Source organism: Lates calcarifer, linkage group LG16_LG22 (assembly GCF_001640805.2).
Source record: "Lates calcarifer isolate ASB-BC8 linkage group LG16_LG22, TLL_Latcal_v3, whole genome shotgun sequence".
Lineage (NCBI taxonomy): Eukaryota > Metazoa > Chordata > Actinopteri > Centropomidae > Lates > Lates calcarifer.
Genome location: NC_066848.1, coordinates 17,154,584 through 17,298,762, shown reverse-complemented (window position 1 = coordinate 17,298,762; position 144,179 = coordinate 17,154,584). Strand labels below are relative to the sequence as shown.

The 144,179-nt window shown below is 39.8% G+C and overlaps 1 protein-coding gene across 1 annotated transcript; it reads left to right on the top strand.

Annotated features, from left to right (window-relative positions):
* Positions 1–60,076: 60,076 nt before the first annotated feature.
* cdh11 (cadherin 11, type 2, OB-cadherin (osteoblast)) lies at positions 60,077–143,323 on the top strand. The gene is given in 17 exon segments (XM_018693795.2): positions 60,077–60,622; positions 97,720–97,785; positions 116,083–116,495; positions 117,463–117,602; positions 118,304–118,598; positions 120,969–121,088; positions 122,423–122,590; positions 127,728–127,915; positions 133,226–133,339; positions 133,542–133,681; positions 134,204–134,340; positions 136,753–136,874; positions 137,025–137,142; positions 139,059–139,099; positions 139,101–139,311; positions 140,146–140,297; positions 140,687–143,323. Coding segments are annotated over 14 exon segments (2,301 nt in total). The 5' UTR covers positions 60,077–60,622; positions 97,720–97,785; positions 116,083–116,495; positions 117,463–117,473; the 3' UTR covers positions 141,053–143,323.
* The last annotated feature ends 856 nt before the right edge of the window (positions 143,324–144,179 follow it).

Below are 144,179 nucleotides of genomic sequence, written 5' to 3'. Positions count from 1 at the left end.
CCTCTACTCTCGCTCTTCAAATCTTCTCCCCTGCCATCACATCTCCTCCTCCCTCCCCTCTTTCTCTCCTCCCTTCTTCTCTACTTTCTATTAATTTTTAATATGAAGAATAGAGGGCCCATTCAGGATGTGTAATCTCCATGTTTTAATAATGGGGAGGTTCACAACATACATTTAATCGCAGTACACACACACACACACACACACACACAGCTGAACCCACATAGTCACCATGAATTAAACTATTTTACTCAAAGTGCTGCTACATTGTAGACCCTGTGAGATAAGAGAGCCACTAAAATTTCAGATCAAAATAAGATACAGTGGGGGGGGAAAGCCTTTTGCAAATATCTGTATTCTGTACAGTATTCTGGATATTAGTTTATTATAATAATTATCTGGGATAGAGCAAACTGAATATTGCAGTAAAATAATGTTATTATAGTATACAACAGCCTGAATATAAGCATAACTTGTTTTATCCTCTGAAATATTTCTCTTATTTAATATATTTTGCTCAGGCTGGTACTTAACAAGCTTTGATGTTCATATGAGTCAAGTTATCAAGTAAATACTGTATTAAAGCATCTCAATGGAACCATTAGACCATAACAAAAGTAACTGCGTCACCGTCACTGCTTATTAAAAGAAAATAGTTCCATTTTATTAGTCATATGTAGGTTAACACAGGGTCAGTGGCACAATGAAATGTGTTTGACGAGAAAACAGGTCAGCTCAATAATAAGAGCACTAGTCGTATGAAATACAGAGTAGAAGGTAAAAAATTAAGTAAAGATGGGATGACATAAAAATAAAATCTCTCTCTATAAACATAGATGAAAACAAGGATTTATGTATAAAAGTAAAAGTGATGAGTGTATACAACAATATTAGGTATGTAGCAGTCCTGGGTCCTGCTCACTCAGCTTCTGACAGTTTGTATTGTACTTCATTTTTGTGGGATTTGTCAGAGATTTAGAGAGAATTATCAATACGAGACAAAATGAAATGTTCTCACAGTTTATTGTTGGTGAAATTTGATGTTTCCCTCCATTGCAGCACTGGTTTGTGATTAAGGCTGACCACACAGGTGTGATTTTACATACAAAGCTTGCCTGGTGCAGCTTCAGTTATCTGCATGACTCTCCCTAACAAAAGGCAGCACCCACTGCAACAGCAGAATCAATAAAAAAAAATAAAAATAATGCTGATAGCAATTATTATCACAGCTGTCATTCTCTTAATCCCTCGATCTGTCTCTGTTGGCCTTTATCTTCACATCCATATCCCACTCTGTCTTTACTTCAGCCCTACCCTCCATCTCTTCCGTTCTCTCTGTTTGTTTCTCCTGCATGTGTCTCTCTGCAAGACCCCCTGGTAAAGCAGATAGGTTCTCTATCTCTTTGCTCTCAGCTGGACAGAGACACATCAACGCTCCACTGAGCTTCAAGAAAACTCTCTCCTCCCCAGCTCCTGCATTTCTCAGGTTCTCCTCCTCCACCTCCCCCGATCTCTCTTATAGGTTGTCTCGGTAAGAGATGGCAGACAAGTGCCCCTGCTGTGGTTACAATCCTTCCACCCCCGTGTCTCTTTTTCTCCTCTCTCTCCCTCTCTCTGTGTGGCTCGCGTATTCCTGCAAAGAGGGTGCGATGTGCAAATGCTGACCCAAAGGGGTACAACTCTTTTACAAGACCATAAAATAACTAGATAAAAAAATCTAATTTAAACAATTATATCTATTCAGTTCCTCTATTTGCACAGGTATTGCGATATCCATCTCACAGATTCCTTGTGCCACTACAATACAATGAAGGTGAATGCAATTTTGTTTGTGGTGCTTACAGCAGTAACAAATTATATATAAAAATTCAACATCTATTTCCAGAATCAGATGATCTAAAGAGTATACTGTCAACAGTTATCATAGAGACAATTTCCCCAATTTAAAGTAACAAAAATAACTGTCCACACCAGGATCTGTGGATTTTCCATAGCCACATGGACCTGTTACGTTTGTTTGTTTCACAAGGACACAACACAAGGAGTAAATCTTAATTTAATTACATTCAGGTTTTTATTATCAAAATTTGAACATTACCTATTTTTGAGTTATCACTATTTTCAATTTGTCAAAGTCCCTGTGTTCTTCTTTGTCTACCATCTGCCAACCCTCCTCCCATGTCTACAAGAGCTGTATTAGTCAGTCTGAGAGTGTAAGGACAGGGGCATCAAAGGCAGAGGAGCAGCTAGAGCTCAGAGGGGAGGGCGAAGGGCTGAGTGACACTGAAGAAACCCGAGCGAGAAGATGAAAAAGTAGAAGTGGACATCCCATTGTGACAGCTAATATATGTCCCAATATTCATTACATGTCCTGCACCACCACCACCACCACCTCTCCTCTCCCCCTTGACCGCTCAACCTGGGTGGGATTTAAATTAAATGGTGTGTGCAGTTATGTGTGAGCGAGAGAGACAGCATGAGGGAGAGATAGAGAATCAAATCTCTGCCTTGTAAAGTCCTTATTAAAGTTTCTGCTTCATTACACAGGACCGTTTCCACACACCTATGCATGAGTAACTTTGAGACACTAGACTTATGTGTATGCATGCTGGCAATGGGGTTTTGTATATCTGCATTTCTGCATGAACAAATGCAGTGTACAAGTTCGTCAGCATGCGGCTGAGTATGTATGGTCGACTTTTGATCTTTGAGAGCACAGAGAAACAGCAGAGACTTGCTACATAACATTTAATACTAAACTCAAGTTAAGACGTTCACACATCTAAACACACCTGTCAGTAAAGGTAGATTTATGCTTCTGTGTCATAATAAAGCAGACACTGCATGCAAAAGCTCAACATCTGATTCCTCCGAAATACAAATACATGGTAAATATAGCTATGATTGGTAAGCTTGTGCTGCTTGTGTTTTCTCCTACATGATTTTTATGCCAGTAGAGTGTTAAGAGTTGAGTAATTTATATTTTCGTGAGCTAACAAATCAATTTCCTCTAAGAACATCCCATCTATTAAAGTAACTTGCAAGTTAATAAAATAATGCATGAAATAATCTCATACTTTGTTGCACCTTGACAATCAGCGGATTAAATCCAACTCAATAAATCACCTTTGCTTGATGTATCTTCAGTAGGACAAGCACAAGATATCTGCAGTCTAAATCCGGATTAAGTTTAATTTAGTGGAGATGTGCTACACAACCTGAGCCTAAGTCCCAAATAAAGTAATGTGTCTCGGGTAAGCTTCAGCCTATTTTGTGTTAATTATTTTCCATTTCATTCTCATGTATGTTGAGCACTACACATGGAGAGAATGACACTAAATTCTGCTTTCAAATGTTGTTTATTAGAGAACTGCACTCTACTGCACAAATTCAGCTTGCTTGCTGGCTAGGCTTGTATCAACCGGTCACTGATATCAAACATGCCCGAGAACAGCTGCGAGACTGCATTATGTAAGAACACTCAAGAGGATGTGCGGTGTTCCTGGTCGACAAAAAGGAGGCCATGGGATCAGGTTGGCAACACACCAACACCTGCTAAATGCCCATAACTGAATCCTGCTTAATCTGCTATGCTGCCAACTAAACACTCACAAAAAAAAGTCATGCAACATGAAACCAGTCGGTGGGGCATTTTCAGAATGTGGTCATCCGGCCTCCTCACACATACAGATACAGGCAATTTTAAGTATCGAACACCTCATGAAATGGAGGCAGGTGACAATGACACAAATGACATCCAGTAAGGTATTTTAAGTCTCACACACTGACCTGGTTTTAAAACGAAAACGGCTCACATGTGGACATCACAATCTCACACCTCTGATAAAATGAACCAGTCAGATATGACTCTGTTTAAACAAAGATGAGTTGAGGCTTCATGTAGCTGATAAAGCACCATGGCTGTGATCCCAGTAACTAACAAATGTCATTTGGTGAATGCTTTCATACAAAGTGCCTTGCACTCTCATAAATATATCCACACACCAGCATGGGTGGCCCCAGAGGGACCCATCCTCCAAAACCCCAGCAGTGTTAGTGTCTTCTTTTATCCAGAGAGCTAAATAGGGCTTAGTGAAACTGCTGTATCTTAGGAAGCCTTGAAAATAAATCTTTCAGGTTGGATTTTTACCCTAAATGTCAAAACAAAAGCTGTACTTTTTCGGTAAGCTATGATAAATAAACATTTTGAATAAAGTTCTTTTTGTGACTGTAGGTATCTGAGGAAAAAAAACAATAAAATCACTTTGTGGGCTTAAAAGACAAAACCATATATATATATATATATATATATATATATATATATAAATTACATGATCAGTGATCATAATTGTAATTAATGCTGTCCCTTTATTCGGCACACTGCCTTTTCACAGCTAATTACACACAGCAAAGTTAGTTTAAGTTAATTGGTTGTTATGTTTTTAAAGATGAGCACAGAACAGTGAACCTGATATACTGATTTGATTAGAACAGTCTCCTAAATTTAGAAGCAGAGCCTATTAACAGAAGTGGAAAAACATGCATTCACAACAGGCACATTTGAAGAGGCTTATTCAAACTCTGAAGCATCTATCCTTTTCATTCAGTTTTTGCAGGTGTGAATTAGCTGTTTCTTCATGTTGCCTTAACAGGTATGATCACTGATTTTTGTGTACTAGTGCATATTAATAATATTTATTCATCAACAATTTGGCCTGTAAATGTACATAAGGGAAGGTGGCTTTTTTTTAAATATTTTCCTTGGATGCCGATTTAAGGTTTAAAATTTTCACATTAAGCACCATCTGTATAAAGTGCTCAGGGTATAAGGTCTGAAGGCCAAAATGTCTCCTAAGAAACAGACTTAGGAAAAACAAAGATAGAAATGTCAACTGTAAGTGTTTTGACAAAGGACACTGTGGAAAGTATCTTCTCGATTTCTTCAGTATAGGCAGGCCGACGTAAGATTGCTTATAAAACTAAAACTTATTCACATCTATGGGACATTGGGAGATTCACAATTTGCAAAGAAGGTCGTATTCTTAGCAATTTACCTTGACTTAACTTGAGTAAATTCATTTATAGATAAAACCGATTTTGTTCCACTCGCCAGCATGCAGCCAAATGTTCTATTTTGTCTCATAGTTTCTCAGTGTGTCACAATGAACAATCCACAATAATCCACGATTCTCAGCAATCTTTTTCAACAGCTGCAGTTGAAGTGAAAATACATCTTTCATCCATAACCGTCATAAATAAAGGTCAGGTAGCAGAAATAGTGTTAATGGTATGTAGTATTTACAGAAGGGCTTGTTGGCATGTCTGGTTTGTCTTTGCTAACTAACTCCTGACATGATCATGGAAAATATTTTATGCATTCAGAACCAAAATAAGGTATTAAAGAAAAGCTTCATATTGTGCCAACACGATGAAATAGACTTATAGTCTGACTCAAGTGATATTCCACAGACGTTAAGTGATCCCTACTTCCACTCTAAAGGCCTCAAGTGATTGATTACTTCCACCCCTTCAATAAACCCACAACCTGCTCAATTTCATGTTTCCCACATGCTACATTTACATTTAAGGCTTTTAAGCCTTTCACTTATCCAGTGCGATTTACAGTGAGTGAGTCAGAAACTGTTAACAGTGAAATGACCCTTAGCTCAGTTACATTAGCTTAGGTACTTTTAAAAATCGGTCTGGATTTAAATTAAACAAGTAAGCAGGAAAAGAAAAACATGCTATGGATGATGCTGTCTGCCTTCATTCTGTCCTAAGAAAAGCTTCAACAAGACCTTTAAGTTTTGCACTGAGAATAACCAGTAGGCAAAGGTCTGACTATTTGAGACTAGATTCAGACCCTGAAAAGCTGACCTTTTGGAAATACAGGGTTTTGGCAGAACACTAACAATAAGAAAAATTGTGCTGTGTGGATAGTGGACCTCATGCAGTTTAGAGAGGAAACAACCACTTACATAGAGGTTACTGCAGATTCTACCCTCTTCTTTGTCAAACCTTTGATAATCCCTATCAAGAAATCTCCATCAATAGATAAGCTTTATCAACTGAAAACGTCTGGGAACATAATTAAGATAACAGTATAGTTTGATACATGCCAAATCAAAGTTTAGCTTGATAAGATCCCTGCCCATGGTGATATATGATTCCACCAATGCTGGATAGAGACAGAGGTTTGTGTGTATATGTGCGTGTTTGAGGCAAGCAGTATCATTCCCACCCAAAGCCAGTTGGAGAGAGAAATAGAGAAAAGATATGGAGACAGATGGGGACATAGAAAGTGATCAGCAAGAGAGTGAGGGAAAGCGAGAAAGGGTGAGAAAGAGAGAGAGAGAGAGAGACAAACAGATGAGAGCTTTCCATTCTCTGTGTAGTACCTTTAAATCTCTCTTCGCTCTCCTCCTCCATGCTGGTAAATTATTCAAAGCTGCTGATTTATCACCTCCAACAACAACACAGATATAATAGTTGTGTGTCTTAATGGGAGCTCCACTGTAGAGGAGTTTCTCCAGCAGTGGAGACTCTTAAAGCAATAGGTTCTTAATGCAGCTTAGCAGATGAGGAACCACAGAAAGTGTTGACCCCAGACTGTACTAAAATAGACAGGCAAAGCACTTTGCAAATGCCTGTAACTGCTAACTTGTCAGCATTTCCGTCTGTTTATATCTGCAAACATTAGATCAAAATTTAGGTGAAATAAAAAAAAATAATTCAAATCATTGTTGGTTTTGAGACTGCATTGCATGTAATACCTTTAATATAAAATGGATCAGGGTTGTTTGCACATGGATGGACCATTTCACTGGCTGAAAAATGTGCCTTTCATATTTTTTACAGTAGGAGAATTTCAACAGTCTACCCATGAGTGTCAAGTTACTCAGCATAGGCCCTGATGCCTGACTGTGAAACTAACAGGGGCGGCCACTTAAGACTGCAATGGCCAACCTTGGTTACTGGCTTCTGAATACTAGCATTAGTGGTTTGCCCCGGATGCTTCTAAAAGAGTCCTGCTATTAAAATCACAGCAGGCTTAATAGAGCTATTTTGCCTGCTGATCGTTCAATATAAGGACCTAATGGCCCCCAAGAAAAGCTACAGTTTCAGCCTGTAACACAACACTGATGGGTAATACTGTGTATCAGTGGACTCTGCCCCCAGGAAGTAACAACTGAATAACTTCAGCCTTAAAAATTTAAAAAGGGCTCAGGGATGTTTTTCCAATTATTAAATAATCACACTGCTCAGCTTCTTCTGGAGAAAGCCTATGCTCTATATGATCAAGGTTCACTATTCAGGAGTACATGGCTGCAGTTTAGAATTGTTTGACTCTGTCATAGAAAACAGAGAGGGTTAAGTGACCAAATTCAGGACTACAGTAAATTGTAGATGACTCTGTGCCAGTCTAGTCTGTAAGATGAACTTTTCAGAAAGCCTATTCAGGGTATCATGAGGCAAGGTCAAGTGGGAGTATAAAGTAAAAGCTGAGGGCCATTTGGTCCCTGTAAGGGCAGAGCTAGGCTCACATGTCTGGGTCAAGGGCTTGGTCTTTCAAGAAGAGATTTAAATGCACAGGTGAGGTTTTCTCTTCAAAAGGTCAGAGGTAACATTCTTGTTGTTTGCAGATGATATTGCCCTTGTGCTGCACCACTTTGATTCTGTGTGCCTCATTATCCTCTTCCTCTTATCTGATTTCTCTTCTTAGTCTAGGTATTCTTATATGTACTATCGCTGCATACTAGCCATTTTGTCACCTGACTGAGCTACCTGCCTGCTGAGCTGCTTCCCATTAACAATTAGTCTCAGAGGAAATTGACAACTGCTTTCTCTCACTGCCAGAGTGAGTCTTGCTCTGGTTATGCCACTCACTATCTGCTTTATTGTCCCACTGTTTGTTGCCATTAGACCAAGTGATTTTTTATTATTATTAGTTTTGTTCAGTTACAAAAAGTCCTCTAAATTAAATGCCAAAATACATTGCTTGTCTACACCCATCTAATCTAAATCTGTTTTGCAACGTGACAATGCTATGGTTAAGGTTTGGTTAGGTTTAAGCACAAAAGTAACTGGTTAGATTTAGGAAAATATTGTGGTTTGGGATAAAATTACTACTTCCTAGGGTTAGCACACATGGAGCTCCAGCTAAAGAGCCAAGATTTTACTGACCCTTATCATATAAGGGGCAAACCCTTATTATATAAGGGTCAGTGGGGACCAACAGGACTGCCTGACAGTGAGGTGCAGTGGCTGCAATAAAGTACTGTATGTTTATGGGGCGATGAGCTAACCAACTCCTATCTACCAGCACAAGCTTCAGAGGTGACCAAAACATGGGACTGTCATGTCAGTAAAAGTGGTTTCTAATGTCCTACATATGTCAAAACATTATCATTCAAGTGTGGAAGTAATTTATCTGTCCACTTTTTAACAGCATCTCCTGGCAGACCTTGGGGCCCCTTGGTAATATTCAAAGAGTATAGAAGAAGTTGGCTGGGAAGCATAGGTCTTGGTTTCTGGCTTCCCTGGAAAACATACATAGACTTAGAGACTTACACTTGACTTTATTGATCCCTTTGGGATGACTCCCTCAGGGAAATTAAATACATTTAATTTAAAAACAGACATTTAATAAAACTATTCTGGTCCCATCACAGTCCCTTTTTTTATTATCTGTAGGATTTTGGTTTGGTCAGGTGGGTGGACAGTAACACCACTGCAGGGGTGGCCATTTTGACAAGAGGATTATCCATGAACTGGAGCCAACTTTTAAGCCTCTTTCCTTTTGCTATCTGTGTTGTGTCCTAAAAAGATAATCACTTAATTAAATATTGATGATATTTCAAACCGGAAGCTGGCAATCGCATTTCTGGAAGGGCAGAGTGATTAGGCCAGTGTTTACTGAGTCATAGCTGGTGCTTCAAAAGGAGATAGAGAGGTGTGCAGGGGATGCAAACAGAGGGACAGTGGATGAGAAAGGGGCAAACAACAAAAGGAGGGTGAGATAAAAGGAAAGATGGAATTACAAAAAGAAACAGTGAGAGACAGAGCAAAAGAAAAACTGAGAGAAGGATGAAGAGTAAAAGAGAGATGCCTACTCTGTTAAAAACACTGAACCAGCAAGTTAAAGAAAAAGAAAACATTGATAAAAAGATTTTAAAGCCACTGGCAGACTTATTGAGTGCTTTTAAAACCGAATGATTAATTCACAACTGTGTAGATATGAGTTCTTCTTTGTATCATATCCTATCATACATTTTTCATACAGCAGCAATACCACGATGGGACGATTGGCTTTCTCCCCGTGGACACATGGGAGCCCTTTGGTCCATTAAAGTGTATGTGCGTGTGTGTGTGTGTGTGTGTGCATGAATGTACGTGTGTGTGTGTATTGGAAAGGGATATTTGCTTTTAGGAAGGAAATCCAAGGAGAAAGGGAGGTGCATAGTGCAGAATAAGTTTTAAAAAAACGCACACACATACTTGTACTTCTATCTTTGTGAGGACACACATTTTTGCATTTCCTAGCCCCCCTAACTTCAACCATCACAACATAATAGCTAACCCCAACCCTCACCCTGACCTAAACCTCATTCTAACCTGGACCCTAAAACCAAGTCTTAACCCTTAAGCAGCTCTTTGAAGTTGTGAGGATCAGCCAAAATTATAGTCCTCACAAAGATAGAAGTACATGTACAAACCCACACACACACACATACACACACAAAGAAGAGAGAGAGGAGAGAGAGAGAGAGCAAAAGATGACTTACAGTCCACATAAACACCACAAACATACACAAACAGACGTACACACAGAATAAGTCCATTTCCATCTGGTTATGTTTACTTTAGACAGTGAGAGCGTCTGCTCCTGCAAGAGTGTAGGCAGGAGGAGGGAGGAACAGACGACAGAGGGATAGTGATAACAGAGGGATGAAGCAACAGCCTGATGGAAAAGTGAATATTCCTCTGGTAGAAATCTTCAGATTACACGCCTGGTTAGATTTCATCACCCCCACAGGTATTTTTGCACTGTGAGTCTGTCTGTGTGTCTCCCTATCTCTGTGTGCATGTACTCAAGTGATTTCACTACAAGACAGCCACTACTTGGGGGATATAAAGACACTTTGTAAATAATATATGTTGTGTTTATTGCATGTTGGCGATGCACATGACATTTGGATCACCTGGTGGTAATATCAAACTACCACATTATCTCTTGTCTGCACACTGGGAGAAAAAAAAAATCACAGATGTATATTACAGGAAACTCACAGACTGGCTTATCAACATAGCAGATATTCACAAACTATCTCAGCCATTTAGATGGGAGAAATGAGAAACTACCATACAGGATTAAGCTGATCTGCTGTGAATTTGTATACTAAACGGCAGATACAATACATAATATCACTACACACAAAACACCACCACCACAAATCCACTGAAAAAAGTTTCTTTTTTTTCCAATTTGTGAGACATTTGATTGCTGAATTGTTACTGCTGAAATTGAACGCAATGTATCCTGTCTCCTGTCTGAATTATTTTTATCTGAGCATGTATCGCTCATCTTCAGCAACACGCTGTTTCACACTTATCCATATTCATACTGTATTTGGCAGCTACAGTGTCTTACTGTTCATAAATGAGCAGTTGAAGGTTAACTGCCTTGTTCAGGGGGCACTTCAGAATTAGGTGCAGTTAAAGTGTTTCTCATTCACTATACATGCCACATTTTTCTAGGTTGTTCTGATATTTAACCACTGACTCTGAGTTTGGATCATTACCCCAATGATGTTTTTGCCTCACACTTCTCCAGTTTATTTTACTTTTTGACATGTGGCAACATTAACAAACATTTTATATGCTTTGGCCACAGTGTAAAAACTAGAAATCCATATTCTAGGTATTTGTACACTATGTGCTGCTTGGTCAAGTCCAAATAAACAGAGCACTGATAAGGGTGAATCATTTATTATTTTTTTACAGAAGTACACAGACACTATCTCAACCAAGGTTTTGACACAGTGAGGGGTCAATAGGCAGGTTTTATCAACCTGCTGAATCGCCGGTGCACTGGCCAAATGACTATTCAGGAACGAAGGTTTCAGTTGGAAAGGCTGCACCATTCATTCAACTTTTTCTGTGCCTGAGGTGAGTTTTCACCCTCTGTAGTCCACTGTGTTATCCACATTGACAGTGATGCATTTCTCAAGGTGCCAGGTAATGATCTCACATTCCTACATTTACATCTCGGGTTTTCAGCTGACACTGCTGAGTTACAATAAGTGCAGACATTTGTATAAGTCAGCTTTGTCACTGTATGCTCACATAGTAAGAAAGTAGCACTAACAATGCAAGGGCCTGTGGTGTAGTTGCTTCCTGTTATCAAACTATATGCATTCTGTAAGGCACACTGGATATTTAAGCACCAGCGAAATGGCCTGTACGTCTAGCTGTCATTTCCAGTAACCCTGTAATAAAGATGTTCAAGGGACTACAATACACAGCTAAAACACTGAAAAGAATAGCATTTAGAATAGGAGCAGGCGCTACAATAAGTCAGCATTTTTATCTTCCGGTCATAACAAATAGCTTTGAAAGAAAATAGAGCAATTCGCAACAAGAGGGATGTGATAAGAACAAGGAATGAGATTACAGAGGCCAACAAGGCAATTTTATGAACAAGAAACTGGATAAAAGGTTGTTCCCTCAAAGATAGGAAAAGCTAATTGTAAAATCACAAAACAGGCAGTGGCATTTAACCAATGCACAATGCAGAATCACGCTGCGCTATACAAGGGGCTGGACACTAATGATAAAACCTGGTTTAGATGTGAGAGGAATACCCACCCTGATACACACACACACACACACACATACTCCACCCTACCTAAGACAGTGCTATGAGCAAAACACTGGATAAAAGCTTGCTTTTATGAAGATAAGAGAACTAGCTGAGAGCAAAGCAAGATAAAAGGCTGCAGAAGATAACAGCTGTGTAATATGTGTGACTGTTTCTTAATGGATGTGATGACTCATCAGGGTTGGGGAGTGAGGGATTACATGTAACAGGATTATAGGGATCTGATTATGAAAAAAATGAAGCAGTAATCTGTTACAGTTACTGAAATAAGCACAGCGATCAGATTAGAATTATTTGTTGTGACCTTTGTTTGATACTATTTAGTTGAAATAAATGACTTATCAGGATTGGGAGAGCAACAGATTTAACATGACAGGATTTTAAGTAATCTATGACAAAACAGCTTCAAAGAAACAGGATATCTGATGTGGTTTGATGAGTAACAAACCTCCTGTTACAATTTTGTTGCAAGCTGACTGCAGATGTGCTTAATTACATTAGCTAATGTATATTAAATAGCTTAACTGCTAATCACTGAGATAATGTTGTCAGTTTCCCCAGCGGGTTAATTAATCTTTAATAGTTTTGCTGTTATTGTATTTAAAGTTAACTGTACTTTAAAAAATGATTATTATTAAAGAGTCCAGACCAACATTTTATCTATAGAAGTAGGTCAGTGTATCACATATGAAGAAAGCGTCAAACTAAAAATATGAAACCATTGTTAAAAAAAATAAATAATTGAAAGTTATCGTTATTCCTGTGTCAGCACATCCTTTGTTTTACTTTCTTTCTGTGTATCATCACACCAGGCTTTATTCAACATGTCGGCTAAAACTGCGTCTGTGTCCTAGGGGACCAGAGCTGCAAACAGCATAAGTGACATTATATAGATTCTGCATACACTTTCACACAACAGAGAAGCCACAAAAATAATCCTGAAAAAGCTGTTGACAGCCTCTGTGATAGTGCTAGTTATCATGCAAGCGGTCCATGAAAGTAGCAATCCAACTGACTGCATTTATCTGGCAGCAAACAAATCGAAAGACAAAACAATAACATAACAGCGACAAGAAAAATTCCAAATATGCCTCAAAAAGGAGAGCGGGATCGAGGGTGAAAAAACGAGAATGATAATATTGGTATTGCAGTATTGGACTTCACTTAATCCCCATCATGAGTTAATGTCACTGTGATGGTATTGTGCACTGCAATTACCTCCCACTCATACGTTGTACAGACAGACAGGGACAAGAGCAGATGCTGCTACTATGAAGACAGATCACTGTGGACTCAACATGTCCTCCCTGAGCTGTGATGCTGGGGTGGGTGTGTGTTTGTGTGTGAGATGGAGATCCACAATGTGTATCTTCAGTTCATGTCTTCTTGTGTTTGCATTATTATGCTACAATGTTTGTGAATGTGTGTGTGTGTGCTTTTGTACATGCATCTTGCACCCACTTGCAAGTGTGTTTGTGGTTTCGCTTGCCTGCGGAGTGATGTGTCCTTGTATTAATCATTTGTATCTGAATGTATATCCACTGTGTGTGTGTGTCTGTGTGTGTCCTATTGATCAGCAAGACTGCACCCGAGGCTCCGGATGGATGACCCTCTATTAGGCTGTCTGTCTCCCAGGAAAGAATACCTCAGCCTGGGGGGAATATGATGCTCTGGCCCTGAGGTGTTGAAGGCCTGGAGGTCTGGATTTTACTCCACTGCTTTACCCTCCCCCTCCTATCCAGAAAGAAGATTTGGGAAAATCCCTTAGCTGACATATTGATTGAATTACACTAAATGCCTGGGGGAAAATGCCTGCAGATTCAACTGAAGCAAGGGTCATTCATAAAATAAATAGATGAATAAAAAAACAGGAAGCCAACATCATTTGTTGATATGGGACATTTTCAGCATCCAAGATGAATGTGTTACATGCCCATCCACCACCCTGACCTTCACATCAGCAGCAATGTCTCATTGTATGAGGACTGTCTTCTGGTGCCTGTAGCACATATTGAATGTGCTGCATATACAGAGGAAGACGCACAGTAACCAGGATGCGCTAATCTAAGGAGCACAGGATATAATTGCTGTTAATCTTGTAATGGCAGATGTAGCACTAGAGACATGATTTGTTGTTATGTCTTGAAGAATTAATTACCACCCAGCCCTGACAGGCCAAAACATATACTGAGTGTAGTCAGTGGCAGTACGCAGGCCTCAACTGAACCCTGTTGAGTTCAACTTTGAGCTGGGTGGTGGGGCAAGGGCCAAGGGCTGGTGTCCTTTGGCATCGCTGGTCGTACACTCACATCTTGGAGTTGGTTTCAGGTCATTTAGGTTAACATGTAAACAAGACATGCCTCTTTGACGTTCAGCACATAATCAATAGCTTATTTAAAATTCCAACCAACCCAACGTCTAATGTGTGTACTGTATTATCCATTTTGTCTATGCAAATTACAGTTTCCAAACAAGCTTATGATGCATGAGGCTTCATTTCCATCTAGCTTATACATGAGTCCAGCTGGATGTCTCAGCAAACCTCCTCGCATATGTAACTGCTGTCGCCTCTGGCGGTTTTTCCACTCTCCCTATTTCACACCCTTTTGCTCTGTTCCAGAACCCAGCCACGTCTTTTTAATTTGTTTAAACACACAAGTCCTCGTCTCTTCTCCTCCAATCTGTTGCCTCCATCTTTCCTCCGTCTTTTCCCTCATCCCTCACTTGCTGCCATCGCCCCCTCCCCCTTCCTTAACCCTCCCACCTCAGTCTGTCACCCCATTCTCATCTCTTCCAGCAGCTACACCATTATGTAACTCTCCACCTTTGCTTACCATAATTACCAAATTTGTCTTTTATGTAAGCATTTCCACACCTTTAGGTTTTTTTATTTTTCTTTTTTTTTGTTTGTTTTTTTCCCTATCAAATCCTTAAGTTTTTTTTGTTAATTTGTTTGTTTGTTTTCACCGTCTTTGTACCAATGAGGAAGGTGCGGCCTCACTACTTTAATTTTTCTTTTTCTTTTTCTCAGCCATCACCCTCCTCTGATTTTAGCACCCCTGTCTTGTGTTTTCCTGAAAGGTACAACTCATGTGTCAGCTGAGAAAAATACACAGGCTGTGATATACAGAGAACACGTTTTTCCCCCCACACTTCAGCCAGAACTGAATATATGACTGTTTTTTTCTACTAAATAAATGAGTAATAATTAAGAGAGACTAAATAAATTGACATACACAGCCTAGATATACCTGTCAATGAGGGTGTTTTACATAGTTGACCTTTCTCATTAAAGTAGTTTCTCATTTAGCTGTTTCATGGCTAGTAAAGGCACTGTGCAGGAAATGTTTCACACATTTTAAGCTATAAAAGAAGGTTAAATTCCCAAGAGCAATGGAGTATTTGGTGTTTGATACGGAACATTATTTCAGGCAGTAGAGCTGGGGGAATATTGGCAGCAGTTATGAAGCTCAGTCTCTTTTGATAGTGTGTTACAGCTGCAAAAAAGACAACACTTGGAAGCAAGGTAATTCTGCATTTGCTGAAAAAAGCTACATAAACCAAAGAAGGTGTCGAATTAGTGGAGAATCACATACTGTAACACACAGTCAAAGGTGCTCAGTAGGAGTGCATTTAGCATAGCAACCAAATTTAGGTAATTATCTGGGCTGAGGAGTATGACACCTCAGAGATGAAGCATAAAGTCAAATATAAAGAAAAACAGCAAGGTGAGCTTTTCTAAACCTGCCTTTTATAACACAAAGCATGCAATCACAGTAACTGCTACAAAGACGTCTCTGTCCTGCTGAGAAACATATAGAGCATATTCGTTTTAAGACCTCAATAGTACACGACTTCCTCTGCCCTCTCAAAGGTAATATTGCTTCTTCTGTCAAGATATTATTCTCATGCACCACTTTAGTATCTGACAGTATTATGTGGACCCACTCTAAGTCATGAACAAAGAATACAACTATTGAGGCATAGAAAATGAAATAAAGAACGATAGAAATGGATATGACAACAAGACCGTGATAGTATCACGATGAACTGAACCTACACAAATTTCTGCTGGCACTGAATTGCATAAAACATATCTCCACTGTGCTGAAATGACTCAAATTATATCAAATTGTACAGAACTGAACTGATTTGAATTGTAACCACATGCAGAGAAAAATACTGTGCCAGCTCTATTTCCCACACTAATAAAAGTCAACATTGTCCATTAGCTGCATGCAGCCACTTCCCGTTTTCTTGCGCCCTTACACCATTATTAATGTCTCTCTATCAATGTGGAGAGTGAAAGAGGAGGATGCCATTTTCCACCCATGTGGTTCCCAGGACAGACAAGACTCATGAATCTTACATACTGCACATTAAGGGTCAAATGTATGTCAAAGTATACTGCAAATGTGTATGTGTGTGTAAGTGTGGAGGTCAGGGAGTGGGGCAGAGGAGCAGAAAGGAAAACCGACACATGGAGGTAATGACAGAAGCATTGGCCTTGACAGAAGTGAAGAAAGATGTTGAGATTAGGGGTGAGAGGAAGAGGTAGGAAGGACAGAATGAGAATATTATAATATGCACATAAGGGAGCTGAGGTGGAAAGGGAAAATGTGTGACATGTAAAGAGCAAAATTAAAACCACAGTTCACTTGACCCCTGTGGTATCTGGACCTCACTGACGAAGGGACTATTTCTTTGGTAGAAAGCACTGTTCCCAGTGAAAACTGGATTATCTTGAGTAAACAGGATATTTTCCAATGTGGTTTTCCAGTTTCTTACCAAAACTAAAAATTAAATTAAAATTAAAATTAAAATTTCTTATTCAAGAATTTTCTCAAAGTAACAGGGCGCTGTAAAGCTGCAGTCAGAATGACTTGAGCCCTGTGTAAAAAAAAAACACATCCCTGTCATTCATTTAAATGGAGCCACTACAACAGGTCAGCAGGGGTGCCATCACAGGGAGCTCCTGCAAAGAAAAAGGCAGGGTAGCCTAGTGAAAAAGGTTTTCAAACTTTTGCCACAACACCATACATGCAATTCTGATTCTGGTCCACTTGGGAGTAGTTTTGTGATAGTCAATGAATATCCTCTGTCTCAACACTTTCTTACACATAAATGTTTTAACAACCACCTGATAAAGTCCCCTCTAGTCATCATGGTCACAAAAAAAGAATCAATTCCTGGGAATGCAACAGCAATGTACAATTTTTTTCTAAAACCTTTTTTTTTACACTATTGATCACTTCTACCGTAACCCGAAGAGATAGCTTGACACAGAAGAGGAGCAAAGGCATTGGAAGGAGAGCGGAGATTCATCTCTGGAATAAAGTTTCGGCTCTCATAAAACAGGGCTGCTTGGTGCACTAAACCTGCCCAAGTCTGGCTGAGGTGGTTGAAAAATGCAATTTGTCTGTGCGATGCCCTGCTTTGACGTGACCCGCGTCTGAGTAAATTTTACCTCCCACCAACCAATTTTGTGCCATGTCTGCCTGCATGTCTATCTATCTGTCTGCCTGTCACAATGCATCTCATTCTCATCTCTTGAAGCGCCACGACCCTCCGAGCCGAGGTATCCTTCCTCATTCTGTGCGTTTTTGATGTTTGATAAATAGTCCCCGCTGAGGGGCACAAAGCTTGTCGCAGACAGATACCCGACATCATTTTCTTTTGGGGGACATCAAACACAAACTAACTTTGTCTCTCTCTGCTTCTCCTCTTCCTTGTCTCTGTCACATGTTCAATGTTCAACAGTATTCATGTCCAATCTGGCCTTTTCTTTTTTGTCACAGTGGCAGATGCAGTGGCAGTTATTATATTATATTTTACTGAAAAAGAAACATTTCTCCAGTCTTTTATTTATTCCATCCTTTCTCTTATACATCTTACTCCTTTTTGCCTGTTGGTTAATCCATTATTGACAGTAAAGCTTTTTTTGAGTGTTCACAGCCTGTCAGAGATACTCAGGTGAAATAGGACAGGATATGGACCTAATGGCATTGGTACAAGAAGGTAAGAAAAAACCCAGAACCATCTAAACCCCTCTACATTAAAAAAAAAGAAAAAAAAAAGAAGAAGAAGAAGAAGAAGGCCATGCTGCAAGACAATGTGGAAAGAAAGACAGAAGAACAATGAAGAAATACGGAAAGAAAAGAAGGGAAAGAAGAAAGGAAAAGGCAGGGGCAATGAAACCAAAAAATGACATCAAAAGAAGAAAGACAAAGACAGAAGCACAAAGACAAAAGTGAGGGAGGAGTGCAGAAGAGGACAGGAGAGTGGAGGCATTCCCGGCGGTGCTAACATGTTGAGGCTTAGTTGGGCGCACACACACTCACACACTCACACACACACACACACACACACACACACAAACACACACAAAGCTGTTCTTCCTAACGAGTGAAAACCCTCTGAGCAGAAAAACTGTGATGTCTCTGGTGGCAGGTTGCAAAAAGCTTTCTCTTCGCTTCTGTCTCACCCCCCCCCTCACTGCCTTCCTAACTCCTTAACCCCCTTTCCTCTGCTGCAGCACACACCATGCGCTCCCATCCCTCCGTTCATCCATTCATAATCATATGCACATCTCCATCTTCCCCTCTAATCACTTTTCCCATCCATTTAGCCTTCCCCTATGCTTCCATCCACATATCCATTAGTGTTGTCAAAGTAACTGGAATGCCAATGCTACTTCACTGCTGTTGGGGGAGATTGAATTCAATACTGGACTTTATAAGCAGTCAAGACTTCCTCCAAGTGTGTTCTGCAAGCTAAAATTTCATTTTAGCATCACTCTTGGGGGGCTGAATGAGAAGAATGGAGAAGAGAGAATAAGAAGAGGACAGAGCAGAATGCTGTGGAGAAGGGTGAGAAAAAGAGGGAGAGGACATAAGAGGAGAAAGGAAGATCTGAAGCAGACAGAGCTGGCAGAGGATAATGCTGTGTCCCAACTCCATACATACTAATCCAAAGCAGGTTTTGCAGTAAGTGTGGCGTGTGCTCACATTGGAAAAGTGAATAAATTAAGTTTACCCAAGGAAACTGTGTACACACATTAAATCCACCCTGGAGTGAAAGGATACTGTATTGACCCTAATATAAGACTCTTTTTCCCCCTGAAACTTAGGTTTTAAAAAATTGAATTAGTCTAGTATAACAACAAGTGTAACTACTGCAGAGTGTTGCAATATGGTTTGTTTGTAGCCTTACTATATTGCTAGGCTAGTGTTTTCAAGTCTGCTGCCACAGAGGAATTAAATTCATGATGAGTGAAAATGAAGTCTTAGTGCCTCACAACATCTTTACTGCAGCAATAAACCAGGAAGAGAATCTGTCAAACAGCAAAGGATTATGGCTGTCACACATGATGAGCTCAAAAAGACTGAAGTCTGAAAAAAATGTCAACTGTCAGAGAAAAATAATTATGCAAGAGGACTGAAAGTGAGAAAGGAATCGACTTGCTTCAATAACTCAGTCAGCTGACTAGTGGCCACAGGGAGAGTGAGCTGTCTACGGAGGTCCAAACCGAACAAACATTTTAGTAAGCAGCCAAATGCTATTATATTGTCAGATGGCCATGGGAGGATGAGAATATTGCAGTTTAAATCCATTCATTAAAAGTCCTGTTTTACCAATGTCAAAAATGTGCGCAGGATTACTTCAGGACATGGTGCTTACTTCAACAGTGAGCATATTTGTTTCTCTTTTCTTCTTGGCACCAGTCTGAGTGTCCTGTGAAAAACAATAATTGTAAACAACCTGTGTTTACAATTATGAATATTGTATTGATGTATATTAATGCACAATGCCTAAAAGCCCTGACCCTACCCCCACCCAAGGGCACCACAACACCTAAGCCCTCCAAAGACCAGGAAAGACCCTGAAATATGAATGATTTTTAGAGAAGAGACACCCAACTGCCATGCACATCCCTTTGGAAAATTGACTGGTCCATGTCAAATATGGTGACAGTGGGGGTGTAGGCGTTTTTTTTTTTTTTTAGATATGAACATAGTGCTGGTAATGTATTTTGGTCTAAATTTTGCTATTATGCCAGCAGTATCGATTCAAGCAATTCCTTAAGCCATCTATCTTTGTCTCCACCAAAAGAAAGAAATATATAACTATCTGCCATTACTGCAGATTTTGTCTCTTCATCTCATTTTTACACATCACTCTAAGAATGACGACCAACAGACATGGTACCCACTCTGTTCATCCATCAACCCACCCATCCATCCTTCCCTCCTCCTATCCAGTCTCTTTGCCTCCCTTCCTCATTGTCACCTCCCCATGTCCTCAGTGACACCTGGAAAAAACTGAGACAACTGACAAATCTCCTGACAGAGAGATAGTGAGCCACAGAAAAAAGACAATAGTGAGTGTTTGGCATGAAGTGTAACTCTCAGCAGGCTAACCTACTCAGAATGCCATTAAAATCCCCACTTTCCCTGTATTTATATATAACGCCTCTCTAATAATATATTATGATGCTCCCATCACTTCCTGTGGAAGTGCGTCTTGCAGGGTTATGTGGTGATGCGCTCCTGGAACTCCTGCAGAAAATAACCAAAAATAACCAAACTCACCCTGACTTTGAATTGAAAGTCACACACGTGCCTCCTCTTTCAATTTTTAAGGTGCAATGAATTTATTTTTAGGGAGCACATGCTTCTAAAATGTAGAGTCCGGTTTCATAAGAAGACTTCTCACATAAGTGCATTTCAGAGTTTTTGTGGCTGCACGGACCTCAAGCTGCCCGCTGGGAGGTTAAAAGCGTCTGGGCCTGATGAGTAACTCGCAGTTCAGCTGGTGTTTGGCTTTGTCCATCCCACTGCTGTTCATTATCTAGAGGCTACGGCAAAGGAGGGATCTGAGGACCACAATGGATCATTTAAACTTCTGAAACTTTTTGAAGAGAACCACTGCATCAAACTGTGTGGCTTCAAAAGACAGGTATTAATGGGTCAGTCACATATGCAGCAGGTTTAGTTTCTGCCTTTTGTTTTCATCATAAAAGGTGCATTAATTGATGCACAGTTCTACTATTAATATAAGTGAGACAGGCACATATGAAGCTTATAATATGCATTCTACATATTGAAAGGTAGCATGTTCAGAAGGTTTTAAATACACCAAGGAACAAACAAATGTCTCAGCCCTGAAGCTTCCATTGATGAAATGTCAACCCTTGTGCTGAAATCTTGACACTAAAACAATATTTGTAGTATTTGTTATTTGTGTTTACAAAACAAGCACAGAGAGAGGTGACACATTAGTTGTGAAGTGTAGCTGTAAGGTACAGTGTCCCATAGCTGATTAGATATTCAGGAATACAAACCTAAATCACTTCATATAGACAGTCTTCTATTTCACAGCAGCAATCTTTTTTGAGGACAAGGTGTCAGGTTTTTTAAATAATGGGTTTTGCATTTTGAGAAAAAAGCTTTGATATTGAGTTTTGAGATTTGCACTTCTGCTACAGGCTGTCAATAATCAGAGCTCTGCTGACACAACATTGGTGCAACATAGCCTAGTAGGTCCATTAAGAGCACATTTCAGCCTTTCACAATTTTAGGCCTGACACAGAGCCTTGTGAAAGTTTAATCAGGGACACTACTTTGTTCAGTCCTCCTTATAAGCCACACACCATGGCTATGATCCAGTTCTGTATTTCCTGCATGCTTTCTCCTCTTATCATATCATTTATAGCATACTTTCTGGTCAGTTGGCTGTTAATTAGCTGGTTATTGGTGATGTTATTTGGCATCCTGTGTACTGTATACCCATTATATCACAGCTATACTGTATCTGTTAAACTGATCATTTTCAACAGAAATGAAGTGTATATACAACTAATTTGCAACAGGAAATATGTTTTGAAGGAAACATAATACCAACAAGACATTACATTTACTATTAATATAAGGAGGATATGTTGTAAATTTACAACAAGAACATCAGTGAAATGCTGACTTGATAAAGATGTTCTCTGTTCTCAGAACTACAGGAAGTGTTGAGAGTTGCTAAGCAGTTGATTCTCACCATTTTTGCATCATTTTTCTTGTTTCCCTCATGTCATTGTCAGTTCATGATGTATCATCAGTTAATTAGCTTTTTCTCATGGTGATTAAACAAGTTCCGGCGCTTTTTAGTATTCACCATGCTGACTGTTCATGCATCATGCCTGAGTAACTCTCACAAAAACTGACAAGTTCGGCAACATGTTTAACATGAATTCCTTGTGGACGCTATGTCTGATCTCTGGAAACAGTCTGATCTCTGGAAGACAATGTGTGCCGGCTCAGTAAACCAGTGTATTCTGACACATTCAATGTGCATCCAGTGGTGTTAAAATTTGACCTGTGACCTGTAGTATATTTCATTTATCCATTTTCTTCACAGACTACCCTTTGTACTGTACTACTGTAGTCTGCAAGAGGAGTAATGCATACTGTAATAATTAAATATCAAAACACGTATCTGCACAAAAAAGGCTTCATGGTGTCCTTTGGCCCTATCTACTGAATGCTAACATAATGGACCTGAGTGATAAACCACTTCCATTTTCTCTCTAAGCCTGTTTACTGACATCTGGGACAAAAGAAAGGATGGAGCGACTGAGAGAGGAAAAAAAAAAGGGAGATTGTGATTGAGTGAGAGAACAAGGGAGAGAAAGGGCAGAGAATAGGGGAGCAAGAGAGGTGAGACACTGAGGAAAAGCATGTTTATGTTGCTGAGAGGAGAAGGGATATTAGATACAAATTATTCATGTGCTTACGCCAATCCACATCTCATGAGAAGGGTCCATTTGTACCTTGAAGACAACATGGACTTAGATACAGAGAAAAAGAGAACAGAGTGACAAGCTTGTGGAGCAGAAACAGGTGACAGAAAATCCATAGCAAAAGCACAGTCACCATACATTATGTAACTAAACATGACACCTTAGGTATGATATTGTTGCTGAAATAAACTGCAATTAAAAAAGATAAAAATCTACTCATAGTACAAGTGAATGTGATCATATCATGGCTGTCTGAGCTGTGACCAGTGCACGAACAGTATTTTTGAAGAACCAAAACAGGACCTAAAGTCTTCCAAAGAGATTTAAAAATCACATTTTCAGCTCCTGGCTAAAGGAAACCTACACTGTGTCTTTGCTAAGTGTTTGAGTGTCTGTATATGAGCAAATAATAAAAGCCTGCCTATAGCACTGTACTGTCCATCAACACACTTCAATATTTCCCATCTGAACTGCTTTTGATTGAAACAAGCAGCGTACTGGAAGGATCCTAAAATCACTCATAAGAAACATTACAGAAAACACATGCCTTTAGCTACTACTGTATTGTATGTGTATAACGATGTTTTGTGTCTTTGTGTTGCCTTGTTGCTTTGTATCTGAGGCTCTCTTCTGTTGATAAAATGTTCCAGAGAAACTGATTATCTCTATAGACAGAAACACACATTCCCAGACTCCTCTCTCTTATCTTCAGTGTTACTTTTAAATGAGGTCCTATCAGATTTTTCCAAAAAGATTCTTTTTTTAAAACCTCACCTCAACACTGATCAAACTACTTCAGTGATCTACTCATAATCTCAATACAGTCCAGAAACCCTTATATCCACAATGTTGTCCGACCACAGTTGAGGGTTGGGAATGTAGATTTTATCAAATGATACATTGACAGTGTGGCCTTCAGGCTCAGCTCACTCTTCATAATGACCCTGTATAATGCCCCCATCACCGCTGACGGTGCAAAGGATCTGCCTGTCAATCTCCTACACCACCTCACCCTCACTCATGAACAAGATGCCAAGATCTTAGTATTTCATTTGGGGCAGCAACTCACTCCCAATCCAAAGGAAGCGATCCAGCCATGGCCTTGGACTGAGATCACATCTACGTCTCTGCTTTTCTCAGCCCTCCACCTAGACCAAAACAGTGTTTTTTCTTGCCCAAAACAGAGCTTTTCCAGCAGCCTTGAAACTTTGATATGCCAGCTTGGTATTTCAGGTTAACAGAGCTTTCCAAAAGTTATGATATTAGCTGCGCAGTGATGGTCAGGGGCTAAGTGCTAATAAATATAAGAAGATGGCCTTTACTCACTTGTAACTATCTCTGTGATCCTTTATTTTAAATACCAATATAGCTGATCAGGGTTGTTGTTCTTAACTTGGATTTATGCTGATTTTATTGGACAATGTCACAATCGTAATATAAGGATCTTATCACTGCACTACAGCAGCTTCGGAATGACTGATGTTAACATGTAGACTTAACCGGCCACGGTTAAATAAGTAGTTGCTTCTCAGTCAGTTGTCTGACAACAATAACTGAAAAAAATATGTAAATATGTAGAACAACTATAAAGTCAATATAGCTGAATCAAAGCACAAACAGGTGACCTCAGAGAGCAGGAGGAGACTGAACGGAGGGGTAACAGGCTGCGTGTATCCAAACAGTGCTGGTTTGTGCCCATCCAGCACAAAATAGCACCAGTCCTGTAGTCGCTGTACTGGACACTCTCTCTTCCTGACTGTATGTAAGGCGACGCCAATGAAGTAATTGTTTTATACTCAGGTTTTTGGTGGAAGCTAATCTTTACATATGATGAAGTCATGGAAAAGGAAATGCTCAACTTTGGCTTTTGTTAGTATTATATTCTTCAGTTGTTGCTTCTGAGCAGAAAAATAGCCAAAATCAGTAAAAGTACAGTACTGTACAGAGCAGGTGAATTTTGACTCTGAAAGGGATGCTGGGAGAGAAAGAGAAACACGAGTGAGTTTGGTTGACAGATGGGAAACTGAAACCGTGTTAACGTCCACAAAATAGAGAGGTGGAGAGATGGAGAGACAGAGACGGATGGGGAACTTAAGTTAACTTGGCGTTGAAGGGCAAATGCAGCAGGCAGCTGATCAATGGGAGATGACTAACAAAGACTCTGATCGCATGCAGCACATCAGTGTGTGTTTGTGTGCTTCTGTCGGTTTGTGTTACTGAGCACGATGCTGTCCAGTCTGCCAGTGAGCACACAACAATCTGCTCACAACGCAGCAGCATCCCATTGTGTACATGTGAGATGTATTGTGCACTGAAGTGTGTGTGTGTGTGTGTGTGTGTGTGTAGTATGTTTTGGTGTGTAATGTAACCTGACGCATCCATGCAGCTTTCATTAATGAAGAGTTAGTAGCTGCCACAAACTCCATGAGGGAAGAACACATGCACACACACATATATACAGGATTCCCTCCTCACACACACATAGCATACAAATGTACATTATGCACATGATAGTAGCTCACACGCACATGCACGCACCCACACGGAGAAGGAAAGAAATGCTCAAGTGGTCCTTCCAACATTACAGCCAGCTGAATAATTCAGCACAATTAATGCTGGCTAAGGCCCTATCTCTCTCTTTCATTTTTGTGTATATTCATCTTCCCTCTCTTGAATTCAGTCACTCTCTTCTCCAGTTCCTCCTTTATGCCTCCTTCTTTAACACTCTTTGTTAGAGACAGGGATTACAACCCCGGTTACATATTAATGTCAAACACACAAATAACTATTTTTGCTGTTCTAAACACTCTAATAACTGGTAGGAGTCCTCCCATTAAAATCTGGTGTACAATATTTTACATTTCTAGAAGCAGGCACAGCATTTTAACTGGATTACATTTCACAGGGTGTATGCTGCCCCTGTCAAATGCTTTGAGATGAAACTAGTTGTTACTCCTAACTGTGCTTACTGCCAGGCTCAGACAATGTACCAGGTACAACAATGCATATGTTGTGGGAATGGTCACTGATGAGTGATTTTTGGACTCATGTTGACGCTGTCATTGTTATTAGGATCTACAATACTGCCCAACTCCTGCTTTTGCCTTCCCAGTGATGATTCATTTTTATCTCTCAGTTCAAACCAGCACAGACGAATGTTGACAGGCCTTACAGCAGCAAAAAACACCATACTGTCACTGTGGTTTGATCCCAGTCTCCCTTTGACTCGATGCTGGACGGCATCCTACCAGTGTATAGATTCTCTTGAGTGTACAATGGCAAGACTCAGTAGAGCCAAACCTGTCACTGTGCAGGCATGGTCATACATAGCTGTATCCATAAGGGACTACCTTGATAAAAGGTCTCTCCCACCTACAAAGCTCCTCCAGACACAGTATTATAGGACCTGGAGTGGGCCAGTTTAGCAAGAAGTAGAAATGGATGGTTGTGCATAGTACATGGTTTGTTTTGCTGTCTGTTTTCATTTTCTTCCCATCCCACTGCCATTTGCTCTTTGCTTGGGAATATGTATTTCTTATCCTTATTTGTGACAGTTAATAAGAAAAAAAATGGATTACATTTTAAAATGTATATTTAGTTAAACAGAGAAATATCAGTAAGACTCAAAATATTCTATATGTATATAAAAATATATATATATATATATATATCACAAGACTGGATGTGGCAGCACAGTGTGCAGTGATTAGCACTGTCACACTGTTGCAAGAGGTTTCCAGGTTCGAGCCCCAGTTCGGACAGAGTGCAGTTTCCATGTTCTCCCTGTGCCTGCATGGGTTCTCTCCAGGTACTCCGGCTTCCTCCCACAGTCCAAAGACATGCAGGTTACTCTAAATTGTCTGTAGGTGTGAATGGTTGTTTGTCTATATATGTTGGCTGCGATGGACTGGCGATCAGTACAGGGTATACCCACCAATTACCACTGGGATAGGCAGCTGGGATAGGCTCCAGCAACCTGTGACCCTTAATGAATAAGCGGTATGGATAATGGATGGATGGAAGACTGGATGTATTTCACATGATTGTCAAGATTGCTGGGAAATACCAAAATCAGTTCAAAAGATGTTACCAAGATAGAAGAAAAGGATTTTGTGGATTACATTAAATTGTCTGCTGTGCTAATGGGGCAGTAGCAAAAATTACCAATGCAGATTTATGCATCTCTAATGGTGGTCATTCTACTGGTGTCATTAGGCTTTGGCAAGAAAACCCTTGAGCTTCATCACTGTCAGCGTTCAGCTGAAACCTCAGACCTATAAACCGCATCTTTTTCATCTCAGAGTGGTGTGATTGATGCCAAGGTCTATTTTTTGAAATGTTCTTCGATGGCTTGACTTGGTTCAGGGGTCATGAATTGCATTTTGTACAGGTGAGCGTAAAGGCCAGCTGTCAGACTAAAATCCTAAATTGGAGATACAAGTGAACTGTGGATATCACTGGCATCGGATCTGTGTTTATTCGTTTTGACTCACCTTCATCTTCTATCTTTCCTCCCTTTCTCTTTCTCTCCCTGTCTCTATATCTATGGTGGCCCTGAAAGGTCGAACTTTGCCAGACTGTAGCGGCTGGCTGACTGGCTGAAGCGTAATCAAGCGTGCCAGACTATTTCCCCAAACTGAGACACACGCACACACATATACACACACAGGTCCAGCTAAGCTATTTCCTGGTGTTGACACTTTGTCATTTGTTACACAGACATCTCTTTTCCTTCACCGGCCTGGCTGGACCATGGCCAGAGTTTGTTTTGTTGTGTCTGCTAGCTAAATAGGAAAAGAGACAGTGAAAGAGAAAATAGCAAGAAAGGAGAGTGGGGAAAGATTTGTGGAAAAGAGGTGAAGGGAGATAGAGAACCAGAGAATGATAAAAAATGTATGTTTAGCGGTCGCCCCAGGATCTCATAAAGGCTTTTGTGATTATTACAGCCCAAGATGGCTGAATTTACAGCAAAACAGCTTCAACACTTGCAACAATGTTTTATTTTGTTTTGTTTTGTTACATTGAAATAAACTGTGACCAAATATAACTATTCTGAGTGAGCTCTAAGAAAATTCAATTATTCAAAAAAATTTCTGTCTACCTTTCTACTTTCTATCCTTTTATGTAATAAGTTCGAATGAGACCAAAAGAGGAGGTACAAACAACCTCCATACACTAAATGCTGCAGTGGTTTAGTTAAGGTGACTTTGGTCAACTGGATAAGCTTGGTTAGAGTGATAAGTGATGAGTGATGCAGTACCTTGCCTGGGGGAGAGTAGCTGCTTGAGAAGACAAGTTCTAGGAAACTAGAGTGGTGTTCATCACTTTAAAAAAAAATGTAGCGTTCCAATTTCACCTTTTTTGTGTGTTAATAATACAATAATTTCAAAACACTGGACTACCTTGTGAATATTGCTAATTCCTGAAGCATCTGGTTAAGCAAGTCACTTCAATGTTCTCTGGAATTTGTAGTCTTTTTACAAATTAAATGGATTAGTGATTGGATAGATGTAAAGATGGATGGATAGATGGAAAGAAGGAAGATAATTTGGGCAGGGAAGTTATTGGAGAGCTGGAGAGTCCTGTATGGTTGATTACATGGATAGATGGGTGGATGAGTATTGTCTCTATTGGCACCATAAACAGCTCTTGCTATTTTCAACCAAAAGATAAAGAGATGGTGAGGGAGAAAACAAAGGTAATATGGGAGGAAAGGAGATAAAGTGGGATTAAGGAGGGAAAAGAAGGAAAGAGGGAGAGATGAGTGGGCAAGTGATGCATGGAGAGAGGGCTGAAAAAGGCAAGGGTGAGGGATAGAGAAAGAGGGATGGATGAAGCAGATGAGGTAAATGAGGGAGGGATAGAATAGAGGACTGTATGGCAGAAAGACACAGTCCATCATGCACCCTGTCTCGCTGTGAAAAGAGGAAGGACAAAGTTTAACCAGGATTTATCACCTGTGTCTAGTCACTGGAATAAGGGTTGGGATATAGATCATTATGGAGGACACAAATAGACTCGTATGCACCTGAGCTGGGGTCAGTCCACTTTCTTCTTTACTCAGTTCAGAACATCTGACCATCTGACCAATGGATCCCAACCTGCTAAGACTGTATGAACAACTGGGAGGTATGTTGGTAGATAAAATATCAACCAGCGTCAATCATATGTCAGGTATTATTGTACAGGAATTATTTGAAAGAATCATTATCCTTCTATTATTCAGCAAGGTGACTGTTTATTTAAGTCTTTAGGTCTGACTTTATCCCAAAAAGTCCACTATATTGTACTTTAAGTAGCTTCATTCAGACTTGTTAGTTGCCTTCATCAGAGATCTTGTTTTTGTAAAGTCTGACCCCAGATACCTTATTTCTACCATCTGTAGACTACTTAACTGCTTATGTTTTACTCACATCACTACTTTTTATACTCAAAATGTCTCTTTTTTATTTTTTTTTTATTTTATTTTAAAGACTGACTTTGAAAGAAGGAGAAAACATCAGTAAGAATTACACAACACTAAAAAACATATATCAGAGAAAAGGTTTAGACTTATTGAAGTATTTTGTGTTTACTCTGCTGATAGCAAAACTGGCCGAAGAAGGCACAGATTGCACAACAGGCTGCGAGAATGACAAGTCTTTGACATGATGCTTTCTGGCAGGAATTTGGATGAAGACCTCACCAGACCTCCCACAGTCGACTAAGTCATCAGATTTGTAGAGGCAGCTAAAAGAACCATCCATGTTTATACCATCACTAACATTAGTGTGGGCAATTTCTAATAATGCTTCAATTTAATATTCATTATAGTAATTTGGGCATGGTAAAATATTAACACAAACATCAGCTGGGTTAACGCAATAAATGAATAATCATTGCAAATTTTAAAAATAACTAAACATAAAGTATTTGCTGCAATTTTGGCTTTTGCTTAGAATTAATCAGAATTTTTTAAATCTGAATTTCTAATATAATACTGCAGGTAATAATGCAGGAATTCACAAATATATTGTTGTCAGTTTGACAGTGTATTCAAAGTTAAACCAAACTGTTGCAAATGTCTCAGATAACCAGTTCAGGGAAACATTTTGGATTTCTAAAAGTGACTGTGACTGAAGTGACTGAGAAAAAAAAAAAAAAAAAAAAAAAAAAAAAACACGTCTTGCTGGGTTCCTCACTCTTATACAACTTTGAAGCTGGAGTTTTTAACCTTTACCAACCCACTCTGTAATTTAAAACTATTTCTGTCCACATCTAAATAAACCAAGCTATATTTCTGCCCAGGATTTCAGGATTGTTGACATGAGGTTTAAACAAGTGCATGCAGTCATAATTTGTCCTAATATTCAAGCAGAACTAAAAAGTACTGTCATTACAGTCTCAAAGCTATTTAAAGACATTTTTAGTATATGTGGCAGAATAGAAGATGTATCTTTGTACAACTAAGTGGCTTTCTTGTATCTAAGTAAGTGAAAAATCTAATCATCACACAACCTAGATGAGCACTGGAAGGCCTTATTCCCAGAGTGGACATTTTAAACTTCATCACATGGTACAGAGAACTCTACCTTAAAGGACGTGTGCAAGCAATGGACACTGAAAAACTGGAATGCAGCCAAACTAGCTCCTTAATATGTGAACAGAAAGCTACTTTTCTATAAAGTTTAGGGAGTCACAGACATAATTTGGAATGACAGCACTGCAACGGAATACCCCACTGCAGGAACACGAGTCACTTCTTAATTAGGGTTTTGCATATTCTTGCATAAACACATCACTTTATGCATTTTTAGCATACAAAATAGGTGGCAAATATTTTTTTCATTTTTAATTATTTTGCCCCCACCACCTTTTTCTGGTGAGACCTCATATACTGTTCATGCTGGGATTAATGTTGCTGAAGTTGTGCCTTAACTGTTGAAAAAAATGTATGTGTTAATATACCATTTGTTATAGGTGCCTGTAATTCTCTTTATGAACTTACCAGCCTGCTAACTCAGTAGCTATGAATGTGTTTTTATTATCTGATACAATCATGAAGGATAACAATTTAAAATAAAGTTTTACATCACTATCCAGTTAAAACTGATAATATACAGGATGTTCTAGAGGGAAATCATAAATGTATATTCCAAGCAGTGTGTCATACTGTGTGATACTATACTTGTGTTTTTTCTGCTGTCAAAACTGTGTGGGAACTAGTTTTAAAACCCAACAATAACTGCTACATAATTAGTTTGTTGCACCTAGATTGTGTAGCACATTTGCATAAAACTGAAAACATTATCAGCTTTCACTTGCAGTCCCTTGAGTTGCTTTTATGTCTGTTGTAAATATACTGAAAAGCTAAAAGTTAAACACAGTAAGCAACTCTGTAGTTTTGCAGTGAATTTCCTTTCTTGGAGACAGAGAAAATGAGACCTGGTCGAGCGGCACCACAGCAAAGAGTGAATGGCAATTTCAGTTGGATGAGGACCAGGGAATTAAAGAGTGAAAGCCACTGACAGTGAGTTCAGTATGTTAAGGAGTGTACATCAGACTCCATTATCGTTATGGTGATTCACAACAGATGGCTCTGGAGAAAGGGAAAAGAGAAAGAGAGGGAGGAGTGAGCGATGCATAGCGAAGAAGGAAGAGGAAATATGGAAGTTAAACAGACAGAGAGAGAGGAAGAGAGACAGAGGTAAATGGAGGTGACTAGAGAGAGTGCGTTTGAGAGAAAGAGGATGCTGAGACTGTAGAGAGTGTATGTTGCTCTGTGGGAGGGTTTCTGATTGTAATGACTGCAGTAAGGTTACAGGTCTAATTTGCGGAAGGGCTCCACAATCAGGCTCCATTGCTGTACAAATACCTTGAATAAAGTTAGCAAGGTTAAAAAGTTCCCCGTGTCTGACATTAACTGCATTTAAGTCTGGTTTTCATTATGTCTCATTATTTTACTCTATTTGCAGCTACGACTGCATGTATAGAGCAAGGCAGCAAATTGCCACATCGTATTCTGAGTGAGGTCTTATTCCCAATAACATGTTTACATGAACTTTGATACCCTGCATTTGAATATCCTTGCTGGGAACTAATTAACAGCTCTCGCTTTGAGCAATTGCTTTCTTCTAATGTGTGTGAAAATGATGATGATGATGAAAATTATGATCCCAACAGTAATCTGCATTTTCATGAAACAGCATCATTTCTGTTTAAAGTAAAAACGTGTCTTAGTGTAAACCTAAACCTCTTATCTTTTACATTTCCCATAAAGGGACATTTCACTGATTTTCACTCATTAAGTTGAGTTTATTTGTGAAATTTGGATTTGGGTTTCATTTTGAACTGTAGGATCCAGTGATTTGGAGCTTGACCTACATATGATATATTGCCTAAAAGTGCGTCTGTTTTGCTCATTTGAAGAACCTTTGTCCCAGTATGCCTAATGGCCAGTCCAACTAGGGTAGCTGCATTAGAAAAATCTCACCATGATTTAATCTGCACCTGCAAGTTATTTGTAAAACCATCCGCAGCGATTTCTTTTGTGAGCTGTGATAATCTGTTGTGTGGTTGATTTTCCCTTTAAGCAAAAGAAAAGAAGAAAACCAACCATGCCAACCAGATTTTTCTTTAATCAGAGTGCAACCTTATCTAGGATGTTATTAGTCCAAGCTTGCACCAATTTAAACAATTATCCATTTTTTGTAAATTAAGATTTGCTTTGCATCCTTCGTCTGCTGTTAATTTAACACAAGAAATAGGAAATATCCAGCTAACAAACTGCTTAATAATCTATATGACGTACACTGTAAAAATGCAGCAATCAGTGCTAAAAGTGCTTAAGATGCCTAGGATCACAATGCTAGAACAATTCTCACAGATTTTAAGTTTATGAACAGAAATCCCCAGAAAATAAAAACCCAGCCTCTGAGCCTGTGTCTCATGCTTGTATTTCTCTCCCACTGTCTTTTTTTCTCTTCTGACTCTGGCCTGGTAACCTCTCCAATCAATCTGAGATTTTTTCAGACAGCCTTTTCTACGAAATCACAGACTTCCAGGGCAGACTGAGAGGAGCAAGTAATTCCTGCCAAATGAGACAGCCACAGCTGCACATCGCTGGCCTGATTTCCCTTCTGCACAGGTGAACTAAATTTTGACCGAGGTTATGACCGGTGACGGTAATCATACATCACTTGGTGGATATGGACGGTTTTCAGGGAGGCTTGAACGGGGTCATCAGGTCATTGGAGAGAGGTTTAATGAATGCCAAATTATTCCTTTCTGCCACTGCTGCCCTCAGAGAGGCAAAATGTGCCCTGTGTTAACAAAAAGACATACACAACACACACTACAGGAATGATAACTGTGTCTGTTCCTCATTGTCCTCATTGATCTTTGCCCTGTGGGTGCAAACCTGGTGAATACTGCTGTGTTCCTGTTGTGTTTCCAGTTAGGAAGGCTTTGTTTGCATCTGCTCATGGTTCTGGTTAGGAAAAAAGTCCTGCATGAGTTAGACAGGGCAGGTACAATGGCTGCGTTGCATTATGAAGAAATAAATTCTTAAAGATCGATCAGAGTAGAGAGATAGAATGATACAAAATCATCTGACGTAATTTTAAGCGGCTGCAGCATAACAATATGTATGGCTCATAATGGAAAAAAATAACTCGACAGTGTTTTAATTTCTCATGCAAACCCAGGGACACCGTCTGTATTATACTAGTTAGTTTGTTGATAACAGAAGCAGCATTGCATTTGAGAATCAGCTGCAGGTCCATTATCTCCATCCTCTCATGTTACTGATAATGTCTGACAAGGTGAGCTCATAAGAGGACACAAAAAGTCATTTCAAGCTGTTTGCAGTAAAAGGAGATTTGAAACAATGACATCAAGTACTTTTTGTTATGGCACATGATGAGTATACAATATTATTTCAGTTATTACAACTTCAAAATTCTTGTAATACATGTCTGTGTGTGTGTGTGTGTGTGTGTGTGTGTGTGTGTGTGTGTCTGTGTGCGTATGTTGCAGTAGTCTAAAATAGGACCTTAATTATGCAGTGAGGTCCAGTGAGGTCTTATTTAATCTTTTATTATTATGAAATACAGTAATGCTTTCTCCATGTAGGGGGCAGAATAGATGGCTTTTCACCTTTGTCCAGGTTACAATGAAGGCCTGATGGAAATAATGTTGTATAATGTTGTAAATCATCACAGTGAGAGCTTCACAAAAAAGAGGAGAGAAAAGAGGCTGAAATATGCTGAGATTTTAGATTGTTCAGACTTTCTTAAACTGACACTGATATCCCTAATAAACACTACAGATACATATGTTGGCTCTTGTATATTTAGTTCCATGTAGAGGCGAGACGACTGATGAAAGGAAAAGGGGGCCGACTGAGGCTGCATGTGTGTGGGGCCTAGATTTTTGTGCTACACCACTGGCAGCTGCTTCATGATATATTTAGAAACTACAATTCACTGGTACACTCAGTTAGATTTACTGCCACTGTAAACCGTCACACTCAATCTGATGAGAATTAATTGAGAATTAATGTTTTTTGTTTTTTTTACAAATGCACCAGATTTCCTGTTTATATTCTAAATTGATTATGAATGAAAGTGAGTGATTCCAGGGCTGGTTGGAGCTGGCGTGACTTGATCCAATACAAGGATTTGCTGATGATGTAATATGATGTCTGTGGGACGGAAGGAATGAAACATTGCCCGCGCTAGCTCAGCATATTTCATTATTCACTTCTTATTTCATCATTTTATGTTTTAGCAGATTTCAGCAGTAGCAGCAGAATAATCATTTCTCTCTTAAAATAGACCCATAAAATGCTTCCCTTTGTTTCCAGTCTCAGTCAGTGGTAGTCCTGTGGGCACAGCATACATTTGCATTTATTCTTGAGTGGTTTTTTTTTTCCCAAGTCATTTGTACTGTTTAAAGCACCGACCTAGTACTTATTTGGTCATATAAACGTTTCAGTATATTTATAGGTTTATTTTCAAATATGTTCTTGGGGGAGGTTGGTTTGTTGATGTAATATAAGCAACATTTATAATCCACCATAACTCACCAGGGATGTATGTTTCATTTAAGCATTACAAATGCAAACAAATCAACCTCAAAAAGAGAGATAGAGAAGTTTCCCATCATCTGAGGCTGACATAGATCTTTATAACCTAAACTCAGACACTCTATGGTAAGCAGTGTCAGACAACTGTTACACAGATGCTTTTGGGAGGGAGCATAAATGAGGTAATTTATATTTATCCCTAATGGTGGCTCTGATCACATGTTGAAGGTCTGCATTTGTTCAAGTCTTAAAACAAGTGAAAAACTTGATTAGTCATTGTATGAAAATGTCCCTTGCCCTTTGAGAAAGAAAATTAAATCCATAATCCCATAAGTGTTATGTTAAAAAGCCAGAAATGGAACAACAGGGTATGTGATGCCTTTTCAGCTGAAGAGATGTTGCAGCAGTGCCATGTTAATGTAGATGGATAATATGGTTAATTATTAAAGCTAGCCATCTTTTTCCTTGGTACATTTTAAGAGCCAAAGTTTTCATCATCTGCCATGTGCTCTGTATTGATTTATCAGCTTCCACTCGTGCTGAGAGCAACGATGTCCATAATAGAAACCTAGCCCTGGAAACCACAATCCACCCACCCTGACAATGGATTAGCTCCCCACTGCATCTAGGACAGGAAAACAAACATTAAAAGACTATGGATGGTAGCACTTCTGACCTTTTTAAAAATCTATTTAATTTACTGCCTGCTGCTCTGCTTTACAGTTTTATATTTCATCTTGTCAGTGGGGCTTTGTCAGACATTTCCATTGAGAAGTCTTGATATTTGGTGTCAGTAGTTAATCGCACACACGGTTAGCAAAGCGCTCACAGTGAGACAGGTAATTAGATGAGCAGCCAACTTCGCGAGAACAGTGTGAACAGGTGTTGTTGTGTCCCGGGCACAGATGTAAGCAGTTAATGACATTCAGGTATCAAATGTGCTCTGTGAGATGTGCAGTGTTCATGCTGAGTGTAATCCACAGCTTCAACTGTGGAAACACCTAGTACGTCTGTAGACTTAACCTAAGACTAATTTACAATGCTGAGACAATGACCGGTTGCCACATAGAAAGATGATAGTTACAGCATTCATACATACAGGAGTCTGACTGAAAACATAACAAATGCATTTCTCCTTTAGAGCAGGGCATGGTGTCGGCTACAGTATTTTTTCACAAGTTAATAACAATACCTCTGTAGATATTTTTAAAGAAAAGGGTCAAACCTTTGTCAGGAAATGCCACAAAAGAAAAAAAAAAGAAAGAAAGAAAAACTGAAGTTAAAGTCAACTGGACTGTCTGTATAGCATGATGAGTCAAAAATTGTATTATCCACTTATTGGTTAATATAATTTGTGTACAAAAATGTGTCTTGTGAAATGCATTGTGTTTGAATCTAAAAATATGTAAAAACACATATTTTATTCAATCTTGTGTCAAATCAGCAATGTTAAAAATAGAATGGTGGCTGGAAAACCAAATTGTCCTTATTAAGTCACTTACCTCAACATGACTGTGCTTCCAGTGAACTAGCTCTTACTGTAAAACCTCATGACTCAACTAGTGGCTTTAGACTGGAGCCAAAATAGTTGACTCCTCACATCACTTTCACTTGTAATGACAGTGATGGATAAATATTGTGTTTTAACAAGATGCTTAAGAGTTAAGGAACTTTAATGTATTCAGCCTGCAACACTGTCTGCTTTTAAATTTCAAAGTTCATGTTTGTTGATACCTTTAGGCAATGTCACTTTTTACTGAGCTGATTGGATACCACCTGTCACCGTCAACTCAAGTTTTACCTTGAGTGAAATAATCACTCAGATCCAGCCTTATCAGGCTTCTCTATAGCTATTAAGCTGACTGAAATATTGGCTGATTAGTGATGAACAGCATTGCAAGAAAGCTATAAAACATCTCATAGCTCCAGACGAGGTGGCCAGCCTAATATCCCTTCCTGTACAGAATATAATTTTGGTACTTCAGTTGGATGCTGGATTTACATCATTGGAAAACAGCTGAAGGCTACAGTTTAAATCTTCCAATCTCACCCTGCCTGACAAATCACTGATATCAGCTGGACTTGGTAAGGGGGGGTGGGGGGACAGACACATCAATGCATGTCAAAAATGTAATGCATCAGAGTTGAACTCAGTTCTTGCACAGACATCCAACAATCCACCATCAGGCTGCCAAAAGGGACGACTTTTCCTGTACTATCATTGTAATCATCATCTGTAGGCCTCACACAGCAGCGTTTCAATGACGCTGTCACAGAGGACGCTGCTGTTTCTTAACTGAAAACAAGACTGAAAACTTTTTGTAGGTTTCCAAAGTAGCTATTTTATTCTACATGGTCCACATGTCATATAGGCTGCCATATTCAGACCAGCTTAATCTCCGATTAAAGAAGAGAAGCATTGTAATCATTCACATGTATGGAAACATGAAAGATAATAATATCATATCATATCATCAGTCGTCAAATAATTAAAGTCACTGATAGACTTCTACAAACTTGCATAAGTGGACAGCAGCTACAATGCTAGCATCATCGTTCACATGCTTGTTTGCATACTTTGTGTTCATCTGGAGGATTAGCAAGCATAAAGTACAAATCTGTCTTCTTTCTCCTCTAGCTTCTTTTTGAACTTCCACTTCTGCACCACATTAATAGAAACCATGGCAACACTCAAGGAGGTTACGGTGTTAATTTGAGATCACAACAGAGAAAATGGCAGTAGTGACACTTGTAGTTGCTATGTCACATGGACAAGCTCTATCATAAGCAAGGACATCAGTGGCTTAAAGAAAAGCCAACAAAACCAATGAAAAACGTTAGACAGCAGTGATAGAAAAAAATGAGTTTGGGAGTGAAGTTTGTGAAAATGAATAAAATACTTTAGAGTGACACTGAATATTTAAGTTATTAGTTACCAAATCATTTATTTTGTTAACTGTGAGGACAATGAGTGCAGTACAGTCAAACATACTGGTTGTTTTTAAGGAAAAAGGACCATAAGGCATAGGTGTGAAGAAAAAAAAACACTCACTGCTCTAAAATTGATTTACTGCTAATACATGGCTCTCTATTCTTCTTGTTTATGCTTTGATTGACTGGAGTTTAGCTTGTATACAGGTGAAAATTGATTGCCCAAGCTTTGAGTAGATAGGCTGACAGAATGCAACAATCACACAAATGTGTTAACTGCACATTTAGGGCTGCTGAACATCTACTTAGACTGATTATAACTGTAAACACTCCAGCAAAGTGGGCATTATGAAAGAGAGACAAAAGAAAAGTCACACAAATCTGCATGCTGATGTTTGTACATGTGATTCTAACAGAGCTAGTTAGCCAGCTGACTGATCAGCAGAGACCACCTCTGTCTGACAATACACACACACACACACACACACACACACACACACACACACACATACATACGCATAGAAAGGAGGGCTGTCTGTTTCAGTCTGTCCTCCTCCTCCTCCTCCTCCTCCTCCTCCTCCACAGCCACCATGTCTCTTTGTGTCATATTTCTGTGTTTCCGATGTGAACAGACAGCCTGGTAGCAAACAGTGGCTTGGCCTAAACATACCTGCTCTTGCTACGGGCTATTTAACATGACAGCGGGCCACAAGGAACGAAAGGTCTGTGTATGCATGTGTTTGTTTGTGTGTGTGTGTGTGTGTGTGTGTGTGTGTGTGTGTGTGTGCCTGAAATGCTACAAGTTTCTGCCTCCAAGAGGAAGTGTGTGAGATGAGAGCACAAAAAAAACAAGTGTGTAAAGAGTATATGTTTCTGAGAGGATGGTGAGGTGTGTGTGGACGGGTTGTCAGATGGTTGTAACCATCTTGAGGCAATTTACATTCAACCAACTCTTTGTATTGCACATATCATTAAAGTCTCTGTGTGTGTCTGAGGTCTTCAAAGGAGCTTGATTTTCCAGTTAATGACTGTTCACTTCAAAGCCACACACTCACACACAGACACACACACTGACTAACATGTCCCCATCTGTGTTACATCTCTTGTGCCTCTAAAAACCACCACTCGCAAATCCGCTGAACTCTCCAGCTGTATGTGTTTGTGTTTATATGTGTCTTTATGCATGTGTGGGCGAAAGGACTTTGTGCATGTTTGTGTCTGTGTGTGTGTGTCTGTGACAAAGACAGAGCGCGAGTCAGAGCAAGACAGCTGCAGATGTTGCAGGACTGCTGAATCCACAATCCAAGCACACAAATACAAACAAACACACACACACACATACACACACACTATACAAGGAGAATGATTAGTCATTTGAAGGGATAAAACAGACATATGGGTGTGTGCGGCTGGTGTGTGTGTGTCTGAGTCTGTGTTTGTTTGCGAGATTACTCTGAGCTTCTTTCCAAAGTTTAAACTGTAAATAGACTGATAAAAAAAATACTGACTGCTAAATATGGGCATTAATTTATGTGGGCACAAAATTCTGTCCTAATGTGGAAAAAAGAGAAGAGAGGAGAGGAGGAAGGGAAAGGAAAAAGGAGAGATGAGACACGTCTTTGCCGCTTCATTTTCTTTTTCCTTTTTCAACTTTCTGGTTTCTACCTCATGGCCCCAGGGTGCTCGCTCTCTCTCTCTCTCTCTCTCTCTCTCTCTCTCTCTCTGTAACACACACACAAACACACTCACTCTTTAAAATGCACACATACTGACACTGGCGCTTTCTCTCTTCGCTGTTGCGGTATGAATTATTAACTAATTGTCCTGGTTATATGAGTGGCATGTGATGCAGCATGTGTCCAGCTTATTGTCAGGCTAATGTTACTGCTTCAAAGCAGTCTTGAAATTCAATAATGAGCTCATGCTCCCCTTGTAGCCTTCCAGTTTGGTAATATCAATCCTCCAACTATTAAAACAGATGCTTTCATGTACACAAACACGGTTTTCTGTTCATAAATGATGGTTGTATACATTAATGTGTGTGTGTGTTCATATTACTGGAAGTGATTCATGCAGTGGTTCCTGCTAGGGCTGCAACTAGCAACTAGTGCTCGATTAAATAATGTAAAATTACCCACAAACCAAGGTGACAGCCAAACTAGTAACAGGAAACAGAGTGGAAACTGGAAACTGGAATTTTAAAATCATGGCACGATAACACTCTAGGTAAGACAAAATACCTGTGGAAACAGCATCAGTGAAGGCTATAAATTTATTAATGTTTATTCATAAAATAAAAATGATCAGACCTGTATTTAATCTGAATCATGAATGAATCATAAAAACAACACTGCCTGCTTTTCTTCAATAGCCAAAAGGCTTTTCTTTTCCAAATGCATCTTGGCTCATTCGGGAAAATGTCTATCCAAATATTTTTCTTGCCCAGCTGCTCAGTCCCAGTTTTTAATATTCCTATAATATACAGTCAGTATAGAGGTACTTCTTGCACCTGGAGTCTTACACAAAAATTATTTTGTATATTCATATCCTCCTATCCTTCATCATCCTCCATCTTCCCCATTATGAGGAGCTAAGGCACAAGGAGGAGACATGAGTGTGGCAAGTGGGAGTATCCTCTGCCTCTCCAGCCTTGCTGATCATCCTCGGTTGGCATCTCAGTGTATCTGAGCCTCTGCTTTTCAAAAGCCTCATCAGCTGCATCTTCCAGTGGAAGAGTGAAGTTAAGTATATACAGCAGACTGCCAAATTTCAGACCAAATGCCAGGTCAGGTCTTAGGCCAGTGCTGACAAGCCCTGGCAAGACTCAAACACTTTTGGCTGAGGTTGGCATGTATTTTTTTCATTGGCCAGCCTCACATAGCTGACCCAACTCATGTTTAGTCTATAATAATCATTTCTGGCTCCCTGTTTATCTGTAAAGTCAATCTGAGGCAATTTGTTTTAGACTGAAACAAAGTATCAGGAGGAGAGTAAACTCTCTAAGACTGAGGTAGTTTTTGAGGTGACTCTGCTAAAGCTCATCACACAATTTCTTTATTGGCTCACAGTTTTTCAGACATTTTTTTTTTTTTCTAAGTTCCCAGATTCCAGTTGTATAAATTAAATTAAAATAATCTTAACGAGAATGACAGGCAATGACTGGATCAGAAGATTAGAATCATTAAACACTGCACACCGTATGATTTTTATCTCTCGACCGTCCTCCCATTAAGTGATGACATGTCTAAATGTTCAAGAGAAATCAAGCCTCCATTGAGACTCTAATTGAGGTTTAGGCTGATAGCAGCGTGTCATTGTTGAGCCATTAAATAATTTAATCTGGCTTTAAAATTACTTTTCCTGCTCTGTACTTTCCAAATGTATCCTCCTGCAATGCTGGGGACAAAAACAAAAATGCTTTAACATGAATGCTTGCTCTCATTTTTCTAAACAGAGTTTTCTGTGGGTGCTTCTTTGTTTCCAGAGCCTTACACCTGCACTTTTTCCTATAGTTTCTCCCCATTTAGGAGCTCATACATCCCACTTTGTGTTGAATCATCTTATCTTGTCTTCACAAACATTTTCAGCAGAGGACTTTGGCAGAAGTTATGGAAAAACCAGGTTTCTATCCTTGAATACAATGTCCCTTGCAGCCCAATTGATTATTCCTATCAGTCGATTATAAGTTCGCATAAAAAAAAAAAAAAACACACACACACACACACACACACACACACACACACACACACACACACACACACACACACACACACACAGCTACTGGTCTCTGCTTTCCTCCTCTCTAACCCTCTGTTCTTTCCACATTCCCTTCTCCTCAGTCTGCCAGACTTTTCATGCATAACAATGAGAGACCACGTTTCTGTTCCCACCACTAACCCCTTTCTAAAATTTATTCAGACTTTTTTTTTTTTTCCTTTTTTGCTTCTCATTCACCAAATCCCCACACTGTATGGGTATTAAAATATGTGTGGCGAGAGGAGAGGAGAGAGCAAGGGAGAGAGGGGTGAGTGAAAAAAGGAAGGGGAATAACACGAGAATGTGTGCATGCTGAGTGAGTGTGAGTGTGTATGTGTGTGAGTGTGCACGAGAGACAAGGAGGATGTTAGAGAGTGAAAAGAAGGAGGCAAAGAGAGACAGTGTGTGCTTAAGACGGCGTGTTGGAGAGAGGGGATGTTCGAGTCGAGGAGGCAAAGGGAGGAGAGGTAGAGAGCAGAGTCGAACTGAGCTCAGTCCTCCCTCGCTAGCTTGTTAATCTCCCCGGACTTGACATTTGAAAACCTCCACCCCTCTCTCCTCCTCCTCACCCCTTATCCCCTCACCAACTCCCCACCCCCACCCCAACTCCCAGCGCACTGATGTGTGTAAATCCAGCAGCTACCACTGAGTAGACTAAACTTCTCCTTGGCTCTAAATCCCTTCTGAAACCTGGTAGGACAACTATTTCTCAGTGGTAAAACTCACCTTGAACAAATGACACTGGCTCTACATAGAGGCTATAATACTGTAACAGGGCAAATTATTGGCTATGACATGCAGGTAATTTTTGGACATGAACAGTGTTGCCTTCCAGCCCCATGTCCCTAGGAATTACATTCATATTGCAGATTCTGCAGGTACTTGTATGTCATTTATGAAGCCAGGGAAAGAGTCAGGGTGTTGAGGTCAGAGTTGGGGACGGCAATGCTTTGCATCTAACTTTCTTGCTGAAGATCAGAGGTTTCATTCACCACAAACCAATAATTAACTAAAATTTCTTACACCTAAACTTTACACCAAAATTTTCACTTACACCATCTTGACCTGTGCTGACTCTTCCACTTAGCTGAACTGTACTGTTGTTGTCATTTTGTTTGTTTGTTTTGTTCACACACTCATATACCACACTTGAGACAACATACATGTTGCAGGTTATCACAGCTGTCATTCATCAGAGAGGTGGCTGTAAACAGGGATGACTGTTGTCTACATTTAGTAACAGAAAAATTCAGGTACTGAATAGTAAATTTAAGTTTGGAAAAGATTATTCAGATGTCCTCATGCTTCTTGTACTAGCAGAAGCATCGAAAGACATCTAAAGTGACACCGCCTGCGTCATACAAAACATACAAAGTTTATGAGATATCATAGTATTTTATTTTGTTAATTTATCTACATACTTATTTCCTGCTGTCAGTTCAGTAAAACTATTAATTCACACTTAGTCTCAACATCTGATTAATAACTAAAACACATATGCGACAACCCTGTCTCCTAGAAATTACGTTTATAAATGCACCATTGAAATTCACTGTAATGTGCCACTTGAATGAGGTTTTAAACAGCCAAAATCCTATCCTACCCATTCATTTTTCCCTTTTAACTATTTGTCTGTGTCAGATGCATAATCTGAACTTTGCAACTGCAAACAAATTATATTTTACAGAATTTTACTTTTACACCAAGCTTTCACTTCATGGGTGTTGGTGACAGTTTTCTGAAATGTTGACTGTGTAATTTGGGATTAAAGGTTGTCATTTGTTGTCAATGTTGTCAATTTTTATCATTGCTGCCTAAAGTTCCTTAATACTCAAGGAATTGTGGTTGAGTATTGATATGTGATCTTCATAATTTGCTAGTTATACTGACACCAATCAGGTTACTGGTGTCATCCAAAACAGGCTTATGGTGACAGAAAGTGCAATTGACACAGCATTGTCTTCAGTTCACAATTTATCATGTCAGTCTTAAAACATCATTCAGGTGCCTATATGAACACCAAAGCAGGTTTTCTGTGCTGTGAGTTTTCCTCCTATGCATAATGTCCATTACAAGTTTCATTCTAAATGTGATTTGAGTGAAAGTGGTAGAGGACAACATCTATAGTCTATGTTCAAAACCATGTTCTAAACTTCATCTGAAGTTAATGTGAAGCTTCAGCAGTCTGTGTTATCCAGATGAAGTGGCTAACTTCCAAATTTACAGCAAGCAAAATGTGTTTCAGTCTTTACATGGACACATGACTTAAAAATTGTGAAACTATCCTTTAAGATTTTATTATACAATTTTTGTTCGTTTGGCTTGGTCTCAAGATAATAAAACATTTTGATGCCTATGTGGAAGACAATATTGGTTTTCTGTGCCAATACAAATACAATACTGGTATACAAAATTGAGAATGTGAACTTTGTGCAGAACTCTGCCAACATGTAATGCATTTTCAAGCTACACCATAAGTCATCTACGCAGGAAAATGTATGAAGGGTTTGTATGTGAATAGAATTTAAAGAATCGCTGATCAGAATTCTGCTGTGGATTCAATCAGCTCAAAGCTGTAATGTGTTATAAGAAGTGACAGTGGGACTCAATTTATTCCATGAGATGTATCTGTAGCAAGTCTGTGTGTGTGTGTGCCTATGTGTGTGTGAGGTGTGTGTGTTCGCGTGTGTGTATTTCACTATTTGACCTTCAACTTGCAATGACCTGGTTACATAAGCGCCACAATGATGACCACGGACTTAGGAGGCACAGATTGAATGTACGGTACACAGTGATTGCAGTCACATGACCGTGCACACACAAACACACACACATACAGCATACAGAGCTGTCAGAAACAAGGCCAGATACACCAGGTGAAGGACCCGGGATTTAACTCTGTTACTGAGGAGCCAATCATATCATTTGGGATTTCATGACAGAAATAAGACTGAAATAAAATGACAGTAATACTATACTACACACTGCTGATACTGGGCCTTCTGGAATATGATCATACAGAATAAGTGCTTAATAATGAGCCAATATGCATGCTAATAAGAAACTAGTTAATGGTGAATAAGTGTAGCCTAATATAAAATATTACCAACACTATTTACTATATAAAATTCAGCACCAAAAATCTAAAACAAATAATGCTGATTTGCACTTAGTATGTGTGTGTGTCTCTCTGTCTCAGTCTGTGTATGGTTTATATCTAAGCCAGCTGGATGTCAGCTGTCAGTCACTCAGATAACTAGCCTAACAATGAACACACACACACATACAGGACCACCCAGGGGCAAATCTGTCAGAGAGAGTGTGTGTGTGTGTGAGAGAGAGAGAGAGAGAGAGAGAGAGAGAAAGAGAGAGAGGCCAGTTGTTTTCTGTCCAGCTCAAGTCACTGGCCCTCACCCCTAGCCATCCATCACTACATAGAGAAAGACAGCAATAAAGCCAAACAGAAAAAAATGAGAGACAGAGAGAGAGAGAAGGGAGAGAGAAGGTAGGAGGGAGACACACAGCCAAACGGTGAGGATGAAGTTATTCAGTGAAAGGAAACAAAAAACAGGGACTGAGGCAGACAGAAAACTATTTGTTTACATCATCCCTCCTCATTTTTAGGACATGTATTACTTTCTTGGATCATAGTTAGAAGCTGTGCACCAGAAATGTTTGTTTCCTAATAAAGAGGTCAAATATCAAGATTCCTTCCAAGGTCAGGGTGTAAAGCTTGTCTTATTTGTGTACTGTGTTCCAGCTGGTGTCAACAAGAACAAAATGCGATGTTATAAATGAGCAAACACTAACTGTCCACAACAGAAGTGACAGTGTATTATATTTTCTTTTCTTCAAAGTTGTTAAAATTATAAACCAATTTCTATGGATGACAACAGCTTAGCTGCAGTTTTCTATTGTGCCAGTTCTCCTGTGTGTAGAGGCTGTAGCACAGCACTAACTGTGCAATTTGAATTCAGAGCAAGACAGAGACAGACAGCTGGATGACCCTTATCTGACTATGTAGATGGTCTTAGATTGGCGTACGCCTAGCTGGCAAATAATCTGATCCCAGCTCAGCTCAACACAGATCAGATCTCAGCACAGTACAAATCAGCACAGCCCAAGGTGGCCCATGTTCTCAAAGTGGACTCACGCAGCTTTTAGGTTAAGGAAGACTTCATGAAAGACAATATTTTTCCATGCTTTCTATTTTGTTGTTGTACCTCTGCTTTGTTGTTTGTACACCCTACCATATAATTAACATTTGGTCAGGACGATTCTGTAAAATCAGGACAATTAACTCCTAGTTGCTACCAGTGGTTAGCTAACAAGACAAGATATCAACACACCCAACTTTATTTAATGCTTAGAGGAAAAAATAGTTCCATATGATTACTTCTTTGTGAGATTCAAAGTTGACATGCTGCTGCCCATTTTCACTGACATAATCTGTTAAACTTTGCATTTGCATTCATTTGAAATATGGTAGCTGCTGTTGTTTTGTCTCAGCCATGTTTTCACCTTGCTATGATTTTTAGTGCTGCAAAGACACAGTTCTCTGGTGATTAGAGGTCAGTGAAACGCAGCTCTATGGGCAGCATCATATGACAAAAAATTTGTTTCATTATATATTTGTAATTAACAAAATATACCTAAAAGGTCAACTGAATTTTTATATTTGAATGACTGGCCCTTTGGCAAAGTATAACTTCACTGTGGCATTTCCTTCAACCATCTGTTATTAGTGATACTGTGAACCAGAGAAGCGTGGTTTGAGTAACACATGTAAAAGTGCTTACTGAAGAGAAGCACAAAGCTTATCACACAAACGCTGACTTCAGGTAAAACTGAGATATAAACATAATGTTTTCACTACCTCTCTCACCTCAAGAGGCTTGAAAACAATATCAACTTCTGATTCAATTTTCCAATTGACACCCATGCAATTCTGGCATTTTACCTTTGGCAGTGGCTGTCTGACATTTTCTCACAGTCACTGGGATGAATGCTAATCATTTCTACACAGCGCTGGAATATTCTGGGTCTTACAGAAATTATCAACATGAAGATGAATTTTAATGGAGAGTGAATAAAACCGCTAATTCATTCCTGCAACTTGTGTTTTTGTCTTTTCATATGTAACAAAACATTCTTGAGTTTCAAGCCTTTTGTACAGACGAGGACTGTAATGATTTTACATTGGCCTGTCATCTGATCAGTGGCCTGTAGCAGGCTCATGTACCCAACTCCGCCATTTTTATTTATGTACTCATTTGTGTGTATGTGTGTCAGAGAGAGAGAGAGAGAGAGAGAGAGAGAGAGAGAGAGAGAGAGAGAGTTGGCTTATGAGGATCTGCATGGCAGCTTCATAACTCAACCAATTCCACAGTGGGTGGTTGTGTTATGCTATTGTGTTGCAAACATGACAAATCGCTAACTCACTGCTCGCTAATTGTCCCCTGAGCCTGGAATACAAGTGCTTGTTGTGAGCTAATTGTCACCCAAAGGGAATGCACAAATCCTCTGAAGTGAACTGAAACAATATACACATGCTTGAAACGCTGCTATTAAAAGCAAATCCATAATAGATTACTGATCACCTGAAAACAAATTTTAACCAGTAATCCACAAGGGATCTAAGGATTCTTTAAAGCTGTTAACATAATGCTATGTGTTTGGATGTACTGACTCTCAGAAATTCATTGAAGTTGAGGTCAGCTGAACAGTTTCATCTAATTTGTACTTTCATTTGAGTCATCTAAAGTGGCAATTAACTGCTGTCCACTGGGAGCTGCCTTATTGGAACTGGGAACTGTTGACTTAAATACTTGTGCAAACAGAAGCATCTTGTCCTTAACATAACCCTCAATATGATGGGCACATGCATAAATCTGCATATCATCCATTTTTTGTTCACATCACAAGCACAAAATGAATTTAAATTGTATGCAAACTGACGGAACTCAAACGCTTTCTGACATATAAATGCCTTACATCCCTTTTCTTTCAGATTCTTTGAGCAAAATCACCTGTTTCACAATTTTCAACATATTTACATTAAGTTAATGAGAAAAGATTAGTTCCTTTTCTCTCCTGCAGGACATTTAACAGTATGGGTTTTGATCCATGAGCAATCTATCTTTTAAATAAGATCTTTCCCATGTTTTCTTTGTCTCTTCGCTGACTTGTTTTCCTCCTTTCTTCAAAGACACAAAGACAGACATAATTTACTATTCACATATAAAATTTTAATCTCCCAATTTTCCCCTGGATGCAACTGATTGGTTATGGATCTCAGGGATAACCGACCTCCACTAAATTATACATCTATTGAAATTGCAACACACATCACATACAAGCACATACACAACCGCAAACACAGGCATATGTGCAAATGCAAACACAGTGTAACAGTCATGACATTCCGATCCTTTAAACAAAAGAACATAGTTTATTTTATCTCCTCTCATTTTTCATCTTACTCGCACTTTACCTCTCCTGCCCATCTTGTCTCTCCTCTGAGTGTTGATTTTGACCCTGAGATGTCTTGCTGTTTGTTTTTCTTAATAAGAGTGTGTGTTACGTGTCGGTATGTGTGTGAGTACAATTTGGTGGTGTCTTGCTGCTATTCGCTCTAGATGTGAACCTCAGAGCATCCATCTGATTCATCACCTCATTAATTATTCGCTTCCATGGCATCCTACACAGAAGCGCTTCTTGATAAAGGCACAATCCTCTAATTAAAGAATAAATAAATCCATGGGGATGGATCGAGGGGATTTTTTTGTATGTACATAGACAAAGTTTGCCACAGAAGTTTTCAGTGGATACCATTTAATTCTCATAAAAAAATTTTTAAAAAATCCTCACCACCACTACCACTGCGCAATTACTTCCTGCTGGTGATGAACTACCATGTTGAGAACACTTCTATTTTTTACTTCCTGTAAGTGGTTGGTATAACCAGGCTGAGCCACGCTGTGATCAAATATCATAACTGGAGCTCATGAGGCAATAAAAATAAAATGAACAGAAGAAACAAACTTGTAGAAACAGTACTTTGTCCCTCATTCCCTGCATGACTACACTTGATTTGAACAAAACACAACACATTACATGGATTTGTTGAGGGAGAAATCTGGAACAGACAGCAGTTATCTTCTGCTGCAAGACTTAGAGGTGATATAAAAGACGTGAGTTTGGGGTTAGAATATTCTGTGATATCCTGAGAGACAGGGTTTAACATATCATTCGCTTGTGGCAAAGGCTGGGAAAATGTAGGTGGGAACAGTTATCATTTAAGTTCCTTTGACCAAGGCAACACTCCACTGCAGTTGCTTAGTGGCCAACAGGAGTAAACTGTGGTTGTACTGGACAGCCCGAAGGGAAAGGAAACTGCAATTTTACCCCAGTGCCCTAGAAAACAAACAGCCTTGTGAAGAAGAAAGGACGCAAATGTACAATAAATTACGTGTTGATGAAGCAAGAACAGCTGACAAACAAAGAAGAGGGAAGAAGCAGAAGGTGTAAAGAAGTGTAGCAGCTCTGATGGACATTAATGGGGAAAGAGATCAGAGTGTCTGTGTTGTCTCACTCATTTTCTTTATCACTCTAGCACACACACATATGCAGGCATGCTGCACTCAGTCATCAGTGAGGGATAAGATAATGACAGGAGATCGACGAAGAGAGGAGTCCTGCTGAGAGAGGAGATGTAAGAAAAACACAGGATTGTGTGTGTGTGTGTGGGTGTGTTTGCTTGTGTGTATTCTATTTGGCCAGCGCTCAGTGGGGGGTTGCGGCTAAAGAAAAAGTGGTGGTTTTCACACATTAGCCAGCAACATACACACAGAAAACACAGGAGGCTCTCACACGTTAACCAGCCTTGTGGAAAATCTAACCCTGATATAAAGAGACGATATGCCATGTAAAAAAAGGAGAGAGAGGTGCACATATCTCAATAATTTGTAGGAAAAAGGCTGTCACCCTAATTTATCTTTGCAACTATAATAGCCTCAATTTGAATGCAATAATTATGATTAAATCCCTCCAAATAACAATGGCATGGTTGGACACTGGTGTGTTCAAAAGTGGCAAAGTGATTAAATCTTTAATTACCTTTGCTGTTTTTAAAAGGGAGCTAAAGTCTCAACAAAAACAAAATGGTGTACCCCCCACTGAAAACAAAAACACACCTTTCACCCTTGAATTGATTGACTGAAAGCTTGACACGAGACCTGTGGGTGTGTGGCAGATGAGAGGCAGGGCTGCCGGATTTCAAAACTGGGCTCACCAGCATTGGCAATTGCTGTAAAGTTTGAATTTAGCAGCTTGTTATTTATTGATGAAGGCAAAATGTCTTCCTTGAAGGGAAGAGTGTCTAGGTCTTAGCTTGAACCACTTTGTCTCCAGGCTACTTGTGGTGCTGGGGTTCATAAATACTGACTTGCACTTATTTGGAGTGATCGACATTGTCAGCCAAATGCCTGAAAAGCAGATCCGCCAACCATCGGCTGGACCAGAGCAAATTCTTAGTAAGCATAGCATTGGTTTAGTTTGGACAGTATATTGCACTGTGAGAAATTCAGAAATTGTGTATTCATTGAATTATTATACATATTTTGAGTGAATCTTTGAAATTTCTGAATAAAATGTGAATCAGTGCTTCCAGCACCTACTTTACATAATTAATGGAGAACCAGTAACTCTGATACAGCATGGCATTTCATTGTTGCTTCCCACCTAAGATGACATTTGCCACATGTACCCTGTGGTGTTTTTATCACCCACTACAGAGAGGGGGTGTGATTGAGAGAGGCTGTGATAGAGAGAGGTTATGATAGGGAGGGGGTGTGTCATGCAGTCTCTGTTTGGAACCAAATCAGACTTTCTGTTAGTGTAGTAGTGGAGGCCTGTAATGATTAGGGACAGCATGGTATGAATGCTTTGTCTGCACTAGAAGAAAAAGGAGGAAAAAATCTATTGAAAATCATCTTTTTTTGTCACAGCAAAGCAGGAGCTAGAGCATCTTACAAACAATGTTGTATGAAATGAAAAAATAGAGATTATTCACATTCATGTTGACTTCTAGCTACTGGCAAAAGTTTGCTTCCAAGGACATGAAAAGTATCAGCAGGAATTAGCACCTCAGCAGGAATTATGGGTTGGCAACTGTGACTCGATCAATTTGGAAAACATTTACATCTAGTTTAGAAAAATGTTTTTGGATCCCCATTGACTTGCACTAGTGAAATGCCAGTCCCCTGCAGGAAGCTGGTATCCTCAAAAAAGTTAACCTTTGTTAAGGTAATGGAACAGTTGAGGAGAAACTAAAGAACGTAAACTAATCAGCTTGCATGTTGTTTAAAGAGTGAAATACCCCGTTGACTGTGACTACCAAATGCAAATAGGCCACGGCTGCAAATTTCTCAAGCACAACAGTATGAAAACATTCTAGATGTCTTGAAGTGTGGTTTGTGTAAAGTGTGGTTTAAGTTTTTTAAAAAAAGTCATCATGGTTAGGGATCTTTTGCAGGGACTTCTAAAAATGCCCCCAACCAATTCCTTAACTGCAGTGTGTAGCAGCAAGCCCCTGTCAATAGTTTCTAATTTGAATGAATTGAGGTAGAAAGTAGTAAAGGGCATGCTGCGTCTGTGTATGTGAGATGGAGAGAAGGGAGGAAAACAACAAAGACAGTTAGACAGAGAGGACAGAATACAAGAAGGAGAGAAAGAGAGATTAAGACAGAGAGAGAGAGAGAGAGAGAGAGAGAGAGAATGATGCTATGCACAGAATGATACTTATTCTGTGAAATCCAATAGTCAATATTTTGTCAGAAGTCTAATCTCCCATGTCTGGTGAGTGTGTGAGAATTCCATTTTGTATGATGTGGTGTGCTTTGCTTGCTGTGTGTGTATGTGTGTGTGGGGATGGTGGTTTATTATGTGCATGCCTCCTCTCTCCCTCTTAGATGTCAGCTTTACGTTGTAAGACAGCCAACGCTAGTCAGGAAATCTTATGAAACATTTTTACATTCCTGCAAGAAATCTCATTCTTACATGGGTAACACTGTGTCATTTTGAATAATTAGGCCCCCAAAGTGCTAAATGTGGTAAATGTTGGAAGTCTTGCCATTGTAAAATACTTTCATCTGTGCATATGTGTATGTGTTTGGATACATATGTAAATTATAGCTATGCTTCTCGCTGTTTGAATCAGAAAGCACTGGCCTAGTTCCACACAGCCATTACATACTATCACAGATAAGAGGCAGAAAGAGACGAGTACATATTATGTTAGACATGTCCCAAGTAGATCCAGAGTACAGGTTTTTGTGCACAGCCAACCCTCTATATACTTTATAGCTACAGAATTTAGTTCTTTACAAATTGTTAATTAGACTTAATGGGACCTGACAACGTGGGGGACACATGCTGTTTCTTTAGTTAGACAATCCAAATTTCCAAAGTGAGTGCAGCTTCATTAATTTTGGGACATTTTGGAGGTGCTCCACAGTAGGGGGGTCTCACCAGGCCATGCCGCGAATGGCACGCTGAGAGAGTGTTTCCACTACACAGCACAGCAAGGTACAGTTGTTTACCTTGAAGACATGCTGGAAGTGCGCTAGTCACAAGTCACAGTAAGAGCCTGTAGTTTCTCTTTGCACAGTTCATCCCTGCTGTATCTAAAACTGACTTGTTGACCAGTCATCACAGAATATGTCCATATCTGGCTGATTCAACCAGTTTTTATTGAAGAATAGAGAAGCTAATAAAGTTCTGCTGACAAACACATTACATTTCCTGTAAGTTCATCACAATAAAAGCATCCCACTGGTTAGGTGGAATGCTTTTAATGTGAAGCAGCAACAGCAGGAAAGGTTCAGTTTGCATCAGCAGTAACTCCAGCTCTAATATGAGTGAAAGTGATCGGTAAACAGTAAAGCTAGACAGGAACACAGAAGTAAGACTTAACTCTACACAGAGATTGAGGTAAAAGCAACACAAGTAGTAGGAGCTTCCTCTCTAGTCTGCAGCACAGACACAGGAGTTCAGCCACTGGGGACAGGGGAAGAGACCATAGCTGGTTAGTCATGGTCAGTCATGCCACCAAGCAGAACCACAGCAGTGTAGTGCAGCCATCGGGCTGTAGGGCAGCTGCAGTGGAAATACAAGTCATCATGGTCTTGTATGAGGAGGACAAACCCAAGCTTATGGAAAAATCCCATTTGTTACTACAAGAATGTTGCATTGCAGCCATCCTGACAACTAGGTTTTACTTGGAGTTAGCAAGGACCAGGCTGACATTAGAAAGGAAAATGTTTAACATACTGGTGAAGTAAACAATGGTAGTTTTGCACTTTGAAAATTCCAATTAATTTTAGTTATCAAGTGTTAATGAAATGGTCATTCAGTATGAATAATAGGCTACACATTACTGATGTCAGCTTGAAAACATCTTTGGATGAGAGTCATAGTTTCTATGCTTTTTGTGCAGTCTTAAGTCTTAACTTTTATCATAACTCTGTTTTTCCCTACCTAACTTCTGTAGTGTCATTTTTTATATTTTTATTTTTATATAGTTATTCACTTTTTAGCATTTTTATGTTTTCTTATTATGCTGCATTGATTTTGCTTTATAAATAAAATTCACTTACTTCATGGGCTAACCGGGCATTAAATATTATTTGTGTGCACTGGGTCTGACCACTGCTGTGACACCCTACCACTTTATTATTTTTTTTTGCTCATTTGGCTTCAAAGTTCAAACCCCTCCCCAGCCCTCTTGTTTACTGCATCTCCACTGCCCCAAAACACGCCGCCTGCCCTTTCTCTTAACTCCCACCTCCCTCTTCTTCTACTGGTGCACATGTTTTAATAAAGGAGGGTAAGAGTCAGAAGTCTCTTTTCTCTCTTTCTCTCTTTAGCTGTGTCCCTGGCATTCTTTCTCAAATGCATAAATTGAAAGCCTACTTTCCCCCTCCACTGCTGCACACACTGATATATAAAGAGACGACTAATGCACAGAGTTAGGGTTCTGATTAAATGAGTCTAGAGTGTAGGAGGCGAGCTAATGTTTAGCGTTGTCTGGCTGATTAAAGCATAGCAAACAAGTGATTGCTATGCAGCTCTGCTCCTCACTGCTAACTCATACACAAGGCTAGTCTCTGTTCTCTCTCCACGTCTCTTCATCTCTAGATCTCTCTTTAATTCTCTATCTTTGCCCCTTTGCCTCACTAATTCTCTCAATCTCTCTTTCTCTCTGTGTCACTCTGATTTGCTTTCCCCCTCATATCCATCCCTCCAACCTTTCTTTTTTTTTTTTTTGCTCAGACCATTTCTTTTTTTCAGGACAGGGTCCAGCCACAGCCTAGAAAGTACTAAATAGCTAAAGAATATGGATGGGGGGATCTCTTTTCTCCTCTTCTCTTTCCTTTCTGCTTCCAGGCTTCATGTCTCAAATTTTATGGTATTTTCTGTTTGTCTGCTTGCCTGTGTTTCGCTGTCTATCTCCAAATGAAACCCAATCCCCCCTGCTATTCTTTGTCCCTCTCAGACCATCCCAGCTCCCCTCAATTTCCCCCCGCTCAGTTACCATGCCCAGTCTGCTGACAGCCAAAATTCAATTACTGGAGACTGTGTGATAATCCCAGGCCACTGATTGGTCACTGCAGTCCTCAATTAAGTGTACACAGTGGGAAGGACAGGAGAGGAGAGAGGGTTAATACTTAGAGATAGTAAGGTAAATTGTGAAATATAACAAAGAGGGAAGGAAAGAAAGAAAGAAGGAGGGAAGCGGAAGCTTAAGACATAGGTTAAAGGACTAAAATGAAACATGTGCCCCACTCTTTTTATCCCCCTTAAAGCCCCTGGTATCCTTCAGGCTCAAGCTAAAACAAACAACCTTGCCCTTAAAAGCCTAGTCCATAATCCCTGTGTAATCACTCAGGCAGCCTCACCGCACATAACCAAAACACAAAAATGAAGACAGAGACATATGTGTGTGTGTGTTTTTTTTTCCTTTAAAATTAATTGGCTGGATTCCACATCAAATGCCGAAAGCTTGAACCAGTATATTATCCTGAGCATCAGTTGAAAATGTAATTTGAAAGCTGAAAGAAGTTTGTTTCTGTTCGCAGTGTTTACAGAAATCAAAGGAGAACTGATCTGGAACAGATTGTTTAAACTATGATGAGTTAGCAGAAATCTATAAAAGCTTATTTTCTGTCCTGTAGAAAAACTAAAGAATGGTGTAGGAGATTATTTGAGGTCATTCTATAAACTGAGACTGTGTTAGTATCCCCTCAGGGTTTGATCACTTTTTACGTGAGAAAACACTGACCTATCAGGTTATTGTCAACAGCGCCAACTGTGAAAATGACACCTGTTATGGTATCTGGAGAATAGCCAGTTTTCTCACCCTATGTCCTGTGGGCTGTATGTGGAGCACATGTAGGCGAGTGAACTGTGAGTATGATGGCAATATAATGTAAAGATGTTTCTGAGAACTATATATGCACTACTCAAGAGCAACACTTTTTAAAATCCTTTTCTAGAATAGAAGTTGCAAGGTTGAATCCCTTTTTAACATTGAATGAAATAAAATAACATTTTGAATAAAATAGTACTCTTCACAGCAAAGCCTCTGTGCTTTCAAGGTTCTTCAAATACCTTTTGTAACCAATAACGGCCTTTTGTATTATTGTTATGCCAACAAACATTTTGTGTGTGTAAGAATTTATCAGTTGTATGACATTATCATTTTCCAATGAAACTGAAGTTGCACAAAAGGGACATTTTACACTCAGCATCATGTTACCTTGCTCACAGAGCTTTTTCTTTGTGACTGGGGGCTTTCATGTAAAAAACTAAACCACACTAAATTCTTAAAATGTAATTACCCATCGACGAAAAAAAGAAAAGTGAGTGACTAGTGCGTCTTTTTAGTTTTTACTCTAAGGCATTGTTCTGAACATGAAGCAAATAGAGCCTGTGCACAACCAGTATTAACTGACAAATCCAAATAGAAATCCACAGTATGGTGACAGTATTGAACATGTAGCCAATCTATCAACTGAACTCACATCGGAGTTCAACATGCTCCCTGTTCGAAAGGTTACAAAAATCAGCAGGTTAACAACAATGAATCTGTTCAGTCACATAAGGATGATTGCCAGTTTAATTTACAAAACAAACAAAAACAAGAACATTATACCATTACCAGTCTTTGCAGCAAAAAGTAAACTGTCTAAGCTATGGAAAACCATATACATGCATGTTTCAGTACATGCATATATTTCGTACACAGAAACATAATGCCTATAATTCTGTTTATACATTAATGGACCCCTACTAAATCAAAATCAAGAAGAAAAAGAAATTACACACACGTAATTTTCCACCTCTGACATATACCGTTTTGTGAAGTCTGTCTTATCTTATCTATGTATATTGGCAGTCACACATACACACACAGTTGTCTAAAATAGTGCAGTGTGCAGTGTTGCCTGTGCACCTGCAGTAGATGTGTTAATACTTTATAACAGAGCAGTGACATCAACATGGTGAGGAGGAGAAAAGAGCTCTCTCAGTCCTTCACTTTCTCTTCTTACAATCTTTCTTTATGTTTACATTGATTTTTTGCTTCTGCTGTTTTCAACGAGTGCCTCCGTTTGTGTCTGCAAACGTCTTTGTGTGAGCATATTGCGTGTGTTTGTGCATGCTGTGGGTGGCCCATCTCACGGTTGTATATATCCTCACTGTTTGGAGTTTGTGGGTCAGCGTGTACAACAACAGAATTGTCTCTCGACTCCAGACCTCTCAGAAGTGCTGGCTCAGTTAAATGTTTACAACATGAGACTACAGGCTCTCACTGTGGCCACCACACATGCTATTACTGAACTTCTCCCCAATGTGCAATGTTTCAGTTTCAAAAGCTCTTCGTGACATATATTAATGTAAATGCCATGTCTGCTGAGCGCCAGTGCTCACTTACAGGATTAAGGGGCAAGCTTGTGGTCAATAAGTTGTGGTTTGAATTTCCGAGTGGGTAAATCATAACAGAAATATTAGCTTCTCATTTAAATCATTACTCTGTTTTGTGTTATTGAAGGATTGAAAATGTGCTGACTAAAATCGTATCTTTGCCAACTATAGAGTACTCGTCAGAGTCTGTGGCTCCATTATAGATTCCTATGTAGGACAAATGGACCCTCAAGAAAATCAACCCCAAAAGCAGCAAACATAATAAAGCTCTGACAAGTGATGCCTAAACTTAATTTTCACATTACCCATGACCTGTTAGCCCAGAGTCACTATGAAGGCAGCATTAAAACTGTGCAAGAAAAGCCACGACTTCACATCTTTTTACATACCTGTCATGACATGGTGAAGATATGTGTTTAACAACTGGAGCTAATGAGATGATTTTGATGATGATTATCTTTACAGATAGGGGAACAGCAAATAAAATGATGGTAATAAGGTAAAGGTAAAGTTATTTGGAATGATGCTGTTGTCTTTTTGCTCACTCCATCATACTATACACTATACCTATACCAAAAGATGAAAATAAATTATCTGTCTCCTTAATGTATTACAATATAATAGATACATGTAGTCGAGACAGCAAATGTTTCACACTGGCTTAAATTTCTGTCTTGATCAGAGCAACTAATCACGTGACTTCTCACACTCCAAACTATCAAGCTCACCTTATCAAACAAATTTAGAAGCAGAAAGGTCCAGTCAAACTGATATCGCCCTCAGTTAGAGTTTACACTTCTTTTCCTTTACAAATGAGTTAAATTCTAAACTGGTCCTGTGCAGCTGCTCACTCGACATTAGAAATAAGTAACACCATACAAATGGGTATGTTTGGCACTCTTGTGATATATTGTAAGTTTGCCTATTATTACTTTCATTTTAGTGTTTAATAGAAGCTTCACAGTTGTTTTGATATATATTTTCTTATCTAAACAAAAAAGCTCCCACAAACCATGCCTTAAAGAAAAGAAAAAAGATCAGGGTTTGAAAAATGACAACCTTATGCTTTCTGGCCCAGATGTTTTCTAAGGTGAAAATTGGTGGAACAGTTTTATCCTCACTCAGCACTGAGAAAGGTGAATGTGCATACAGTATAAGCTTTAAAAAAAAAACATGAAACTCTTATGTCTTTGAAGAGGAAAGAAAAAAATCAATTCTTCTTTTACTTCTTAGTATTGCCTCACTGTCCCTTGCACTTGCAGGCTTCTGGCATTGAATTTAAATATATGCAGAGACTGCATTATGGACTATAAGACAGTGTCCATTAAGAATACATGCATTTAAATGCATGCAAAGATTGACTAATTTATTGAAACTAATTTTAAACTGTCTGCACACCAGACACCCTGAAATAAAAAGACTGCGTGCAAAAGGGGCTGCGGTTGTTCACATGTTCATTCATTATGGCCAAAAATACCATCTAATTACGTTTGACAACCTGCCCTTTATCTTAATCTAATTATGTCATTTTGCATCCAAAGTAATAAAGGCGTGCTGAATGCCATAATGAAAATGTGTATTATCTGTTGCCCACTGAATGAAAGCCCCTGCTGTCCCTCTTGCAAATGAGCAGTATATCAGAGCTTTTCAAACCTCTGCCATAATCGCCAAAAATAGATACTAAAATTTACAAAAGATTACTATGAGCTTTGAGCCATTCAAAAGTTTGCTGCTTTTTAACCTAGGTTTCCTGAAATTTCTCAATTTGGCACATAAGTGAGCTGCAGTTTGTGCTTCAGTTTGTGTCACAGCAAGAATTCTATAAAAGGTAAAAACAATATTCACATGTTTTAGTCACAAGCAAATCAAAATGTCAGCCAGGTTTTGATCACTTCTCAAACGTCACTTTTACACAGCATCTTCAAGGCAGGAATATTGCGCCAGATTGACGTCTGTCTAAAAGTGCTGATGCGAGTAGCAGCCATTTTGAATTCTTATGTTGGGGTTGGTGAGGTTACTCCGACTTCCAAGTTGGAAATCCGACTTCAGGGCGGAAATTCCGACAACTGGAACGACACGCCAGAGTGACATGTCGTTCAGTGTAAACAAATGCAGTATATTTGTGGGTCTTCTTAACACTATTATTGCACAAATATAAAAGGGCTGCTAGAAGAGCAGCTATGAGCATCAAGTGTTTGTCTGAAATGAAAATCAGTGTAATGTCAAAAATAATTTTGCCTGAAGAGCCCATGTAACATTCTTAGTTTGCAAGATGGGGTAAAAATTATTGTACAATGTTTGAAATGACAGAAGGCATGAGGTTTAGAGGCCCTAATGTCCTACCCTGACTTCTAGAAATCACATCTGTGTACAAATGATTCCCAACGATAAATTTCCAGTTTTGAAACTTAAATGTGAGCAGATTGCATTTTCTGTTAACATGAGTAAATGTTAATTTAGGTTAATTTACCTATTTGGCAAGTTATAAATATGTTTTTACTGAGTGTGTCACTTAAATGTTCACAGATGACGTATTTGTTTCAACTTAAAATGAGTGAAATTGCAGTAAAATATGTCCTACATGACTGCATATGGTTATGGCTCTCACAGCACTTGCTTAGAGATGGGGATTGTGATCTGGTTTAATACAAAAAAAAAAAAATTCACAGTGACCTCAGGCACATATTTATTTACATTAAAGTACAACCATAACCCTTTCCTAAACTTAAAGGGCAGCGATTATTTTACCACCATATTAAGGAAATTGGGAGTTTACTACAGTTTAGTAGTGTATTAACAACGTTTCTACAGGACAGAGTTGTAATGGGATATAACTGAAAACCAATAATCCACATCTGCCACAGTTCTTTAAAGATAAGATTTTCTGACTCAAAATGGTCCATGGAGCCAAGATGCAGAGTCTGTTTCAGTCTGTTCACCTGACTAAAATACTGAAATTGAAGTTTTTTTCCCCTTCTGTTTTTTCACTGGCTTGGAGATATATTTAATGTTTTTTTTTTTATTATTATTCGGACCAATTGCCTCTCAGAAAGAAGGATCTCACATAGCATCCCCTCCCTCACACTCTCCTCCTCTCCTCTCATTGGCTGCCAGCAAGTTTCTAAATCTTCTCTTGGAGCAGTTGGATGCTGCTCTCAGCCAATGAGGAAAGAGCAACTGTTGCATTCATTTACCCCCCTCTGCAGGGCTGCCTCTGCTGCAGCCTCTCAGTCTGGATTTTGATCTCAAACATCACGCTTTTTACGAACACTCTCACAGTCATCCACATAAATTTAAATATATACATTGTTCAACATAGATATATGATATTCTATCAGATCTGGGCAAGTCATAAAGGGACTGTTCTGACACCTTATTAAACGTGGTTGTATTTGTCTTCTGAGATGCCACAACTTATTCCCAGTCATATGACGGGCTGTAAATAGTATCCTCATAGAATGCTAATAACAAAAATACTATGTGATTACGACAGTAAGCCCATATGAAGTGAGAGGAGAAAGTGAGAGGAGAGAGGGGGTTACTCTAGTTTCCAACGCCCTCCATCGGCAGCGTCATCTCTCTCTCTCTCTCTCTCTCTCTCTCCTCTCTCTCTCTCTCTCTCTCTCTCTCTCTCTCTCTCTCTCTCTGGCTGCTGCTGCGCGCCCGTTCAGTTTCCCTCACACCGTTTCCGAGGCTCTTGGAGGGAGGACGGATAAACGGCGCTGACGGTACCGGATTTGATAACCGAAGGAGGGAGGGATGCTACGGTGATTTCCCTCTTCTCTCTCCCGACACACACCTCCTCCTCACCACCACCAATCCTCTTCGTCACTTCAGTCTCGGAACCTCATCAAGACGCATGACTGCTCTCTCTCTCTCTGTCATTTTTTCTCTCTTTTTTAATTAATCTTTCAACCCCGCTTGGTTGGTTTGATATATATATTTTTTTTTTGCTTCTGCGCTCCAGCGGATAAAAAAAATAGGAGAAAGAACATTTTGGGTCCGAGAGGAACCGACTTGGCTCTGCTTTTACCCTCTTTTCTCCAAGCGCACACAAACAGAAAAAAACTGGGTTTTCTATCAGTGGATGTGTTGGACATCTGATATAAGAAGCAATACTAGTTGAAAGAAGTGAGCATTTTCTGCTGGCTTGTATGTACTGGGAAAATTTCCTTGGAGAGACGGGCTGCGCACGGAGTCTCTCACTTCCAAGGTAAGGACCGCTCGAGTTTGAGGACTGGGATTTTGCCGTTGTCACCTCAACACAGCCCCATTCATCTCTTTCTCCCCCGGTGTGTTTCTCTCTCCTCGCTGTCTGTGCGTCTATTTTGCAGAGGTTTTAACTAAGCGTAAAACAGGCGAGAGAGAGAGAGCGAAGTGAAATGCTTCTCGGTTCCCGGGATGCCGGGGAGATTCTGGTTCGACTCTGGATGAATCCAAACACAGGGTAGTCACACGATCGCTGCATATATGCCTTAAAAGGTCACTTTGGAGAGGATGTCGGACTTTGAGTTATGTTTGAGCAAATAAGGGGTGCGTTACGAGAACCCCTCAGAGCCGTTGCGCATTAGCGATGGTGACAAAATCTGAAGACTTTGGTGTATTGGTTGTGTTGCTGGCTGTAACAGTGCAGACTTTCTTCGGTCCTGGGGGCCACTGGATGACGGTTGGATTTGTGCGGTTTTCGCACAACAGAGACAGTATTTTTTAGGTTTCCAGCGCAGTGTGTGTGTGTGTGTGTGTGTGTGCGCGTCTGCACATTGGCGATCGTTTGCCGTGTGTGCGCGCGCGTCTGCAAGCGTGCGTTCGTGTGCGCGTCTGATTGTGTGCATGTGTGTGTTTGGCCACGTATAGTGGCTAATCTCGGTGCAGGCTCTGTTTCGCTGTCTCGGTGTCCAACGGCGGCTCCGCGCAACGGCGACGCACAACTTTTCTTTGGCTGACCGTCAACGCAGGTTTCATGTGTGTCTGTGTTAACGGTCATATCACACCACACATGATAAGAAATTATTGACGCAACCATTTCAATAAATCCAGAGAGATAAACAGTCTATATATTTGGAGTGATGGTCATATTTTCTTTTATTCTGGCATTTAGGCCTATTTCTTCCAATAAAGGGATTTTACCCCACTTTCCGTCTCCCGCTCAGTCAATAAAGTCTAGGTCTGTTGTACAATTTAAATGATCACCCACAGCCGGTTTCTCTTTCTTTCTGAGTCTTACGTCGCTCTCTAATTTTTCACGTGGACTGCTCCCTGCAGCGTTCATTATCGCTTTGTGGAATTAAGATCTTCAAACGTGAATCCCTATAGACTCCATACGGTTTAGTATTCAGTCCATCTGAATACTTCATCTAGAGCTGCGTCCTTGCCCTTTCCGAGTGCGCCAGTGCCGGTGAAACTGCATAAAAATTGCATACAGCTCACTTGCCCGTAGGCTCATTCAGACTCATTCTGCACTCAATTAGATCCGTGCGTTTGGTTTATCGTCCCTGTAGGGCCACATGGGATCTTCTTCTTTTTTAGAATTGTTGCACAGACATCTACTGAATGTGTGGCTGAAAATGTGTGTGTGTCCTTGCTGGATGAGTCTCTGTGTGTGCTGGTCTGATATCAATAATAGTTGGAGTACTGAGCCGCTTCTGAGTCGTTTTCAGCGGAGAGTAAGTGAGATATTGGTGTATAATTTGGGCAGCTGCAATTCCGCTGCGTTTTCAGTGGAGGAGCAGAGAGAGAGAGAGAGAGAGAGAGAGAGAGAGAGAGAGAGAGAGAGAGAGGCGTTGACTGGGCTGTACAGTCTTTGGTATTCATGGCACAGCTCAAGATTGCTGCTCTCAAGCAGGCAATAATCTCTCTCCTTCTGACTCTCCACCTCTCTCTCCCTCTGTCTCCCACACTGTTGCGCTATGAAATGTCTCCCCTCTCTCCCCCCTTTTGCATTGCATCTTCCCCTTCTTTCTCTCTCCGCTCTCCTCTTCCTCTCCCTCTCCCAGGGTCTCTTCATCTCTCCTCACCCCACTCTCCCTGACTCTCTCTCTGTACTCTTCAGTCTTGTGGGAGCCATTGAGAAAATCATTTGCTGTTGTTGTGTTTTATTCGACAGGAGTTCTTACCAGCCAGGCTTGGCTGGTTTGCACTGCTGTTTCTTGTGGGGCTTCTTTTTTTAAAGTCTGCAGTCATCAGAAAGATGCACAGAAAGATCCTTTAGAAGTACTAGCTCCACTGCTGATTAAAGGAAAACAGGGTTTGTGACTTCCTGTGTTACATTCTCACAGGCAAAAGCTTTTTTGACATGCTGCAAGTTCCCTGTGTAACGACAATGTTGTTGTGGTTTGCCTCCACATTTCCTTAGTATGTGGTTACTTTTTAGACAGCACTTCACTGTTTATTTTTGCTCCCTGCATTTTGCTAATTAGCCTACAGACTAGTCAACATTGCAGAGAAGAAAAGTAGAATTCCCCCTCTTTTCTCTTTCGGCTCTGAGTTTATATTGTGGTTCGGTGGCCACTTAAAAGACACAGCACAAGAAAAGAATGTCACTAATTTTTCTAGTGTTGAATTGCAGCCTCTCGTATTCGCTCTATGACTGGATTTAACATCAGAGCCTTCTCACCACAGCTCCACAAAAGGGGGTTTGTAAATAGCACCGGAGTATCACCCGATTTTTTGCTTTTGGATGGTTTGCTTAATTCTCTAATTAATTCTTCCAGCTACAGAGCATATCAGTCACACAGTTATTCACTGTAGGGAAAGGAGAGGAGAGGCAAAAGAGAAAATTAGGGGCAGGAGGATATGTTCTGCAGAGGAGATGAGGTGAAGAGGGGAGGCGAGAGGAGAAACAACAGGGCAGGCGATCGGAGGAGCAGGGCTGAGAAGAAAAGAGCACGACTCCTATCAGGATATGAGGAGGAGGCGGGGGAGGAGAAGAGGGCAGCATGACTTCTATCAGCAGTGCATTTCGTCTCACTCTTTCATGAGAGCTGGTGTTTGACTGAGTTGAAACGAGACCTGCAGCCAGAAAATGCCTGTCTTCACTTTGCTATCTCAGGAACGAACATAGCTCCCCTTTCAGTTCCCACAAAAGTGTGGTTTCATGTCTGGGAAAGTGATTGTATACTTTAAAAGCAGGACAGAAACACAGAAATTCCCTTGTACCAGTACATCTTTGTGCTATTTAGGGTGAGCCGTATACAGAAAACCTGGCTTGGATGACAGATGAAAGCAGGGTGGGTGAGGTATCAGATTTTTCACTGATGTTCAGCCAAGGAACCGCACAGAAACTGACAGAAATGTCGTCAGATTTGTTGGATTTGTCAAAGCGGTTTTCAGGACCTGGCAATAGAAATATCTGTCTTCATGGCTGTGCTCCTTACAGTGTGTAAAGATATAATTAAAGCTGTGAACATGCACGTAAGAGCAGAAAGAAAAGTGCATCCTTCAGCAATGTTTGAAAAGACACAACTAGGCCAGTGAAAAGTGCTGTATTTAAGTTGAGCTGCACACTTAAGATTACAGATTGCGTTACGCTTGTGGGAACATATAGAGAGTCAGCTGATCTGTTTATAAAAGAGCAGGTGACTCTGAGCTTAGTCCAGGTTAATAGCTATAACCCCTGATTGATTTCTCTTGCTCTTTCTTTTAAGAAATCTCTAAATTGATTGACAATGTAGACAAAACACAGACTGGCTTTTACCCATAAAGCTGACTCTGACCGGCCAGAATCCACACCTCTGAAGTTGTGTTAATTTTTTTCACACTCTTGAAATGTGCAGTATTGAATTTGGAGGAAAAAAACAAACTACTGGAATAAGTTTAAAGGCAACTGACTGCAAACACTGCTGACATGGCTCGCCAGGGAGGCAGAGAGATAGAGGGATTAATTTATTACACTGTAATCGTTATATTTATATTTAATTAGGCACCAGCTGCTCATTCTCATAAGTCGCCGCATTGTAAACTAGTTTCTTGAAACTGTGAATGAGGGGGAAAAAACATTGGAAAGAGAGAAAAAGAGGGAGATGTTGCAGATGTGAAGACAGGCTTCAAAAAAGAAGACAGAAGAAAAATGAAGAGGGGAACAGATGAGAGAAGTGCTAGACCTTCTCTAGGTGACGACAGAGGGAGCTGTTGGGCTTTGCTGCAACGACTGCTCTGCTCGGCTCTTTTTTTTTCTTCTTTCTACTCTTTCTCTCTAATTCTTTCCAAACCTCTGTTTTTCCTTCTTGCTCTCCCTCTCACTCACTCTCTCGCTCTCTGTCTCTCTTGGGGAGCCAGTCAGAGAGATGGAGAGGTAGTTAGGCTCCCCAGGGATGCAGGATTCAATCTGCACGGCACAAACACACACACACACACACACACACACACACACACACACACACACACACACACACATACACACAAGTCTAGTCTGGATAAGCATGTCCACCCTGACTGGCTTCTGTTACCTTCAGATTCGCATTACCTCCCAGGAGAGAGAGGGGGAGGGGGCAAGAGGGAAAAAAAGAAGGGTGGACATTAAGGGGGGAATTGACTTGGCTTCTCTCTTTTGCTTCTGCAGTTTTGTTTAGCTGTCCTCTAGTCACTGGGTCCACAGGTGCCATAGAAAGTAGAGTCATTATTTCAGACAACTGGTTAAACTTGAGCCATCTTTCTCTCTCTTTTTACATGTCTCAACCCTACAGTTATCCCTCTGCTCTCAATCTTCTTTTCCTTTCTCCCTGTCTATTCAAGACTGAATAGGAGGAGCAAGGTAGATGTTACACTGATTTATCATTTCCTGTGGCAGTGTGATGGGATTATAACTCTAATCTCCGGTCTCAACCAGATTAAATGACAGAGTCTGTAATTAGTGTTTTTGACCCCTAATCCTTTTACTTGCCCTCCAGAGAAAATAAAGACAGTGGCTGATTTGTCTGCATTTAACAAGGGGTAAAGTGGGTGGGGAAATGATTTCCTGGGTATTTAGTGCATGTGAGGAGGACTGACACAGCACAGGTGGTCACTGTTGTGACACAGTCTCTTCAATGTAATGCCCCAGGTTTGGTTTCCTTTGCCTTTAAGCATCAAGTTTGTGTGTTGTTTTTTTTTCTCCTTGTGCTCATGTGGTTTCAATTAGTCCTCAAGTGTTCAACATTCCAGTGGCATAATAGTTATAGTACACGGACCAGAGAAGTTGATTTACCCGGAAGTTTAACACATGACAAATGCAGCTTTTATAGATGTGGTATGTAGTCAGCTCAACATTGTCATTACTAAAAATTGTCTTTTAGTTCAAATTTTGCCACAGACTTACATTTTAAAGTCATTCTTTCATCTGCTAACTTTGTGAAAACATTCAAAATCCATTCAACAGCTGAAAACAATGTCAGTGTCACTTTTCAGTCCAAACTAGAATTAAAAGTCTGTTCCACAACTTGTGTCAAATACAAGCCATTTTATCAAAGTCTCTCCAACATCTATCTGTCTGCTTGTGACCTGTCGGGGGTGTTTCCCTACTTAATTGCATGCTGAGATTGAATTAAATCCCTGTAACCCTGAAAAGGACAAAGAAAATGAATACATTAAATATCAAGCTAAAGTCAGTAAGCTGGAAAATGCATTTCATTTTTGGGCACAGAAACAAACCAGTAGCAGCGTGATTCATGAATATGTCCCGTGCTCTCATTATTTGATGAGCAAAGTCACATTGAAGTCATTTAAGTAGTGCAGGCGTAAGCTGGAATGGATGCACATAATGATGTGAAGACAGGAAAAACTGCCACAAACAAGAGCAAAAAACAACAAGGACACCACTCAGAGCAATTAAACAAAAAAATTAAAATAAAAAAACAAAACACGTGTGGCGGCACAGGAACACCCCAGCGTCAGTTAAATGTCAACTTTTAAAAATGATTTGCTTTTTATCGCCTTTCATCCTGGGAACATAATGTCAGACGCTACAGCTGAAATGTGTTGGTTTTTAATATGAAAGCTTTGTCATTTGTTCACCAGGAGTAGCTGAATATTGCTCTTCAGTTAGTGTGACCTTTTCTCACATACATGAGAGAGCGGACCAAGTGCAGAACGGGCTGTGTGGATTTATTGCCAGATGATGAGACTGTGGTGTGTGTGATCACAGTGGAGTCTGGATCGATGTTAATTCAGGATTAACGAGCGATTTCATTGATTTCAATATTGATGATCAGAATACAGTGTTGACAGGGTTATTGATCAGATTAGAATGAGAATTGATTACTCCAGATAGAGAGTGATATTGATCAGAGCACCTTGTGTGTGTGTGCATGTGTGTGTGTGCATGCCTAAGCTTTCTGTTCCAAATGCATGCTTGTATGTGAAGGCAAACATAGTCCCAACATGATTTTGCAGGTATGTAAGTGTATATGTCATCTATATTTTTCTATGTGTGTATGTGCGTGTGAGAGAGAGCATATCTGTAATCCAGAGTAATTTGTTTTCTGTGACAGTAGTTAGGTGCAGTCAGGTGGTTTGCGGTCTCATGACACCAGTCACACGAGAGAAAGAAAAGCAAGGTTGTTTTTTTTAAACAGCCAATTTTAACTGCATTTCTGCTTTGGTATATTCAGCAGGGAGAGACACTGAAAAACAGCAAAGAAGAAGAGGAGAGAGAGAGAGAGAGAGAGAGAGAGAGAGAGGGGATATGGGATGAAGGTCATGAAGGAAGTTCATCTCACATATGAATTTCAGGAGGTTTTCTTTGTAGTCTTCCATGATTCAGAAACAAAAAACGCTCCATATTGGGGTCAGTGAGGATTTTTGGGTTTGCTTTAATGTCAATTAATAATTCACAGCTGAAAAGGCTGCTGGTTTGACAGATTTTGTATGAAGTACAGAAGAGTCAGTGAGAAAGAAAGGAAGAGGGAGAGAGAGGCTAGTTTTCTGCGTGTGGGTCAAGGAGAGATTTAATGAGTCGTTTGCTTCTCATTATTCAGGATAATAATTAACAGTGTGTGTGTATGCGTGTGTGTTCATTTTCCTTTTGGAGGCACCAGTGAAGCGGTCAATCATAGCTGTCTCACCTCACTTACTCTCTGTCTTTCTACTGTCTTTCTCCTGCCACCCTTTCTCCACTTTTTTCTCTGATTACTGATAAACCTCTTATTATCATTGAATGCATGAATATAACAAATTCATCTATTTCTCTTTTTTTCTCTGTCACCTTCAATCTTCCATCGCTCACTCTATCGTTTCTCTCTTGTAAAGCTTGCCAGTTATGTGCTTCACATACACTCATGAGCACGTACGCGTATGCATGTGCGCGCGCGTGCACGCACACACACACACACACACACACACACACACACACGCACACACACACATACACAAACCTGTTTGAGTGTGTATTTGCAGACGCTGTTGTTGATTACCATAATTAACATGGTTATGTTAATTGTAGCAAGTTAATTTTGCTGATGGAACACATTTGTAAAGGTGAACTCTATGGACAGACGGCTATGGCCTCAAGGTACAATGCGTGTATGTGTGTGTGTCTGTTTGAATAGAGTGTGTACGTACATGCATACTGTGTGAGAATGTGTGCATGTGTGTGCGTGTGTGTGTGTTTTGTGCATGTTAGCAGGCTGACAGACCTGTTCCAAACAGGTGTGTATCGCCTGTAAACAGAATTTATTTTGCAGCACACGTGCTGACGCAGACACACACACTGATATTGAAACCAGAAGCTGAACTCTGTCTCAAGCTCAGCACACGCACGCACACATACACACACACGTACACACACACGTATAGCCTTAGTGGTCAGCCAAAACAGCAAATGCTGCATAGAGCTTATCTGATTATGAGCAGGGTTAGATAGAGGACTTTATAGGGGTGGATAAACAGATATGCAGATAAATAGACTGATAGATAGTTTAACTAAAAAAAGTGGCGTCCTGGTAGCTCACCAGTCTAAAAACCATGTAACTGTGACCTCCGTCTGCCCAAGAACATTCGTCATATGTCCCTCCCTGCACATTTTTCCTCTGTTTTGCCACAGTTCAGACTAACAAGAAAGTGAGAAATTAAATTGGATGACACAGTGGACAGAAATAGCTGCATAGGGAACATCCCTAACATGTAGCTTGAGATCGGAATGCACGACAAATTGTTGTGATGTGTGGTGTCCAATGTCATGGTGAGAAGAGGAGCCTATTTGTACAAAGTTTATTTCTGGAAATAAGTGGGCTAATCTCCATGTTTCTACTTCTTTCCTCACTCCATTATTTCTGACTTTATCTATAGCATCTTAAGATTTACATTGTGTAAGAAGCATTCTCTTCTGTTTCCTTGTGTTTCCTAGTTCCTGAAAGAGACTGTTTTGTCGCCTTCAGTGTTTTCTTTAGAGCTCTCCATGGAGACGGAGGAGTTATGACCGTAACATTTGGACTGATTTACCAGTAAACTCATTTTGTACATTGAATTATTTTGAGAAATGTCACAAAAATAGAGTCATGGCGACCGATTTTTCAAGCAAGACAACAGTTGTTTGTCCCTGTCCAGTGGCGTGTGGAGCAGGTTATCACAGCCTGACTGAGAGAAGTAGAAACTCATTCTTTTGCTTGCATTGTGGTATGGTAGGGTTGGTTGTTAGGGAATAGCATTTTCACCTATGATTTACCTGTGTTTTAAACTAATGAAAGCTATTAGACACAGAGTTCATGTTTTTGTCCATGTCTGGACAGCAGTGATACGATTAGAACCATAAGGAGTTAAGAATGTTTGTAGTTTTATAAATGCAGTCAATCTTACTGTGTATATCAGAGGCTTTTTAGCCACACATATTCTAATGTTTCAAAGTGTGTACGTGGGTCTCTAGCATTAACCAGTCTGCGTGCTGGCAAGGCCTGCTCTAGATGTCAAAGTATTGCTTTGATCACACTGGGACTTATCTAGTAGTTTTCATCCTCTCCTGTCTCTTCCTCTTTCGTCCTCCCCTTCTTTCCTTGTCCCTCATTCCTACCTCTCTCCCTCCCCTTTCATCTCTTCTTATCTCTCCTCTTTTCTCCTCCTGTCCTCTTCAATATGCTTCTCCCCTCTCTCCTCGCCTATGCTTCCTCTCCAAAAATAAACCTGATGATGGCACAAAGATTAAACTGAGTTTTATTGATAAATATACAACATGACATAATCACTAATAGCTGCTCTCTGTATCGTCACTTAATGTAATGTTTGCTAAATTAAACACTGGACAGGAACGCATGTTTGATCTTAGCATCTATTTCCTCATCGCATAATAAGCAAGTTTACTAATGAGCTATTCTCCCAAAAACTCTGGACTTGTATGTGTGAACAGAGTCCTTATTGATTCAACTCTGTGGGTATGAAGGTGTGTGCTGAAAGATAATAGTGTTTGTCTTCTGTGTACCCTCACACAGAAGAAGCCTTGAGATTATATAACCACCGTCTTAGTCCTAGACTTAACACAGAAACAAAAGCACACACTTTATAAGCTGTGATGTGATGGTATAATGGCAGATGATGGCTCACTCACACACACACACACACACACACACAGAGAGAGGGGGAAAGACAGCTAACAGCGGCTCTGACATACACATAATTCACACACAAAAGCACTGTTTTCTTTTCTACAAGACAGAGCATTACTGCAAGCTTGACCTCTTTACCATAATAACCTCACTCCATTTGCCTCCCTCTGTCTCTTTCTGTTTGTTTCTCAGTGTGTAAGTGTGTTTCTTTACTTTTTCTTTGTCCTTTCTCTCCATGTTATCAATCTCACCACCTCCCACACTCCCTTTTTGCATCTATCCTCCTGTTTTTCTGTCCCTCTGATTATTTCTCTATCTCCCTCCCCTTTCTCATGCTTTCTTTCCCTCGTCCTCTCCCTCTGTCTGTCTCTATCCATGCTTCATTGACCGTGACACTTATAATGGTGTAATATGATTGAATATGACTGCTGCTTCTTCATTGGACAGCATTAATTTCACATTTTTTTCCATGCAAAAGGCTTGACTCCAGTATATTTCTTTGCCCACTCCATGCCTTAATCCCTGACCATGACTCAGAGACTTATAGAGCAACACTTATATAAAACAAACTCTCTCGTCCCCCCCGTCATCTGTCCTCTAAGGTTTTGTTGATATATCTGCTTGTTTCTCTCCTCTCTATCTTTCATCTGTGTCTCTTCTTCTCAATAGTCTCCATTTCTCATGCTCTCTCTGTCTTTATCTCCCTATTCCACTGTCTCTTTAGGTTTCAGTTGCAGCTGTGACTGCACTGACCTTTTCGGTGAAAGGAGAAGCAATGAACGACAGATATAGCTTCCTCTAGGACTGCCTAATTGTTATTTCACAATAGAAGGCTGCGGCTATATATTGAAAGAGGTGGAAGGACGGATAAAAAGGCAGATCCACCGCCGTCTTCACATTGCCATTAAACCATTTGTGAAATGTAATTAACACCTGAAATTCAAAAGAAAAGAAAACCGATTTTATTCTGCCCGTTAAACTGTGACGAGTATGTGAGTGAGCATTAAGTCATAACTTAAAGATGTGATATTTCACTCAGGAAAATAGCACTTTGCTAAGCTGATCTGACAGGCTGCAGTTGATTTTTAGTTGTTTAACTAAAATTAACAAAGTCATGCCTGTTTTACAGTGCTTACATTCACATCGTTATATATAGGGTGCACTCTATATTTTACATAGATTCAGCTCTAACCTGACTGTATATCTTTAATGCACTATAAGATTTCAGTGGTTGTTACTGCAATTCTTTTGAAATAAATGCAGATAAGTTGCAGTTATTTTTAAATCCAGTGCAGCAGCAGTTGCTTTGAGCCATTTTCATACATTGTATCTGTTTTCAGTGTTTATGTGGAGTGACATCAAATTTGTCACAGCCATGTTTATTTTTATTGTGATGTTATGAAAGCAAGTGCCATCAACATTGTTTATATTCTTGTGGCAAGGTTGAACAAACAAGGTCATTGTGTGTGTGGTGTGTGTGTGTGTGTGGTGCACATGTCACTCCAATGTGCCCATGTATGTGGGTGTTTTCACATACTAGTACTAAAGCTGACCATACAAGGTCAGTGTTATGTGTGTTTGTGTGCACACACACCCATGCACCTGAGCATGAGCATCACCAAAATGACAAATAAAAGTCGTTTCAGGCAGTCTGTCTGTATGTGTCCATGTCACCTAAAGGTGGGATATGCAAGGTCAACCTAGGCTGTGTGTGCGTGAGCCTGAATGTGTGTGTATGTAACTTTAAGCACGCATCCTGCCTTGTGCTCTTATCTTTATGAGAACCAGATGTCTCAATGAGCACAGAAAGGCCTGAAAAATCCTTGATGTGCGGTAAAGGTTCAACTTTTAAATAAAATTCCTTTGAGCTTTTTTAAAGTTAGACGTAATAGTAGTAATGAGTTTAGATTTGGTGGTGAAAGATACAGTATGGATTAGGAGTTTGTGAAGTTTATCTAGTCTGTGTAAAGTCCTTACAAGTATACTGTAACAGCAGTGAAAAAGTGTAGGTATGTGTGGGTGCTGTTATGTGTGTGTGTATGGGGGCAGGCATAAAAGGGGTAAATAGATCACTGCTTGTCTAGACAGCTGTTTTGACCTTTTTATATGAGAAAATAGCCCCAATGTTTTATTCACAGAGCATGCTAATATTTTATTCAACAAGGCAATGCACCACTCATGAAGAGCAGTTTACAGCAATAAGAGCTGCATGTCACCAGGTTTCACTCTTGAGATGAAAAGAATATATCAAAGAAAATATCTTGCTGTGACATTTGGAGGTGAGGAAAAAATTCTTCTCATTTATGAGGATTTACATTTTCCATTTATCCTTTAGATGCCGTATTTAGCAACTTATATTGAGTGGGGAAGAAACAGGTTCAGTTGCTTAAGGACACATCACTGCACAGTGCTGCCGGTCATGATGGTGTTGTGTACTGGGCTTAGGAATATTAACTCAGCTACAAGCTGTAAGCTTGATGTAAGTTTTTTCTTTGAAAAGTTTGCACTGCAAGTTTTCACAGGGAGGCTTTGTGATCCTCAAGGATACAGTGGAGCTCCCAATATCACGAAGAATGAATTATTTTCTATTTTACTGCAATTTTTTTAAAAGACTGGGGGTCAGTTTTTCTAGATGGTTGTCCTCAGACAAACATGCATCAGACTGGGGACATGTAAAAGCTACTTTTGTAGCCTTGTTGAGATATGTGATTCATAAGGGGGTCTTGGGCCAGAGGGAAGTTTGAGAACCAACGATGCAGGCTTACTGAAGTAAGTAATTGCAGCTCGGCGTAACAAAGGGCTCTCTGTGTCAACCTGAAGAGAGAAGGGAGGGAACTTGGTTTCAACAACCATGTGGGTTTGGAAGGGGGGGGGGTTATTATCAAGTATCCTGCGCGTCCATGCATTGGTTTGGAAAACAGAAAATGGGGAGGGAGATGAGAACGGAGGGAGAAAGCAGAGGGGATCGTTTTGCAGGGGAGGATGTTTTGGCACAATGACCCTTGTGTCCTCCAGTCTGTCACTGAGTCGAGTGTTTGTTGGGTAGTTTGTGGGTGAGGGGTGGGAGATGGCAATTCAGAGGGGTAATTAGGGTCATTACACATGCATGGTAGGTGTAATGGTCCGCAACATTGCTGATCAGTTCCTCCCTCTTACCACAATGCCCAACCCGTTCCCGTCAATTCACCATCACTCATTCATCTTCACTGTGCTCGTTCCAAAATAAGCTATGAGACATTTGAAAAAATCGCCCCCTAATTTCAAGCCAAACCACACAAGCATAACCATAACATACAGATCAATAGCATGTTAGAATGAAACCCTTCAAGCATTTATCTCATGAAGTGTTGTATTTGGTTTATTAGTGACAGGATCAAAGGTCAAATCAATCAAGAATCCAAACATATAGCAAATACATATTCTAGCCTCCTGTTTTAAAGTACAACCACAGAAACAGAATATTAGCCTCTTTCCTTTTTTACTTTTATTTCCTAGTTTTTCTACTGAGTAATTTTATCTTCATTTTCTATGTCCAACACTGAACAACTGTCATGAGAAAAGAACTCTGTATTAAATATTAATGTTAGTTAAGTTATTCGCTACACACAGACAGTTATTAGCTGTCCTGAGGCCTTTACTTACAAAGGAGTAAAACGTTTGATGATGCACAGACTGCATTGGAATAAAACCCATCATTGCACTTTATCATTATGAATAAAAACTGCTTCAAAGCTATAAAATGATTAATGACTTCTAGGTGAACAGATCATGACCTGCCTTTAAGCACTAATGTTCGGCCAGTAAGGTCTCCATGGGCTAATGTGTATGTAAACCATGTGTGTCAGTTACTGGATAAATGGGATGGGGGGGGGGTGCACATCCCAGACTGAAGGGTGGTCTTTAAAGGCTTAGTGGCATCCTCTAAGACCCTGTGTTCTGCCCCTTGCCTCCTCAATAGAGCAAAGCTAATCTGGGTCTGCTTAGGGGTGCTTCTTTCGTCTCTTGGGCGACTGTCTCCCTCCCTCTTTCTTTCTTTTCCTCTCTTTTCCATCACAACCTAAGCGACTCGCTGTCTCGCTCGAGGACTGTATGAGTGGGCGCATGGATGTTAATGCACATATATTTCAGTGAAAAAAGTGCTGACCTTTGAGCCAGATATTTGTCAGTCCACTTGAAGAGAACCTGCTGCCAGTATACCAGCAGTATCCATCCAACTCTATCTGACTGTAATATGTCTGCCTCTCTGTGCATTCTGACCCACACTATTATTTAATAGTTGGCAATCTTGCTGAACTTATATCTCTCTGCTTACATGTGTCTATCAGAATAGTGCATGTATATGTTATTCCAATGAAAATGAAATGTGTATCTTGTAAATGTATGCATCTTTGTCTCACCACCTCACTATCTCTTCTTTCTTCAACCCCTCACTGGCTCCCATGGGTCATGGTGTCAGCTGCTGGACAATAGGACAGCTGTATCCAGATCAGCCAAAGAGCTACAACCCCCCCGGGGGTGGGATTAAGCCAATTAGTAGCTGTCAATCACTGTGACATATCATGGACAGCTCGATCAATACTTGGAGGGATGGGTGGGAGAGAAGGTGGGACAAATAAATGGAGACTGGCAATGAGGAAGGACCGGGAGCGTAGACAGATTGAGGCACACGGGTGGCAGGATGGAGGGATGAAAGGATGGAGAAAGGAAAGAAAGGGAGTCTGGAGGATGCAAAATGGACAGTGGCGATTGGAGGCATGATTGGACTGAAAAAAAGAATGGAAGACAAGTGGGCTAAGATCAAATACAGATAAATATATGGAGAGATGAAAGGAAATTCAACTTCACCAAACCAGTGCAGATTTATTTTCTCAGCTTGAGCTAATGCATTACAGTAAAAAACTATATGAGAGATGTTGAGAGACAGTGTAAGATATTGCTTCTTATGAAGTCACAGCAATGAAATACTGTAAATTTTTTAAAATAGTGCAGGGAATTGGAGATATGAAAGAAAAAAGATGTGTGCAGGGAGAGAAAATGCAAAAAGGCTGGCCAGAGAGGAGTGAGAGAAGTAAAGAGACATTTGGGGGGAAAACTAGAGAGAGAAAGAGATAAAGACTAGTGCCATAATAAAACGTAGCCTCAGCTTTCAACCACAAGAGACGTAAAAAATGAATAGGTGTGCAAATCAGTCCCCTCCTTTCTTCCCCATCTCGCTTTCTTGATCATCTCTCTCCATCTCCCATCTGTTTTACATTTACGCATTTGTGGGGGTGTGTGTTCTGTATTCCAAAGAGTTTTGTGGGAGAAAAAAAAGACTTTCTTTATCATGGTTGGGGACATCAGAAGATCTCATCTCCTTCTGACAGCTGAGCGAGGGGGGGCAGTAGAGAATCAATAGGTCTCAGAGAGAGAATGACATGGAGGAAGGAGGAGGATGATGTGGGGGATTTTGGAGGGAAGGAAAGAAAGAAATGATGCAAAAATGGGAAGGAAATGAGAAAAACAGGGGAAACAGGGGTGCAGATGGTAAATAAAGAAACATGCTATCAAATTCAAGCAAGAAAGAAAGAAAGACAGAGAAATTGGGAAAGACATGGATACTGTATCAATACAGTCTAAAGTCAGTCATTTAAAACAAGAAAAGCCCAAAGACTGAAAATGAATGAATGGTGAGGAGGAGGAGACAATGGAGTTGAGTGGAAAAGGAAGGATGAAGATCTTAAAAAGACATAAGTGAGAGTGATTATGCCTTCAGCAGCAGAAAGCTACTGTTCCTTTTAATGTTTTGAGCTGCTTGAGCTGAAAGTGAATGTATATGGAACCACACTCATACTCAAGGGACGGGGGGAGAGGGAAAAAGAGGAGAGGAACTGAGGAGAAGAAGGAGAGGGAAGGAAAAGTGAAAAGAAAGAAAAGGAGGAGATGGGGTAAGAACATCCAAACAAATTAAGGATGGAGGAGAAAAGAGGAGGATGCAACTGACACAAAGAGTATAAAAAAAACAGAAATGGAACAAAATGGAAGGGAAATAAATAAGAGGGAGGAAAAAAGATGTTTTAAAAGCAATAAAGATGAATAAAAGGAATCAGAGAGGGAAACTGTGAGATGAGGAGAGGAGAGAGGAGGTTCTATAAAAGTAGGCAAAAATAAATAAAAGGCCAGATGAGTGAGAAAAAAGGAGGAAACGGGACAAAATTGCAGAAAAGGGAGACAGGGGAGGAAAATGAGGAGGAGAGGATGTTGTATGAATATAAAGCTTGGAACATCTGGCGTGACTCTTGAAAAGTTCTTCGGCCTTTTGAATTTGTACGCTTAAGAGTGTGTGTGTGTGTGTGTGTGCGTGTGTGTGTGTGAATTGAGGGTATTGGGTGGGGGTTTGTTAGACTAAAGCAGTGATGCACAAAGACACACAAACCAGGCCTGCCACACTCACTTATACATGCCTGGATGGCTACAGAAAGAGAGAGATCGAAGGTTTTGAGGAAGGGATGGATGGAGACAAAAAAAGATGGGGAGAGATGGATGGAGAGAAGGGACAGGAAGAGGTAGGAGGGAGGACAGATGGAGGGGAGGGGTGGGGAAAGACCGAGAGCGAGACGTGGAGGGGAAGGAGTCGGAGGAGAGATTTGTTTTTGATTGATTTACCTCGTTCTCCAAGGCCACTGAGTCATGTAATCATCAGGAGGATTTTTGATCTACGCTCTTTATGGAAGGGATGTGTCATTTCTTCAGCTCATTCATGTGTCTGCTCAGAGGCGGCACACATGAAGTACATTTTCTGTCTCTGACTGTAAATAGTACTCATTATGATTCTCAGCTATTAATAGAAATATGCGTCAACAATATTCCAGCCTTTTTATTTTTCATAACCTCTGAGAATAGGAGCTTTTTGTGTTTTTAAATCTTAAAGAAATGTGTTTTGTCCCTTTAGTATTTTTTCTTAATAAGTGTATTTTCCGCCTGTTTTCCCTCTTAAGGACTCTGTGAATAATTCATGGTGTTTCATTTCTAACATATTGTTCTAACTTTTGTTTTCTGCGTTTGTTGCTTTCTCTTTTTAACTGTAAATGTGCAGCCGCCATATATTTTACAATTAATAGTGATACTTTTAGATAGAAGAAACCTTTTATGTTTAATACTTCTGAAACTTCTAACAAGCATTCTGTCTCTCTCTCTCTCTCTCTCCTTTTTTCTGTTGTATTTTGTCTCTTCTTTTCCTCCTTAAAAGTGTATTCTGTCTGGTCTTTTAGATCTTAACAAGCATATTTTCCGCCTGTTTTAACCCTTAAGGAGGCACTGAATAATTCATTGGGTTGTGCTCCCTCTAGTTTGGCTAATGGGTCAGTCACAAAGCCATACATTTGTAAATGAGGGTAATCCACCTTTATGAGCCGATGCGCATGTGTGTTAGGCAGTATGTGTGTGTGTGTGTGTGTGTGTGTTTTGTGTATTTAGACGGGTCAGGCTCTCAGGTTTTAAGACAAGGAGCGTTTTGTCCAACAAGAATTTTGTGTTGTGTGTGTGTGTGTGTGTGCGCGCGTGCATGTGTATGTGTGTTTTAGCTGTCGAGTGCTGAGTGCTGCCAGGATTTGTAGCTGTGCTACCACAATGACCCTTTCATGCAAAGAACCATCTGATTGTGTGCATGGGCGTGCATGCATCCGTGTCTGTGTGCGCGCATGCCCGCATGTGTGTGTAAGTGATTTTGTAGGCCTCTTTTTTGTGCGACCAAATCTCTTTATCTGTCCAGAACAATAAGAGATGGAGGCCTGAAGGCACAGACACAAATGGACAGACGACAGACACAGGGACAGACAGCAGGAAGATAAGCAGACAGAGAGAAAATGACGTAGACATACAGCTGTATAATTCAGGTCACTGGCATGACTTAAACACACACACACACACACACACACACACTCTTTAATCGCAATTTGTTAGAACAGCCAAAGTCTCTATACCTTCTTCCCTATCTTGTCATTAACACAGGTGTCTTGAAAGGTCAACACTCCAATGACAGGTAGATCAGCTATCACAGCTTTTCTATCCACCAGATAGACCAAACGCCCTGATGAATGCACTGAAAGCGATCTCTTGTGCTTGCCTTTCATACATGCAACTGACACTCTTGTAGCAATAGCAGAATAGGGTAAAATTCCTAGATTACAAACATCAGCAGCATGCAGAGGTGAGAGCTGCAAGTCAGAGCCGCAGGAGAGAAATGAGAGCAAAGCAGTGAAGTAGAAAAGCTTTTTAGCTGCAAGATAAGAGCATATTAGGCTGAGTACAGGTGGGAAAAGACAGGAGGGGACCTGAAACACTTTATTAGTTTTTGATGAGGCAGGTTTTCAGCCTGTACGAATAAGTGAAGAATGGAGTGAATGACTGCAGTTTGAATTGGAAAGGTTGTTTCCACCTCTGGGAAGCTCAAAGACAGATTAGACTTAGATTATGTCTACTTAAAATAATGTACAGAAGTAACTTTAGTGCTTCATCTATAATAGCAGTCAGCATTTTGCAGATCTCTGTATTCACTGGAACCCAAAAAAACAGATTTAAGTGGAAGAGGAGACGAGAAACAAAAATGGAGACAAGATGAGGAAGGAAACATAGAGTTCAAAAACGGAGATGGGGAATACAAAGAATAGAAAGAAGAAATGAGTCAAAAGGAGAACAAGGAATGGAAACTAGTGGTGCAGGCCTCGCTTGGTCATTGCAGGGACATCTGTTTGTGTGTGTGTGTGTGAGAGAGAGAGAGACATGGGGGGGAGAGAGAGAGATGCCAGTTTCCCAGCTGTAAAAAACTCTGCTGAGACAAACCTGGTCTGACAGCAATCACACACACACTCAAACTACCTGTTTTGAGGGGATGCCATTTCGACTTCTTTCTTTCATTCTCTGCAGATGTGTTTTTTGGTCTTCTCAGACTCCTAATTTGATGACTTTTCCATGGCTGGGGCCCCTAGTCCTTCAGTGTGCATGAGCTTGTGTGTGGTTTTGGCAAAAGGTTTGAGCTATTTCTGGCATCCTTGATTGGTTGGACATGCTAAGCAAAGTCTGGATTTATTTCCCACCACTGTTTCTCAAATTTCACATATTCTTTTTTTTTTCCCTTTCCTACCTCTTTCCTTTCCTCACTCACTCTTTCACACTCTCACTCCTCTCTGTTCTTAAATATAAATGTCCCCTTTTACAAAGCCTTTAATTCCACTTTGCCATTCTATATAAAATGTATGAAGGCAGAATGAGGGGTGCATTGTGGTCTCACCTTTAAGCTGGCAGTGGTGTCAGTCACAGAGCTGAATCAGTATCTGTATTAAAGGGTGAGCTGGCACGGTGGAACAGACACCGACCAATGCTGAGGCTGCGGTGTTACACGTCACACCTCTGATTCTGCGACGCGCGCATGCTGTATAAAATCACACACCAGGGCAGCATTACACCAGCTGTGTGTGGTTCTCGGTAAAGAAGCAAGTGTGGCATAATGAGGGGTCTTCTTCTGTGTAAAAGGAGCTAATATCTTACCTCTCTACTAAACTGCTTTCAGATTCAGGATGCTGTGCGGTGCGTGACATTTGCCAATTAAGGGACACACCTGTTTATCAATAGCTAAATTTGTATATAGGCCAAGAAACATCTCTTTTTAGCACAGTCCTCATTTTCATTTCATAACCAGTGGAAAGGTCACACTGTTGTGGAATAGAATGCTAAAAGATCCATGTCTACTGACAACCAGAGCACAAATACGTTTAAAGTACTTAAGGTGTAAACCAAAGACAGGAATACAACAAACTGCTGTAGAAAAACTGCACAGCTTTAGCATGACAAATTAATGAAGTCCTGCCTGGTTGCTAATAAGGCGAACTTTAATCTAATGGGTTCCAATCTGATTTTTGCTCCCAGCAGAACATTTGCTTTCTCAACAGGTCATAAAACATAGAAGCTTTATGCCTCTTTGGCCAAGTGGTCACCAACTGGTTACTTTGCCTTTTATATGATGAGCCAAAAGAAAAAAAAGACATCATTAATTATTTGTGGTAGACAAGATTATGATTATTATTGCAATTTATATGTAGTACAGTTTCAATAGAAAGCCACATATTAATCTGTTGCACAGCGTTTAGATGCTTAACAAGATTTTCCCACTACCACTAACTATATAATAAAGTGTCTGCATGGTGGGGACAGGTGGTTGGTTTTAGTGTCTATGTTCTTATCATGCAACTGTTATGAGTCAATTTCACAAAAACAAAAGGGGCAGAACTTTTTTTGGATACTGAAAGTTTGTTCAGTCATTAGTGACAGTAAAACCTGGGTGGTCCAGGATGGGGCAGGGCTATCATTACGGAAACAGTGGCTGATAAAAAACCTCTTGCCATTACATATTGGTGGATGTCAGGGACTGTATAGAATGTAGTAAAACAGTAGTAGTAAAGTGTAGTGTGAGAGATGGAGGCTATGTAATGTCACTCATTTACATAACACTACAGTCAACTGTGATAAAGGGACACTTATTTTAATGGTGTGTGTGCCGGACCAGCAGGGAGACACAGTAGGAGGTTAGGAAATACACCACACACGCGCACCCACCCATACACACACACTCACACATGACAAACAGCTAACAAATGAGCTGAGTGTGATGTAAATGCTTAGTCTTTCCACTGTCTTTTTATGTCTGTTGTTTGTTCCTGTTGAACAGTCAGAGGCAGCTCACACTGCTCTCTGTGCTATTTAACCTATTTAACCTGAACTTTAACCTCAGCAGAGACAGAGAAGAAGTGTACCTAAATATGAATGGTCTTTCCTGCCTATTTTAATTCTGCGCTTGTTCACCTAGAGTATTGTGGCACATCAGGAAAGGGCACTTCCTCATGTATCACAATACACAGAGATGCTTATTTGAATCGAGGTGGACTGTTTGTTCCATTTAGTCTCTATTTTACCAAACAAATACAGAAAAGGACAACTCCTGCTGTCCTGCAGGGTACAACTAGATGCTGAATTTATTTTTCGTAATATGTATTTCACCAGCCACAGACGCAAAGTGCTAGAAGTCATGCCTCACTATATTAACTCACAAAGGTGCTAGATAATGCAATTGCCAAAACATCTTGGTTTCTAAAGGACTGTTTCATATAAATATATGAATTAGTATCATATGCAGCTAAATATAGGATTTTGAATGGCTAGGTATTGCATATGGATGTCATCATACACACTGGTGCTCACAGGTAATGATGCCGCTCCCTTTATCTTTATCTTTGTCTTTGTGTAGAGGAATGTGTCACTGTGTGTCAGGAAAGTAGAGGCAACAGAGGCAGACAAAGTAGCCTTGTTCTACACACATAAAACATTTCGGAGAGTGTCTGAACACCCTGCACAAAGGGATGGGAGAACGCAGAGAGGTGTGTGTCTGTGTGTTTGTGGGTGTATGGGTGGCACAAACAAAGAGTTGGAGATTTAAGTCACATTAAAAAGCGAATGTCTGTCATTACTGTGTCCTTGAGAAGTTGGTCTTTTACCGTTTCTCTCTGGCTTTGTATACATGCATCAACCTGGTTTTGTAGTTGTGAACAAAGCAATGGGTTACATACGAGGTACAGGTATTTATCATGCCAAGACCAAAATATGTCGACTAATATAACAAATTTAATAATTTAAAAAATGCTCACCATTACTGGTCTGTAATGTAAAATTAAAAAAATAAAAAAATCTCACTGACCTACATTTAAGTGGGTACATTATCTTTCATAGGGTGGATGAAATGACCCTAGGTGGGTTTGTTTTCCATTTCACTTGTCTCCCTCACTACCCACAACCAACATATGTCTGAAAACTGGGCATGACCTCCAGTTGTTAGCTATTATAGAGCATATAAGCTGTCCACTTGCTGGATTGATTAAGCTGGAAGAGGACTGCCCTCAACTCTGGTTTTCAGACCAAGGTGTAAAAGCAACAAGAGCTTGAGGGATTTAAATTACTGCAGGTTGCTACCTACCAACACTGAAATAGTTCAAAAAGCAATTGCCAGGTTTCCCAGGAAATTGTATGGGATTGGTAAAAGACAGAGGGCTAAATTTCTGAAAGTCTTATACAACTCCAAACTGAAAACCTGTCTCCTCAAGTAATACCTTAAGACCCAGAGAATCAAATCTTCCTCTTCTTGTGGGAGGACTGACACTCTTCTTCCAATACATTTTTCTTTCATTTCATTTTCCAACATTTTCTATTTTGTTTCCTCTGTCATCAAACATTACTTGTTAAAAGGTACTTTTAAACATTGAATGAAATTATTTCCAACATGTCTATGTATGAGATTCTGACCATTAATGTATGCTGAAGCTCACCAGAACTATAAGACAGAACCTGTTTGTAAACATCTCAAAAGTCTCCTACTTTGTCTTCGCTGTCCTGTCATAACCGATCTAAATTAGCAAGACTGACACAAATAAATCAAAGCCTTAATTTCACTGTGCACCTTGAAAATGCCTGAACAAGTGGTACTGTGAACCTGCGTTGAACTCTGGTTAGATTGGTTTGACCTCTGGTTATGTCTCTAATCAACCTCCAACACTTCACCTCAATCGATTGCCGGACAGGCTTCATTTTAAAAGGCTGCAGTTCCACACAAGACATCAGGGATCTTAGAGGCCACTGCTAACTCAGTAATAGCGCCACTGGTGTCCCTTAAAACCTGTTGGCTTTGGAAATTATTCAGACTGTAGTCAGCTAACATCATACCTGGCTATCAAAAGCACAAATGAGCCTTTGAGATTTGGTTTAATGGTACTCTAAAAATAGGTGGTTTGCCTGAAAATCTGGGCAAACAGGTGTTTACTCTCCTAGTGCGTTTTGTCCTGCTTTTCGTCTCTATAGCGCAGCCTCTCTGTGCTTATCTACAGCCCAGGACCCACCCAGCATTTCTGCTCTCTCTCTCTCTCTTGCTCTCTCCATTCTTTATCTTCCTCTCCCGCTCCCTCCCTGGATCCCCTGAGGCTGTTTAGAGGGGATCTGTGACAGATTCTGCTGTGTATGTGCGTGTAGCACTAGTAGCTCTAGTAGTAATGACAGGCAGATGGAGTATTCATCAGCGGCCAAGTCTCTGAAAGCAAAGCAACCACCCCCTCTCTATGTCCATCTATTTATCTATCTATCTAAATTATGCATCCGAATAATGATAGATAAAAGAGAATCCTCTTTACTTCACTCCCAAGCTTTATATTCTTCAGTTTTTCTCTGTCTTAGATGACCCTCTGCAGTTCACAATAGCTCTGTCCCATTACATTTCACTATTTGTTGCTTATGATGTTAATTATCAATGAATTTAAGATTTTTCAGCTGATCTGTTCTTATGAGCCATTCTGGATAAGACTTTCACTTGGAATGTAAAACTGTAAATTAATTAGTCCATATGTCAAATCCATATGGGAAGACATGTAAACCAATTATAGCCTCATTTGGGTGTTCACATTTCACACATGTGCACATGTAAATCACCGCTCATGCCCTCCCTCTCATTTTCTCTCCACACACACAACACACATACACACTCAAACACAGCCAGTCTTTGCAAATAGGTCAAATCTCTTTGACCATAACCATTCAGAGATCCATTCACGCATCCCGCCTTTAACACCACAGCAATGTACACTTCCTCTAACACACAGCCTTATGAAAACACACCTAGAAACACAGCCTCACACACATGAACACACATACATGCTGCAGGGCTGCCACAGGCTCCATTATTTTTCTGAAGTGGCTTTTCACTTCCATGGCTGATGCTTGAGGGTGTGTGTGTGTTTGTGTGTGTTGGTGTGTTTGTGTGATACTGTGATGGGTGGGGGTGCTTGACAAAGATTGTGACATAAACCATTTATAGTGCTGCCTTGGTGTTTGAGTGTAGGCTGTATGTGTATGTGTGTGTGAGTGTGCATATGATTGCTGTTGACATCAAATACTCTGTCCAGGCTAGTTTTGCACAAGGCACATACAATGACAAGAAAAATAAAGTTTAAAAAAAAAAAAAAAACAGGAGTGGAGAGAAAATTGCAATTGGTGTCAGGAAAACGATTTGAGAAACCATTTTGTTCTGATCCGTAAAAAGTAAAAAGTGTACGTCTCGTGTGCATTCTTTGCATTAATTTTTTATCAGTGTCACTTATTTTCGGCTTACCTGACACAAGCTGCTAGATGAACAAAATTAGCCACCAGCGATAATACTTAATGACAACAACCACTGTGCATTTTTCACACACAAGCAGTTCATGAGCTGAATCAGCCACTGTGTAAAGAGACAAGTTGTGAGGTTTTTTAATTTAAGACACGCTCCCTCATTTACACAAAAGGTGACAACACACCTGCTGTGTTACCGCATGGGGACAGCTTCAGGTTTGCATTGACGTTATGGATGGTTAACAGGTAGTTAAGCATCTGGGCAGCAGAGAAATAAGACAAAGTATAGAGAAGGGGCTATGAGAAGAGACAGCATAACAGGCAGGCCAATTAAGAGGAAAAATATCTGACACTTGCAGGGTGTTTGGACCCAGCTTGTACCTTTGTGATGGCAAATAAGACAAATCAGAGGAAACAATTAGAGGCAGGGCAGAATGAAAATGAAGGACACAGACAGATTGAAGGCAAATGGCTTAAACTTTATAAGCAAAGCTTCAATTTATGCTGCCTGGGGCAGTGAAAATGTTCAGCCCTGCTGCTGTCTAGGTTTTACAGTACAAAACATGTCAGCTGGGTAATTGGGAGCAATAAAAGTGCAAACCAGAATTCACATAATTAAATAGAAAATTAAAAGCAGAAAAAGTTAAATGTATGAAGGCATAACAGAGGTAGGGAATAATACAAAAAGGAAGAAAGCAGTCAGTGGCACGATGTGTGACAGAACAACAACAAAAAACAGGTTGAAGGGAACAGACAGTGTGAAAGAAGAGGCAGAGACAGTGACTGAGATTCTTCACCAGCTGTTGTTTGACCATTCCAGCAGCAGTTAAGAGTCTAATTGATTACAGCGACCCCTATTTTCTAACTGCAGTCTCTTCATTGATCCAGTTACTGCTGCCACTGTGCAGCTCTTTCCAAGTGATTCTCCCAGTCATTACAGCTGCTGTTCCCCATGGCCTCAAAAGTGACATTAATGCAAAAACTCAGCTCAGCTCCTCAGCGATTCTTGGACGGAGTAAAACAGTAACACTAAGACCTATGGACAGTCTTTAGGTTCAGGTTTAAAGTCAAGTTGCAATTTAACCAGAGCTTTTTTGGAACTGATTTTGCCCCACTTATGCTAAAAATTTGTTTGGTATTCCAATGGGATACATAGTCAGTCAACACAAAAAATTAATCAAATGATGAAGGAAAGTAGGAGTTTTTGTCTGCCAAACCACAACCATGACATAAAATTACCTACTTGTTCCTGTCCTCACAAAATACAAATGTACAAACAGTTACACGCTTCATCAACCACAGCCTCATATGTTCTGCAGCTTTACCTTGAAATCAATTTCATGTTAAGTTACAGTGTGTATGTCCTCTAGCAGAGGTCATAACCTTTACCTGCTGACTGTGTCTCCTTTCCTAAATTAAAAGACTGCATCACATTACATACAGTACAAACACACACAAGCTACTAACACACTAAGCACAGACACACACACCCACACACAGCACATCGTATTACCTATATAAGGACAAAGCTATTGCAGCTAGCGCAAAGAAACTCAATAGGCTTTTAACATTCATTTAGCCTGGACAGCAGGGCTGACTATAGCTATACCAACTAGATCTAATAGCACATACACAGAGAGAGAAGGGGGTGATGGAGATAGATCGAGGCTGACTTTACATTACAACATTCTGATAGCGCTGTAAGAAAGAGAGAAACTGCTGAGAGGGGTTGAGTGAAATGTAGAGGTGGGCAGAGAGACAGAGTAGAGGAAAAGAATGGCTGAGAAAGGAGAAAAGGCTAAATATATAACAAGTAGGTTAAAAAAAACATAGAGACCTGAAAAGGATAGTTGTGTTGGGGGTGTAGATCAATTCAACACACGCTCACACAGCCAATAAAAGCAACAGTAAAAAGGTCTGACGAGGTAGATTTGTTTCCAGGTTCACTGTATTGTAACACAGTAAGTTGTCTTGTTTTAGGCTTCGATGGCTGCAGTGTGGGCAGGCTGGCTAGCTGAATCTTTCTCACAGCCTCTTTTAGCATCTCTCAGAACATCCTCGCCTACAAGGGGTCTACATGATATATACTGTAATTGGTTCTTTATTTTTAACATCGTGTTTTTGGCTGACTTTCTCTGAATTATTCTGATTCTCATATGCTTACATGTATCTCTGAAGAACTGGTAAGTCATGTCATCTCCCTCCTGCAACTTCCAAGCTGTCTCATGAGGCATGGACATCATTATATGAACAGAGCTGGAGTCGAAATGAAAACACTGGCGTTTGCTTGCAGTGCTATATTCAACAGCAGTTTGAGAACATGCCAAATTCAATTTAGTTTGGAGTTTACTGTCTGCCGCAGGTAAGGAGAAAGAGAGGGAGGCAGTCGGGAAGTGGTGACAGGGGATGGAGAGAGGGAGACAAAAAAAAGGTGGGGAGGAGATCGGGAGCAACCGAGAGAGATAAACTAACAATGTAAACACCTCCCACCCCCAACTCAGCTGTGCTGCAGGGAGGGGCTGAATGATAAAACGAACATCCTTGTATTTAATGACTAAAACTGGACATAACATAGTAGTGTGCAAGTGTGTGTGTGTGTGTGTGTGTGTGTGTGTGCTTGTTTGTTTGCGTTTGCGTGTGTATGGATATAAAATGATACGATACGATATGATACATGTTTAGATTGACAAATAGTCAAGCACAGAGAGAAGACAAGTGAGGAACAAAGGTTGTGTATCGTAAGTGACATCATCACTTAGAGCACAAGTCATTACTTTGTAGTTATTTTTCACATATCTCATAATCTTATTGTCCTTATCCTCATTTTGTTAAAGCTTATATTTCCATGAGGAATGGGACTGAATTTGGCATGAATCCAGTCACACACCTACATCTATAACCTACAGGTCCTTCATGCTACACAATATTACTATTTATAGATACTCACAGAATGTAAATCAAACAGTATCAACAATTTGAGCCAGTATGATTCTCCTTGACATCAGGTGAATGGTCATCTGATGTTTTGAGGAAAGGCATACAGGAAGGCATTTTAGTCCACAAGGTTAAAAACTATAACACTATGCACTGTTATATTTCAAAAAATGTATACTTGTGGTCATCTTCAGTGATAAAATTATGCATCTTATTGGCCTTAAAATGTTGCAATTTCATCCCTGGCCTTATGACAAAAATACACCACCAAAACAACACTGCCAACACATTAGAGATGGCTAAACTCAAAAGTACTATTTTTGCAGCATCAAAATGACAAAGGACACAAAAGGTACAAATTCCCTCTTCTACTGATAAGAGTTAATACTGCTCACTGTTGCTCAGCTTAGCTTTCCATTACTCAAGCATATGGTGGATATTTTTTGCTGATTTATCATTGCCACAGGCTTTCAGCGGATCTTAAAATAAACGGCTAAGACGCCGTGAGCCTAGAAAATCACCAGATGTACAGTAACTTTCATATCAAGCTACTTATTAAGTCTGCATGTTTTTCACAGTGCCAGCTTAGAACAGAGATCCATATAGTGCTTTGCAGCAGCTCTTCTCTCTTCCTCTCTTTTTCTCTCCTCTCCCCAGATGCCTTTTAGAGTTGTCATTGGAGAGTGACCTGTATTATCTATCTCTGACTCTCTCTCCCCAGCTCTGTCTCTTTCTCTGTCTGAATGGAGATTTAGATAAGAGAGTCTGAGCTGCAAGAGAGCAGCCGCCGAATACCAAGAGACACACCAAAAGAAAGAGAGAGGGAGGCCAGAGAGGAGCAGGGAGTCGGGGCCAGATTTACTGAGCCATTTGTACCTTGTTTCAGACTCTGGAGGTTCCTGTGGCTAGAGAGGCTCCTGTTATTTATCAAACAGGCACACTGGGCTCAAACAGCAGTTTGACTGTAATCTCTGTAGCTCATCTTGCTTGTCATGAGTGAGCTTCACCTTTCTCCTTTCCACATTTGCATTTGAGGGAGGATCATGCAAATAGCAGGAGGATGCAGTATATGACAAGTGTGAAGTGTGGCTGACACTCCTGCAAATGAATTTCTCTTCATCCCAAGAGTAGGTGCAAAAAGCTGTTTAAATGAAGCTATGTAGTAAATTTGTATCACATACAAATCTCAGTCACAACAGAACAGTAGCACTTTACTAAGAGAGCTGCACTGAATTAGTTCAAAGACAAAAAAAACAGTTTATATGAAAGAAAATAGAGGAGCAATAATACATGAACACAATATCACAAGATTTCATAATAGAAGAGGGAATGGGGAGTTGTAGCTTTATGGTTTAATAAACTTGTTAAATATAAAAAGTTACAACTTTGTAGCCTGCAGTTCACCCTGTTTGTGTGAGTGTGTGCATGACTATGTCTCAAGTGTTGCTGTCTTCTGTTTTTGTTTTTCTTTATGCATGTATTTGTTATTCTGTGCATGAATGCGTGTGTGTCTGTGTGTGTTTGGATGTGTGTGTGTGACTGCATGTGTTTGGAGCTTTTTTTTAATCTGCCAGACTCTGCATACAACACACACTCAGACACACACGCAGTCCACTATTCAAAATGTCCCCAAGGTGATCGATGAGGTGGTGATGGAAATGTCATCTGGTGCTAATGCATTTATCATGGCTCATCCAGCCTCATGAATTTCTGCTTTTGGTTTTCAATCATTTTTGCTCTTTTACCACGAGACCATTTGAATGCAGTGATTCATAGGATTGCCAGTGGTTTTCTCTGAGAAGGCAGACTGAGCGTGCAGGCATCCAGCTCTCTGACTGGACTCATTAATTAGTGGGCAGGACAATGATAGCCTGTGTTTACATGAACTCGTGTGATGGGGTGGTAAATAAAGAGATGAGCTAGCCCAAGATCTCAAATCAGTAATCATCACAAAGAAAACAAATATCTACATAACCACGAATCTGTAATACATTCTAACATTACATGATTTTTTATGGGACACTTTTTAGGTAATTTTAAGAAATGGAACATCAGTGAAATGGAACATCTAAATAAAATTTAGCTTCACTGTACACTATTTGTTAGTGGCTGCACTTTAAACTAAAAATAGCTTTTTCGCTGTTGGGTCACAGCATGTATTATAAAAGACATGGTGGAGCAGTAATGCAATACATTATTGATCCCTAGAGGGAGCTTCTCTTTTTTCTTGCCCCATTGCCAAAAAGGCTGACAACACTGGATCTTGGATCTGCAAGAGAACAGTGTGGTGTAGGAAAGAGTTTCTCAATATTTGGGTCACAACCCCACAGAGGGCCAACTGGAGTCAGATGGTTACTTAACTGTTGTACATGATAACTGAGCGATAAATTGGTGATTTTTTAATACATATATATGTAAGCATAGGTGTCTTGCTGGAGGACAAAGTAGATGCTTTCCACTTTCCAAGCTTTGAATGCTCGGCATGTCCTCCAGCTGAAGGACTTTCTAACTCCTCCACCAACTGGGAGCACATAAAAGTTCAAATCAAAAGTGAAAAGAACATTTCTAGGTTAATATTCCAGCGATCATGATGACATTTTCTCCTTAGATATGTAATCGCTGTTTAGGAAATTTTCTCTCCATCTCTATGTGATGCTGTGTCAGTAGCATCTACGTTCTCATCCTACTGTAAGATTTTATTTCCAAGTCAGATGTGAGGATGTGAGGTTGGCGTGAACGTTTTTTTATGTTCTAAACAGACTTTAAAGAGTAAAATCACACTGCCAGCCCCGTGTAAAGATACTGTTTTGAGAGATCATTATATATTCATGCGAGTGTATGTGGGAACTGCTGGCTGAACTGCTATGAGTAAGAGAGCGTGTCATACAATAACAAACTATCTAAATGAAAATCATCGACAAGTGAGGCAAATCATAACTGAGTGTGCACGCACATACATAAGCGGCCCAGCCATGCAGAACTGAATATGTAAAAGGCATATTTATTTTCTCTGCTGCCTTCTCCTCCTCCTCTCTCTCTCCTTCTCTATATCCATCATCTACCTCTTTCCTTGCTCTTGATCCCTCCTCCCCACCCTGTCAGTTAAATGACTGTTGCTCGTTTCTCTCCATCTCTCTCAGTCAACATGTCAAATCGAATATATCCCTTCCCTCACTCACATCATTGCTAACACAAACTGTCATTTTGTGTAGACACTCACTTCACATGTGTGTGGATGTATGGTAAAGTGCATGATTTCTGTACATGTCTGCACGTCTGTCTGTTCTTATTTTGTTAGCTTGTGTGCACATATGTGTTTGTTGTGTGTGATTTTGTGTATATGCAGTTAGTGAGCATGTTTGAGACTGTTTGAGACTTCACCAATGGCAGATAATCTATTGCTGGTCTCTTCGTGTTCTTATACACTAGGTCACACATTACTGAAATGGCAAATAGTGACAAAGGATGCAGAGTGGTTGAAATTTGCATACAGCAGGCAGCAATTCAGGCCCCTTGTTGCAATAGCAGTATAAGAAGCTGTGGTCCTTCAGAAACAATCTTGGCAAATTAAAATCTGCTCCAGTTGGGTGTTCCCCCCCTATCTTCTTCATATTTATATCCCCCACTCCAAATTAGGTTACCACAACTACTCTCTGGCAAGCTTTGCACCACAGGCCCAAAATTTGTTTTCTTTGAATCTTAAAATGAGGAAGTTGGGTTTTTAGTTTCCTTATTTTATTTGCACAGTGATAAACAGGGAAAGGAGAAATTACTGATACAATCAAAGGTGAAGAGACGATGAATATACAAAATGCAAATGACTAGTTTGTGCAGATAAAAAGCTCAAGGGGACAATAAAAGCTTCTCACCTTAAAGCAATAAAGAAGTCTGTGGCTGTGGGAACGCTGAGGGTGAAGTCTTAAGAGTTTTAAATGACTTCACTGGTTTTAAAACATGGGTTGCTTTTTGTAAATGAGCAACACTCTCTTCCCCAGAGACAGAACTAATTTGGGAAGAAATCAATGTGTGAAATATAATGAGCTACAATTTAAAATAGTATCACTAAAAGTAATATACTGATGACTTACAGATTTCAGCCAAATTGCTTGTCTACAGTATGTTACCTTTAAATTCCCATGGACGTACGTACAATGTAATTACAAAATCTAGACAATAAAATCTGATCACATAAGCTTCCTGCTGGACTGTAAGACACATGACATGTTGTCAACTTGCTTTGTCACTAAGATATAATGAAAATTTCATTTTATTTCATTTTCATGAATTCATTTATGAGGATAACACACATTAATTAACATTCCTACCTGGGTTTGTTGTGCTATGAGTAACAGAGCTGGATAGAGCACCACATTTTAACAGTTTGCTGACTTCAACCAGTGCTAACAATATACTTTATGTACTGTTCATCCAGTACCTATACAGGTGTATATCCCATCCCAATGGTTTATTCTTAAGGTGAGGACTGTGAGAATGTAAAACAAATCAATTTGCTGTCTTCCAACAACATGAGGTTCTCCATCTTGCCACGGCTGTTCAGATCAAACTCTGCTTTAAAAGGCATACGGCATCAACATGTCTGCCGGTGACCTTACACCCACGCCTGCTGTTCACACATTCTGCAGATTTAGCAATAGTACCAAGAAGTGCTTTCCAGTGGCTGCTGTTTACTTCAACAGTAAAAAAGTGCATTTAAATATCCTTTTAATTTTATGTGGTCCAATGTGTTTGAAAATAATTAATTCAAAGCCCAGAAAATTAGCAGCATGACATCTTAATTAGTGCTTACAGTTATTAGATTGATTGGTTAGTTGTCTCTTGATTGCTTAGACAACTGACAACTATTCTGAAACTATTCTGAAAAAAATTAATCCACATTCACATTCATGTTCCACTTTCTCAAAGTCATTGTAACTTGAATATCTGTGAGATCTGGACTGCTGGTCAGACAAAACAAGCAATTTTCAGCTGTAATACTAATTTGATTTGCTCAAACCTAAAGGAGGACGAGTCATCAGCACTGTCAGTATCAGTTCTAATTGTTTTTAGCCTCACAAGGTGGACAGGGTAAAACTGAAAACATTCATCTTTGAGGTGTATTGCAGACAATTACTGATCTTCTCATACGTTTAAGTAAGTCAATTTCTAAATAAAATGAAGAAACTGAAAACTATAGTCTTCAAGGGTAGACAGAAAGTTATTTCTAGTCACTAGAGATGGAACAAAAAAAATATTATACTGACTTGTATCTTTCAGGCTTATCTAACCACATAGCGTTATTTCAGAGCTTCTGACAGAAAAGCAGACTTATATGTTCAGATGAGGAAGTGGAAAAATACTCGGCTGTCTAGAGCAAGTGTTGTAGGAGTAGAACTATTGTGGGAGCAGGACGTCTGAGCTCAAGGATAAAAAATAGGCCTATAGTTACCAGCCAATCCCGTGCAAAATAACTGTCCGCCACTTGCACCTGCATCTCCTGTGTAGCATTTTATTTTAGACTCAGCAATGAGTCAGAGAGAAGGTGAGAGGAGGAGGAGGAGGAGGAAGAGGAGGAGAGTTAGAGGAGGATGCTTGCCTGGAGATAAAATATATGAAAGGAAGTTTGCGCCAAAAATAAGTTTAAAGAGTGCAGATAAAGCAGTCACATAGTTAAATACAGTAGGTGTTCAAATTTACAGACTGGTGCCAAATTTAGACAGGTCTCACAATTTCCTGACACATTGCATGGCTCATGCTGAAGTTGCCACTTTTTCCCCACGATGCTTGCCTATGTGACAGTGAGTGTGGAAATCACGGAGGGAAACTAAGCAACTGAACAACTTGTGAATGCAGGTGAACCACTAAATGGTGACACTTCAGCAGCTCATATACACTCATACAATGTAATGTGCCTGTGTGTGTGTTTTTCTATGTGTGCATGCACCTGTGAATGCATACTGGTTCATGGATAATACTGACACAGCTGGGGTCCACCAGTCCCTGCCAGCCAATATGTATGTGTGTGTGTGTGTGTGTGTCTACCAGCTGTGCCCACTGTGCTGATCCTCAAAGCCGCTATCATATTCAGCTTGCATCATTTCACCGCAGCCATATTGAGAGCATCAAACTCATGAACACATGCTCACTGTTACAAGTCCATATTCACTCTCACATTTGTGCATGTAATCACCTTTTCACATAAACACCCATTCAGTGATGCAGTATATTATGATTACATATCATGAACGTTTTAGCCTGCTTGCTGTCAAATATATAAGCTATACATCTTATTTTTGTACCACATGGTATTCCAACAAGCTGTCATCTGTTAAATAAGCTTGCCTCATCATTTTCAGATGGTGTATAGTAAACTGCTGTGGTCAGTTAGTGATGTGGAGGAAAGGGTTTATTTTTTAGGACAGTCCTGAATGACAAGCGCCTCTCAGTAACCATCCATTATTGTGAGGAAGGTCTGCAGAGGCTAAAATGCTTCTAAAACTCTGGGTCAAGGATGACTTGAGGGCCCCTGGATGCAGCCATGTAAAGGTCATCTGTTGTAGCCCTATGAAGCCAGAGCGCAGTAGCTGTCTAACTGTAAAAAAGACAGAAAAAAAAACCTTCCAGTCAATATTAGGAACTGCTTTTTTGCCTTTATAGGACAGAATAAAACTTCCAGTAATGTTGAAATTCCAATTGGCTGCTATCATGGAATAAATCCTCATCTGGATTTAGAAACTAAATGAAACACCAGATTTTAATCCGAGAGAGAGTGATGTGTTTGGAGAGAGCTCAGATCGAGAACTATAATCAGAATAATTATTCTGGTCTCACTCCAGCTTCAGGCCTTTTAGCTAATGACAGGCACAAAACTAATGGCTAGATTTCAAGCTGTCTATTTGCATGGGTACATGCAATGAGTGTGCAGATATTGTATGTGTGTGTGTGTGTGTGAGCATGCCTAGAACATCTGCAGACTGGTCCAAAAAAATCTAAAAAGAAATGTAAATTCCTGATTCTTTTCTGCAGTGAGGGGTAGGCAATGCCTGTTTGTATCCTTACATGACCTTGTTCCTGGCAGCTGCAGGCCATATCATTTTATACCTGCTTTGGTGTTTTTGTTGAACAGAGAACAGCACTCATACAACAACATATCACAATACAACAGAAATATTCAATTTCTTGCATCATGAAAAGAAAGCTGAACACTACGTGCTGGTGATTTTACTCTGGATGGTAGTTGTGTAGTGCAAGAGGGTAGAATATAGCAGAACTGTGTAAAAGGAACAGCCTTATTAAGGAAGCACAACACAGACTATGTAGTTTGTGTTTATCATAGCCAAAACAACAGTCTGCACATCCAAGGCTATCATAAAATATTTCAAGTATTTTTTTTTAATTGTTATTTATTAGCTCAAAGAAAACACTAGATTTGTAGGTCCTCCCTGATGTTAATCGCGAGGAAAATCACTCTTCAGATATGAATGCAATTCATCAAAATAAATCAATACAAAATATTATCACTCTCTGGAAGCCTGTGCGCATGCAGTGAAACATGTACACAACAGAGTTGTTGGCAGTGGCCTGCTAATCAATAGGCCTTTACTCATGCAATACACATTTCACATGAGAACCAATTCAGACAGTGCTTTATAGTATTGACATTATTGTCTCAGGGTCCCTTGCAATACCACAACATGGTGAAATCCATTTTCTCTCACATAACAAGCTGTCATTTTCTGGTTGGAATGAGCTCAATCATCTCCGCATACAAAGCAGGCAGATTTAGCTGCAGAATGACAATAACAATAGCACAATAGTGACTGGTATAATTCCACAGCATCATTGCTAATATCACAGAAGAACGATTAGCGCTGGGCTTCAAAAAATGGGCCTCATCTGTGGTGAAGTTACGGACAATGTAACGCATTGTTGCTATTCACAACATGTGCTGTGTCAGCACGTGTTGCTACAGATACTCTGATAAAAATCCATCTTTTCTTCTCTAACAAGGTGAAAGGAGCCACGTTCTGTGCATACAAATCAGGCTGATCTGCTCCATGATAATAATGAAAGCATGATGATGATTGGTGTTATACTGGAGAGATATTACCAACACTGAATAATAATGATTTGCTATAATGCTCTGGTAATGATGAAGATGTTTACAGTACTTTGCATTACAAGAGAGTGAAAGCACCATCAACAGCTTCATGGGTCTCAACATAACTCAAACAAGTTAATTAATTCTTCTTAATTTGATATTGTAAGGAAAAAATAAGGGAAACACAACATTATTAAAAAGTCTTCCTTGATTTTTTAAAAGTAGTTTAGCAACTTCTTGAGCATTGTTCCAATTTCGTGAAAACTTGTTTGCAAACAACAAAATACAATGTGTCTACAAACGCAATTTTCCAGGAAAATTTGAATAGGGTTGAAAATAATTAAACACAACAGATGTTAATAAATTAGAGCAAAAATTGCTGTCATCTGTGATAGAGGTCACTGAATATGTGTACAATGAGGTTTTGTCTAAATGTCTCAGGTAAATGTAAAAAAAAAAAAAAAAAAATTCTGGTTGTTGGCCTGACAGCAAAAGACATACTAAAGGTCTTATAAAATTCTCTTATGCTAAAAAAAACTTGTGCCCTTAAAAAGAAAACTTGGTCTTGGTCCTCCGAGCTGTGTGATTTCTCACTGCACATTTTGAAAGATGTGGATACAAGTAATGTGGCACAGAAGATAAAGGCAGTTTTTGGCCTTTTGATATTCAGCCATTACAACGTTATATCTCCCTCGCAGTATTTTTCTTCATCTCTCCACTCATGTAACATCACACCCACATAATTGCTAGATGGAAGGGAACATATTCTTTTGAAAAAATCTAGACTACTCGCTTCTGTATTTTCTGCCCTTACTCATCCTGTGAAGGTTTGCACAAATTACATAAAATTTTAATTTCTAGAAACCTCCTGCTTCACACTCATGCAGGGCAGCAGCTCTATACAGCAAAGCACACAGCAACACCACTGGCCCTGAGCTGCTCCACTGGGACAGGCCAGGGTTAAGTAGCTTGCTCAAGGGCTTCTCACTGGTAGTTACTGATGGTGGCGAGAGCATGTCTTGTTCATTTTCCTGCCCTGATAACACCTCAGGTGATCTGGGAAACACAAAGACAGTGGCTTCTATTATAAATTTCCTTAAAACCCTTTGTGACCAATTCTAATCTTCAATCATCCGACCTTTGGACTCTGACACAAACATAGCAGTTGGTTCATATGTTTTCAACTGGGGCTTAATCACCACAAGAGAGCCGAGGACAACAGTTGGACTTCAACGTTATACTTTGTTAGCATGCAGGTCACACCAACATCAGCCATGATGGAAGAGAAGCAGTTGCAAAATGGCTCAGCTGTTACCTGGGGCTCTGGTGTGATTTGCCAAACTTGTAGATTTGTGATATGCCAGTTTCTTTTGGCATATCGGGCATTTGAAAATTTGGAAGTTATTCTAGACACATGACTTCTTCCACATCTTGCTAGCATAGCTGTTATTTGTCAGCCTGTCACAAATCCATTGACTTGGAGACTCTAGTCCTGATGTACAGTTTTTTAAGACGCCTTCCTGGCAACAGACTGGTGCACTGTACATCCAGGAAGCTACTTGGTGAATCTAAAACAGTACTGGCTAAGTCAACACATGAATTAAATATCTTTTATTTATATTTTACTGGTTCTAGTCATGCATAGCTACAGCGCAGTTGTTTTGATGTGAGGAAGTGAAATACAACACATTTGGGATTCACATTCTAATACCTACAGTATCTCTGCTGGAATGCTGTCAGACTGCTGTCTTTGTTGATGTAGTTATTTAGTGGATTGGAAACTAGAGATAGACCGATATGGTTTTTCAGGGCAGATACTGATACCGATTATTAGTAGTCAAGGCGGCCGATAACCAATATTTGGAGCCGATATTCATTTGCAGTAAAAGTGAAAATATAGGCATCAAAATTTTGAATACAAACTCCGACACTTAACTTTGTTTAAATGCCTTTAAGCATATGTTTATTAAACAGCTTTTCAGATTTGCAACACGTTAATGGTTTTTTTTTTTTTTTTTTTTCATCTTAGACAATCAATATCTTTGTTTTAAAATTCTAACAAAAAGTGCAGGGAGCTACCAGGCTCAGCAGCATGTCTTATAAAGTTAAATGAAAACTTATAATCGGTCTATCCCTATTGAAAACATTCTATTAACTTGGAAATTCATTATCAGAGCTTAAGAAAGGAGAACTGGTATCTTGAAACATTACGTGTGTTTGAAGGTTACAAGAGGTTTGTTTGTGATATTGTTCATGTTTTAATTTACCATTTGCAATTTGGTATTTTGAGTTATGCTTTCTGAAAAAGGTTATGCTAAATCCACAAGCCAAACCCCTGACTTCATATTTGTTTTCTGTTTTACTTTCTCATAAATATTCTGACATAAACAAGCCACACATCTATCCTCTCACTATCTCCCCTGCATAATTACATGCACAACATTATGAGATACACTGTCTATTTAATTAACACATATCTAATTACATCATAATTACATAAAGTATAATGTCTTTGAACCCTTTCCTCCTCAATAAATGGTAGTTCTTACATGTGATTAATGTAAATTCCCTCTCTCCCTCTCCTCTTTCTCCCAGGCAGATCTGTGTCACTGTGCAAAGGAGAAAACCCTCATCGTTTCCGACACCAGTAATGAGCTAAAGGTGCGTTCTGCCATTTTTTTCCAATGGTGTGTATATGTGTGTGTGCGTGTAAATGTGTCTGTGTGTGTGGAATCAAAAGGTCTGCGAATTGGCATTGACACATCAGGCCCCGCTAGGCTGTTTAGCATTCTGTTAAACTGGTTCCCTCTCTTTCAGAAATATAGAGAGCAAGTGAGAATGAAAGCACACTGCACACCAAAAGCTTTATCTCCATTTCTTTCATTCTTTCTTTCCTTTATGCTTTCATTATTCTCTATTTGTTTGTGTTGGGTTTCTTTTCTTCCTTTCTTTCTTTTTTTTTTTAAATTTTCCTGTTTTTGCCTCTGTCTCCCTCAGTAATGATTTCTGTCCTTCATGGTTAATAGAAAATTATTCAGAATTGTTTAGCTTGTATTTGCCTACAGCAGCTTGTTAAAGAGGACTTGTAAAAATGCATATTTAATATGATCTCATGCCTGAAAATGCGGCTTACAATGCATTTGCCCTCTGGGCACGTGTTCCCAAAGTCACCGTATCGCAAACCTCACATCTCCCATACTAAGCATTTTTTCCTTTCGCCTGGAAAAAGTTGAATAGATTAAAGGCAGATCTAATCGATCCTGAGTGTGCTTATCAGTGGCTGGCAGGCTGACGAGCCGATTTCAGAACAGCATAGTCTAATCCTTCAACTGCAGCCTGGAAACTGGAAAGAGACAAATAGGTAGAAAGACTCACAGACAGTAGGTCAAACTGGAAGCAGGAAAAAACAAAGCACTGAACATTTTGATTGAACGGTAGTGTGTGATATCATGGAAGATTACAACCAGGAGAAATGAATATTATGATTAAGTACATTAATATCAATAATTTTAGAAATTCCACTCTTCCAGTAGCAAAACATAATGACCTTACTACCATAACCATCATTAAACGTTTCTGCAACCTGTGCCACAGTAGCCATTCAGTCAGATGGGATAGCCTTTGTTGCCCTCACATACTGAAGATTATTACAAATCAGGCATAAGCCAATGAGTGTCATTCACATCTGATTTTAGAACTTAAATTCATTATGTGTTCATGGTGAAATCAGTCAGGAGACTATTTGTACAAAGGAAACCCGTAACCTGGTGAGTTGATTATGACAATTTAAGTAGATTTAACACACAGACACTGTCATTATTCTGTCTTGACTCCATCCATTCTTTTATGTGTATCTAATTAATCCTGGGTTTCAATGTCCCAAGGTGTAAATGTTTATTCTAGCTATTCTACCCAGCCATCAAAATCATCTCATGTGAAAGCACACTTGGGAAGACCATGGCTATATTTATAGATATTGAACGTGGACAAAGTATAATTGGAGGCTTAAATGTTGTCCTTTAAAAACTCATATCAGTCAGACATAGATGAAGACTTAAGCTCTTCTTCCATCTGTTTTTGCCTAGATTATGCTTTGTGGCTGCCTATGAAATGTGTCTTCATTGATATCTATTGATTCCGCTGGTAACTTATTACGATTCATGGTTTCAAAGGGCTTAGCTACACTGTGTGCTGATTGGATGTTTAACCTTTTGACCTCCAAACAGGGATCTAAGCACATATCCCATAATAGGAGGTATTCATCCAGATGACCTCCTCTGTCACTGTGACAACTCAGCAGCAGGTAAACTGACAAAGAAATTCAGTACATGCATGTGTGTGTTTTAGCTTTGTAGAAAAAGAGACAGAGGAGGAACAAAGGTACTTATCTTCGTGTGTGTGTGTGTGTGTCCATAACTCACTATATTTATACCGCTCTCTCTCAGATTAGTGCCTTCTCCTTTTGGCCAATTGCTGCACAAGGAAACAGATTTATTGTCCTGTGTGTGTTTATGTGGCTGTACGTGCATGCATGTGGCAGCCCTGGGCTACGTTTCTCTGTTATTTCAGTCTATACCAGTTTCACACTGAGAGACAGCAGGAGGACGTTAGAACTAGCACCCATTCTCTCCCTCCGCTTGTTGTGTTTTATATGATATGGGGGGATAGTTTCTAAATGACTCTCTATTTCAGTTTACAGGCAGTTCAGCCACAGAGCTTTTCATCAGCCAACGGCTTGAGGCTTGGCAGAATTAATCTTGTCTAGCGGCAGAGCTGCAAACATTAGCTGCACAATCCTCTGCACACCAGTTTCAGATGCAGTAAGACACTCATGTAATCACAGGGGTTATGCCAAAATGTCAAAAATTAGTTCACACCTCTGAGTTAACTTCACATGAGAAGCTCCGCTGCTGCTGTTGTGCATTTGTTTACATGCAGATCATGTATATAGTACATTTACTTGACTTTTGTGCTGCTTTTGCATGCATTAACTACAGCAAATGAAATGCTTACAGCAGCATCATTGCAGATTAAGTGTAGCTGCAGTGTAACGATTCTAAAATGAGATATTGAAATGAGAATTCCCCTGAAACTACTGTGAGCTTCTGCCAAAGGCTTATACCAAAACACATCAAAAAGCCAAGTCAAAAACCATGTTTTCTGATCTACTAATGATCCAGTCTTTTGTGTATAAGACACTTCAGAATGCGGTTCAATAAGGTCTCTGCATTTGTGCCTTGTTGCTTCTGCATTTGTCAGTATTCCAGTTCTGGAGAAATACTATTATGTGTAGGTATGTTTAGACACTTTAGAATGAGAAATTCATAATTTTAGCATGTACAGAGACTTAGCTGCAATGGCAGATAGACATATCCAACATCAAAAAAAGGCAAGAAGCTAAATATTAGATGTCTCTGAAACACTTATTTAATGTAAGCTTGTCTTTGGATGAAAGTCTTTATATACAGTTTTTTTCTTCAAGGAAAACCAATTAAAGTTCAAGCTCTGTTTAATGTCACACTGAAAGATAGAAATTATGTCCTTAACCTACAGAGAAATGTCTGACATTTGCAAACTTGTGTGCAACAGTGAATGTTAACAAAACAAGCAGAAAATGCAAAGTGCAGCACATTTCTATATGTACAGTATTACCACATAAAGTCAGTGGAGGGTGCAACACAGTGCTGATAAGCCTTTCTGTAAAGTGGACGAGAAAAATGCTGTTAAAACTTGTTAACTATCAGACTCATATATCTTTAAACATGTGACACTGATGGGTGTCTGGGAGGATAGATAAGGAGCAGGAATTGGGGTGGAGAAGATTCTCTTTCCAGGGATTTTCTCAAATACTCACCAAGTAAGTTTTAATGCCCTCTACCAGTATTGATTACCCAGCTGTCTGACTGATTGAGAGCTAGATATAGAAAAGCACACATCAATAAAATGCTCTGGAAAAGCTGGGGAGAGTTTTAAAGACACTGCCCTTTCCCACCCACACACAAACACAAACAGCTGCCATGCAATTAAATTATTCCAGAGATCCCATGAGCTGTGCCATTGACGGCTTGGGATGCCAGAAAGTGGAGTGTAAAGAAGTTCAAAAGCATGCGGATAAAAATTAAACAAACTGAAAAAAACAACCTCACCTCCTTTGCTCTCTCTCACGAATCAAAAAGATTATTCTGACCACCTGCTTCGTTGTGAGTGATCTGTTTGTGAATCAACTGCAGATTTTACTCTCCCTCCATCCCCATTTTTTGAAACATCAGTCCTTTAACAGAACCCTCTTGGATTAAAACAAACTGTGTTTTCTTAGCTGGCTCACACTGCCATCACTTCTCTAGGATCATCTGAGAGTAACAGAGGCACGTCACTACAAATCCTGCCTGGACAATGACAGTGACTTTGATGCTTTCACCTCCTTCTTTAGATTTGTCTTTTGTAATGCCTGCTGCGTAGTAGTTAAAGCTTACACCACTCTTACACTCCTTGCCATTATGAATAAGAGCACCAGCTTAATGCCTAAAAATTAGTGTGAAATACTGAATCCCCAGAAGTTTTGAAGACAGACTCTTTTGGCTTTAGATCATTTTCAACTGCTCAGAAAATCCAAAGTGAGAGGGTTTTTTTTCCCTGAATGGCACAGTAAGTGAGCAATGATGAAACTACTGAATGAATTGATGCACTTACAAAGTGGCATAATTGCAGTCTCATTTCATAAAATATTTTCCAATTTCAAAAATCTCTCCCTCTCACAGAGCTAACACAGGTAATAAATTAAATTTTACAATTGAATGTCACTGACATTTTTCTGTTGTTTTGTGCAGTAAGCACTTTCAAAGATTGGCAAATTCAAATCTCTAAAAGGTAACTGAAAGCATTTTAAACTTGAATACCCAGGAATCTTGAATAGCCATACCAGTAAACACTCATGTCTACAAACCCTTCAGGTCTGTAGTGTTCTATAAAAAGCAAAAAAAAAAAAAGTGGGATTGATCCGCTTCTATCTAGGATAAGGTTTTCTTGTGTTTTCTCTAAACTTGTGGGCAGAGAAGTGAAAATACCTGACGCCAGTTTTATTTGACAAATAGGGTGACCCTATAAAGTCTCACTTTAGGGGCAGTGAGAATCTCTTCTCTGCTGCAGCATAACTTTGAATAAAAATCTGTCCTACATGTTTGCTTATAAATCAGTTACACAGGTGATGATGTAATCACCAGAGCTCTGGGAATACTGAATGAAGAAATCAGGTAACAATGTTTAATTTAAAAGCTTAAGGGATCTACTCAGGAGAAAATGGCATTTCAAGAATGGAGGGAAATTGCTTTTTGGGGGCTAAAAGGATGCAAGATATGGAGTTATCCTCCAATATGAGATTACAGGCTTGGCTTGATCAACCAAGCCAACCACTACAATCCCACCTGCACTGGATTTCCATGAGAAATAGAAAACAATAGTTGGTGACCCAAATGTGATCCTTTTATTGCTTTTTAAATATAGATAAATATAAAGATAGATAGATAGATAGATAGATAGATAGATAGATAGATAGATAGATAGATAGATAGATAGATTTTTGTCTTGATCAGATGAGACTTTTTCCTTCTACGTGCATCTAGGTCTTAGATGGATTTCATTTTAATTCTGCTCTGCTCTGCCTTGGCCTTTACCTGTAGTGTTGTGCTCTGAATTTGTATTTGCTGCCCTGTTTCGTCTTGTTCAGCTTCCTTCCTTCCTCTGTTCTGTTCTGTTCTGCTCTGTTCCTCTGTTTTGTTCTGTTTTTCCATCCACTGTTCATCTGTCAATACATTTTACTCTGTTCTGTATGCACAAATCAAATGTAAATATCCTATAAGCATCATCACACAGCTCAGAGCCCTGCTGAATAAAAAGGGGGAAAAAAGGGAAAGGGAAAGAAAGAGAAAGAATGAGCAGATAAATGTGTTTGCAGTGAGATTACAATGCATCATAAACCTATAAACCCTGAAAGGAATCAGAGGGATGGAGGGGGAGTGAGGAAAAGATGGGGGATTCCAGGACAGAGGGAATTCAACAAGAGAGGGACATTGAGGAGAGAAGGAAGGGATGCAAATATGGATGACGGTTAGCAGAGCGAAGAGTGGAACAACACAAAGATAGAATGAGAGGGAGGAAAGTGAAGATCAGGAGGGAGCAGAAAGAATGTCAGAAGGTAGAGATACTGAAATGCAGAGAGATAGAGAGAGAAAAAACAAATGTAAGCCCCTGAGGATTAACTCTCTCATTTCTCTATGGGGAAGAATGGAAAAAAAGAGGATTTCCACCTCCTATCCTCTCAGCCTCTCTTTGATATCTCTCTCTCTCTTTCTGTCTCATATTCTAATATCTTTAGTCTCTATTCATCTTGTTGGAACAGACTCACTGAGCTCGCTAAAGCATGAACACACATGGCTAACCTAGCTGGACACAAATCCCTCTGTGTTGCTCTCTTTCCTCCTCTTTTTCCCTCCACTGCCTCGCAATTTCAGTTGATCTCTTCATTTCTCCGTCAGAATCATCCGTTATTTGTCTTCTCATAATTTCACTTGTTTGTTGTGGACCTGAAGGCATCATAAATTCTTTTTACCTGCCTCTTTCTTCTCCATCTGCGGCGGTTTGGCAGCTGTGTAACTGTTGCATGGGGCCAATAACACACAACAGCGCTCATCATTGTTGTGGTCGGTTTAACGAGCTTTGCTAATAAGATGAATGAGCTTCATGCTGATCAGTTAATGGTACATTCACTGGCCCTCCGCAGCGTAGTAATTTACCATTTTCACCTTTTACACTGGGAAAACACTGAACCAAATGCTGACTGAATTACAAATGTAAAATTCCAACGTATTATTATGTTTCCAATAGAACTCCTGCATGGACTGACATGTTTTTGATTGTTTTGATTAATTCTTTAACCTTTGACCTTTTACTGTAAGACAGTAAAAGTGTGAATGTCAGCAACTCAAAATTCAAAACAGCAATATATAAACGTCAACCTTTTAAATATGCAATTATAGTTACATTAATTATTATCAAGTAATTATTGAGGACATTTGCCTTTGCTCACAGGATGGACAGGCTTTTCTCATCTTTCCTCTGATACTTAAGCTTCTAACATGGACTTCAAGAGGACTCAGTGAGCGTGACGTGACGTGTCAGTATGACCATATAGGAAGGTGTAATTCAGCTTGATTCAACTTGGTTTGGATCCTCTTGTCAGGAAACATTTACCGCATGTGTGAGGATCCCAGTGGCTGTCACAGTACAAAGTTGGATGCTTACACACTGCTTTTGAAATGGGATAGAAAATAAACAGTTTCACAGCTGTGGTGTGAAACGGGTTTTAAAGTGAATCTCAAGCCACTGCAGCAGCATCTCAAGTTACTCTCCACACCTCCTGTCGCTCGTTTCTCTACTCCCTTTTTCCTCATCCTCCCTTCACTCCAGCTCTGCATAGTAGTGCCTATACTTTCCACTCCCTCCTCTCTCCTTATGATCTATTTTCTTGTTCTCCCTTTTGATTATGCTGTGATTCTTCATTCCTACTCTAAACCTGAAATACACCGCATGTTATTCTACAGGTATTGAAAACAAAGTGACTAATTAATGTTCTTGCATATGGCTCCATTCATTGATTTACACTACTGAAAAACTGGTGCCCTAGCTGGTACTCCGGACAATCTCATGCCTTGAATACAAAGTCATCTACCTTTCCTCACAATCAGTCTTCAAATGCTGCTATTTCTGTCAATGCTGGACACAAAGAAACACAAACTGAGCCAAGCAGAAGAATCATCACATTTTCAGCCTGAATCTTATGTGTACCTCTTTGAATCTTATGTGTACCTCTTTGAGGTGATTCAGCCACAATGTACTTATGGCGACTTCACAGACTTCATTGCAGAAGTATAAATCCTTCTTTATGTTTGCTTTATAGCCTCATTTTTCTTGTCTTTTTGCCTTGTGGTTATGTGGCCTCTTTCATTCTCTCTCTCTCTCTCCTCTCTCTCTCTCTCTCTCCCTTACGTTCCTTCATTTCTTTGTGGTCGTCTGTCCCCGCTCCCCGAGCCTTTAAGAATCTCAAGTATTTTATTTTTCCTTTAGCCTCAAATCAATTCCAGACGCCACCGTTTCCTGCCCCCCCACCTCTCTCTTTCTCTACCTCCCTTAGGGGCTATAGACGAAAACCACACACACACACACACACACACACACACACATAAAGAAATGGAGTGCAAAAGACAGTAGAGAGTCTCAGGTCTCAGTCTCAGTCTCAGTTTTGCTTGCTTTTCCCTAGAATAAATTCCTCAAACTTTCCTCCCTCCCCCATTTCTATTCCAGGAATTGTGTGTTTTTGCGTGTCTATTTTTGTGATTGAGCAGCATCTTTTCCAAATGGCTATTCCCCTTTTTTCTCTATGTGTTTGTCTTGACATATCTCTTGTCATAGTCATCTGTCTTTTTATCTCTCAGATTAAAAAGGTGCAGTGACAGTGTCATGAATCTCTTGTGATGAAGAGTGTATGTGTGTCTGTGAACTCTGAACCTCTGCAGATGTCCTCACTGAGTTGTTTTTGAAGTACTGCATTCATTAACCATTTGTGGATGTGTACACACGTAAGGAAGATGTTTGGATGATTGATTCTGGACATTCTTGAAAGCAGGGAAAGAAAAAGTCTGGCCGTGCCTGACAGACACAAGCCATTTTCTCAAAATGAGAGACACAAAGTCAAAATATGATTTAAAAAAAAGAATGGAGAAAAAACATAAAAAACAAACCTATGATCTTCTGCAGCACCATGTGATTATCCATATTCATTTTTCTTTTTTAAGTATATTCTTCTGCAGTAATTACAGTGTCATTCTAACGCTGTAATGCAAAGCTATAATTGCTATGGTGGATCCCACTGGACTGTGACAGAAAAAAGAGAAAGGAAAAAAGAAAGAGAGAAAGCAGGAGAAAGAAAAAACATAATGAACAACAGGAAAGGAGAGAGAGAAGGACAGAGCAAGATACAAAGGAATAATTTGAGTGCCGGTTAATTAGGGATGGCCTTAAACACCTCATTCACAAGGTTTCTATTTAAGTCAATTTCAAGTCAATTCCAACATAGTTTTTAGCAGAAGACCTTTACACAACATTGCCTCTTTTTTCCTCACTTTTAATTCTAGTGTTGGCCATTTTCGAGAATTACTCATCATAATTAACTGCGAACATCCCTAATGTGGCATTCATCTCTCCAATTGTCAGGAGTGAAAGGCCTAATAGTTACAAAGTTGAAGCCCATGAAGAGGGCATTCCCATGCAAACCAATAGCCAATAAACAGCAGTCGGCAGGCTAATTGGGGCTGCATTGTTTTTCCTCCAGCTTAACTGCATCTCATTAGCTGGCCCGTTGTTTTACTGTCTATTTCTGCTGCTCATTTGGAAGAACACAGAGAGCGGATTGGTTCTGTCATCAACTTGTTTTCAGCCCAGAGGACTTCCTTTGCGAATTTAAAGGCCAAATCAGGAGCAGAATAGTGACGCACCCCGCTGAAACAGTCACCCCATTACTGGCATTGTTTATGTTTTCATTATGTTTCACTGCTTTGAAAACATATTTTTCTTCCCCGAATGCATTGTCTGAGGAGGATGTTAGCAACAGTTTACACTTTTGTGAATGCTATAATAGAGTAGACTTTTTACTTTCTGTTAAAGTGGGATCCTAAAGTTACCAAAAACATTGATTTAAATATTTAAGTTCTGTAAAGTTGTGTTTGACTGGATAAATAATGAATGATCAAGGTCCATGAGTAATCACACAAAGTCAGTAACTACACTCTCCATGTGGAAAACTTTGAGCTTTGATGAACGCATGGTATGAAATTATGAGGTGGCTGTTTGCACAGATGTGAGGCATGGTCATTGTGATATAAAAAAGCAAAGAATACTGGTCATACAGTCTATTAAAAAGGCACAAAACATGTTTGACAAATGACTTTAAACAGCCATCTCTGTCTCATTAGCAGAAAAAAATGTTCTGATTGCACATTACTGCATATTATTTCCATATAAAGTAGTGTAATTCTCAGTAATTGAGGATGCTAATCAAAATGAGGCAAACAAAAATGTTCTCAAAATACGCATGTAAAAAACTTATTTAAAGCACTTTATTTTGTAGAAATAAACAGAAGTGCTTTGCGTGTGAACAATGGCAGAGTTAATGAGGTGCTAGTTAGCTGAACGTAACAAATGGAAGTTTGTGTGTGCTGTCAGCACATTGGTTGTTTTCTCCATTAACAGCTTTGTTTATTTAGCATTCCTCAAATTAACATAACATGCCACAACTTTATTTTTGTTCTGCCAATAGCAATGTCAGAGAAATTACTTGCTGCTAATTTATTTCTCTAAATTGCACAACTGTAATACTGTGGTGAAAGTAATTTTAATTTCATATATGAATCCGGATCAAAAGAAAAAATACAGTAACAGACAGCAAAAAGTCTTAAGTAATTTATAAAGGAGGAGGCGTACTGCAAAGTAAGTACATGTACATTTATCTATTACACCACCTGTCAACAGAGCAAAGTGTGCAGAAATCTGTACATCAAAAATATTTACCTCAATTATTTACTCAAACTAAGATACCAGTCAGTTGTATCTGACTGGTATCCAGGTGACCAGCTGTGATGTGATCGTTTCTGAGGGCCATAAAACAACGTGAGGAGAAGGAGGACAGTCATTTGAAGACAGATTATCTCTTCCTGTAGCTGAATGTTCCTGCATGCAACATGTATCCAGCCTGTTTTTTTCTGAAATCAATGTCCTGCTTCCAGTATTTGTTTACTGCTTCCTCCACGGCCCACAAAAACAGGCTATTTACCAACTGTGCTTACTCCTTCCAAGCTAAGTGCGTCCATATTCACACACAATGATTCTGCACCCTCCACACAAGGGCATCAGTTTCCTTGTGGGAGATGCTTTTGTGTCTCCCAAGAGGAAACAGCACTGCTTCACAGAGGAAACTGATCCTCTTCAGGCGATTCTCTCCATCAAAAACCTATCAAAGCTCCATGACATAAAGCGTATTACCTTTAGAGAGATGGATAACAGGTGACTAATGCTTGTCCCTATCAAATCTAGCGTTGATGTGCGCCTACACGTTTTTCACTTCGCCATGCACCTCCAACTGGTGTATTATCGGAGTCAGTGATTATGGTCTGTGCAGTAATGACATGAGCTTTTGACTGGGCTTTGTACTCAACTGTCTGGCAAAGCAGAAATTATGAGAAGGCATTAATAAATGGCATTATTATAAACTGCACAATCAGTAGATTACATAATAATTACATTTTCTAATACATATTACATAGATTTCCATGTTCTGGACATTAAACTGCAGTAGAACATTTAGAAGTAATGATGTTAAAGTGAGGTTGATTAGAGTACATGATAATAAAACATGAAGAAAGTGTGTGTTTGTGTGTGTGCATTTGTGTGTGAAAACAGCAGACGTGGGGTCTTGTGAGTGGTAATTAGCACTTGAATTTCACTAATGGCTTAACAGGAATCAGCAACCTCTACACACATACACACACACTAACAAATTCATAGTGCACATAACAGACACAGACATACAAGCACATATACACATGCTGCAAAGACTAACTTTACAGTAACTGTGGGTCTGTGTCTGTTGGTGTTGCTAGCCTCTCATTAATACCTATTTTCGCAAATGCTGAGAAAGCATTGCAGCTTTTTCTTGGTAATCGCTTCACCGCGCGCACACACACACACACACACACACACACACACACACACACACACACACAGGCCTATTAGTTCCTCTAATTGAAAGGCAATTAAGCCTCAGGTTTCGTGGTGTGAGCTAAACGCTGGGTGTCTGTTTTCAGCACCACTCTGTTTTTAAGCTTTTAACAGACCACAAAGAGCCGGCCACCGAAACGAGACACTCAAAGTGAACTTTAATACACTGTCTTTCTGCCTGTCTGTACATCTTAGGGTCTTTTAGCTCTCGGTGTCCCTCTTTGACTCTTCAATCTGACACTTTTTAGTCTTTGGGTTTCAAATAACCATGTTTCCATAATGGTAATTGGACTTAATTGTGGCGATTACTACTTATCAAGCCTATATTTTCTGGTGGAAATGTTGTTTGTTTCCAAAATGTTTAGGAATCCAAAGCATTTGCTTCAAACCAGCAAACATAATTTAGGGATAAATCTTTGCAACATCTCGAGTTTGTGTATAATTCACTTGACAGTTGTTGGGACTGAAACATGACCACTCCATCTTTATTTCGTTGGTTGTCTTTCTTTTAGTCTCCCTCCTTCCTCTTGCTCTCTGGTTGGTTCATTTCATCCATCCCTCATCTCATCAAATCTCTCCTTGCCGAACATGTTACTTGAAGAAACCAGACATTTAAAAAGAAAGGGAAGAAAAATACAGTCCACAGCTTTGCATCTACAGCAGAGTAGCTTGGGGATTTGTTTTGGAGAGTAGGAGTGGATTTCTACAGTAACAGAAAATCTCATTTTAAACCTCACATGACCCCCTTTCTCATCCCAGCATAAACAGAGAAAGAAAAATATCACATCTGGTTCAAATAGTGTGTAGGGTTATATAGGGGTCCAGTGGTTGGAGGCGCTCTCGTGTGAGTCAACGGTTACAGGTTTGGTCCATCACTGTGTCCTTGAGTGCACACCCTCAGGCAGGATCTTAAACACATACTTGTCTTTACTGTAAATAGCTGGAGCTAAGCTCACTTTCAGAACAAGAGATGCACAAAGAAGGGTAATGTGTTGTATCATATGAAAACGCAAAATCTAATACTAGATAAAATTAAGCTAAAATTAAGTTTCAGAGTTTATTACCTTTGCTATGATTTGAAAATATACAAATTAATTATTTTTTAAAGTAACTTTGTTATTTCATTGCCTCAGGTTCAAAATTAGGCAGCAACCCACAGTTCTCTGCCATGTCGCCATCTTGGTTCATGTCAGAACAGCCTCACCGACCATGCCAAATGACACCAATGTGGCAGGAACAAACGATGATACAGTGGCTGTGAGAACACAGAGGGGACAAATGTCGCCTTCAGGCTGCGCTGTGGGAACAAACAACACATTCTACACCCATTTCCCGTTCATGTTGGCCCGTGAGCTAATTCAGACATAATCCTTTAGTTTCATGGCTCGGGGGACAGTTGATGTTCACTGTGGTCAATTCAGAAAAGAAACAGCAAACTTGTCAATTGTGTGTCAATGTTTGAACTGTGTTAAAACTCTGATCATAAATGATCATTATCAAAACTCCACTTTCTCAGTGTTTATAATTGTCAACATTCATTATGTTAACATGGAAAATCCACCATTGAGCCACACAGGCTTTAGAGATAAAAATCTCCCCAAACAACACCTTGACAAAGCCAAATTATGAACTCATAAACACCAAAGGGTTCCCTCTGTGAATGAATGTAGGGTTGAATTGGGATCATGTCTGAAAAGCCTTGTTCATATCCCTCCTCCTTGAACTCTCATACGTACGGATTATTCCGTCTCTACACATTGTGCACACGGGGTACAGTAAGATCATTGTTTGCCTACACATCTCTGACACAGGCATATGCGGATATGTGGAGACAGGGAGGTATGAGAAGACACACACAGTCAGCTGCATACACAATCACACAGTGTGCTAAGGCAGACTGGGATATAGATCACATTTGTACATGAATGAATCACCTTTATTACTGCTGACCCCTAGAGAGAGAAAGAAAGTTTGAGCAGAGGGAAAAAAGTGGGGTCAAGTCTTTTTTTTTTTTTCATTCTGTATAGTTTCCAGGCATTTTCCAATGTTATTTTAACGGCTGCTGCTGCTGGAGGTTTGGCTCACAGAGGGGGAGAGAGAGAAAATGAAGCACAGTCCAGGCAGAGACACCAACAGAGGGAGCGCTAAGAGGAATAGGGAGGGATAGAGAGAGGCAGAGACAAGAGTGGGAGTGATTGAAAAAAAGAGAGCAAAATAGCCTCCCCCATGTGTAAGAATGAGACAGAGAATGAGTAAAATGAATCACAATGATTGGAATAATAATCCCTGCCATTTTTGGGAAATAGTGATCTATCATGTTTGTTGAACTTTAGGTTTCACTTTGACTTGGAAATTGTTTTTGGAAAGGTGTATTTGTCAGTACTCTATTCTGCACATACAACATGTATTGCATGTCTGTTCAGCCAAGAACGATCCCTCCTCAGATGCTCATCCTGAGGTTTGTTCCTTTTTCTTTTCCCCACATTAAAAGGGGTTTTTGTGGAAGTTTTTCCTTATTCTGTGTAAGGACAATATGTTGTATTGATTCTAAACCCCCTTTAGGCAAATTTGTTATTTGTGATACTGGGCCATATAAATAAATATAAATAAAATTGGGCTTGACTAAATTTGAAATTTGAAAGGAGGAAGAAAGGAAGAAAAACTGTAATATCTTCATTGGCAAGTATTTTCTTGGAAAAGCAGTTCAAAAACACCAGAGTGATGACTGCTTAGCACAAAGTACTAGTATCTGCATTGTACAACGGTTAATATATTCTCAACACTATGTATCTGTATGGTGGATAATTTGAGTGGCACATTTAGTTCAAGAACACACTGCTGAGAAAGTTTTTTTTTTTTTTTTTTTTTTTTTTTATTGTGGTGTCACGCCTGTCCTAAGACTATCAAAATCATTTCGAAACATTTAACACCTTAATTTTTACACATCAAAATCCACCATAAATCTAGTATTACACATTGCAGTGACGTATTCTCAATTTGCTCAATTTTGCAGAGGCTGATTCTATTCAGCAGCAAACATGCAGACTTTCTGCCACAGAAGAAAATATGCAGAAACCTTCAGAGTCAGCTTAAACTGCAGAAATTTGAACGAAAACCTTTGATCATGTTAGCTACAACAGAAATAATTGGTTAGGTACTAAGATAAAAAAAAAGGTCAAGTTTTTTATTTTCTCCATTCATTCACAGTTGGTGAAATACTCTCATGTGCTTTGTTTCAGTTATAGTTATAATCACTGTGATTGCAGCTAGGTAGCCATTACAGCTACTCTGACTGAAGAGGCACAGCATGAGACACAGCCAGAGACTGACAGGAAGAAAGAGAACATGACAAAAAGAAATGCATTTTCTATCCAACATATATTTACCTACTCAAATAATCTTCTACTGCAGACCCAGATTCTCTGATTAACATGATTAGTGACTGTTTGCTAATCACTGTGTTCCATATTATAATGGGGTTTGGGGCAAAACAAATTACAGAACTGATTCCAGTTGTTAACTATGAGTCTATCAGAAAATGACCTATTCTCTCAAGAACAAACTCTGAACAGACTTCATCACATACAGACATGCATATGTTTAAAGACACGTTACACAGGGTGTGATTGGTCAGCTAGTGAGGATATGTCAGCCAGCGGGCCATGTCGCACTGCATTTCTTTTAACTCTACCACTCTGACCTCTGTGTGACACACACGCGTGCACAGTGTGTGTCTAGCTACCCAATGAATCACAGTAGTCTAGTCCAACACTTGAGTCATGGATTCACAGCAGTGCTATGAGCCCAGGGGAATGGCGCACGCACACACACACGTATGCTGTTCACTAGTCTAATGTGACTCTTGAGTCATGTATTCAGACAGAGGAAGTGGTCTGGCCAAAAGGCATGCTTGCCCTGGGGAGTCATTATCGCTGTCTGTTTCTGTGTTGCAACCCCCCCGCCCCCCCTCTTTTTCTCCCTCTCTCTCTTTTTCTGTGTAGCTCTCTCAAACAAAAGAATATTAGGCATGAACTATGTGCAGGATTCAATCCCAATCCATAGACATGGATAATGCTTTTACAATATACATCAAAACTCACCAAATATGTCTCCTTTGTGTTTCCTTTGAGTGAAAATTACTTTCTAGCTATTGTTTTATTTGAATTTGACAGAAGGGTCATTTCATTGTCATCAAGCAAGTCACTCGTTATCATATTCACAGTCACACTAGTATTTCAGCGCGGTCACTCTGTACACTGCTATCAATCGGTTTTATCATTATTGTTTTTTTTTATGTGTTGGACTTGACACATATTTGACAGCTTTTGAGAAAAATAACACATGACCAGTAGCAGGGTATCAGAATATTGGTGAGAACAATTTATTTTGGACTTGTTTTATTTTTACTTGTTAAATAAACCTGACACTTAATTTGACACATAAGTGACAGTTTGAGAGTCTGTTAATAGGCTCTGCATAACAGATGTCAGCTCCAAGAACAACAAGTGCACACCAGGATTTATTATTATTACGGTGGTGTTGTTGTTCTTGAGAGTTCTCTGAAGTTTTAGCGCATTCTCTGCTCAAATTGAAATGATTTCACCTGAAAGTGACAACTTCCAGGAATAGATATTCCTTAGTGTTTTGTTTTCAGCGTCTTGTTATAAATTGTTAGCCATTTAAATTAGCCATCTCACATCTGGCACAGAAAAGAAAAAAAACAGGGATAATAACAGCTCTTTACACAAGTTAAGAGTGTTTTTTGTTGTTTTAAAGTAACTTTTAGGCCCATACAGTTTTGGGTAAAATGGACAATTTAAGCAAGATTCTCCTCACATAGTTATGCCTTTCTCTCCTCTTTCCTCTCATCTTCACTGTTCCAACTTTTGCCACTAGCTTCTCTTCAGTCCTTCATTTTTGCTCAAAGTAATTCCACTGGCTAGGATGGAACAGTTTTGAGGCTTATACAAAATAAATGATGAACAGGCACAACACACATCCATATACAGATACACAGGGAGATATGCACATCTATCAGAGGACTCAAGGATAATTAGCCAGATGATGAGCCGTTATGGGATTAACTGTCAACACTTCCTGGTTGGCTGGTCATGTGGTCAACAGGAGCCAATGAGCCCTGAGGGAATTTTCTCATCTACTGAGCTTTTGAATATTAAATACACATACACACACACACACTCACGTACACAACACTGATTTCAGTGGTCCAGGCAAAGAAACAACAGCGTAGTATACATACAATTAAAGATGTCCACTGAGCTACAGCTACAACATTTATTGGTGTAGTAGTAAGGGCATTTGTGCATACAATCACTTACTCTGAGTGCTTGGTTCTTGCATGTGTTTAATGACTTTGGAATATTAACAGCTTTGTTGCAATTCTGATGTTGCAAGTCTAATCAGACTACATTGGCATTGTTTGAATGTCTTCAGTGAGTAACACTATGAGTCTATGTGGACTATAACATGGAGGATCTGCAGTTGTGTCCTAAATCTCCTGTCAACCATGTTAGGTGCCATAATTGAGGTTTCATTGGAGATTCATTTGTGACCAAATGATGTATCCATATCCAACCAGTGGACTATGGAAAGAGATATCTGACATATACAGGAGATATGGAGTTAGTGTGGTTCAATTCATTGACTTCATTGTGTTACATGAAGTGCACTTTGGTGCATTTGTTTCCAAATTGCATCAGTGGGACACAGTTGGCTTTCTTATCTTTCATCTAACCTTGTATTCCAAGTTTTCCCTTGACAGGAAGAGCTAATGGATGTCATCCTGATAGTCTAGCCATTATACCATATAATTATACTATCCTCAGTTTGAATTCAGCCAAATACTTTATTGCTTGTCATTTCTGTCACTTCAAATGGTCTGAAATTACTTTTGTTTATATTTTCCTGAAAAGCAATTTATTGCATTCAACCAAAAAACTACAGCAAGTGTTGTTTATTGCACAGTAACAAACATGGAAGTATTGTGACATTGCTATATTGCTGCATTAAGTTATAGGGAGACGACTGAGGTGTAATGGTTGGGCATACAAAATGTCTGGCTTTAGGGGTTCATGTCCCTTCTCTAACCAACATTTACCATTGATTTCTTCATCTAGATATCTGAACTTAACCATAATCTAAACATGAGTGTATTAGATCAGAAAAAAAACAACAACCTGCGACTTGCTGGTACCAAAAGCTGACCTGAGGACCTGAGCACGGCCGTTCTGTTCTGTTGAAACAGTCAAATTGAATGTTTAGAAATGCAGCAGAGCAGAGCTTATGACCTCCCATATGGTTGCCAGAGGCCTAATCATCTCTAGTCCTCTATTCACTGGATCTTGGCATCATTTGATTCATTCCGTCATTGCAATCATCAGATTTATTTTACTACATGCTTATATGCCAAGACTTTTCATTAAAATTGCACTTAAGGCATTTCATTGACATTTATATAGAGTTTCGTTCAATGAGCAAGAAGTTTCTTGCTTCACAGTTCAGAGCTGTTTGATGGACACAATTGATCTAGTGTGGATCAAATTTCGTCTTTTTCCTGCTGATTCATTCTCTGCAGGGGGAAAGATGCCTGAATCATTGCCTGTACACTAGCCATTGTGCTGTTTAACAGATCAAACAGAAACACATTTAAAGAGGGTCTGAGGGAGAGTCATGATACTAATTCTGCCTTTAATGGCTTCCATACATTCTCAAAACTTCCTTACACTGCTTTAATTACATTTGAAAAGGCTGTAAATAGAGCAATATGGTGACCCGATGTTGTACATGAGCTGTACCTCCCACACTGAATCAGTCTGTGTCTAATTGAATTAAAGCTAATGAGTTTACAGACAGCATTGTCTGGGTAATTAATACAATGTCCTAATCAACACAACAACCATTTAAGAAGTCAGATCTCAACTGCAGTCGACAGACAGGAATGAATGATTACTAAACCATTTTGCTGTCTGTGTTAATCACTTAAAAAAATGTTAGAAAGCAAAAGTTTTATTAAACTGAATGTAAATTTGCTCAACTGCATGGTAATTTTTAGCAGTATTTTTTTTGTTTCTAACGGTTACTGACTAAGCTACCTTCTCCTCTGCTTTCCTTTAGGCTCTTTGATTGGAGGAGAGAGGGAGTGAACAAATTGTGATCAGGAAGAAAAAGAAGAAGGAGGAGAAGAAAGGCTGTAACGTGAAAGTCGGTGATGAGTATCTGCAGCAACAGGCCCCATCTCAACTAATGAACTAAAAGTTCATCAACAACATTTCGTTAGTAAAAACAAGATATCATCTCAGTGGGAGCGGAGCTCCACTGAGAGGAACCAGAAAGTAGGGGGCGGAGTGAAGTGCACGGTTGCTCAGGTTGGACAAGATGCCGATGTTGATGATGAAGCGGCAGGGTCTTGGCCTGCTGAGGGCCTTCCTGGTGTTGGTGGGAGTATTCTGCGCTCTGTAGCGTTGCACTAGGAACCCGGAAAGGAAATGCTTCCTTGGATCAAAGGAGCCACAGACACAGACATCCAGGTATGACAAAAGTAACAATATGGCTTTCAACAAGTGTCACGTAATATGATGTTTTTCTGCATCTGGGTGATTCATACTCACAACCTTAAACCGTATCTGTGATGTTTTCTGAAATACAGTTTCACTTTCACTGGACAAAACACTGATGCACACTTGTTCATGGTATTTGAACATTTAAATGAGACCATGAGTCACTTTGTACTGTCCTGACAGTTCATTATTTGACAATTACTGTACAGGGATATTACCATCCAAGCTGTGAATCAAATGTTAACTTGAGCAAATTTTAATGTTCCTTTTCATGTACACTTGCAAATAGGAAAAACACTTCATTAACATATCCTGTCTCTTACTCTAAAGACAATTAGAGTAAGTAAATAATCAGGTCCTCTGAATATCTTAAGTGTATTTATTCCCAGATTTTATGCATTTATGTTCTATCCATGTTTTTCTATCTTTACCCACATAACAAAAGTTTACTTAGCAATCCATTTCTTTCATCGAGGCACCCTTCAGTTATAGATGTTCAAACATGACAGCTGCCCAGTACAACCACAGCCTGCTCCTATTATCATTGAGCAGCTGCACTGCAACAAACCGAGGTTAAGCACCTCCCCACCTAAAGAACTTCTTGTTGAAGTGTGTGTCTCCACCACCCACATTTTCTCAGCTGGGATTTGAACCAATGATCCGTAATTCAAAAGTGGGCCTCTCTGTTCAGGAGGTTACTGCCTCCCACCCACTTTTGAGTTCAGCCTATTGAAATATTCTCAGAAAATGAACTGCATTTGCTGTGATAATTCATTCATTCAACATAGCGTGACCTAAATAAGCTTTTTAATTTTGCCTCTAACAATTTAATGATTTAAATGAAGGACCACACTAGATGTGTTATAGACTTAAATGTGTTCAACAGAAGAATGTAGCCATGGTTTAAAGAATTGTATCTATGTTTTTGCACTTGTAGGTCACTTGTCGATGCACAGACACAAACAGAGAGCGGGAAAGGAAGGGCAGGTACTCCACAGGTCCAAACGAGGATGGGTCTGGAATCAGTTCTTCGTCATTGAGGAGTACACTGGACCTGACCCAGTTCTGGTGGGCAGGGTGAGTATAATAAAGTGTGAGTTATTAAAGCATTCTTCCATCAACTCCTCCTCTCTTCTCTTGAGTCAAACAGAATTAGTATCAGTCTAAAATTTGAGCTGCTCTTTAATTAATGGCCACAGTGCCCTCCAGTGACAGTTATGGTGGGGGGTATGGGGGGGTGACAGCAAATGACTACCTCCAATAGGATTTAAATGTGCTTTTCCCATTAATCAAGGATAGAGAGAAAGAGAGAGGTCATGTTCACATTCAGGGGCGAGAATGATTGGTGGTACTTCTCCACAACAACAACATCATTCAAACCAAGCAGCAGCTTTCATGACAAACAACAAATGATGTTTACAATACATCATATTTCACTGTCTAAGGGATGTAAAGGAAGACCAAGAGTTTAATTGAATGTTGAACATTCAATTTAACTTTTTTTATGATAATGTTTTAAATCTCTTACTTATTAGTGTTTGCCCATTTCATACAACACATCAACTGGCTTGTCTGTCTTAGTATTTCAGCTCCTTTAATCTGTAGAATAGAAGAACAGAAGCCTCATGTTGCATCTACCAACCAGCTACTCTTAAAGTTCCACAACATCTGAAATCCAAACTTTGGCAGCACCAAACATGTTTTACCTCTACATGTATCTCATGTCTTTGTTTTCTGTCTTATTTGTCTCATTCTTATCCTGTTTCTTGTCTCTCCAGCTCCACTCAGACGTAGACTCAGGCGATGGCAACATCAAGTATATCCTTTCTGGTGAAGGTGCAGGAACGATCTTTGTTATTGATGACAAGACGGGCAACATCCATGCCACAAAAACCCTTGACCGTGAGGAGCAAGCCCAGTACACTTTAACAGCCCAGGCAGTGGCCAGAGACACTAATAAGCCTCTGGAGCCTCCATCAGAGTTCATAGTGAAAGTTCAGGATATCAACGACAATCCTCCTGAGTTTCTACATGGGCCGTACTATGCCAGGGTGCCTGAGATGTCTAATGTTGGTAAGTAGTAAAAGACAGGGTAAGGGAACAGGGGTCAAGTCTGGTTCTGGGGAAAAGGAAAAGACTTAAGTTGAAGACTGCTGATGGGTAGATTTGATTTTTGATTAATATTTTGGGATAATGACAGTTTACTAGCACATCATCTAGAAATCATGTTACAAAGTGTTGTCCATCCATGTACATGGTGTGTTTATGTTACTATAAGTGGGAAGTTCAGTTTTTCATCCAAGTTGGGGGGTCAGTAGTAATTAAGAAACTGTTGAAATCCTTCTTATAGGCCAGCCTGAAACTGACCAGCAGACTTGTTTCTTTCCACATATAATTTGATAATAACAGTAATTCAGAGGAGACAATGAAAAATAATGAAATGCTATCCTTTTCAGTACAGAAATGATCTCCACTGTGTATTGAGTGACATCTGTTAATGAAGTCACTGATCGAGTTAGTGTTGTCTGCTAAACAGCTTTTTTCATACATTATTAATAATCACTGAAATCTGAACACAGGAAGTGTGACAGAGAAATGCATATCAGACAATACTATTTGCTGATACATTCAGCTCCTATCAATCCTTTCTTTTTTTATAAGTACATAAAAGGGAGGAATGTGCCCAGCCAAAAGCAGAAGCAAGGAAATATTTAGCAGTAGGTTGGCATGGGCAAGACTTCCTACCATCCCCTCAGAGTCTCCTTACTTAGCGCTTCTGATCATAGATTTTCTTTCCAAATATTATGTGGTCTTGGAGAGTCTTCAACCCCTCAAGGGCTGACCCAAAATGAACCACACTGGCATTGGTGCTGACTGAAACTCTGAAAGCCAAAGAAATCCCTTCTCTGAATGGACTGGACTTCCAAAGAAGGAACTTCTGAAAGGACTCCTGAATGAGTTCTGCTCAGGCTTTTTTCACACATCCGCTTCTTAAGCTGAAACCTGAATACAGAAGTCTGGCAGGGAGGGGCCGCTGGTTGCCATCAGCATCAATGACAGAAATGGAACAGAAAGAAAAGCTGTAATTTGACTAACTAGGTCCATGTTCCCTTATGAATGTCAGAATTAGAACAGATAGAGAAGGCAGTCTTTTTCAAATTAACATTCTTGGTAATTTATCCTGCACACTTAAGGTAGCTGCCACATTGAGACCAGGGCTGAATGAAGCTTGATTACAGTTATATACACAATGGAATTCATATGGAGTAGGACACTGGTGCTCACATAGCTGCAACTGAAATTTGTGTGTGTGTGTGTGTGTGTGTGTGTGTGTGTGTGTGTGTGTGTGTAGTAGGATTTGTTGTTGTGCATGACATTCGTGATTCTTAAGTGGTTATCTTTTGTTTTTGAATAATAGTAAGAAGAAAATACGGAATACGAAGGGCAATGTGAAGGGCAACAGGAGGGTTAAATCCAAACCATGTTTTTGCAGAATACTAGGAAGAGTATAAAGTTCATATCTGAGTCTTTCAGTTTTTCCTGTGTGTCTTCAGAGACTGTCTTAATGGTTGCTTCACACAAAAGAGGGAAGTTCTAACTAGAGTTCATCTGTGCAAAGAAAAATAGGGAGGTAGATGTAAAAGCTGAATTGGGAGACCATAATAAAGTATCAATTTGTGCTGAGTTTGACTGTCTGATGGTCAAGTGCCTGTTTTGAGATAAAACTGAAGGATAGATTTACTATATCTGAGGTGGTGCAGGTTGGCTGCTGTAGAACTGATCCGAAAAGAACCACACAGCAGAGAAGTAATTTGAGAGTTTTTGTGTGGGTTAATTTTATGAGCTGTGTCACATCTGAAAGACCAAATTTTAACAATTATGCAAAGTTAATAAAATGTATTTCACACTTCTGCAAATTTAATTTATTTGGCCTATTTGCTCAGCTTAACTGTGTCAAGTTCAGTTAAGAGAGATCTACTGGAAGTAAATTGCTGTTGTCGAGTGAAAACACCATGTCTTCAAAATGTCAATTTTTGGGGACTAAGATGAACTACCTTGTTTTTGAGCTTGAAAACCATGTATTTTTCAGATTATCCAATGTTTTCTGAAAGGGTTTCATACATTCTAGGGCTGTAGAACTCTGTCAACCCATGAAGAGAATATAATGTATTTAAAACATGAAAATCACGAAAAGTGGAGAGTGGATGTTTCAACCCAACAATGATGAAATGTAGAGAAATAATAGTGGAGGCCAGCCTCACAGGAGCAGTTCAGCTGCAGTGAGAGAGAAGGGAGAGTGTTTTTCATTCCCTTTTCCCATCCAGCCAGTGCAGGCAGGTGAATCGACACACACTCTATGACAAGCTTGTTTGTCAAACCGTTCTTGAACTGAATCGCTGAGGTAGAGTCATCTCCTGACTTGTCTGCGTGTCTGTCCTGTAGGTACGTCAGTGATGCAGGTGACAGCTACAGATGCTGATGACCCCACCTACGGCAATAGTGCCAGGCTGGTGTACAGCATACTGCAAGGACAACCATATTTCTCTGTGGAGCCTCAGACAGGTAAGACTGAAAACAGAACCCAGCCATCTACAACACAACCATATACAGGCTTATAGGCTTGATGCAGACAGGCTTACTAGATTAGTCTAATACATGCTCACTAACCAACACCCTGCAAATAGGCAATATCAAGTCACGTGTGCTGCAAGTATGACTAAACATCCATACAAATATGCTCAGTTAGCCAGATATATATGATTTTAGGGACTTCACAACAAATGAAGTCTGAAACACTTGTCATGTCATCAATAATATGATTTAGGCATGTGTATCTAAGCATTGCAGACCACAAGCCTTAACTGCCATGTCTACCAAGCATCCTGTGGAAACTGCTTATTGCTAAGACCAAACTGAAAATCTTCCTGCAATATTTTTACCTTCTACCACTCTTAAAATAAAATCTAAGTACTCACTGCTGCAGGGATCATGTAACATCAAGTCTTTTCCTCAGAAATCGGGGAGGAAAAGAAGGCACTGCTGTGAAAAGAGGTCTCCAGAGGACATTCAACCTAGTCTCTGTAGAGCCCAGGCCTAATATTTGGGTTTGCATTAAAAGAAGAAATTAGATGTCAGGAGAGAGGTTAGGGCAGATGCAGCTATGTTGGGCCAGACAGAGTGAAGAAGAACAGCAAGAGAGGGGTTAGGGATAGAGAGGGAGAGAGAAATTTGTTTAGAGAGAGTGAGTTCATGGAAAGAGAGGGGTTAGGGCATGATGAGGGAGAGAGATTTGGGCAGAGTAAATCTGGCTAATCAAACCAGTGTTGGGTATTTGACTGGCTCAAATCCATAGCTCACATTTCTAATTGGTTTGGAGATTACCAGCTTTGCTGCTGTCACACACACACACACACACACACACACACACACACACACACACACACACACACTTGGCATAATATGACAGTAGAAATCCTCAACTCCCCGACACTGCAGCTAGACATCTGGAGAAAGAAAGAGAGAGATGGAAAAAAAGTGGCGGGTGATGAATTAAACAGAAAGAAAGATTACTGGGGCTTGAAATGGAGAAAAATAAGACTTCACACATGTTTAACTAAAGTTCTTATTTATGCGAACGATGAGTGATGATGTGTTTCTTTCCAAAATGAAATATTATTAAATAAATGACACCCACTCTTAAGGAAATTATATTTTAAGTTTTTGCTTACCAACTGGTTCTGTTTTGAAATATTGACATTAATTTCAATGCACATAAAATCATTTCAATAGAAAATGACACAAAACAGAGTTAGGAGTCCATTTGCACATATAAAGGCTGAAACAGGGAACAAAATGTAATTTGAGCATTAATTTGATGTTAATATCTGTTCATTCAGGTATAATTCGTACTGCCTTGCCAAACATGGACCGCGAGGCCCGTCAGGAGTATGATGTTGTCATCCAGGCCAAAGATATGGGTGGTCACATGGGTGGGCTGTCGGGGACCACTGAGGTTAAAATCACCCTCACAGATGTGAACGACAACCCTCCAAAGTTCCCACAGAGTGAGTACAAACACCTACTGCATCTATCCATTCTTTTATAACATCTGCTATATGACTTCTCCTCTAGTGTGACATTTGCTTTAAAGGTGTGAAATGTGTGCATCATTCAGTGTGTATGTGTGTCTGCACAGAACCCAGAAGAGTTAGTTATCAAAATATAAACCAGGAGGATTGTTGTAAAAGGACCAGAAGATAACTTATGAAATCATTAAACTTCTTTACAGGCCCAATACAATGTTTTCAGGTGTGCGTCTGCATTTGTGGGCTTGTTTTACAATATCCATGAAGTCTGATAACTGGGAGCCCACTATACTTGTGGGGTCCGACAGGTAAACCCCACAAGTTTAAATGGATGCTTGAGGGTTAATACTTGGTTTTGGGGTTAGGGTTAGAATTAGAATTAGGGTTTCAGTTGTGATTGTAAAGGTTAGAGTGGGGTTAGCGAATGCGTTATCAGTGGGGTCCCCACAAAGATAGGTGTGCAAGAATTATGGTAATGATTAGGGTAAGTCTCCAGGAAATAAATGCAAGACAAAGTAATGTCCCCAAAAGTGACAACATGCTATCAAGAAAACAAATGACTGTCTATGAGTTGCTCACACTTTGCTCACGCTCCAGATGATATTGTTTCTACTGTTTCTTGTTCATAATGCTACTGTAATGTATTTCAGACTAAATGTTTTACAGGAGAGTTAATTTTCAACTAATTATTCAACTTTCACAACTCAGCATTGATTTGCACCACTGTATTTTCTTGAGTCAGTCTCCAGTTTTCCTCAATGTCCAACACCCCCTTCCACTCAATTTGTGTCTATCTTCTCTTTCACCCTGTCTCTCCCGCTTAAGTTCCTCTCTGCCCCCCACTCCCTGCTTTTTTTTCCTTTCTTTTTTTGCCTCGTTGTCCCCTCCCTCCCCTCCTTTTGCTCTGAGCAGAGAGACTCCTGGCAGAGATTCAGTAGAGTAGCTGCAGGAATGGATGGCGAAAAGAAGGGAGTAGAACAGAGGAGAAGAGGGCTCAGGATTTAGCCTGTGGAGAAGCTGAATAGGCGAGAAAACAGAGGGACATGAGCAGAAGCAGGCAGGGAGAAAATATAAAAGACAGGGAGATGCAGAGAGAGAGAAAGAGATTGTCAAAAGCATCTCTCCAGTTCCTGTGTAGTCCAACAAGCTGACTGTGTTTCAGCGTCTTGCAATTTAAAACTAAAATCTGAATCTGTAGGCCACAACAAACTGACATTTTGAGGGAATTCAGAAGGAGAGTTGTATGAGCAATAAGCAACAGCGCTCAAATGGGGGGAAAAAAATTAACATTCTCCAGTAATTTCAATACTGACAAATCCAAATTTTTTATAATGCCATGTGTTATTACAAAATGATGGATAGAACAAAATTAAAGCATGCACTCTATTACATAAACCTCTAAATCTAAAGCAATCTAACATAGCAGCTACACCATAAATTCAGCCATTACAAAGATAATTATTTAATACTTAATTTAACTATATGATTAGTACTGGGGTTGTAGTAAGTGCTGGCATTAGAAACACTGATAATGCAATCCAGTTTAAAGGCAGATGTATCTAATAAAGTAGCCACTGAGTGTATGTTAAACCTTTAACTTAACTGAGCCTAACACTGCTAAGATGTTGATGGATGACAACCAAGGGTCAGGGGAATTTGGTGGCAAAATTTCAAATAAAAGACATAGTATTTCCATTTTCAAATTCAATACTTTCCTTTAGGTCAATTTAGATCTAAGAACGAACTTAATTCAGTAAATAAAAATCTTAACTAATGATAAAATGTTTAGCTGATTGCAGCTGTTCTGCAGCACCTTTTCAACCAGTGACTTCGCTAAGTATCATCAGTCATTCAAGTATTGCTCTGTTGTTTTGGTTAATATAATAATAGTAGTACACAATACTGTGAGAAATGTGGTTGTTCTAAGGAGTCAGTAAGGATGGTTTCTCTAACCAGAGGCCACCTTTCTTTAAAACATTTGAAAATCAGATCACACGGACAGAAATCAGGTTTTATAGCCAAACATTATCAGACGTAAATGTTAACTAAGTACCTGCTTGCATTACTTCTAAATATCTTTCATGCATCACAGACATCTGTGATACAAGACAACACACCAAATAGCAATATGTTGTGATGGTGCGTATCCTTGTTTTTTTTTTTTTTTTTTTTTTAAAAAGTAGTAGCAGTGGAAGCAGTACAAACACCTGCAAGAAAAGCCTCCCAGATGGTGTGAATGAGGACAGTGATTACTTATTTAGTAGCTGGGCAGAGTGAGAGAGAGCACAGAGAGAGGAAAAAAATGGGAAATGAGATAAGCAAGTCAAGAAAGAAAAACAGAGCCAAAGCAAGAGGCAGAGAAAAGACAAAAATAAAACAGATTCAAAGAGAGAAAAAGCCATGAAAGAGATAAAAACAGACAGAAAAAGATATATGGCGCAGCATGATTCCCTCTCATGTGTTCCAGCAGCTTTTCAGTTTGCATTCAGGCTGTTGTTTTTTTTTTTTCTTTCACTCCTAGACTTCCTAGATCTCTCTGTCTCTGTCTGTTTCTCAGAGACTTTCTGTCCCTGTAATTCGCTCCCTTTCACCTCATTATCAACCATTTTTCGTTTGCCATCCCAAAAATCCATCACAGCACTGACAGAAGGAGCAGGAAACCAAGGCCAACAGCTAGCAATTGTTCTTCAACTCTCTAATTTAAGTCTTTATTAGACTGATATGACACAGATAATTTCATTGAATACATATTTACATATATAATATTTGTCAACCACAGTACTTCACAGCTAGCTCTTGCTCATTCCTGTTTAAACATGAACAATGCAGAACAAAGCAAATCATAAAGGACATATAAAGCTGTGAAAGATAATCTTTTGGTTGATATCTGCCAGCTTTTATTTGCATAGAACATTTACCTCCAGTGTCTTTTAGGATTGCCATTACAGAACTGTCTGTTCTAATCACCAAAAAGCAAACCAGAATCTATCAAAAATCCCTAACATTACTGAAAAGATGATTACCATTTGAAAAGTAATTCTGTGCAACTGGGCTAGATGCAGGGATGTTGAATCCATCTTGTCAATCAATCTCTATCTCAATATTGTGTTGAAAATAATGGCACATCTTCATGCCTCTTTTTACAGTAAGTGGAGATGATTTCCTGTAATTAGCGTTTTAAATATGCTTTTTTTAGGTTGAGGAACTTTCACATATTGAACCATGAGAACATTAACACCAAAGAGTTTTTTGGTCACTCAAATTATACTTTTGGTGTTTTCACAGTCTGCACGCCGACTGCATATGTGTAAACAGGTCCACCTATGCATTCAAAGCATGCATCTGAAGCTTAATGCTCCCAAAACGGATTCATATTTAAATCACTAATGTAGTGTTATATGTGTATATGTTTTATGTGATGGAGTATTGACAGAGGTTACTTCCAAGAATCAGTTTAGTGCTGCTAACCACAAAGCCAGAGTCAAGGCATTATTGTTTTAATTTCTGTAATCACATTAAAAATACTGATCTGTGGTCATTACATGAGCTACATTTATATGTTTACATATAAACGTTGCTGGTTTTATGAGCTTTTCCTTCCGAGATCAGACATCTGACTGAATATAAACAGTGCAATCATTTACGTGGGAGTAAAGACAGCAACTGAGGAACGTTCTCATGTTCACAGACAAACTAAAACTCTTTATTTTTCAAAAGAAAACAAGTGTGGGTGATTTATGAGTGCGTGCCATTTTTAGTAAAGACCTCACAGAAACTCACATTTGCTCTGGCTGTGGTCCTTGAATGTAAATGTACATTTCCTGTATGTGCTGTGCTTCATTTTAGCCCACAGCCAGGTATGCCAGACAGGCCTGTGTGTTCTGTCATACAATGTTTAACTCAGCTGCCAGGAGCCACTGAAGTTAAGCTACTTAGGAAAAGCAAGAATAGAACGACAGGAGAAGAGAGGGAGGAAAGGGGCAAAGGGAGGGCAGGGATGAAATGAGCTTTTAGCCAGAATAGGCAGGCAGGAGAGAGGGAGAAAGAGGAGCAGAAGAGGAGAGATAGGCATGAGAGAAATGGGGCGGAGATGGGGAGGATAGGTGAGGATGAATGGAGAGATTCAGAAGGATGGAGTGGAGAGGGGAGAAGTAAATGAGAGATGAAGAGGGAGGGAAAGATGATAGCCAACAATATGAAGAGGAGTTTAAAAAGCACGGACTGAGATGAAGAGGAAAGAGGGAGAGGAGGGATTTGGTGAGGATCGATGGAGATGTGGTGGAGAAAAAGGGCTGGGGGGTGCTGGGGTGGGGGCGGTTTAGGCTGGATGGATCAAGTCCTGTGAATCGTCTCCTCCTCCACTAGTTTTTGCTGGGAAACCACATGACCAAATGAATTTCACGATTCACAGGATTGCCACACCTGGACGAGCAGGATAAACATGTTAAAGGTGTACAGCCCATAAAATCATGAGTCCACTCTGTGCTCAGTGCCTGAATCATCACAGAGTAGGAGGAGGCGAGGACAGAGGAAGAAGGGATTGGGGAAGCACAGACAAGAAAGGGGGGCTGCAGAGAAGACGTAGGAGGAGGAAGAACGGAGGAATTGACTTGATTTAGGTAAAGAAAAGAAATAGGATGATGGGCAGGGGAAAGAGGAGGATTTATGATTTGAAAAAGAGCAGAGATAAAAGACAGATGAAAGGAAGTGGAGAGAAAAGGTTTGTGAGGAGTGAGGTGATGGGTGAAAATAGTATATGAGAGACGAGAGAGGGCGAAGGATAAAAGAGGAGAGAGAGTAGACATATGGTCCTACCGTTTTCATTCTGCAAGCCAGGTGTCTACTCCCTCAGACACACACACCTGACACTATAGGGGATATTAATATCCTCTGGGCCATATGAGACAGATGGTATAGTTCATGTTAATCCCTCGCTGCCCTCCAAAACTGACCCTGCCTCAGATAGTAAACACAGTGGCAGCCAGCCAGGAATTCTCTAAAGACACTCTAAAGAGTGTTGAATACCAAAGCAAGCTGTGACCAGAAGTTGACACTAACATCACCAACCAGCTGACCAAAGCCGAGTAAATTTTCTGCCTTTATTTTTGCCTCCCAGGTGTGTATCCCATGTCTGTATCCGAGGATAAAGTGCCAGGAGAGGAGGTGGGCCGTCTTAAGGCTAAAGACCCTGACCTTGGAGACAATGGGCTGGTGAACTACCGTTTAATAGATGGAGATGGAATGAGCATGTTTGAACTGACCACTGACTCAGAGACCAGAGAGGCTGTTATTAAACTGAAGAAGGTAAGGAAAGAAAGAACCAGACTTAGAAAATTAAACCTGCAATGTTTTTTTTTTTTGTTTGTTTTTTTTTACATTTGGTGCTCACGGAAACAAACTCTGAACAGTGACATATCATCACCTTCAAAGTTGAAACATGTCCAGCAGTCACAGAGCAAATTTAGTATTCATTTGGACTTTTTTCTGGCTACGTAACAAATATTAACTAATATTCACTATCTGGCTCTTTAGCTGCTAAGTACTATGGTCACCTGCTAGCTGCAAACTTTGTCTATCAGCTGTTTGGCAAACAGGGAGTGCACAGCAGTTGGATTTTAGAGCTTTTTTGCTAGAAAATAGTTGCCTGCTGTAGCCAAAAACAACGCTGTCAGAGTGGCGAGAATGAACCACAACAGCCAAGTATGCCTCTACATACTTGATACAGAATCTTCAAATTAGTTGTGTCAATTTCTGGTAAAGAACACTGGTGAAAAGTACCGTTAGCTGATAGTGGCTGCTTCAACAGCTAGCTCTTATGGAAAGTATGTGTGCGTCACTGCCCACGTTTTCAATTTGCCAACACAGAAATGTAGTTGAGATGGCACTTTTTCTATGGACAAAGCAGTTTAGTGTGAGCCTCTGCCAGCCCAGATTTATATCTGTGTCCATACTTGTGTGTTACTGTAATGCTAAAAGAAAGAAAGAAAGAAAGAAAGAAAAAAGAGGGGTAAAAGCAGCAGAAAGGCTTTGCGGTGTTCCCTTCCATGACGACCCTCACAGTTTCTTATTGTGTTTGATATGAACACTGACTTTCACGTGTGTGTATATGTGAATGAGAGTGCATTAACTTTCATGCTTCCCTAGGCCAGCAAGCTCATCTTGTGCACTGTGACTGTAACCCACGTGTGCATGCACACACACACAGTATAACTATAGCTTTCAGTGATCCAGCTCAGCACACACAATTACTTTTTCTCACTCTCTCTCCCTCTCCCTGTGTCTCTCTAATGCCCGCATGCACACAGTCTCTTATTCTCTCAAATACACAGTCAGTCCCTCCATCTCAAACACACACAGTGCTCTGTCACATACACAGTCACACATAGACACTGTTGTATGTGGGGCTGCAGGTCAGGATTATGAGCTGAATCTTCCAGTGAGCTGTGGTAGCCTGCTAGTCCCTCAGAGGGCATCCAAACTCTGAGTCTCTCAGTTAAAAAATGATAGCATTTATAGCTGAGTTATCAATGTGTGGGGGAAAATAAGAATGAAATGTACACCAAAATCAGAAACTCACTCTTTTTTCTTCTCAGGCTCTTTTTCTTACTTCTTTTTTGGAAAACGGTTTTATGTTTGTTTTATGTTTAACCCACATAATCGCACAGAGGTGATCTTTTTCCCCAAAAATTTCCAAACCATAACCTTACTTCAGTGAAAGACTTGCCATTCAAATATGTAATTATGTGCTTAAAATTATGATGGCAGTCATGGCAAGTTGCATTTCCTGTCCAGACAGCAATGACATTGCTAAAAAGAGCTGCCAGCCTTAACCTACAGCTCGTTTTTACTGATGCGGTGGGAAAATCTCTGTCTGAATCAATCGATACAAGTCTATTTCTTGCTTTTTCTCACAACCGTCTGCATGAGTGATTCCTTTGGAGCTCAGTACTGAAGAATGGTATCAAAACTGCCAGGGTTAGGGGCTCTCTTCCCACTGGTGTCACCCAGACTGAGCACGGAAGCGAGTGAATTATAATAATGAGTAATGCTCCCTCTCCTCTCTCAACAACTGCAGTTTGTGAGACCTGGAGCGAGGCAAAAAGAATTTTGCAAATGTAATCAGATCTGAGGAAGAACTAAAATACAAATTGCCCCCACTTCCCCCATTTCCCATGTCCCTGTGTAAAAAAAAAGCACATGGGAACAGTTAAATTGTGTAGATTTTTTAAGGAGGATCCCTCAAAGAAGTTGTTAAAATCCTAAATGTACTGATGAGCAAAACAGGACAGCCCAATCAAAGTAATGAGAGTGACTGATTACACCCAAGTGGGGCACTGCTTGTGTGAGTGTGAGCATGTAAGGCTGTACCCAGTCAAAGGCAGAAAACTGTGCTTGAGAAATGTTAAATGCTTGTGTAAACATCTTATGCTCAACTTAATATAGTTAAAACTAGCCAGGACTGTGACCTCATTGCAAAAACAGTCTAGCACACACACAATGTCATACACACGAACACACACACACTTGCATGCATGCAACCACAGCTAAATGAAATCACATATACATGCTGACATTCAGTTCCACTAGAAAGCAGTGACAGTGAGGTAACAGAGCTGTAAAATCTCAGTCAGTTGAATGAAATCAATTGATCTTTTATCATTTATTCAATGTAATTAAATTATTTGAGGTCAGTTAGTTAGCACAATCAGAACCACTTGAGTTCAAGTCATTGCCACAAACTCAACCAACTACTAAGTACTAGTTTTGTTAACTTGCAGTGTTTTTGTCACAGTGTGAAGTCAGAAGGAAGTATAATTTGATGCTGATTTGAAGACAGTCTGTGTGTGTGTGTGTGTGTGTGTGTGTGTGTGTGTGTGTGTGTGTAAGGCCACAGATTGATGCCAGGAGCTATAGCACAAGAATCCTTCATCACTGATCCCTGTGTCTCATGGAATAATAGCTTAATAGTCTGATGCTGATTTGGAGTGCATGTGTGTGTGTGTGTGTGTGTGAGATGCTCACATTGTGCAACCCCACTTTTGCTCCACTCAATCTGATTATGGCATCTCAACTCGGATATGTGTCTATGTAAGTGTATGTGGAAGGGTGTGTGTGTATGTGTGTCTGTGTGTGTGATTATTGTGTCTTAATGCCTCTCTGGGGAAATCAACACCTTTTGCCCCCTGAAGGCAACGCCACATAAAAGCTAAACACGCACCAGATACACACACAGGGACACACAGACTCACACCTAAACGCACTTTCAAATCAGCAGTGAGAGTAGCCTTCGCTAATCTCTATTCTCTCGCTCTCCTTCTCACAAACACACACACACATACAAGCGCACACACACACACACACACACACACACACACACACACACACACACACACACAGGGATGAGCTTTAATCAGCTATTCTCTTTCAACTGTGTCCTGACGAAAGCAGTCCACAGAATATTAAGGAGCTGTGTGTGTGTGTGTGTGTGTGTGTGTGTGTGGTGTGTGTGTGTGTGCGTGCGCACGCATGCATGAATGCGTGTGTGCATGAGATAGAAAGGGAGAAAAGGGGGAAGGCATTATTGTGAATATTATTATCTTACACTGATTACACAAAGAGGGAGAGAATGAGGAGAGAGTGGTAGATCTGTAGACTGAGACTGGGAAATGGAGGGAGTGAGAGTGAAAGGTAGAGAGAGAGGGAGAGAGAGGGCAAAGGAGACAGAGAGAAACCCCAAGGGAGAGAGAGGGCAACAAAAAAGAGGAAATGAAAGAACTGGGTCACATCTATCCTATTAGCATTGTACCTGTCATCAACACGTTAAACACCTGCGCCGACACCACCAAGTCAGATACTGCTGTGTATGGGAAAAGAACAATCCTTTGAGAGAGGAAATGTCACTCCAGCATTGAGTCATTTGACTGAAAACAGTTCTGAATCTGATAGACTAAAAGAGCTACTGCAAGCTGCTTTCAGAGGTATTACCTGCAAATGATGGGTACTAGAATCCAGCAAAAGGAACCAATCGTATAATATTCTGGCACTCACCTTTTTAACCTTTCACTGCTGTAATCACTGAGTTCAGAACTTCTCAAAAAATAAGTACAGCTGCCCACCTTCACTGAATGATCATTCTTATTGTCCAAAATCTCATTGAACAGCAGCCCCCATCCATATTATTTGGTGTTGGTAGTCTCCGTGACCATCTTAATCACTGGTAACCCTGGGTAAATCTTGTGTGTCAACCTCATAAATCTGTAGTGGCTTCACTCTGCTTTTATAACACTTCACACAGGGCTTATGAGCCATCTCTCCTCCCACTGGGATTTCATTAAGTGATGTTAGCCTGGAGAAGAAAAGATTAAGCTTGCTCCTGGGATTTTGCCAGTTCAACATCCCTATACTAGCTAGAAAAACTGTAGTTATAAGTGGCTATTATCTGAGTTTATAACACAGGAGTGATAACCAAAAGAGCATTATTCACTGTGATTAAGGCTATGACGAAGCAGCCAGTGAGTGCAAGTTGCAGCCAGGTGCTGCTGGTAGTGTGCAAGTCCTTGTAATCAGAGCAGAGATCATCCCTTGATGTGTTATAGCTGTTATAAAATAACTGCCAACACCTTTGGTGACTTAAATTTGTCCCTGCTGTAGTATACACTCAGTAGATAAGAACGCAAGTCAGGAGAAAGAGGAAGATTCATAAGATGTACTTCACTGAGCAGACTATTTGGCTGAAGGTCATCGCTTTGTAATTGCTGTGCCACTTTTTTTTAAATGACTGAATGAAAATGTGATGTTTTCAGTTTTGGTATTGAACAGGTTACTTCAAAGCAAATACTCAAGTCAATTCAACATCAAGACCATTACAAGTCAGTGGCTTTTCTCCTAAAAGAGAGAGTGAATAGCTTAGTTCAGTATTAGTGAACTGAATCTCATGGTTTTACACTGTGATATTGAAAATCTATGCCAGAGATTTGTAAGAAATTAATTAAAAAAAGAAAAGAAAGTCAGCATAATTGTCAGCAGACTGTTGTTCATATAATCTCAGACTTAAATGTCACCACCTTGTGACCCAAAGTACTATTCCCTTTTATCATGTGGTGTACCAAACTCCTAAACCTAATCTTGGCTCATTAAAAACAGACTAGTATTGTTTTCGCCTAATGAACCACCCAACAGAAACAACCAAGTGATGCATTCCTATACATTCCTATCATATCATGTAATATCATGCAAACTGTCTTGAAATTAAAGTCAGTGTTTGGGTTACCCCTGGTTTTGTTGGTTGGTAATGATAGTGGTAATTGTTGGACTGCTGTTTTCATTCATGTGGCCACAGCTCCCCCTACCAGAAGACAGGGATACAGCACTGATCACTCACTGTGTTTCACAAAGTCAACACAACCTCTGCAGTGGATATATAGTACATTTTTGTCAGCATTCACGTACCATCATACAGCAATAGGACAGTATACCATTTTGTGTCATTACAGTTAATATTTGATCAAACTGGGATGGATTCTGATTTGAAACGTAATGATTAAGTGACGTCCATCTCTCTCTCTCTCTCTCTCTCTCTCTCTCTCTCTCTCTCTCTATCCTCCTCCCTCTCAGCCGGTGGACTTTGAAACAAAAAGGTCGTACACTTTGAAGGTGGAGGGGTCCAATCCTCATGTCGACCCTCAGTTCCTCGCTTGGGGGCCTTATAAGGACGAAGCCACAATAAAGGTATATATGTAAAATATGTTTGTAATGTTATGCATGTTCACACAAGGGTGTGCTTAGATATATGCATATGAAAAGGAAAGTGCATGTGTTTGATTATGATGGCATAATAAACTAAGCTTATAAGGGAATGCATGTTACCAGACAAATATTGCGAGGGCATTTTAACAGTTCTGCCTGTTTGTGTGTGTGATTGTGCGTGTAGATATCGGTGGAGGATGCAGATGAGCCTCCTGTGTTTGTAGCTCCCAGTTACACTTTTGAGGTAGAAGAGAATGCGCCTGAAGGCACCCTGGTGGGACGAGTCCACGCCAAGGACACTGATGTTGCCAACAACCCTGTCAGGTAACAAAGACACACAGAAACATACATTCATTAAATCAGGCTTGTAGCAGTGGGAGAATTTGAATTTCCACACAAGCGTAAACTCTCATGGAACACTGCCAAAAAAATAACTATTGAATAGTATTCCTTCAGCTACACTGAACAAACAATATGACTCAGAGAAGCTTGGCTTAACACTCATATTTTTATGCAGAAACACAGATTACATATAAAGAAGTTTTCAAAAGAATGGGAATGCAAAATAGGATTAGCAAAAGCATAGCAAGCCACATTTTATTAAAACCAACTAAAAACCAATCACTGTGTCTCTCAACAAAGCTAAACACTAGACTCTAGACTTAGCAGGGTATAAAACATGAAACACATGCCTAACTCTTTTTTTTGTGGATATCACTTAAGTTTTTAGTTAAACAATCAGGAAAACTACTGTCTTAAATAGATGTTGTAATTCACACACATCACACACACACACATATATATTCAATAATAGTACTATTGCACATGTGTTAATTTTCTGTATAGGTACATGATCCCTCGGTACACAGATGTTGAGCAGTTCTTCAGCATAAACTCAGAAGACGGTATGATTACCACAACAAGACCACTGGACAGAGAAACACAGGCCTGGCATAATATATCTGTGTCAGCTACAGAGATAGGTATGTCTGCATACTCGTACACACAGACACATACCTAAATCTAGAAAGATTTTCAGAGAACTCGGACTGAATATGGTGTGTGGGCATGTGGGTCTCTCCCTAATCTTTTCTTTGTCTCAACTAAAAGCTACAAACACACACATACCGTAATTCCCGGACTATAAAGCTGCTACTTTTTTCACACGCTTTGAAACTTGTGGCTTAAACAATGATGCCGCTAAATTATAGATTTTTACGGGCTAACGAGCTTCATGCCGCAAAAACATTTAGACACCTGCGGCTTATAGACAAGTGTGGCCTGTATATGTACTTTTTTTTTTTTTCTTTATAAATTTAGTGGGTGCGGCTTATAGTCAGGTGCGCTCAATAGTCTGGAAATTACGGTACTTCTAATTACCATCACGGCACAAACCAAAAGGTATTTAGAATCATTACTCTGTCTCCACATTCCTACCAATCGGTCTTGAATGTGAGATGACACAATGGCTATGAGGCTGTCTGCACCAATTTACTTATATTTCAGCCATTCCAGGAGAGCAGTTAGTTAAAGAGCTACAGTCTGTCTGTATTTGATCTTAGCGGCTGTGTGATTTGTGCTACTGATGTAGTATAGTTAGGCAGTGTCAAAGATGAGCAAACAGATGGAAAAATCCCAGATAGCCACCAGGCTGTACATTTGTTGGCATCCAGAGCCCAACCTGTCATTCTGTGGTGCTAGGATATACACCACTCCTCTTATGTACAGACTTTAAGTGTATTCAAGCTGCTGTCTTTAATTTTTTTCCCTCTGGGTAGGACTAAAGTTAGCATTTTTGCAATAAATGTCAGTGAGGAAGTGCCTAAATCGTGGTAAACTAATTATATATTCATCTTCAGCCATGGGGGATTGGCTTTATGCGGATTGCTATACAGTTAATGTTTGATGGTATTATTCTTGTTGAGTGTATCCAGCTGTAACCCCAGTTAGTGCTCAGTGTCTAGTGTTAAGGTCGGTGCGTGTAACTGTTTGGTATGTTGCTTTCATGTTCGGTTTGTCCATGTGGGATCTTGTGTTGTTCTCATGTTACTTTTTGATCATAAACAAATACAAACACAGATCTGCTGTGTTTTATTGGCTATTGATAGATGTGCAAGTTATTGGAGACTCTTTGTAGCCAAATCTGTGACATCTGTGTGAACTGCTTTTCACAGTTTTGTTAATTGGATGCACAAAAAAAAGCGGGGGCGGGAAGACACCAAAATGAAAGAAAAGCTGAATACTAAGTACAAACAGCTGTTGAGGCACCACAAAGATTTTAACTGTTTGCTTTAATTTAACTGTTCACTATTGCTTGACTTGGGTTGTTACAGGCACAGAAGTTGCTCAGTAACACAAAGAACAGCTAGCTAAACCTTGATGCAGTGAAAGAGAGGTGAAAAACTACAGTTGAGGCCCCAGTGAAACTTTTAACTGCCCATCTCCACCACAAACACTCTTGCTAACTATACAGAGAGAGTGAGGGAATGAAAGATGAGAATGCCAGTTGACCCACAGGCCCTCCGGAGCTTTCTCTCCCCAGCTTCGGCCCCACATCCCTCCAGCCAGCGAGCCACAGCGGCCCCACCCTGGTATTCTGTGGTTGGGGCTCAAACTAGCAGAGCGCCGCGTGGTTTCCCTGTGGCGTGCTAGACGCCAGACGGCCAGATGGAAACGGGCTTGCCGCCCACAAAGCTAGGGCCATTGCAGGCTATGATAACCGCTAACAGGCCCTGGGAAGCTAAATAAATGCCTAGTAATGACAGGGTAGTGGAAAAATCATACTGACTAGAATTGCAAATATGCAAAGCAGTAGAGTGTAGTTTTTTTGGGTTTTTTTTTGTTTTTTTTTGTCAGTCAATGGATAGAAAAATACACTGTTCTCTCTCATTCATATTCTGAATGAATCAGGAGTTCATATTTGCTGAATATGTCTATTTTGGCTGTTTAGACATTGTCTGTCTGATTCACACTGTGTTTTTCTTCATTTTAATCTCCAGCAGGCATAACTCGACATTTGTCACTTTCGCATATCAAAACGGTTTTAGTAAAAGCATGCTAACTGAGTGGCAGGCTGTCTGACTGGATATTCTGATGCTTCCCAAACTCATGTCTGTAATTTCGCAAATCAAAATAACAAATAGCTGCCTGAGTGGCTGACTGATAGGCAGGCAATCTCACTGGAAAATATTCAGTTAGCTTTGTGTTCAGCCAATGTCAAACATGGATGAGAATAGAGAAGACACACAAGCAATTACACACACACACACACACACACACACACACACATATTCAAGAACCAATGACATTCTGTCTTTAATGACTCTGATGCTTTGATGCAGCAAAATGTTGATGATTTTGCCTTATAATCTATATGTGTGTGTGTTTATGTGTAGGAGGCCACCATCAAGACACCAAAGTGCGTGTTAACATCAAAGTGAAAGATGTGAATGACAACCCTCCAGAGTTTGCTACCAACAATGAAGTCCTCATGTGTGAAACGGTTGCGCCAGGGAAGGTACATCTGTGCATGTGTATATGCATGTTTGAGCACATGTGTTTTGGATGATTATGGTACCCAAGCCTAAAATTTACCCACAACCAGTACTGATGTCTTTCCTTCTGATTCATGTTTCCCCGTGTTTGTGCGTGCTGGTGTGTGGTTTAGGTTATTGAAACAGTAAGTGCAGTGGACAAAGATGAGATGGCTCACAGACAACACTTCACATTCAGCCTCGCCCCAGAAGTCGCCCACAACCATAACTTCTCCCTCAAAGACAACCGAGGTAGATGACCTTTAAAATATATGTTTTTCTATCTCTCCCACTTCTTTGCTTTCTTTTTGCTTCTTTCTTACTTTCTCTTTCTAGTTTTTTCTAGCAGCCAATCTTAGTGTTTCTTCATCTGTGGTCTCTTTCTGTCTCCCCCCACCCCCTTTCACTCAGATTAGATCAAAGCATAACCAGATGGAGGCTTACAGTACCTTGTAGAAAGCAGCAGGTGCTGTGAATCTCTCCCTCACACACATACACACACACAAATGCACACATGTCCTGCAGGCTGTATTAATTGCAGTGGGGTCTCTGTCCGTCTGTACATATATCTTAGGGGGCCAACAGATTGAATTACATTTTGTGAGTACTGGGAGGGAGACTAAAAGAAAGGAAATGAGAGATAGCAAGAAAGGAAGAATATATAGAGAAAAGAGGCTGTAAGAGACTGAAGAGGAGAAGAACACAAAAGTGGAAATGTAAACTGTGTTGTGCAGAGTTTCATATGATCAACAGGGAGGAAAGCACAGGATCTATAACAAAATCGAGGAGTGTTATCTTTAATCCCTGTGTATCAGCACCATAATATACCATTTAAACAGACAGATGGATAGACAGACATAGAGATGGATAGACAGACAGACAGAAAAGAAGTCACTCTTTCCATCTGTCCAAATACTCTGAGATGCCTGAGATCCACACACATGCAAACACACATGCTCACACACAGCTGTCAGGGAGTACCAGAGTTGGCAGGAGGCTGATAGCAACAGATGATAGTGACATCAGTAACAGGGAGGGCTGGGGTCTACCCTCACTCTCTTTTTGAAAAGTTTTAGTGAGCCCCTCTAAGGTGTTTTTTTTTTTTTTTGTACTCACAAGCAACTGTGTAGTATCTTCCTTTTACCTCTACTTTATTTTGATATTGTTTAAGTACTGTACACTGTCATTTGACTTGTATACAAATGATTAGTGTTTGCTATTCTTCTGTACAGTAAAACTTGAGAGAGTGAGGCTTAGACTGTGTATTGAAGTGGGGTCATTTGAGAAAGGTTTAATAGAATCAATGGGAAAGAAAAACAAAGATCATCACCTGTGTGTGTGTGTGTGTGTGTGTGTGTGTGTGTATGCGTGTGCGTGTACGTTAAATATAGCAAATTTTCTCCAAGAGTAAGTCTGTATACATTTAACATAATTTGCTGTCCATCCAACAGTTTTGAACCATTTTTCCTCAGAGTGCTGCAAGTAGGCACAGCACAGTAACTTTTATATGTTCCACTTACATTGCTGTGTAATGTATTTTTAATGTACAGTAAATGTTAAATACTGTTTACTTGGTGATGAAGCTTGTGAAATGCCTCCAACGTAACTCACCCCATCCTGCTTTGGCAAGAAACCCAATGTGATTTAGAAAAGAAATGCTGGGATATGAAGGAGGAGAGGCAGACAAAAGGAAGTGTTTTTGAAGGCAAAGCTAACTGCTAGTCCATGTCATAACAGAAGTAACAGCGGCTTTTGATTATACTTCTTCCTCAACTGATGAATGGACCCACTATTAATTTTATTTTGTTGAATTTAATATCACCAAAGTCACACCTCATTGGCTCTAGTGTGTGTGCAATATGTGCATCTGTGTGTGGACACTGCAATAATAAACAAGGAAAATGTGCAAAAAAGTGTATGAGTTTCAGAGAGAGCAAATGAGGAAAAAGTGTGATATGTGTGTGTGTATTTTTTTGCATATGTATGTGAGTGTGTGTCAATGTCCAAGCTAGCAATTAAAGTCTAAACACAGAGTTTAGTATTAGCAACTCAGCAGAATGTACTACTTACTTTCTTTATATTCTTATATTCTTTATACTTGTTGTACTTCTCTATCATTTAACCTACTCCTCTTTCTATCATTGGGCTATGTCTGTGTGTCTCCACAGACAGCACAGCCAGTATTTATGTGCTCCGTAAAGGATTCAGTCCGTCTGACCCAGGATGTTTACTACCTTCCCATTGAGATAAACGACAACGGTTTCCCCGCTATGAGCAGCACCAACACCCTGACCATCAGGGTGTGTTCATGTGACAGCAAAGACACCATCCTCTCTTGTAACGTGGAGCCCTACGTCCTACCTGCTGGTCTCAGCACCGGGGCACTGATAGCTATACTGGCGTGTATTGTCATTCTGCTGGGTAAGAATCTAAAATCTTGCTTATAATAGATTTGTCAGGTTGGGAACACCATAAAGGATTACTGATAAGATTTCCTCATCGTGACATGAAATTTCAGTTGGTTGCCTGATATAGATTATCTAGCTGTGTGTTCACAGAAGGAGTCTTTAAGCCAAGTCTGTCAGTTCACTGTCACATGCCTCATATTTAATTTACACTGAGGTGAAACATGAGGGATTCGGTGAGTCTGTCCATCTCTACATCCTCACTGTACTGCACTGTTCTACCTCTTCTTTCCACAATTAGAGGTCCTTGAGTCACGTGTCTCAGCAGTTACAAAATCACTCTCATACCCCAGCCTTGCATTGTCATTTAGCATGGGCACATTGTCTGAGGAACAACAATGGTATTGTTGTTTATGTTTTTGTTCTTTTGTTTGTTTTATGAAAATGTGTACAATGACCTTTCAAAAGTTTTCAATTGTGTTTTTAGCTTTAGTTTTCCTCTGCCCACTATGTAACCCACATCACACTTATCTGTCTTCCTTTTCTCATGTACTGTCATGTACCTGCTTATTGTGTCCTCACAGGATGAGTTTATGCTGCATTTTAGCCATAGTACTACACAAGTGAAAGCCTTTTAAAGGCTTGACATGTTGATAACCACCTGCAATTAAAATGGCGTATGTGCATAGCACAATATTAATTAAACTGTCCAAGGTCTAATCTCCTGGAGTGCATACTAATTATCTAATGTTCGCTTTTCTACTTTTCACAAAGATTGTGAGGATCGTTATGTAATCAGTAAATGCAGGGCAATTTTTAAATAGTGTGTTTGTGTGTTTCTCTTTGGCAGCAATAGTGGTGTTGTTTGTTGCACTGAGGCGTCAGAAGAAGGAGCCATTGATAGTGTTTGAGGAGGAGGACATCAGGGAGAATATCATCACTTATGATGATGAGGGAGGTGGCGAGGAGGACACGGAGGCTTTTGACATCGCTACACTGCAGGTATGAAGAGGAGCAGGGTGGCAATAAACATCCAAGTATTTTTTTTAATGGTTTAAATGCTTTTGTTTAAGGAGATAATAGGTACAGTACAAGTAGTTAAGTAAGACTAACTCAACTTTACCACAGGCAGGTCAAATGCCATTTGTATCTCTCAATTTCTGCTGACTGTTAAATGCTAACATACTATGAAAATACAAATCTATTTATATTTTTTGAATTCTTTTGTCTTTTTTTTGGTTCGCTTTTTTGTCAGTATAATGGATCAAATCTGGCAGCGAAAAAATGCACATTTTCTTCAGCTCTTTCTCATTCTCTACAACTTTTAAAACCCTCTTTACAGTTTTATCTGACTGATTTTAAAACGAGGTGCTCTCTTTCAAACTGTTCAGAACCCAGATGGTGCCAATGGTTTCCTGCCGAGGAAAGACATCAAGCCAGAGCTTCAATATCCTATTAGGCCTGGTATTGGCCGTCCTGCAGCCAACAGCGTCGACGTTGATGACTTCATCAAGACTCGTATTGCAGAGGCTGACAGCGACCCAACTGCACCGCCCTACGACTCCATTCAGATCTACGGCTACGAAGGCAGAGGATCATTGGCTGGCTCATTGAGTTCCCTCGAGTCTGTCACAACAGAGTCTGACTTGGATTATGACTATCTGCAGAGTTGGGGGCCGAGGTTTAAGAAGCTGGCGGATTTGTACGGGACCAAAGACTGCTCCGTTAATGATGGTGATGATGGTGAAGACTCTTAACAGTGGTCTTACTGAGTGGACGCCCCTGATTTCTGATTTATTGATTCCATGAGGATTTGTTACCTGAGGGTTAACACTCCCCAGTTTCCGATTGTTACCAACTACCAACTGATCAGTTCATGCCAATTTGTCAACGAACGTTAACAGCTCTTCTTCCCTGGCGCCTCCCTGGTCCTCCAAGACGATTTGTTATTGAACATGTGATGACCGCTTGGATTCAAATCCCCTCCCAGTTTTTCCCAAATGTCTCCTTTCCCTCCTATATCTCTTTCCCTCTCTCTATTTCTACAGACTTGAGCATTGTAGGGCTGGGAGTTTTGTTATGTCACCATTTGTCTGTCTGGAAGTAAATTGCTGGGAAAAAAAATTGCTGTATGATCAAAATGACTTGCTTAAACTGTTTAGTTTATTAGAGGTTCTATATACTTTTGTGGACTGGATTCACCTACTCCCTCAGTGGTTCCTGAGAGAGATTTTATTCCCTTAACAGGTTCCTGAGTGGTCTTAACAGGTCACATAGTAGCTGTCTTTGTGATGTATGTAAAGACACACTAGAGAGAGAGGGAAAGAGAGAGATACAAGCAAATTAAAAGAAAATGTTAGTATGGGATCCAGCAACTGCCTGATTTTATGAAAACAAAGTGAAAGACAACAGTGTGTCAGTAGGGTCAAACAGTTGAAACAAAACGCTTTTTTTCAAGTTGTTTGCTGTGTGTGCAGAATTCAGCTGGTACTGTGGTTTAGATGGCGTGACAGACTCTGGGTTGTTGATACTTTGAAGATGCTCACAGCATCTTCACAGTATGGTGGCCTTATAATAAATAAACAACAACTCCAGGGGTAAACACAACAAGACTAATAATAGAGACCGCTAGCTTCAGTAGCTACACACAGACAAACGAACACACAAGGATTGAGTATCTGTGAAAATGCTACTCAAATACCATTTTTTTGTACTCCCAAAAAGAGACAAACAAAACATGAATTCAGTTTTAAAACTGTGGATGATTCTTTGTTTTCATTCTTCACCACAAAGAAGACATGATGTCCTGTCCCCCATCCATGCCCCTGTGTCCCATTCCTCCCATCAACAATCACTTCCCATACTAAGTCCACCAATGAATGATCACTTCCCATACCAAGTCCACCAATGAATGATCACTTCCTCATTCGGAGTCCACCAACGATGATCAATCACAATGAGTAAAAACCTGTGAGCTCTAAAAACCGCCTTAAACTTAATGGACACTCTTGCAACGCAGTGCATTCTCTTTTTTTCTCTTTTTGTTTCTTTTTGTAACTTGAAAAGTATATTCAGAAAGCAAACTATTCTCCATGTTAGGTATGTACAGAGCAATGTGCAGACGTGATAAATCACTTTGAGGATCCAAGTTGCGCCTCGTGCACTCTTAAAATAGAATGTACTGTTTCTGCCGGCACGGTAAATGTAGTCAGAGAAAATGTGCATTGTGTTTATTTTCCCAACACCAGCTATGTTGGCAGCAACACCTGTTGTATCAACATGTGTTGCTATTTAAACATAAAATGTGCACATTGGAAAACAACACAAGGTGCATTTTCTGAACCACATACACGAAGAGGCTGAAACCAGAACATCCTTTTTAAGCGTGTCGGTTCTTGTTCAATCTCTTTTTTAATGTTATTATATTATTATGGTTATTATTGTTGTTTTTTATTATTATTATCATTATTATGACAATAATTGTTCTTTCTTTTGCTGCAGCTACACAGGAACAAATTCATGTTTAACTTTTTGCAGCACAGATTTGAAGTAATTATGGTTGTCTCAACATGGAGAGATGACAAGGTCTTTGATTTTCAGTTCTGGACACCTTTCAGAAATTTACTGCGAAAAGTTAAATATCAGCTTTGGTTTATGCCTGTGTGAATACAACCTCTCTTTCTTTTGTTTTCGTTTCTTTTTTTTTCCCATTATTTGGCGTTTCGTCGTTCTTTCTCCCTGTTCAAGAGAAAAACTAGCGATCTGTGTTTGTTGCAGTGAGAGAACGCCTCGTTTTTATTCTCTGTCAAGTTTTATGGTACCGATTTGTACAATTTTAAAAGTTCTTATTTTAGTATACATGCAGAATATTCCAGTATTACAACAAAAAACATGTTAAGAAGATAAGATTAAAAAAATGTTACAGCATCACACTTATATTTTCTGAACATTGTACTGTTGCTTTACTATGTGCTTCAATCTCCGAAGCGAAAAAAAACTTTGAAATAAATGCTCTTTTTATAAAATGACATTGAACTGCGTGTGGGATTAAAATTTGTGTTAGCCTTGTTTATAATTTTACTGAAAGGACAGTCATTAGATGATGTAGTGGTAATCAGATGGTTTATCTGCAGTCCATACATGGAAGAATACAGCAATAAGTAGAAAAAAATTCAAAAAATATGAGTGATAGTAAATTTGAGAATGCTAGCCCAGTAAAATGTAAATGAGCCAATGTCCGTTTGTCATCTGTGAACCTAGGTTCAATCAAGTACATGACATTGAAAGAAGAGGGCTAATTTTCTTTCTAGAAATCCATTTAAATCTGACAGCTTGGTAATGAAAGGAAATCATAGAAAAAATAAGCAAGACTAATTCCTTGTTCAGCCCAATGTCAGCCCTGCATGTGACAACAAAGCCTCCCTCATTCATCTGATTGAGTCCAGTCTCTCAACACACCCAAACCTCACTCAACTTTGGGCACAACACAACACAAGGTCATCAAGTGAGGGGCTGCAGTGACTACTCAAATACATGCAAGTGCACACTCATGGTTCATGTAACTGCATTTCTACTGTTCACCTCATTTTTCATCAAAACAAAAGAAAATAATTGCCATTGGGATAACCTTCCAGAGGTGTAAAGTTTTGTCTCACATTATAGTCCACACACACCTTTGGAAAGACACATTAATACATTAATAATTCACCTCCATCATAAGGAAATGCCATGCACATGTGCAAACACATAAACACAAAGTATACAGACACACACACAGACTTCATTCACTCAGTCCTAGCACACAGACTTCATTCACTCAGTCCTAGGGGAGCAACACTGAGAAAGGTCAGGCTGCACTTTGGATAAACAACAAAAGAGGTGATA